The sequence below is a fragment of the Neolamprologus brichardi genome, chromosome 13, assembly GCF_056152115.1.
Source record: "Neolamprologus brichardi isolate AB-2024 chromosome 13, ASM5615211v1, whole genome shotgun sequence".
In the NCBI taxonomy this organism is placed as follows: Eukaryota; Metazoa; Chordata; class Actinopteri; order Cichliformes; family Cichlidae; genus Neolamprologus; species Neolamprologus brichardi.
Window position 1 is genome coordinate 7,157,749 of NC_142116.1, and position 144,179 is coordinate 7,301,927.

General features: G+C 40.8%; 1 protein-coding gene and 1 long non-coding RNA gene across 3 annotated transcripts; one reads left to right on the forward strand and one right to left on the reverse strand.

Annotated features, from left to right (window-relative positions):
• Positions 1-15,800: 15,800 nt before the first annotated feature.
• Positions 15,801-23,516, reverse strand: LOC102784768 (uncharacterized). Its single transcript, XR_436671.3, has 3 exons — positions 23,304-23,516; positions 21,448-21,741; positions 15,801-18,686 (listed from the first exon to the last, which is right to left on the reverse strand). It is a non-coding gene; the product is annotated as an uncharacterized LOC102784768 (long non-coding RNA).
• A 110-nt stretch (positions 23,517-23,626) lies between these two features.
• Positions 23,627-100,790, forward strand: meis1b (Meis homeobox 1 b). Of its 2 annotated transcripts, none has more exons than XM_087850055.1 (11): positions 23,627-24,333; positions 26,047-26,267; positions 27,353-27,494; positions 27,809-27,859; positions 28,427-28,477; positions 29,622-29,765; positions 38,648-38,759; positions 59,043-59,188; positions 77,154-77,230; positions 91,312-93,239; positions 98,856-100,790. In XM_087850055.1, exons 1-10 carry the CDS (start codon positions 24,322-24,324, stop codon positions 91,526-91,528), a joined length of 1,173 nt encoding a protein of 390 aa, XP_087706181.1. In that variant the 5' UTR covers positions 23,627-24,321; the 3' UTR covers positions 91,529-93,239; positions 98,856-100,790. The 2 variants fall into 2 exon arrangements, with proteins under 2 accessions (XP_087706181.1, XP_087706180.1); XM_087850054.1 differs by lacking the exon at positions 98,856-100,790 and adding an exon at positions 93,876-93,973.
• The last annotated feature ends 43,389 nt before the right edge of the window (positions 100,791-144,179 follow it).

Consider the following 144,179-nt stretch of genomic DNA (forward strand, 5'->3'; position numbering starts at 1 on the left):
AGGCATCATCCAGTGGCCCTTGCTCTCTGTATCAGCTTTTTGTCGGGGATTTGCCTCCTCAATCCCACAAATCAACAGAGGATAGATGCCTATTGTGCGTAATCAAAGCACTTCCTCCTGGGGTAATCCCTCAATTTGAGCAGGAAGAAAAGCCCAGTGAAGGGGGGATGTTCTGGATCAATCCTATGAAGGGCCCATATTATACACTCTTATTTCACCAAAGAGACACAGCCAGGCACCATTCTTAACCCCCTTTCCCTCCAACCGCCTCCAACTGCTCTCCTTTCTGTTTGTGTTTATCTTTATTTTACTCCCCTTCTCTCTTTATTAATCTGTTTTTTCTTCAGTGTTATTGTCAGCGAGTGTCCTGGCATGTTGGCTGGTTAGCACGTGGCAGCTCTTTTATCTCTGCTTGTTTACCCAAGGAACATTGAGGATGATTGACTTGTCGCTGGCAAAAGCTTTTTTGTACATTGGATGTAGGATGACAGAAGCATCAGCCTAAATGTTTCAGTCAGCCTGTACACAAAGGCCTAGCCAGCTTTCATCTACTAGGTAACAATGTAAATACATTTGGCAGGTTAGCTTCAGTGTGAACTTATGATATGTCATTTTGGTCATTCATGCTCAGGTAAGAAGAAGCTCTCATGGGATTGATTCCATTTTTGTGCATATTTACTACCTTTTCCCAGTACCACAATCAACAACAATCTCACCGTGAGTCAAATGCCGATAGAGGATTTGGACTTAATTATATCTGTCAGTCAAATTTATTGCCATCATTGGTAGAAAGGTATGGTAGAAAGCCTGGAATATTTACTAAAAATGCAAGGCTAAACAATAAGACTATATATGAAAAAATGTGGAAACAGCTTGGGTGTATATAGCAATTCCTTTATGTAATTTGTAAAAGTGCTACATAAAAAAACACCAGCTTATGCTTGAAACCACATTCATTTGCATAAATAAAGGCGAAAGGTGTACAACTTTTGCTTCCTGTTTGCTGTTATTTTGGTTCAGCACTCTGAGTCCATGCTTATTGCTAGTTGGAGGATGGCCATAGCTTTTGTGTCTGCAAATTGAAGTTAGCATGGAAGTGCCTTAAAGGCATTCTTTTTAATGACCAGCAGGGGGTGACTGCTCTCACTGCAAAAAGATTAGATATATTGATATATTGGATATACTTTGATCACATTATTGGTACAACTGCTAGTTTTTCATTATATTAAGTAACATCCATCCAGTCCATCCAGCCTCATTTGGTCTTCAAAACGAAGCAAGGCTGGGCCTAGCTAGAGCTTGGGTGGAAGACTGTCTGTGAATACCAGGTGCTGTAAGAAATGAAGTTAATTTTGTAAATTATGGTCATTATAAGAGTCAGAAAGGAGGCTTAGGTTGATATGGTGCTACTGTAATTGGCACTGGCACCTCACAGCAAGAGGGTTCGAACCTGCTGGTTGACTGGTGCCTCTGTGTGGAGTTTGCATGTTCTCTTTGAGCTTGCGTGAGTTCTCTCTAAGTATTCTTGCTTCCTCCTACAGTCTAAAAACATGAATGTTAGGCACATTGGGGTTTCCAGTGGTCGTTGGTCTCTGTGTGCCCTCCAATAAACAGGTGGCCAGTGCAGAGTGTGCTGCCTTTTTCCCAGTGACCGCTTGGATAGTCTTGAGCTTCTCTGAATTGGATAAGTAGTTAAGAAAATGGATTGATGGAAGAAGACGGATTATACAGAGAAAAATCACTGGCTAATGACTTGTCAGTCACAAGTCATTACCCAATGAATGTGCGGTGTTTCTCAGTTTACAGTCAGATCAACCCAGGCCTCATTGCGCCTGTTTTGAAATCAGCAAACTGCTTAAGTCTTTATAATGGGACTTCACTAACTAATGGATGACATCACAGTAGACATGTGATTCTTTTATATTGTCTATGAAGGGCATTGGCGTTATGGACAGGCCTCGTGGGTCCAGGCCCACTTAATAAGGTCACTGTGCCCCTTCAGCTAAAATCTAATGATAAACTTGAACTATAAGTTACACTAATTCATACAATTTGGCAATGAGAAACTTAAACACCCATTTTACCAATAAGTTATTGTAGTGCAAGCTTAATGTGATTATTCAGTTTACAGTAGTTTAGTGCTTCTGCAGCAATTGTGGTAACCAGTATGACAGAGGGCAATGAGCAGATCAGGTCAGGTCAACAGGTCAGGCTTTGGGACGTACCCATCATGTCTCTTTGAAACCAAACTCATCAACTCCTGGAGCTAAAGCGTTATCCTACTCGAAAATTGCAAAACAAATGGAAAGGCTTTGAGGATATTGTGTGCTCACGGTCAGCTGTCCTGTTGAGTGCAGAGTTCATTGATCCACCTTTGCACTTAGAGAAAAATTATTTCACCTTTGTCTCCTGCAATGTAAGACAGATATTTTTGCACTTTCATAAATGTGGCTACATGGTCTCTGTGAGTGTACTGTGCATGTATGGTAGAAATGAGGCATAGTGTATATGAGTGCAAGCGCATTTTATTTTTTAAAGTAAATAGCAAAGTGACTTGAGCTGAATGTCCCCTTGTCAGAGTTGGTAACCTGACCAGTTCATATAGTCTCTGCTGACCCTGTTTAGGAACATAGTACTGGATAAAACCAGCTATCCATTGCTGGATGATCATTACCCTGGTTTGTCTTTTTTGTCAGATGACCTGTGCTGTATAACCAGAGCCCCTCTGCTTTACCACCTGTGCTTTACCAATGAACCAACCCTATTTAAAAGACCAAGAAAGATGCATTTCATGAAATGGCACTAAATCCTAAATTCACCCTTATCTAGTTCCCAAGCTCTGACTTTAAGGTTAAGAGACATCTCAATAAACGCTGGTTAACTGGTATTTTTGTGTAAATAGAAAGTGTGAAAATTTGGTTGTAGACAACAAGCATCACTACTGTTGGTCTCACTCTGGAGATTTATTTCAACAAGCCTTAAGTAGAAACATTTTACTGGCAGTAAATCTTTCATACTGTACTGTGACACTTCCTGAAATTGCTGCCAGCACCTCTTTAGTAAATTCCCCCCAAAAATTCACCTCTTATTGTTAGAGTAGACTCTGCGACCTTGTCGTGGTCTCGGGTTTTCTCAATTAGTTGCTATGTCTAGGCACCAACAGATGTTTCAGCTGTGTCTGTTAGATCTTTAAGTAGATATTGTGTTTAGTCTTACAGGCAGCTGCTGTTCGTTTCTGTGCTCATGCCTCTCTTGCATCCTTTCATTCAAATGGACTAACTGTGATAAATAGACACAAATGTATCCTAACACTTTTTTTGTGGCTCAACTTATAAATGCCTCAGATGGTTGTTTAATGACAAAATATTTGAATGTCTTTGATGATCTGCAGATTTCTTGATGCAGCGTAACCCAAACTCAGTTTTCCTACATGAGAGTGGAATCAATAGGTGTCATTAAACAAACCTAACAAAACACGACCTTTACTTGAGTTCTGAGGTTACAAAGGAAGTCAAAATAGATGACTGGATTAAGTGAGAGCTGACATCCCCGGAGACTCATTAGAATAGGAGAGGAATAAGGACAGAGAGAGAAATCAGGACCGATCCCAGCTGGGCTGACTTCCCTTTATGTCTGACCTCATCACCAGGAAAAACTTAAAAGACATCCATCTGGTCAGGTACATACGCAAGACACCAGAAGAAGCTGTGCTCTGTACAGCAACTCCTATGTGTAAAAGAAACTCTACTGCATGTTTACATTTTAAGTGATTTAATTGGCTTGACTTGGCAGTTGTACCTTTTAAATACAAAAAAATGACAATTCAAATATTGAGTCCAAGATATTATTGGTTAATGGAAATTTTTAGTTTGCTTAGAAAGTATAAGAACAGTTCCAACTCCACAATTAGACAGTGGTGTCTTTCTATCCATCTGATGATCACCAAGTACTGAAGGTATTTTATCTGCAATATTATAATACAGAGCAAAGCGGAAGCTAGAACTGAACATGTTCATTTTTATTTTATTTTATTAAAAATTAAAAGTATTTGATTCATTCTTATAGAGTTAAACTCACAAACTTTTTTCCAGAATTTCCCGTTTTCAGAATTATCACTGACTTTGGAAGCTTTGTTCACAGAATTGTTGCCTTAGCTTCTCTTTTATTGTTGCAAATATGTATAATATTGTTTAATAATTTATGATATTGTGTATACTATATATATGAGTAGTTTTACACATTGTATAAGATGAATTACGATTTGTACTTAAAAAAATCTCCTCTTACATAACGTGACAGTATATGGGTTGAGTTGGGTGAGCTAAAAGTATGCGAGCAAACTGCTGCACTGTTTGTTTTGATTTAAGGTCTGTATGATCTTGGACATCTTTAATAGTCTTTGCTTCCTGTACATTTAAATTTCAACAGACTGTTTTTAGCAACCTGAGACTACATACTGCAAAAGTCCATAAAGTCTCACTTTTTTTCAGTCCAGCCTGGTGCACTGGTCCAGCGTGAGATGGCAGCAATGTGTGGCCCGGATTGTGATGATGTGATGGATGATGTGAGTAATTCTCATTAACTGGGAAATGGCACATTAACATTTATTACTTCTGAAAGAGGTATGATTACCTGCACTTGCATTGGTTGAGCACAGCCCTGCGTGCATGCGCTTTTAATTCCCAGATTACGCTATCCTCATATATATATGGCTTGTGAAACAGAACACACGACTTCTTTATTTTCCTGCTTGCTGACATTTCCAGTAACTGCAGTAAATTTTTAGTCCAACTTTTCTTTTCACTGCAACTTGGAAGTGCGTTTTTTTTCTCTTTTTTTCCCCCTGTGTCGGCAACAGGATCAGACTTAAACCACCTTCTACTTTGCCGCTGTCTGCCTCTAAACACCATCCTCTCCTGTAGTAAGTATGGCTCTGCTCTCTGGGGTCTACAAGTGTCCCAATCCCTTCCTCTGGCCTCGGTTTCTAACCTAGATCAAATGTTAGGCTTTAAAAAGCTAAAGTTTGATGTGGATGAGCAACTGCCTATGAAACACTTTAATCCGCAATGCTGTAATGTATTTAATTTCACACCCTCTGATGGTGTTGCCCCTTCTTAGGATTACCCAAGGGAGGAAGGGGTTGGGGTGGGGGCACGGGGGCATAGCGAGAGAGGAGGGGGCAGTCACTGAAGCTCTTCGTAAGAGAAAGCAAGACTTAGGAAAGACAGAAGGAGAGAGAGAGAAAAGGCACTCAAGAGCTGTTCAAGTAAGGGAAGAGAGGGATGGCAAAGAACAGAAAAAGATATGAGAAAAAGAGAAAAATGCTACATATACGCAGCGGAAAGAGTAAGAGTTATAAAGACAGGAGTGAAAAGTGAGGTAAAAAAGCGTTTCTAAAACCAGAGAGAAAATCTTGGCTTCACAGAGAAAAAAGGAGAATGTCACTTTACAATTTGGAATGCTTGTATTCAAATAAGAGGTCGGAGCTTTGGAGCCCAAAGAATGCAGCTATATCTGCATTGTCACATCCCCCTTGCTTGGATAAGGGGAAAAGACACCCTGGCAAATCCCATTGTAGAGCTTGGGAGCTTCATAAAAGTTAAGGAGCGATGGATATAGTCTTGGCCCCCTTATGAGATGAGGATCTATCTGGCCTGGCTTCGGAAGCCGTAGACGCATACGCAGGGATATTGGAGGCAATAATTCCCCGGGACGGGAGCACACACAGGCTCCTTTATATCGCCCCCTAATATCCAATTTACGGGCTCAGGCCCTCCGCCAGAGCAGCCCCCAAGAACTTAGAATGCACAAACGCCAGCGTGAGATGGAATTAGGGCCAAGTTCTCTTTTCTTCTGTTTGCCAAAAGTTTGAGGCTTACAGAAATATGAAACTGTTTTTTTCTCTCCCTCAGTCTCTGTCCCTTACTCCCTTCCCTTTCCTTTCCTCTCCCCTCAACCCCCCCGCCCTATCCGTTAACCAAATTCATCCATTAAATAGACAAGGAACTGAAAGCAACAAATAATTTGGGCCGGGGATGGAAAATGACTTGATTTTGTGTGGTTTTGGATAATACGGTGTGAGACTTCCAACACAGTGTGTAGGAAATGGTGTAAACAAGTATCGCTGATTGGAAATGATATATACTGTAGTCATTAAATATATTTGGCTTTCTTTGAAATGTGTTTCTTCAAGGGTATTGTTGCAATGCCAAATTCCCAAGAAAAAAAATGTTTTTAAGAATTTAGAAGAAAAATACATGGGGGAAGGAAGTCTATCATGCTTAGATGAGTGGGGATTTATTTAGGTTCTGGGTGGAAAAAGTAAAAGTTAGAAAGTGTATACATGCTTAAGAGGCGTGATATCCCTCCTCTGCTGATCTCCTTATCCTCTCCTTAGCCTCCCTAAGCAGCATGTGGTGCATGCACACAGACAGGCACACAGACAGTGACTTTCCCTCTGCTATTGCTGGATGAATCTCCTGTGAACCTTGCCAGCCGCCCCTGCCTGTGGATGTATTTACTCATAACAAGGGCTTAGGCCAATAAGAATATATGGTGATTTATACTGTGACCAGCAGGGGATTGTGTTGCCCTGATGCTTTAAGTATTTTACACTTTGCTAAACTCTCTGACACCTCCAGGGATAAAATCCCCCATTTGTACCAGCCCCATCTCCGCCTCTAAGAAACTCTGCACTAAGCGACAACAAAACAAAGTGGGATCAAACCTCGTCATAGCAACGCAAGTCAGAGGAGATAATAATGTATTTGCTCCATTATATCTTAACATAAGAAAACAACAACACTGTTCTACAACTAATGAGCATAACGTGATGAAAGAGTCTACAGCCTTTGGCCCAAGATGATCATTGTTTACGTTCAAGTGACAAAGCCCTCTAGTGGCCACATTAATTATGACTCTGATTCACTAGCAGCAACGGAAGAATTTAGTTTGTCTTAATATTGAGACAAGTCTTCAGATGGAGGAGGTCTGGTAGGAGGATCAATAAAGCATCAGAAAACCAAGAGGACTGCTGTTTGTTTGGTTGAGGGCAATGATGAAGTACTTACTGTACCCAAGTCCAAGCTAAACCTTAATCGCAGCAGTGTTCAGGGCTAAAGTGTCCTTAATGGTACCGTAAACATGCATTGCTTTCTTCTTTTTTTCCTGTGTTTTTTATGCTAATTAGTTCAATTCACAGCATAGACTAGATGAATGGGTTGGATGACACAAAGTATTGACAGTCCAAAGACTTCTTGATAAACATGCCAAAAAAGTTTAATGGAACCGAAACAATTAAGGCTTCAGTCACACAGGCCTAGAGACCTGACCACAACCACCTGATAAAGACTAGCTGATAGGGGAAAAAGTTAGTGATGTTAGTGCTAGTGTTAGTGCTGAAGGCTGCTGGCAGTCACTAGTGTGAAAGTGATTGTAAAGAGGTATACAGTGGTGCACAGAAATCACATTTGTGATTGCTAGCAGTTGCCAGTAGATTGGAAGTCGTGGATGACACTGACTTGCCTGTGGACGCTGCAGGCACAGGTAGTGGAACTAAAAAGTGCGACACAAACTAAGAATAGTAAGAATAGTTTTGCCTTTGGAAGTTGTTGGTTGCAGCAAAGAAACATATTTTTCTTTGAACTTGAATGTTCTCCGTTTCCAGTTTGCGTTACATTTTTTAAGTTTCACTAACATTTGGAAAGTAAATGGTGAGTCTTTGCAGACAGTCAAGATCTCGCATACAAACTATGGGCTGTCGTGGTAATCTGCTAGCAGTAAAGTCTGTTTATTAAGTGCTATGACATGTTGTTTCCTACAGGGGTTCACTCCGATGAACAGGTTAATAAATCAATATTCCAGAGACTTTTACTATACGTAATCAGGAATGTAGTAGTAAGAAGGTTAATTATTTAATTGAGTTTAATATAATAGATATAATAGATTTTATTTAATAGATAATGCTATATGAGTGTTTTACACCTGTTCATAGAGCATAAAATAGCAACAGGCTAATCAGACATGGTTTGATTACTGTGCAGTTTGCATGGTCACCTCACCACAGCAAGATGCATCTCTTCTGCAACCCCAGACAACGCTCATCTTTCTATTGTATACTGAAACTTGGTGTGACTTGGCGGGAATGGAAAGTAGGAATCGCTTGAAGGCAAAGGAACAATGTTGTACATTAAACAGATTCAGGTTAGGAACGCCCAATAAAATAAGCTGTTAGCACTGTGGTTATGTTTATTGTAATGCTAGGTTGTTTTCCTTGCCAGGGCGGAATGTCAGCATGATGTTTCTCAGGTGTGAACACACGTGCGCACGGTAAGTGAAGTGTGCAGGCACGAAGTGGTGGTTTGCAGATGATTGGCTTCTCGTTCAATGTTAGAAAGCAAATTGTCAAACTCTCAAGGTAGTTTGGAACAAATTGTGATTACTGGGCCTACATTTGTTGAGATGCACGTACTAGTTACTTAAAATAGTTTATATCATTTTAATGGCCTCTCATTCTATCGCAGCCACTTTCAATAAAATTTATAACATGTGATTAGATACATTTTTTTAACATTTGATCGTATTAGAGAACTAACATATGTATATAAAAGATGAGTCATTCAGAGTCCTCCTCTCACCTTGGTTATTTAATTCCAGCTGTGTGCCATGTCTCTTTTCTGACTTAAAGGAAAAAGCACTTCTGCAAAAAAATATACTCGTGCATCCTCGATTATACTTCATCCCCACCTCTTTTTGACCTCCAGATGCATTTTAGGAGCCGAGACATCCTTCAGCATGGCATATTGAGATTGATTTCCAGGTCACAGCCAAGAGGACGGAAGAGACGAGGAAGCGCAAATAAGCAATATGAGAAAAGCCTTTTGTGCTTTTAAAAATGATGAATAAGAACAAGCTGATGCCATCTAAAATACAGTGGCAGAATTTGAATTAAGTCCTTATTGTGAATCCTTATTATGAATTTAAATGAATTTATTGGTATTTGCTACTAAGATGCTAGATGTCTTGAGTTCTGAACCTGATTGGACTAAAGAATCTTTAAATATTACATTAAATCCATCATCTTACACCGCACTTAACTTTGACAACCAAAGACAAGCGGCTGCAACTTTTACAAACTTTTCACACAGAGTTGAAACCAAAAGGTAACCTTAGAAAACTTCATCCTTCATCATAGTACGAGCTATTCGACTCCATCAAAATCCGTCTTTGTCATAAATTATCAAGTCATTGTGGCCAAATTCTCTAAATGCTATCGCATTTGAGAACCCAACGCTAATATTATCCATCTACCTTCCCCGAAAGGTCACGTAAAGTGTGCCCAAGTCATAAAAATTCCCCATCTCATTATTTGAGCATTTTTCTGGCTAGTGGCAGGGGTGCAGTGCAGTGGAAATGGAATGATATATTGGCGTTGGTCAATAGTCGATCTATAATGACTGTGTTGTTGGGCTTTCACTTTAGAATAATTTATATCCTTCCTGATCAATAACTAATCTTGGGCATAGTCAGCACTGAAATAAAGAGGAGAATGATGATGGCAGGGGGAGAGGCTCTGCTGGAATGTGTGGGAATGTGATGCCCCACCACCCCCCACCCCTCACACCCACCCGCAGTACACACACACACAGGTCTCTTCTCCACCAAGTAGTTCATCACAAACCATGTAAAGTATGGGTGGAAGTGTACTTTCTAGAGGTAAATGATTGATTTTGTGTTATATATGTGTGTGTGTGTGTGTGTGAGAGAGAGAGAGGCAGAGAGAGATGGGGAGAGTGATTTTACTTAAACAACTATCTTTGTGAGAACTACTTTAAGTTTTAGAGCCCTGTCACGCAGTTCCCATCTCTTTCTCACAGTCCGTCAGAGGGCTGTTTGATGAAGAATACTTGGCCTTAGCATTAGTGTTGGGGTTAGCCACTTAAGGTTACAGTATTATGTCCTCACAAATATATCTACGCAAGCGTGCACGTGTACGTGCCCAAACATCTACACTTCTGTTAGTGTTTTGAACACGAGTGTGTACTTGTCCGAGCATGTCTGTGTTTGTGTGCCTTTAACATTTATGTGTGTACTTGTGCGCGTGTGTGTTGGCCTGTGGAGCTGAGGGGGCTGAACCCTCTGCCCTCAGATTAGCCCCTGGTTGATAGGATTAGGCTCTAATGACTGGGACTTGGAAGACAAAGGGAGTTTCTGCAAAGAGGCTTAGATATGGAAGAATTAACAGCAACCTTGCATTGCTCTTTCTTTCTCTTTAGCTTTTCTCCTGCCTTGTACCCTCCTTCTCTCTTCTTCTGTCTTTATGACCTTTCTCATTGTCTCTTGCATAGTCTTTGTCTCTGGATGTCTTATAACACACTGATGCTTTCCATAACTGCTTCCAGACAAGGGCATCCACTCGTGCACCTTTGTGCGTTTAGAATACACAAATGCTCACCATTGTTTCAAATTGCATAAACTTTCCCTTTAGTCTGGGGACACTTTGTCTTTATATTTTAGCTTAAATGGTTGTTTAGATGTCAGCAGATATCTGACCCTTTTGGGTTTATCGGTATTGTATCTATATAAACTTCAACTTATACATTAAAGGTTCGCATAAGTTTTACATTTTCAGACTTCATCATTCAAGCTTATTATGTGATATATCAGGCTATCATTATAACTTTCATTGTGATGCTAAATTCTTCCATTTCTATGTGTGACTTTTTAAAAAAACAATCTTCTGTATCTACTAGTTTGAGGTCTGAACATTTTATTTTCACAAATAATAATAATACAAACAGAAAATGACTCTGTTTTAAGTCCTCGGAGAGAGAATTCTTCACACTCCAGAAAAACAACCAAGAATTTGAGCTCTCGCTGGGAAAATCAAACATCTTGAAACTCTTTGATACGATTCAGTGCCGTCAAATCACCGTCAATACCAAACAGTGCTACAGTGTCAATGGGTCTGGGTTTTTCTATAGTCAGCCTTATTAGTGCTAAATGGTCTGATGCGCCAAGACCCTGCTCAGGTTCTAATTGCCCCGGTCTCAGATGCTCTTTTAGAGGGAGCGCCAGCCGAAACGCAACACAACAACAGCAAAAGAGAGGGATTTAGGAGATTTTCTGCCAGCTTACGTAAGAAGAGAGGAGAGCAGCTTCTTTTGGTCGGAGCAGAGTTTATGTGAGCAAAGATAAACCCATTGGTGGATGAAACCATTAGAAGAGTATTGCTCAATAAGCCTTGGTATTTTAATTTGGAGCAGAGCGTGTGTTGTGTTTGAAAAAGTATTGTGTGGGATGCAGTGCAAGGCCATGTTAGCAGTGTCTGCGAAAAGGAAAAAACAATGAGGGGAGAATGATGAAGAACCTCAGAATAAAGCAGGGCAGGGTAGATGTCAAGGTCTGTTTGGGAAGTCATGTATGGCGGTATGAGTGCGAAGGCTGAGTGTTGGTTTACTGAGCCCCAGCTGGGCTCTAATCCGACTGACTTTCATAAACCTGACTGGGCAGAGCAGCCACAAGCATTGGCATTAGCACGAAAGAAGCACTGTGAGGCTGTGTACAAGCCAATCTTCTGTCATTACTAATCCTGTTACTCAGCTGTTTATTTAGTATCCTTAGTTTCTTGCCAAAGTCATCATCTCAACTTCATCAGTGAGAAAATAAAGAAAGCTCCATCTGAACACGTGGTAAAGTTTTATCAGGATATAAGTGACCTACTAGCATTTAAAAATAATGTGAAGATGGTTAATTTTGCACTTTTAATTACTCTGCAGTAGCTTTTTCTTATCTCGTTTAAAGTAAAACTGTCCCAAATATTCCTGGAAAGTAATAAAATGGACACAATTAGTGAGTAATTAGTAGAGAGACTTGGCCTGATATGTTAGTACGTCACAATGATTCTCAGTTCAAAGTCTGGATGTGGAGGTAGGATCAGCGAGGCAGCCTCGGCGCACATGTCAGAACTCCACCTCAAAGCCAAATCAACTGCATTTACAGTATAATAACAGTGACATCATGCAGTTTTCCTAACTATCCCCTGAGTTATGGTGAGTCCAATTTGCCCTAAAATGCTTGCATACGTATGTACACACAGTCACATATATGAAGTTGTGCGCACACACACATGCTTACTTCTCTACTGTGCTGTACACCCACAGTCTGTTAGCTTTTATCTTGTGCTGGGCAGTAGATGAGGACCATATGCAGCCTCAGTGCAATTATAGTGTGGTGAATTGGTAGGACAACAAGAGGGCGTTTTAACGGAGCAGTAAATGCAGGTAAGGGCCTGTATTAAGCCAGATCAGGTTCCACTGATGTTGTCAGCTGGAGACAGGCTCTCAGACAGCCTGTGAGTGTGTTTGTAGGTGAGTCCGAGCGTATGTGTTTGCATGCAGGCATGTTTTATGTGCATGTTTTGATTGAAATGTTAGGTAATATTATATCAGAGGAAACAGTTACCTGTGTTTTTTTGAGGAGCAGTTTTGGTTACGGGCAATGTGACTTTCTTCATAAGTATGTGACACGCACATATGTAATTTACCTGTCTAAATGGCTGAAGGAAATTGCATGTGATCCATAATGGTTATGGGGATATGACCCCACCAGGCTTTTTTTTTTTCCTAGTGTCTGATAGGTGAAAGGTCAATCTCTAAATTGTTTGTCTGCAGCCCTGTAATGCTGACTCCCAAGGGAGGCTCGGCTTAACCCTCACTGATCCTAAATCACCATTATATTTAGTTTTTTTCTAAAGTTAAGAAAAATAAAAGTATTACAGTTAAAAAGTAAATTAAATCAATAATTAATATTAATGTTTGCTAATTAGGTTTGTGTAACAAATGTCCAGCGGTAGAGGTATTTCATGGAAAGCAGAGATACCACAGTGCAAGTAAAAGTTCTGTATTCAAAAATTGTTATCATTAAACATTAGGAATAAAAATCTAAATATACTGACGAATCTTAATTGAAAATATTAATTGTGATGAATGCATAATTTCATAAAAATGTAATCTAGTAAAATTTGCTTGTGTATTGAAGGATTATTGCTATTAAAAATTAACCTTAAATAGTAATTTGAAGTGCGCTACTTTGATCAAATGTGTTACCTATGACATAAACCCTTTGAAAGAATCCAAAGCTGCTTGATTAATGTAAAGAAAAATGTATAAAGTACAACAAAGGAGTAATTATGTAGACGACTTGTTTTGCCACGTCTTCCTGATACTTGAGCACGCTCATCTGATATTTAAAATGAGCTGCAATCAACTGCCAAAAGCATTTTGTCAATATTGTACGGAAGCAACAGATGTATGCACCATTACCTGCAAATGCTATATCAGTCTATTGATTCTGGACTATTTAGGAGTTTAATCCACATTTATGTTCATACGTTGGTTATTTTTCAGAATTTGGTGAAAATAAAAGGAACACAAATGCCAGCTGCAGGGGAAGTTCTGGTGGTTTGGTGGTGAGGAGGGAATCCAGGCACAGTGTAATCATTGCTCACATGTCAATCCCGACTGATCAGCTCTGTCACTGCTTTTGGATGGAAACAGTTTTTTCTTCCCTGTGCGGAAAGCAGAAGCGGTCAGCCACAGCTGCCTCTTTCCTGTCTTTGTTGTTAAATGACAGAAATATTTAGAATCTGTTTTCCATTTGAGTTATGTTTATTTAAAAATGGATCATCCAAAATGAAATTTCTTCTGCTGAATGAAAACTCACATCGATCACAGCTTTTTTTTTGTTTTGTTTTTTTAGGCTCAAACTGATTTCAAAACATTTTAAAATGTAGGAGTTGTAGTATTTAAAAATAAATTATGCATGTCAGAGAAAACAGACATAAATTTTCAGTGACTAAAACATGTATTCCCAGCCGTAACTTCAGAAGATTTTTTTTATTTGAGTTTGCTGAGGAGAAACCACATTTCTTTTTTCATTTGTTTAACCAATGTATCCACACGGTACTCATGTACATTTCCATAGAAGTTATAAAACCAAGATGCTTTTGCAAACACGAGTTCAGAGATTGACACTTAAACCACACTAAAATATGTCTGTACACAGCTATAGATATTTATCTTGTCTAATGTGTCTTCTTTTGTACCCATATGTGATCACTAATAGTAAATAAAAGTACAGGGGAAAATGAGCTGCAGTGAGTGCAAATGAGTTCTTATATTAGCATATACAGTGGGGCAAAAAAGTATTTAGTCAGCCACCGATTGTGCAAGTTCCCCGACTTAAAATGATGACAGAGGTCAGTAATTTGCACCAGAGGTACACTTCAACTGTGAGAGACAGAATGTGAAAAAAAAATCCATGAATTCACATGGTAGGATTTGTAAAGAATTTATTCGTAAATCAGGGTGGAAAATAAGTATTTGGTCAATAACAAAAATACAACTCAATACTTTGTAACATAACCTTTGTTGGCAATAACAGAGGTCAAACGTTTACTATAGGTCTTTACCAGGTTTGCACACACAGTAGCTGGTATTTTGGCCCATTCCTCCATGCAGATCTTCTCAAGAGCAGTGATGTTTTGGGCCTGTCGCCGAGCAACACGGACTTTCAACTCCCGCCACAGATTTTCTATGGGGTTGAGGTCTGGAGACTGGCTAGGCCACTCCAGGACTTTCAAATGCTTCTTACGGAGCCACTCCTTTGTTGCCCGGGCGGTGTGTTTTGGATCATTGTCATGTTGGAAGACCCAGCCTCGTTTCATCTTCAAAGTTCTCACTGATGGAAGGAGGTTTTGGCTCAAAATCTCACGATACTTGGCCCCATTCATTCTGTCCTTAACACGGATCAGTCGTCCTGTCCCCTTGGCAGAAAAACAGCCCCATAGCATGATGTTTCCACCCCCATGCTTCACAGTAGGTATGGTGTTCTTGGGATGCAACTCAGTATTCTTCTTCCTCCAAACACGACGAGTTGAGTTTATACCAAAAAGTTCTACTTTGGTTTCATCTGACCACATGACATTCTCCCAATCCTCTGCTGTATCATCCATGTGCTCTCTGGCAAACTTCAGACGGGCCTGGACATGCACTGGCTTCAGCAGCGGAACACGTCTGGCACTGCGGGATTTGATTCCCTGCCGTTGTAGTGTGTTACTGATGGTGACCTTTGTTACTTTGGTCCCAGCTCTCTGCAGGTCATTCACCAGGTCCCCCCATGTGGTTCTGGGATCTTTGCTCACCGTTCTCATGATCATTTTGACCCCACGGGATGAGATCTTGCGTGGAGCCCCAGATCGAGGGAGATTATCAGTGGTCTTGTATGTCTTCCATTTTCTGATGATTGCTCCCACAGTTGATTTTTTCACACCAAGCTGCTTGCCTATTGTAGATTCACTCTTCCAAGTCTGGTGCAGGTCTACAATTCTTTTCCTGGTGTCCTTCGAAAGCTCTTTGGTCTTGGCCATGGCGGAGTTTGGAGTCTGACTGGTTGAGGCTGTGGACAGGTGTCTTTTATACAGATGATGAGGTCAAACAGGTGCCATTCATACAGGTAACGAGTGGGGGACAGAAAAGCTTCTTACAGAAGACGTTACAGGTCTGTGAGAGCCAGGGATTTTCCTTGTTTGAGGTGACCAAATACTTATTTTCCACCCTGATTTACGAATAAATTCTTTACAAATCCTACCATGTGAATTCATGGATTTTTTTTTCACATTCTGTCTCTCACAGTTGAAGTGTACCTCTGGTGCAAATTACTGACCTCTGTCATCATTTTAAGTGGGGGAACTTGCACAATCGGTGGCTGACTAAATACTTTTTTGCCCCACTGTAAGTGTCAATGGACACTTGCAGATAAATGTTTCAGTAGAAATCACTGTGACCCATTACATTCCTGGGAACAGTTTAACTGTCATAAAATAGTATAGTTTTAAAGAAAACCAAACATTGCACAGTAAAGATTAATGATTAATTCTCACCCGAGAGGTGATGCTATATGAGGCTTTTTAGAACGGAGGCTTCGTAATTCACTGGTTTTGTCTGCATTTAGAAACTCAAGGACAAAGCAAGAAAAGTGAGAGGGAAGACTAATTATTGGAGGCAGGTGTGGTATAATGTGTCATAAACAAATGAGGAAAAAGAGAGTGAGGGAACAAAGGGTACAAAGATAGAAATGTCAAACATTAGCGTGTGCCAAGTCATCTGTTGTTGTCTTTTGATGGTTATGACACATATGATAATTAACAAAAGCTTAGTGGAAGGTATTTACAACAAATCACGCTACCTTGATTCTTTGACAGTTTTCGTGTGGGTTTAGAAAAACTTTTCCCAGAAAACAAGTTTGTCTCATTCTTTAAAAAGCCTTGGTGGATTTTCTCTTTTTAAATTGCCTCCATTTACTGTGAAGCCACAGTTAGTGCGCAGTAGAGCAAGCTTTCACCATATCGCTGACATTTGTTGTTATGAGATGAATTTATGCTTTGAAAGCTTCTTTATTAGGATCCTTAGGGTCATACAGTATACAAGGGATCTTAGATGAGAGCTGACCGATGACCTCCTCTTGAACTTCAGTAGAGATAACTTTGTTTAGAAGAGATGGCAGTAGGTTCACTAGAAACCGCTGCAGTCAATCAGTATGTTTAGTAATCTGATTCGCTGCTGCAGGGATGAACGAGTGCCCTGCTGCTGAACTGGAGTGCACATGTCTGACCTGTTATGCCAAATATTTGCTCTACATTTCATCTCAACATTTTCCTAACAAATGTGAAATTATTTTGAAGTCCAAGTCATAACGATCATTGGCATATTGACAATATGTCTTGTAAGCTAGTGGCTCTCAAACTGTGGGGTGGGCCCTCTTTTGGGGGCAAAGGGCCACTGCAGGGTGCTATTGATGACCTGGGGGAGTTATGGAGTAAAACACAGTTGAATGAATAGAACTTTTGTAAGGAAATTACAATGTATCTATATTTAACTAAAGTTAACAATTATGTTGCTTTTTTCACTGTTGGAAAGGTGTCACGCCAGAACCTGAAGGCATCACAGTCTGATGAAATCCACAAAAAAGACAAACTTGATATTTATATACAGCCTACTGTAAATTGATGTTGTATCTAGTTGTTGCATATGTCTCTCCATGTTTTATCTTAATTAAAACTGTGATAAGGAAAACATCAAATACTTTAAAATGTAAAGGATGACAAAATAAAATTCAAGATTTATTCATATTTATGTCATGTTGGTTTAAGTATTGTTCTGATTTCACATTTTTACATTATATATGAAACGTTTTATATTGCCGTATTTCTTATTTCGCAATTGCAATAAAACAAAGTAAAGGGATCTCTCAGAATTAATTCTGAAACACTTTGCAAAACACTTTGTTAAGAAATGAATTGATTTGCTATTAACTGGGTGGCCAAGTCAAAGAGGTAAGTGGAATGCTGCAGCTTTTATCACCTTCATTGACATACCATATGAGTACTTCACAGTGGTTTTGTGGTGAATGTTACAGCTGCATTTTGTAGTGACCATGTGTTTACTGCTGCCTGGGAGATAAAGAACAGCCACAAGCCAACACTGGCTGTGGTTAGGGTTTTTCTATTCTAGCAGCCACTGTGGCAAGAAACTGGCTATCATCTGGAGGAACGGCTGTACAAGAAAAGATTTTTAAAAAGTACAATTTTGGCTGGAAAGCCAGAGGAAAACATCTGTATATTTGCTGTAATGCTGTTCAATACTGAAACCTTTTTAGATTAAATTGATTACCCAACTGTTTCCTTTACCGTACGCTGCATTTTATGCTATGGACACAATACTGTTTTATACAATTTAAAACAAAATATGTCAAGGGGACTGGAATTTCCCTTGATATGTGTATTATATGAATTAAATATCTCATAAAATGTACAAAAACAAACATGACTTCTAGAATTTCTGAAACGGTCCCTTTTAACCGATTTCCATATAAGAGTAAACTAGCTAGCAATCAACTTTAAAGATATCAGGCTCAGACTGAATACTATATTTTGATTTTAAAAACACTTTATAGCTTCCTTATAGCTGATGTTGGCTGTTTCTCTACTGGGGTTTCCTGGTTTATTACCACTAGGCTATGCTGTGCTCCCAGGCCTCTCTCTGCTCCGGCCTAAACTCACACCCATCCAGAAAAAGATGAGTCTTCACACCTCTTCTGCAGCCTTGCCTCACTCCTCCCTTCCTATCACTCTGTTTCCCCCCCTCCTGGTTTTATAGCTTAGCTCCAACACCCAGCTTTTTCCACTCGCCCTCTTCTCATCGTCATCCTTCATTTCTCTCCTTTGCCGCTCTCCTTTCTTCTCACTTCCCCCCCTCCCTCTCTTTCTCCCTCTCTTAGGTGCTGATCAATTCACAGTCTCCCTGGGAGGTGTGAGAAAAGCCCCCCCTCATCCTCACCCATCCACCCGCAGCCACCCTTACCCCTCCAACCCTGAATGGATCACCTTTCAGATCATTCATCCCTGGATTTTTTTTTTTTTTTTTTGGGTTACAGGGAGTGGGGAGTTCAAGTGATGATGATGATGCCGATGATACTCTTTTCCTCCTGTTCTTCAGTTTCTCCTGTCCTCCTTTTTCACTTCATCATGTCTCTTCCTCTCTCTGCAAAAGTGTCTGCGACACCATTAGCACACCTGAAATAATAGTGCCGGTGACAAATGCTGCTGGAAGGGCTGGTTGAGAGAGATGCTGAGAGGGAAAGACAGAAAGAGGGAGAGAGTTAAGGAGGTGTGTCTGTGTGTGATAGAGTGGTGAGCTCTCTATCTGCCTGTGGTGTTAATTCAGATTCTGCAGCCCTTCAGAGTAAAAGTGGAGCTGCTGACCTGGTGACCAATGGCACAGTGTGAAAATTGACGGGCAGCATTAGACGCAGCTATTATTACAGGAATCTGTTCTCTCTGTGTTTGCGCACTTGAACGCACATGTTTAGAGGTTTACATGCCATATGTAAGAGTGCATCTATTTTCACACACTTCTCACTGTATAGGAAAACAGCTGTTTATCACATTATGTATCCATAAGTGTTATGCAGTTTGAGTGTGAGATCCAAGGTGCTCTTGTGTCAGTTCTTGATCAGTCATTTGCAGTTGTTTATCATTAATCCACATGCTAATATTAATTATGCATCGCCATCAACGCAATTCATAGAGAAAGCAGTAGCAGTTCCCTTAGTGTTGAAATTTTATGGAGCTTTGAATAGCTTTCTACCTTTTGAAAATTAGAATTTTACACCTAGTAACATCTTGATGTAGACGATTTATTAAAAAACACAGCTGAGTGATTTCTGCACCACATTTTATCTAAGGTTTGAATACTGAAAGTGTTGATTTGTTATGTTTAAGACTTTATTTGAAAAGTGTTTCTCTTAAAATGTTAAAATGTTACCTGTGACACTTTGACAATAAATGAGCAGATCTGGTTCATGTAATATCAACATTTCTAACCCACCTAAAAATACAACAACCACTCTATAATCAGTGACAACGCACCAAAATCCTTCTCACACCGTTATATATTTTATTAACATATTAAGTTATTCACATAAATAATGACAAGAAATATTACAAGTCACTTCTTTATAGAGTCAAACAATTTTATTCTGCCTTTAGTCCAACGTTTGGACCATAAAGTGCTCACAGTGCAACAGAAGAACGCGTGAAATTTAATAGAGCCTTTACGCTGCGCGACTTTAGTATGTTATTTGAATGATCTGGTCAGGAATCTTCCCGTCCTTCTGCATCACATGTAATTTCCAACAACTCCGGTAGAAGGCGCAAATGATTAAGCATTAATGTGTGTGAGAGGCGAGAGCAGCTCAGATTAACATTTGGGCCAAAGCGCAGGATCCAGCAGGAGTGAATACTCCCTGAGCTGATTTCATGGTTTGAAATTAATATTGCGAATCATTTAAATACTGTGATCATACCAAAGTCAAGCTTATATCATTACCTAAGCCAAAGTATTTACCAAGATGTTTGGGCACCTTAATTATACTGCAAACATATTAGTGTCACTCTAGAAAGAAAAGCGCCAAGCTTTCACATAAATCACAGCCCAAACACGCTTACAATGATTAAAACGAACTGTAGACCATATAAAAACAAATGCTGCACTTTCATATATGATCAGTATTTTTTTTATAAACGATGCTGGATAATGTGTGTATAATAAATTAGCCTTTTTATAATGAGTCATACCTGCATGTTACATCACATTATTTCTTGTTGCACTAACGTTTTAATCAGATATAAGCAAAATAAATGATTTACTTGTTTAAAAAAAATGAGTGCCTTTTTCTGACTGAATAGTTTCTAACTGGAGCTCACAGAACCTAATTGCGCCCTAATGTATCCTGTTGGGTTTTCTGACAGGCGTTAATAAACTAGTAGTTTCATAAAATTAGATAAACTGTGAAAACTTTGCAGCAGGTCTGTCTGTGTTCTGAAGCAGTGACACAAAGCAGAGAGGCTCAGTGGCCTTTTTGCAGATCCCAACATGTTTAGGCGCAAAGCTGCGGAGCTGCAAAAAGTTTGACCTCAGTTTGACTCCGCAGGCTGCCAGTTGCTCCTTGTTTTTTCAAACAGCTACAGACAAGCAGTGATACAAGGGATCACCAAGAGCCAAGCGATGATTCATATCTCTGACCTGGAGGGGTTTAGTTTGTTATTTATTAGGCTAAGATTCAAATTAGTCATTTTTCTCTCTTTACATATTTACATAAAAAGCGAAAAATAATCGCGATTAACTTGACATAGTTTAGAATAAACACTTTGGATACTCCTTCTCTGCATTTTGAGTTTTAACCGAATTAAGTATAGCGTGTGTTTGTAGTGCATAAGGTGTGCAGTTTCTCTTTGTGTTCACTCTGCACGAGTCAAGACGCAGAGGCCGTCTAACAACGCTTTCATTTGTTTCCGCAGTCAAACATGCTGTCAATTTGCATTCAGCGGTTTGAAAGTAATACCTGCTGATTTTATTGAAACGACTCAAAGCATTATCGTCATCGCAAAGCGGATTAAACAGAAGTGACGGTTTTTGCCCCCCCCCCCCGCTCTCTTTCAGGATACCAAAATGCGCTGACCCTAACGAAGGAACAGCTCCGAGAGAGAAAGTGGAGCTCCAGTTTGCTTTTATGGATGCTAATTGACGTAGCTTAATTGCTTTATAATGCTATAGTTTTTTTAAGTGAACAAGTGCTAATGTGACCCCCTTTCATGTTGATTTAACCTTACTTCTTCCCAATGACTCGCGAAAATTCAGTGTAGGTGAGCTGCATTATAATCTTTTGTATTCCAATAAATATAAATTTAGCTGAAAGCTGATTTTAACCGCAACATCCTCTTTAATTAGTAATAACTGAACGTGGATATTTATGTGGCATTCTTACAACTAATTATTTGCTTTGCCGTAAAATGAAGAAGAAAATGCGAAAATGAGAACTTCTACTCACCATTACATAAATAAATCAGCAAAGTGGACGAAAACAAGTCAGCACAGTTTATTATTTGATCCCGTGTTCTGTGCGTAAAAGTCCGTGCCTTCTGGCTTCCCTGTGTCCGTGCCTCGAAGCCTCAGCGGCCAGACTGCGGGAGCCTTTGATAGTCATTTCATGCCTGTAAAACTGTCCCATCGGATCCTAACGCTCGGGTTTTACCACAGGAATCACCGCTGAATGTGTGAAGCCGCATTATCGTATTATGACACCGTTTCTGGCATCGGGGCAGATGATCGATGACTGGACGCACTGCACGGGGAAAAAAGAAGAGGGGTGAAAAAACTTAAAGCAGGCTGTCACAGACCAGTAACACCTTAACACCTCATGAGCATAATCAGGAGATGAAATGGATCTTTTAGACACTCTCCATTCATGTGTGATGGGCTGAAAAATAAATGAAAAAGTTGTGTTGGTCATCGTCATGTGACAAGAGTGACAAAATCTGCAAATATCCTTTTGTAACTTCAGGGGAAAAAAGCTAATAGCTTATCTCTTAAAACTAATCATGTCCACCTTAATCCGTTTTTATTATATTTCTTCATATGCCACGGAATATCTCATTAATATTTATGTAGAAATAGGTAATCAAAGTTCATTTTTAATTAAAAAATATCAGCTAAATTAAATAAGATTTGTAGTTCTTCTCCTCCCGGTGAGGAATCATATATAATAAGATAAAATAGAAAATTCAAACAATTTGGTTAATTTATACCCAGACATTATTCAGTGGTATCATTACTTTTCTGAAATTCCTCAAGAATCCAAGTTCCCTTTCATATATTAAAGCTCATAAATATTTGACCAAACTTTTATAATCTCTGTACGGCAAATCGTGAAACTCAAGTGAACGCTTCATTATAAAAAAGACAAAAGTTAAATTAATAAGGACTCCGAGAGGAGAGACATTAACATATCTTAGGAGTAGTTCTGTTTGGTTAGGGAAAGTTAAGTGAAAGTGTAAGTGCGTTTAGAGGGACGTAATTAAGTTGGAGATGTGAAAATTTGTGTGTGTTTGGTAGGGGGGTAAATGGAAAGGTAGAGAGGAAAGGGGGTGTCTTGGTCAGATATTTTCAGTTTTGGCTAAATTACGCACTGTATAAGCTGACAGAAGCGTAAAGTGTGTGTTATGTATCCGCGGCCGACGTTTTGTTTTGCACCTCCTCGCCAATGTGGCCTAAAACCGATCAATCAGCTCGGGATCGATCATGTGGGGAGCCAATAGGGGGCTCCCATCTCTTTGCCTCTCTGCCATTGGACAGCCCGGGCTGACTGGAGCGACCCATTCGGCACTACTGTGGGGGAGATAAGTGGATAACGTTTACTGTTATTTAGACATAAAAGATGCTTTGACGACGACTTTAATGTTTTATATACTTATTTCAGTATCCACTTTTCTCATGACGACTCTCATCAACATCCGGAGTAATTAAGCTGCTTTTGTTTGAAAAGCAACCAACTTTTAAAATAAGTATAAATGTTCCAAGTGACGTGTTTAAAGTTGCTTTATTGTTCTTTCTATCTAGACTGGACAATTTCTCCAAGGTTTTTATATGTTGTTTGCTTCTAGTCTTTCAGTTATAAAATCAAACACGGGAAGCAAATTGACTGCACAGAAGTCGAGCTGCAAGGCCGAAAACCCGCAAAACTGGATGTTTGGCTGCAGTGGATTTCATGCATAAAGAATGATGACAGCTTCTCAGAGGCTTCGGTTGACTGCAACATTACTGGGATGAGCTCGACTTATTTTATTCTACAGCTCATTTTCTTTCATTATAAACATATTATTAACTTACAGGCTCTTAATAACGTACCTGAGAACAGCTCACTTCAGAGTAGAAAGTTGGTTCAGTAACTCGTTTACAAACTATAAGAAGAGAAGTGGGTGCTGGACGTGTCAGTTCCGAATTCACGTGTTTTCCAGACTGCAGAATAAAGTCAGTTTGTGAGGATGAGACATGAAGTCGAAGTCACAGATGAATATTCTGTGTTTAGTGTTGTTCCAGCTCGCAGTGCGGCTGGCTGGCTGGCTGGGCTCACAGGGTCCTCCCACCCCCCCTCCTCTCCGCACGACTTGCTGCAGCCCGGTGCGTTGTGTAAGAGACGCGACCTGTTATGGCCACCACTACTTCCGGGTTTCGGCAGTCTGGTCCAGATCCTCCGCTCCTCCTCAGCTCAACACACACATCCATTGTACACAAACGGGCAGGCGGCTCACGCATACACACGCACTCACACACATGCAGACGCATACACGCGCACAGCATCGATCGTGGCTCCTTTAAGAAAGCCTAAGCCAGAATTATCACCCCACCTCCTCTTGATCTCCTCTAGACGCTTTTGCATAAGAAAATCAAGCCGGGAGCCGAGAGTGATCAAAGAAAACGAGGGGAGAGCTGCTTCATTTTTTAACTGTGATTGTGACCATTAACATTTAGGTGGTGCCGATCCCGTGGAGACGCACGTCGGACCATCATTCATCCGGTACTTTTGACAAGCCCTCGCGTTTTGACTGACAGGCGGAGTGGCAAAAAGCCATGAGAGTCGCCAGTTTTGTTTGAGGGGCTTTTTTATTTTCATCCTGGTTTTGGAAAAGGAGCCCGGTGCTGCTGCCCCGAGGATAGCCGAGGACCTATTTGCCGCGCCTGGGCTAAACTTGCACAGAAAGCGGGAGCTGGCTTCATCGTTCCGTGGAAAAAAAGAAAAGGCAAACGGGATTTTGGCTGAAACATCTTCTCATTTATTTGGATTTTCTTTCTTTATTTCGTCTCCACCCTGGCCGCAGAGGGGATTTACCTAAAGTGAAAGGACGACCAGGGAGTGAGGAGGGTTATGGCGCAACGGGTACGTAGGGCAATCCCCCCTAAAAAGTTTCTCCAAGTCTGCTGCGCTTGAATGCTATGCTGCGCTGTAACGTGGCTTAATGACACACATACCCACACGGACACACATTCGCGGCGAAAGTTTCTGTCGTCTTCCTGACACACGGAGGGACGGTTTCATGTTTGGCGTGTTTTTGGCCCGGTATTACGCACGGTCGCTCTCGTTTGTCCCACAAACCGGCCCACTGAGAGACACTGGGAGCGTGATCATATCTCACATCGGCTGTGTTTTTTAGATTAGTTATGACAGGCCAGTTACTGGAAGCAAAATGGGGGAGGGCATGGAGGCAAAACAAATCTCTACTTTTCTCTGTTGGCTGCTCCATCAAGCTTACTTATCGAGTATTTACGATCAAAATAAAAATTCCGTCGGTTGTTCGTCAATCGACGGCACGTCGTAGAATGCGTTTAAATATGCAAAAAAATAAGCCTCGAGCAAGTAAGGCACTTTTTCCCTAATAACGAGGTGATGACAAACGCTCTGATTCGCACAATCCAGGGACTTCTTTAGAGCAGCAGCTGAATCTTCACACGGATAATAAACAGCGTAAAAGCGGGGATGTTAGGGACACTGGACACATTTAGCTGCAGAATTTGGCACTGGGGCTACACCACGCTGGGGTTTGCACCTCTTTGCCTTTAGGGTCGACATGCTCAGCCTTAAGTGATAATGCATTTTACTCTTCCACCGGCACTTGTTTGTCACGTCTAAAAGAACGTCATTAATAATTTAAGCATATTTTCTTGTATATGAAAAAAGCAAACCTCAAATAAGTTGCTTAATTTGACCTTTATCAGACCAGAAGCAACATTTCTGAGTAGTTACAAACCAAAAACGTAAAGGCTGGGTGGTAATTCACTCAAAAGCGACGCATGAAAAAAGTTTGAATATTCACCTTCGGTTAACAACATGAAAAACACAGCACGCGACTTGTGTTGTTTGCACTAATCATAGCGTGCTCGATAAGTAAGAACATGCAGCACAGTTACGAGCCTTTAAAATGAGAAACGCCACAATTAACAACTTTAAGACTTTTGTTGTTGTACACTGTGACTACACAGGACTCCGGGTTTATGGTGTTAAAGCCCAACAACCGCCTGGTTAATGGCGATAATAATAACCGAGCCGTGTTGCTACAGTTTTTGTACTCCCAGTAATTTCGAACATATTGAATAATTCATATGTGTTTTTCCTCCGGGCTTCAAGGGTCACTGGGAATGAGTCGAGAACAAAAACTAGCTTGCACTTCAGAATTATCAGTGCAGTTTTCTTACTGGAGACAACTCCGTTTTAGACTCAAGTCTTTAAAACTTTCTCTGATTATAAAATCAAAAACACAGACGTGAATTTGTCTCTCTTTTGCTTTACATATCTTTTTTCTCCCCTCCTCAATTTTTAATAACATTTATTTTTAAAAGGGAAGCTAAGCGTATGTGTACCTGAAAATTTTGGATTTTTTTTTTTAAAAACACGTTCTTAATTTTGTAAAATTAATTAAATTATTTCTTCAGCTTGGCCGAACTTTTTCTTAGAAGAAAAAAAACAACACTACAAGTGTCACTTGTCCTGCTACTCACTTTTACACTTCGCTGTTTTTACACTAAAGTTTTAATCAGTCTAATATAGTCTTGTACGTCTATATTCACTGTTGACCCGGGTGTTTGTTGTGTGCAGTACGAAGACTTGCCCCACTACGGGATGGACGGTGTGGGCATCCCGACCACCATGTACGGAGACCCGCACGGCGCCCGGTCCATGCAGGCGGTTCACCTCAACCACGGTCCCCAGATGCACACTCACCAGTACCCGCACACCGCCCACACCAACACCATGCCTCCTAGTATGGGCTCCTCCGTTAACGACGCTCTCAAGAGAGATAAAGACGCTATATACGGGTAGGTGCACGCCTTCGTTCCGTGGGGAAACTCACTCTGTCGGGCAGGCGTGTATCCAGGCCTGGAGGGGCCAGCTGGGGTGGGCAAGTGGGTGCAAAATCAGCCTCGTACAAAAGAAAACACAGGCTCGATGCCAGGGACAGCAATCTGTCCCGGTGAAGAGTTTAAGACACACTGGAACCCAAACTGATGCAGAGGCGCTGGGGAGGAGAGAGGCTAAGCGGGCTTCTCCTGCTCTTTTATTTTTTGGCATAATTTGGAGTGTTGTACTTTTTAGTCCAGTCATGTCTGTTGCGTTTTTCTATTGGGTGAAAGATATAGCAATATTTTTTGTACTTGGAAGACTCGCCAATCTCCCGTTGTTCCAATTATTTTTTGACTTGAATATTTCTGAAACAAGCTCACCTATACGTAGAGCCTTTTCCACCCCCAAATTTTCCCGCTTATATTCCATTTAAAGCTTTGCCGTTTATTATAAGTTTAAAAAAAGTACAAATAAAAATAGATTCTGCTTTTTAACATTTTGAATTAATTGTATTAATTTGCAAAGCTTCAGCAAATTAAAAAAAACTGTTCAAAGAAAATCATTTATTAATTTACGTGAGTTTATTAAAATCTAACAAGAGCGTTTTCAGGCCAGTTGCAGTTTTACCACCTTTTGCCACAGTGGCACAACTTCAGGTAGCGCGTTCACCTCCGCATTACCAGGCTGCACATATTTATTCTAAGGACTTGAACAATAAATAATAAATGTGTGCACATTTAACCGTCGAGTTTTTTTCTTTCTTTTTCTTTGCCAAACAAACACACGCCTGTGATGCAAACGGAGACCTGTGCAAGAAATTGTTTGACAGACTCTAAAGCTTTTATGCTATTAGGCGCGCCTAGATTTAATCACAAAAGTCTGTCCGCTGTTTGAAGCCTTTCTCCGAGCCTCTGCATAATATAATAGCATGGGCTGCAGCAGCAGCAGTCCCCATGGGTGAGTTGTTGAAGAGTACCATGGCTGGCTAAATCTAGCCTGGAGTAGTCTTGACCCCGGCGCTGTTCTCTCTGGTGACATTTGCTATTGTGTGTGTTCCCAGGCACCCCCTGTTCCCCTTGCTTGCACTGATTTTTGAGAAATGTGAATTAGCGACTTGCACCCCCAGAGAGCCCGGGGTGGCGGGAGGAGACGTTTGTTCATCGGAATCTTTCAATGAAGACATAGCAGTGTTTGCAAAACAGGTCAGGAAACTTTGACTCTTCTTAATCTGCATGCTCGAGCAGCGTGAGCTCTCACCTGACAGTCCGAAATGTGCAATTCTGGCTTTTGTGCTTACACTTAATTCTGCACTGAAATGAATTAAATAGACATCTGCCATTCAAATTAACGCAATTTTTACAATGTTCTAATTTCATATTGTGCACTGTCTTTGCGAAGAAGTAACTAGTGTTCCGTTTAATGCGTGTATGTGAATTTAATATTACATTATATGTTAAAAATATCAGTGTGACGTTTTATATTCATATATTTTATAAAGAAATGTTTTGGGTTTTAGATTCGGGCAGAAAAACCTTTATTTTCATCGAATCCAGAATTGGATAATCTGGTAAGCTCTATATTTTATTATCGCACAAATGACATTTTCTGCATTTTCGTACTGCATTTTTGAATATGCCAGCTGTTGTTTGGATGTGGCGGGCTTTTCATCTGTGTCAGGCAGCCACGTGGTGCTGAAAAGTTAAAGCAGGATTGCAGCTGATATTCCCTTTTTTTTGGGCTGTTTGATATCATGATGGCCCCCGGTTGTATCTGCAGATGAAGGGCTGCTGTCAGACAGCTGTCACACACCTTTGAACCCTGCCTGGAAACTTATTCTATTCAGTCTTTCCACTTTGTTCAGTTTGATACTTTAAATGTAATGTTAGAGTAACGCTTCCCCTCGACTAGTTGGTGACTAATAGATCTCTGACTCTGAGGCTTATTGCAGCTTCAGTCTGTACTGTACGCCTGCTCTCCATATTGCAATAACATCCAAGTTTAATATCAGTTCCACATAAAATCCATTCACATGAATATTTTCCTCATCTACAGTTACTTGTATTGAGAAAAACGCGTCTGTTTAATATCAAGAGATGTGAACAGCTCATTTTTTATTGTTATTTTAATTTTTCAGATGATTCAAGCCATTCAAGTTTTACGATTTCATCTTCTGGAGCTGGAGAAGGTAATATTCTCTCGCCATTTCTGTCCACTGTGCCACTTCAGACCTATGGGCTGTATTTGCATAAATGTATTTTTGCTAGTCGGTTATAATTAGCGTCAAAATCAATCATGGGGCCATTTCTCTTCCGCGTTTAATCACGACGCAAGCTGTTACAACTGGAACAGATATCTCTGTGCCCAGTCTCTCCCATGTTTTAATGAAGTTTAATGCTGGCAGAAATTGCGTGCAAGGTGAAACATATAGGCGAATTTTGCGGGTTTAAAAAAATGATTCTTTGTGGAGGGCAAAAGGCCCCAGGCAACCATCTGTGGATAGAGGCAGTAGTGGGTGTAAAACTCTGATTTGTCTTCGTTTCAGATGGACTGCGATAGCCTCTAAAGCCAACTTTAGCCTAAACGTTGACATTCTCAAACATAATCAAAACTGTTAAAAAGTTTTCGTTTTTAAACTTATCTCCGTGCACGCACTTCTTTCTCTACAGATCTTGCTTCTCTACGGAAAGCTATATATTCTGTACATATGAACTCAGTAGCCTAAATAAAGTTTGAAGTAGTATTTTTTGCGCATGCGTTTATCCTTTTTCTGTTTGTTTCTCAAGCAGTCGGATGCGTCACATTGGCAGTGATAATATAATAAGTTGATGAAATTAAACAGTTTACCTTAAATGTCAGTCAAGCGGGTCACCCTCCTCTAATGGCCACAACCCAGGGCACTGATGATGAATTTAACACGGGTGTTGAGTGCGTTGTAGCCTCAGAGCCCTCTTGTCACTGTCAATTTTCGACGATATCTCTATTTTGAGAGGAGAAAAAAAAATGAAGTTGACTATTCCATTCAGGACAGTCCACTGCCACAAAAGGCGCGGGAACCTTATCCTGAATCCAAAGTGATCTTTCACTTTTTATAGACGAAAGAAAATTAACAAGAAGTTAATATAAACCCGTAAACATAAGTTTAAAAGAAAGTTTATATATACGTATATAACGTTTAAATACAGATTCACAAATGTAATTTTTAGCTGTGTCAAAATGCACAAAAAGTCTTCGGGGCACTTTTGCGCGTCGAATCGGTGTCGTGGTTGCGCATGGCACTGTCGTGTAGTTTGGGTGAGTGTGTAACACCTCTGCCTTCTTTCTCCCTTTAGGTGCACGAGCTGTGTGATAATTTCTGTCACCGGTACATCAGCTGCTTGAAAGGCAAGATGCCCATCGACTTGGTCATAGACGACAGGGAGGGCGGTTCCAAATCAGACAGCGAGGAAATCACGAGATCGGTGGCCCTTGATCAGGTACATCTCTCCATCTGCGCGTGTGTGTGCGTGTGCGCGCGCGTTCTCCCTGCTGGCCATTTAGCTATTCTGGGTCACTACTGTGCTGCGCTGCTATTTGCATATGATTAAAGACGGTTTCCATTCCATCCTTCGGAATGAAAAAAGAAAAGAAAAATCGGAATAATGTTGCTATTATTGGCCCATTAAGACTTGAACCCGAAACCGACCTGGGAAGATTAGCTTGAAAAAGCATCGCCATAAACTTGACCTGTTCCATGTCGATTTTAATTTAGTTCCTCTCTCCATTTCTCCCGCTCTTCTCTCTTTCTCTTTTTGAACCTAAAGCCTTATCAGCTCCTCTCTGTTTTGTAGCCCAGAAGAGAGCAGCAGCAGCATGGGCTGCACACTGTGGTTTAGATGCCTTGGTTTCTCCACTGTAGCTAGAGTTCACGGTTCATTTCGCGTCTTGTCAGTATTTTTCCTTAGACATGAGTGCACACTGCTTATCGAGACCCCTCCTCTCCCCCGCTTTTGTTTCGCTCAGAGCGCACAGATTCAGCGCCAATAAGACGGTTTATTTTCGAAAGCTATAGAAGCAGGGGGCATTAAAGGTAGATTAAGAAGTGTTTCCTTTTGTGCAGATATCAGAGATAACCACAGCCTTCATTATGTGCTTCACTGACTGTTTGCACTCCGGGGACATTGTAGTGTGCGCACAGGCATGACCCTAATGGTCCTTACACTGCCGTTAAATAATGATAACAGCAACCGATCATTATAACTATGCAAATCTGGACTTGCGGCCATTAATAGCTCACGCCCTGTATGCAGGAAAGCGGGCTGCATGCACGTTTCGTTAAGTTATACCAGAGTTTTAAGAAATTACTTCGGAGTGTGGCGGCAATAACCTATAGACAGCGCGGGGGAGGGGGAATCAAGTGTCCAAATTAAAGGGATTAGTTGGATAGTCCGACATAAAAAGTAATGAAGCGATTAGGCTAAATAATTTAAATCCGCGGACTTCCATATGGTTGAGTGGCTGGTCTGAGAAGAGAGAGAGACAGCCAGCGGCTTTTATGTTCTGTGCTGAATGGGAGGACTGGGAGCCGATTGGGGCCCAACTGGGAAGAGCCTCACTCTGCTGCGCATGCACTCCTCCATCCCTGGCCCTTATGTCTGATTATGGAAATGAGAAAGATCACCCAGAAGATAATACTTCATTTAATCCAGGAACAGAATTAAATAACACAGACACCACTTGTGCTTTTAAGTGTCTCTTTAAACAGCCTGTTGTATTCTCTCAGGGATTCAGTTGTCAAATTTTTTATAGATAGGTCAGAACATGGAATGAAGCCTTATGGTATATAGATATTGAAATAGTGTGTTAAAACCCTTGGGATTCTAGGTATATGAAGAAAATGATGTTGTGCTTGCGGCACTGATGCAGATCTTTAATTGACTGTAAGATGAAGACGTGGCCTATTTTAATATAATGACGGTTGCCTACATATAGCCAATTCAGGCCAAAACCCATACAAGCTTATGTTTACACTGACAGAATCTTAAAAAATGACCTACAGGCACAGTTTGTATTAAAACACAGAGCAAACTTTTTTGACAGATTTGTAATACTGAGGGATGGGCTGATGTTCTGGTAGGATGGCCTAATGTGGAGACTGTCCACAAGAGCAGCCTGTGTGTAAATGAGCATATCCAAACAGGCAGAGGGTGCATGCCTCTCACCGCTGAATACTTACATTGTCAATCCAATGGCACTGCACTTCATGACTTACTTGTGGCAGAATATATATATATATTTTAAATTTTTATGGGCTATTTTTGTGTGGCATCTTATCTGCAGTTGTTAGGTGGTGACATCCTTAACGGATTTGCATTGTGTGTGCATTATCTCTTTCCATATGTATTTTTAATATATGCCCTCGGGCATAAAGTTGAAGTGGACTGGAAAAAAATGCTGAGAATTTGCACAAAAGAACAATGTTAACAAGATGGAGAAAGCAGGCTCATTTATTCATAAACCAATTTATTCCAGTGAGGCGACTGTAGCAGAGGAAAAAAAATGTCAGAGGAAAAAACTACTTTGAATTTATTAAACTCAACAATTCAACAACGCTGACTTTCTTGCTGCATTATGTACCCTTGCGTCATAACAGTGATTTTTCTGAATATTCTTTACATGTCTTTACATTTTTTTTTCCTTTTTTTGTTTTCCGGCCTGCCTATGTGAGGAAATATGAAAGGACACTGAGCGCCTCTTTCAAAAGAAAGCAGAGCATAGCTGAGAGGTGAAAAAGTCAGAGGCTCTGCACTGGCTTGTGAATGCAGCCCAGCCAGTTTGGGCATACCCTCCTATGTTTGTGTGTGTCTTTCGGTGTGGGTGTGTGCGCGCGCACAAGCTCTGTGCATGCATCTGTCTGCAAGTGTATGCATATATGTGTGTGTGTATTTGTGCGTGTGCTGGTGTGTGTGTTCAGACTGGCTTGATAAATGCAGCACCCCCCTCAGGTGCTATGTGAGTGGAGTGACTGGTTAGCACCAGTTGGACTTTCTTAACTCTTTCCTTGCCGGTCTCTGGAGATGTTTCCACCACATTCACGTTGATTTCCTCCCTTTGAGCTGCATGTTTTTGCCCCATTAGATCTACTTTGAGCTAATCAGTATGCAGACATAAAAAACACAAGAAGTTAATTTCGCGAAGGCCTATAACGTGACCGCGAATATTGCCGCGTCTGTCTCAATCTTCTTCTTGCTGTGAAAATATGGCAAGAGTTACTCTGCTGATTGTGTCCCTATTTGCCCGGCGCACACGTTCACCTCAGTCTAAAGAAGTGGGGAGGTATTTCCACGCTGCTGTACGTCATTTACACATTTGCCTTTAATTGCACAGAGCGCATGGGGAGGGGTGTAGCAATTTGCTAATGAACTCTGAGGGCCCAGGCTTTCTGCTGTAGAGGACAACAGTACTAATAGTGATGAGGACTCACTACAAATCTCAAGAGATCCTCTACTTGATTGAGCTATGCAGGCTGAAGTGGGACTGGAAATAATTGAAATTTCCTTTTAAAAATATTTACTGCCTGACTTTTTCTTTGATTGTGAATGCTGAGTCTTTTCCTGAGAAGTTGAAATAATGTGAAAACAAGGTGAAATTGGCTGCAATCTGAAATAACATCTATAGTATACATTAGGGACCCGTTGCTGTTGTGCTTCTAACCTGCACAATCTTTTCTAAACAAACCCGGCTTGTTTGAGCTTTGTGTTGTGGTCACTGTGTAAGAATTTGCTCCTGATAGCGCTATCGCGGTATCTTTTTCCCAACAATTGGCACTGTTATGCCATACAAGTACGGGTTTCCAGGTCAGTGAGACCCAGCAGTGTTGGTTTAGGTAACTCTGGCGGTCAAAGAGTGACCCCTGCTCCCTCCCCACTCCTAGCTCAATGGAAACCATGACTGCCAGGGTCAGCCACTATTTTCCTAATCAGTACACCGCTATCGCTAATCTATCCGCTTCTCGTTGAAGTATGGATCGAGTTTCACCCGACTTAACAGGCGCACACACTCGCTCTGTTTTTTTTTTCATCCCCCTCTCTCTCCTACAGTGGCACACTGCTGTTCTTAATACAAACTTTTGAATCATTGTAGTGATTGTTGGTAATAGCAGCTTTTGTAGTTGAATAGAAGAGAGGTTTGACCCCCACTCACCCCTTCTCTCCTCTACTCCCCCTTTGCCTAAACTCCCCCTTTTCTTCCATTCGGTAGTGAATGCAGGGCGGCTGTTGGGGATTCAACAAGTGATACAAAGAGGTGACCACGTGACTTGTGTGTTTCTTAGCCTCTTTATAATTGTGGTGGAATAGCAAGTAGGGGTGATTATGATTGAGCAACTCTAGACTGAAGTAACTTCAAAGAACTAGAATGTCAGGAGCCTCTCTCGTGCCTTCATAATTTTCTTTTCACACATCTAAAGTGCGTATGTTTTGTTTTTTTATTTTGGTGTTATGGCCTTTTTTTGTTAAAGTTGATTTATGAGTTGTTTTTAAAACTAGTGCTTAGTGCTTAGTGCGGCCTCACTGTGTCACAGACACACTATGATAGTCAGAATTTCCCAGTTACAAATAAAGTTTTTGGTTTGTGTCTGCTGTTACTTATGATGGGCGGCCATGTCTGTCCCTGAGGCCTGCTGTGGTTTCTTTGGCTAAGTAAACAATAACCTGGCTTAACACATGTGTACTTAGCTAATGGAAAGTTCCTCTCCCCCTTAACCCCCTGCAAGCCTCTGACAATGGCCACCATCACAAACAACCCGTCTCCAAGGAATCCACCGAGAACATCCCAGCGCAGTGGCTCCAAGTCAGGCTAGGCTAACGAAGAAACCACAGCAAAACGTGTCGTCAACTAATAATGCCCACCTTTCCATTGCTTTGTTTGGGGTTCGATGGCGTGGAGAGGGGAAAGCACTTGAGCTAATGTTTTTGTTTGGATTTCAGCTCATAGAGGGTAACCAGGGAGTCTATAGTAAGAGCTGCAGTAGAAGAGGCCACAGAGGAAGGGAAATCAGTTTGTCAGTTTCCACGAGTGTCATCTAAATGGACTTTGAAAGCTCTAGTAATTATCTTAAACATGTAATTATCTTTGGTTGTCTCTATGAGGTTAACCCACCGGTTTTAAAAAGCCGTTTGAAGAGTACCTGACGGCTATTGAGTGTAGCATACTTTACTTACTCAAGAGACCAAATCCAGTTTTCTCCCTCACCCCCTTTAGCAATTATAAGGTTATTTCTTCTTTCTTTGTCTATTGTGAAGAGTTAGGGAGGAAGGGGGAGTGTTGAACAGAATGGGAGGGAGTGAGGGGTCTTTTCTCTCTACACCCCCCCCCCCCCCCTTTTTTTTTTTCCACACGCATACCATTATCAGCCCCTCTTTTCATTTTGGAAGCAGTAATATTGCAACAAGGGGAGGAGAGGGGTGGAGAGAGCACAGAAAACCGAAGTAGTCGGGCAAGCACTTGCCTGGCAGGTTATCAGAGAGGCAGATCCTGCTTTATCTAGTTACAGTGAAAAGCAAAGTAAACAAGAGTTTACAATAGCTGGCCTTTCAGCCCCTTTCACTTACAGCTTTCCCACCAGCATTCAGCTGAGTGGCAGAATGTGTCTGGAGTTATTGCATGCCATCTTGCTGCTGCAACACATGGCATTCTCGCCGGTTTCAACTTGAGAAAGCAGTGCTGTTGCAAAGGTCAAAAATGGTGTTAAAGAAAACTACCACAGAGAGTAGATGCACCAAAGAATTCTGGGGGATGGAGTAGCTCAACTGTCATCTTTGATTCAGATGTACCACCAGTGAAGAGTGTATGTGTGGGGGGTTATTTGGATATTTATGTCTGTGCCTGTAAGTATGCACATATGATTATTTCCGCACGCTCACTGGCACAGAGTGAAAAGTAAATATCCATATCATCACAAAAGATATTTCAGAGTGAAGAAAGGGAGAAGCGTAGGCAGGGGGGGCAAAGCACAACAACCTTAACCATTTTCTTTATTATTGCAAATGAATTGGCAAGGCAACATTTCTTGCATGAGTGCTTGTATGATATGGGGCCTGGCACAGCCAGAAAGGGAAGCCCCTCTTGCATCTAAGACGCGGCACAATGAGAATGCATTGGATTGGAATGCCTCACCGATCATAGTGGAATCAGAATTTCCAGCAAGGAAAATCTTTTCATGGCGAATTAGGGTGGTGTAGGGAAAAAAAATGGTAATGAAAAAAAAAAGGTATGCATGGCTCAAAAACAGGGTTCCCACAGCTTGGCGGCACCGATTTAAGAACTTTACCTAAAGATAGGCAGAATAGAATGTGGAAAATTGAATTTACTAAACAATTAAGCATTGAATTAATGTGCATCCTGCACAGGAGATGGCGGGTAAAGGGAAGAGTTAAAGAGAGGGGAACGGAGAGGTGGTGAGAGACTATGGCGGCTCATTAAGGGACAGAATAAATCAAGCGTGCTGCTATGTGTGCAGAAGGACAAGTTTCTCCTTCTTTCCACTACCTCAAGCTTTCTATTTATGCATCTATTCATCTTGGAAATTTACATACCCCATATTTTGAAGGTGAAGATCTTTATTGTGTGCCGTAGTCTTGCTGGCACAGGGTGTGCATTGTTTTGTTTCCCTGTGTCTTGCGGTCAAGGTGTGTGCTTTTGTTAAATAGAGGCCGTGGGTATGGCAGCAATGCGATGTGTTTGTATAAGGTAAATGAAAAGCGTGTTTGTGAGTGTGTGTGTGCACACAAACCAAGTGATCAAAAATTTTTTACTTGTGACTGGGTGTGTGTGCAAATGCACTGCATGACCTGTGCGCACTGCTACGAGTGTTTGTCGGTTGTGTGTTTTCAGCCGTGTGTGCAATAATTGTGTGTTGGATCAGTGCTAGGCCCTTTCCATCCAAGCGCGGCCTGCGATTATAAATAAACTCCTCATCCCCGCGGAGATGCCACCAGGTCCTGTCTCAGCCCCGCCCCGTTTCCCGTGGGGCCTCAGTGGCCACCTCCCAGCAGGCAAAGCGCTCTTTTGTTCAATTACAGCTAATGCAGTAGTTTGCCATTTCCCCCTCCACTTTCTAATTATATTTTCAAATGGAATTTGTTATAGAATTAAAACAAAAAGAACATTGGGGGGGGGGGGGGGGGGGGGGGGGGGGGGGGGAGAATATCTTTTTTGCAAGCTGAGGCTCTTGGGTTTTTAATGCTTGCTGTTCGACATCCCTGGGGTACTGTACTATTCTTTTTCATTGCGCTCTGAATAAACAAGTTCTGCTCATATTTTAAATGCTTCACTTTTGAAAAACACGGCAAAAGCCAGAGTTAACTTTTTGCTCGCTGAGCATGTGGTCTGGATTACCTCACTTCTGATGTTCTCTGGAGTTAACTTGGTCATGCACGGGTGTTTCATTTTTCAATGTTCTACGGTCAGCAAAAAAGAATTTGTAAGAGGTGGAGAAGGGATCTTTTCGGTATCTTATCCCTGTTAAAATCAGCGTTTATCTAACCAGTCGCCATCCTAGTCATGCCTTTGTGCAGTGACTCCCCTCTTTCTTGCAAAGCCTCAAAGCCTAATTTGGAAAACAACAATTATATTGTCCATGTAAGCACTGGAATATAATTTCATAGCCCAGGAACATCAAAAGAGCTCTAACAGACCCCAAATGTGTTGAATTTGCTGACTTTTCTTTTCTTTTCTGTTATTCTATTCCTTCTATATTTTGTTTAAAACAAACCTGAGTCATGAATTAGTGTCTGCCTTTTTATAATGCTAAACTCAACTTGAAACCCTCTTGCTGCGGCAGAGCCAATTGTAGTGTCCCAATTGAAACCAGTTGTTCCCCAGTGTGCTCCTCTCGTCTCCTTCCTTGTTTCCTCCGTGTGGGTTTCTATCAGTCATTTCGTCGCAAAGCCCTAAAAGCGTGATGCAAACACCACATTGCCCCTTGATATCTCCTTCATTTGATTTCACCGAGCAAAGATAGGCTCACGCGGGCGGTAGAGGAGGCTCGATAAGTGTTTGTCTGCGTGTGTTTTGTTTGTTGCGTTGTTTTTTTGTGATAGCAAACTGTGTGTGATAACACATTAGATTCCATTTCCTTCTATTCTGAAGTCTCTTTCTCTCCTGTCTTCAGCGCTAATGTTGCTTTTCAGAGGCACTCAGAGATAAGAAGTAACATCTGGTTTAGTTTCAATAGTACGCAGCAGCTTTGTATGGGGCAGGGTGAGATTTCTATGTGTTTTCTTTGCAGGCTGTACGCACAGTGTATGTCTGTTTGTAAGCATCGAACCTGTATATATGGGAGAAAACTTGACTCCTCTATTTTTTTTGTCTGCCTGCATCTGTGGACACTATTTTGTGTGTCCATACGTGTGTGTGTGTGTCTTCGGTTTTTACTCCTTTCTGGGCCATTAGCTCTCTACCATCCAGTGTGCAGCTGACACTCATCTGGCCTAACACACACACACAAATAACTATATATAAATAAAAGCCTGTCTCCTGAGTCTCTCTGTCTAGTCAGCTGCTTGTGTTTTGATGACACAAACTAGTAAGAGTAAAATGAATCTTAGTCTGCTGTCAGTCACGTTTATCTATTAAAAAAAAACCCTTATAGAAAAAGGAATGCGTTTTTATACTTTTGCGTTGCTTAGACTTTTTCATTTCTTTAAAATCAGCCTTAGTTTAGTTTGTCATGCAATACTTTTGGGGTTTTTTTGCTCAACTGTGGGAAAACTTATTTGATTATGTCCCAGTCTTGGCTCTGCTGCCTCAGATGAAGTTTAATTCAACATTAGTGGGACTGGTCATCCATTTTTCCCCCCCTTTCCCTTTTGGACAAAAGAGAGGAATTATACTTATGTAGCAATACTTAGAGTTATTTACCTCGCGCTCTCTCTCTCCCTCCTTCTCCACTCTGCTCGGATGACATCACTCCCTGGCGCTTGCTGAAGCCTATCTTAGGTTGTAGCTGTTTTGTATTTTCATCTGCTAGTGGTTTGAGCCAAATGGAGGCAGCCGCAGATTGCATGCCTCAGAAAGCTGGGAACTAATACAACATGTTCACTTTCTATTTGTCTGAGCTTTTCTCTTTATCAAGCCCCAATAATCCTTATTCCATAAGACTGTTGCAGGGCCTCACACACACTGGATGACTGGGCTGAGAGTTGGCAGAGATTGATTTCATTTGAGTTTGACTGGCTCTCTTGGACGAAATGGACATTACATCTAGACCAGAGCTTTCAAAAGATGATAATGAAATTTGGTTAAAAATCACAATAATACGTAAAAGTTGAGTATTTGATTAGCTGATTAACCTTTCGATTTTGTCTCTTTTTCTCAGACGTCCTGGAACAGAGATCACGATGACACGGCGTCCACGCGCTCTGGAGGCACGCCGGGACCATCCAGCGGGGGACACACATCGCACAGTGGTGACAACAGCAGCGAACAAGGTAAGAGATCATGTGACAGAGGACGGGGGCACCGTTTATGTGTTGACAAAGATGCAGAGTATATTATACGACATCCGTCAGAGAAAACTTTATTATGTGTGAGGACGAAGTGAGAGAGGCTGATTCAGAGTATTTGGAAAGGGGATTGGCTTTTGCAACAGAACTCACAGAGAGGTCAGAGGTCACGGTCAAGTAAGTGAAAGCTCCTCTGGGATCTAGTAGGGACTTTTCATTTTGCATAGGAATACATAAACAGTGTAGACATATTTTGGTAGATAGTCTTTACCTGAGTGCAGCAACTTTTTTGTTTTTGTTTTACGCTCCTCTCTTTGGGAATTTATGCACTTGAAAGTGTTTAGAGAGTGTAAAATCCCCCACATTAATAACTTGTTAAAATAACTTATGCTGTGAAGCTTGAGACCTTTATTAGAGGTTACTTACATTTACAACAGTCTTTGCATTCATGCGCTTCTATTCTGAACTAATCTGGAAGAATATCGCATGTAAAACATGCAGTCTGATCATAATTTAATCCTATTTTTTTTTATTGTTATTGTGCATACACTTCCAATACATACTCTCCCTTCCACTGGACAAATCTGCCAGAGTTGGATATCTACATGCAATCAGAAAATATGTGTGTGCCTCTGAGTGTGTTAAAGAGGCTGTGAGAGAGAGGCAGCAGTGGGAAAATGGTGGCGGTGGGAAGGCGCTGCAAACAAACTGTAGTCAAAAAAGCAACTTCATATATTATTGAAGGCGATGTCAGGGCGAGCAGTTTGCAGGATTGCCAGTGCCAGGAGGCAGAGCCTGGGTGGGAGCAGAGAGCGCCGCCATGCCTTCCACTCCAACGAGCAGCCATTTATATAGTCAACACACACACACACACACATACTCTGTCTCTTTGTCTCAGTCTGTCTCACACTTGGTCGTGCTGTCTCTCCTTTTTTTAAATTTTTTTTTATTTCGCACACATTTTCTGTCTTGTATATGTATGCGCTTGACTCTCCCTCTTCAGTAATGCTCAGGCCTGAGAGGTCAGACACGAGTTGAGACAAAATTGAAATAATATGGAGGAGGAGACCAAACTGATAAAATAAGAGTGAAATTACAGTAAAACGGGGGAAGACAAAGAGATATTGTGGAAATGTGTCTGCACTCCTCTGCCTGTGATGAGTAATGGTCTGGGGCAACCAGGCGAGATCTGATTGGTCGCTCTAATGAGTGTGCTCTGTGCAGAGTTTGGGCTCCTGCTTCTGTGACCTTTGCCCTCTATTGACCAAACTGACACTTCATTTTTCACATCTTTCCAATTATAGACCCGCTCCTTATGTCTGCCCACCTCCTCCGACTCGCTCGCATCACCCTCTATCTCTTCATATCTCTGTTTCTCCAACTCCTTTTCCAGGCTGTTGCAGATTTTTGTTTGTTATTAAAGTAATTACAGAGTATAATGCAGGGTGTTTTGTGTGTGTGAGAATGTGTATGTGCTTCAGCAAAATGAATGATGTGCTTTGATTCGTCCAAGTGTTGCAAGATGGCAGCTAAACATCATGCATGTATATGTGTATGAGGCCGTCAAGCATGGTTGCTAGCGTTTTATTTATTCTGTTTAACCAGGAGGTGAAATAAGACACATCAAACTGTATAAAACTCCATCAAGGTTTGGTGGAGAGGCTCTTGGAAAAAGTGGAGGCTGTTACAGCATGTGATTCTAGTTTTAGCCCATTGGCATTTCAAAAATGGAAACTTCTTCCCTCAGACAAAAACTCCAGAGGTTGATGGTGCAAAGTGCTATTATGATATATCGTTTTTAAAGCAGAGTGATGTCGCACATCCATGTGAATAAATACATATAAAATTGCACAGTAGTTAAGTATGACTGTGCCAGCCTTTTTAATGTGTTTAGTTGTTGTTGTTGTTTTTTCCTTGTTACAACTTGTCAGTCTTGTTTTTGCTTGTTTGAAGTGAAAGCACTCCTATATGTCCTTTCAGGAATACTTATAATCGATTGTTTGAGATTTGAGGCACAATCAAGTTCTACTGTTTAGTCGGAGAACTCGTAGAGACGATAACATGTCCGCATTCGTTTGGACATGTTGTGCATTTTTACTTAATTTGTATTTTTTATCCAGGTAACGTTTAACCAGCTCTAATAATGTCTTTTCAAAGCTGACAACTCTCCTGCTATGTGCCCGTATATGTAAGTCCACATGTATGTAGCACACACACAGTGGTGAGCATTAGAATGCAGTGACAACAGTAAATACTGGAGGACATCTTGGACCAGTTTCAGGTTTATATGGGTTAGGAGCTATCAGTGCCACGTCATATTGGCTCTGGCAAATTCTGTGTCAGTCACTTGGTAATCCCAGTAAGCTGGTTATTTATCTGTTTGGCACTTTACTCACTCTCTCTCCCCAACAGCTTCACCCCCCCCCCCCCCCCCTCTCTTTCATCTCAACATCCTCCCTCTCTTCTCCAGTTTTCCCTTGTCTCCCACCTACTCTCCTGTCTCTCTTTCATTTTACTGTCAGTCGGTTTCTCTCTCCCTCCTTGTGTATCCTTGTGTTTTTCTCTCTCTCCTCCCTCTTTTTTCTTCCTTGCCTCCCACTCGCTCTAAAACACCACCTTTGTTTATCCTTCTTCTTTCCCCGTTCTCTCACCTCTCTTTGTTCCTTTTGCGCTCTAATTCTTCCCCATCATTCCCTCTTACATTTTTCACAGCCCTGTTTTCCCTCTGTGTTGTACATTTTGCCATGCTTTTTGCTTATCTTTTCTTCCGTTGCTATTTCTTTCTCCGCGAATAATACAATTTTTCAGATTTTTACACACCTTTATTCAATCTGCCCCATTTCTCAATTTTCACTTTATTTCCTCTTCCCTTTGCACCTTTCTTTAACCTTTTTTTCTTCCTTTTCTCTTTGATCACTTCTTTGTTTCTCTGTTATTTCTGATCCCTTTCCTTTACCTTTTCCTCCTTTCTACCTTTTACAGATTGCTTTCTCACTGACCTTTCTCTCTCATGTCTCTTTCTTCCCCACTGCCTGTAGAGCTGCACAGCTAATGGCCATCTTTCTCTTCTTTGCTCATTCCCTCCATTTTCATTTCATCTATCCTTCAACTCACCTCCTCTACTCCAGTTCTTTCAAGTACATCAATCCATGTCCTCACACTTTCTATACCTCCTTTAGCACTCAATCTTTGTATAATTCCTTGTATCTGGTCTTCTTATCGTCTACCCCACGTTCATCTCTTCTTAATCCTCCACCTATAGTGGAGCAAAAGAGCGACGCTGTCTGTTTGAGGGCCTTTAACTAGTGAACTCTCTCTCTTTTTTTTCTGAGGCTATTCCTGTGACAAACACATGCTTCACTCTTTCCTCTTTTCTTAAGGGTTCACTGGCCACTGGTATAAAAATTTCTCTCTATCCGGAAGTGTACTCGTGTTCCCAGATTCAGCAGTGTAAGACTCACGAGAAGGGATTTGCATTATATAAAGTTGGTGTTCACCATGTGAATCTTGTTGAATTCATTTGTGGGAAAAATATTTTTCACAAAGCAAATTAAATGATAATTATATAATGTACTTTTAATAATAAGCTAGTTAATAATAACTCTTAAACCAGCAGATGTTTTGCAGTGCTCTCAGTCCCACGGTGACAATGTGAAAAAAACAACCCTTTTTTATTTTTGCGTGTGGTGACAATGCTCACATGCTGCGTTCTTAGTTATGGTGTTTGTGCTTTGACCACAATGCCGATGGTATTTTTTAGCACTAAATTCCATTGGCAGTTTAAAAAAAAAAAATGGAGGGAGGATCACATTTGCTTCACATATGTCATTAAAATCAGTCCTGGGTGTCTCCTTTCTCCCTAAAGAGCAGACAAAGAAGAAAGCTTCTTATTTTTCTCCTCCCTTTCTCTGGGATGTCTTTGTAAACATCCAGCAAGCATCGACAAGTAGAGTCGGAGAGCGACCCTGTAGTTAATTAGTCCCGCTCTATTAGCCCAGCTGTTTGCTCGCTAGTTCCTACCAACAGGCTCCTTTGTTTAATACCCAGAAGCCCTCTGGAGAAGCTTTTCTGCAGCCTTGGATCTTGCTTTTCTGTGAAAAGTATAATGCTCGAAGGGCAGAGGAAAACCTAGCAGATCATATATGCCTGCGATGGAGGGGTGTCCCTCATGGACATGAGCGGGCCTTCTCATTTTCTCCCAGTATAAAATACTCCTCTTTGCCTGTGTGAATTTGTGAGGACACCCCTTGGCTTCTCCGAGGGTCTGGCGTGCAAAGGAAACAGAATAACATTCAGGCACTGAATTGGGCAGCTGCAGCGATGTGGTATGTGAGTTCAGCAGAGGAGCGGAGCAAAGTGTTTGCTCTGTTTTTGAAAGCTACAGGGTTTCCTTCTCTGCTTGTCAGAAACATCCAGGGAGTGAGGCGATGACTGGTGATATTAGATATGTATCACCAATTACCCAGACCGTTTGTAAAGAGTACAGTGTGCCGCGCCAAGACAAATAGCTCCCTGTAAGGCTATGTGTTGGTGTCTGCTTGCATTTTATGTGTCTGAGTAGTGGTCTGAGATTTAGGCATGTTGTGTGATGCCTAGCTCTTTTTTTTAAAATTGGCTTGTATATTTGGAATAATTTAATTTATGCTCATATTATTCTGTGTAACTAACCGAAAGTCTGTAAAACCAAGTCTAAAATGTTTTCATAGTCCGATAAACCAGTTCATCTATTTGCACACGCTGATGTTTAAACTAATGTTTCTAGTTTTCACTTTAAAATTCCTGTATGTTTATTATACATTATGATTAGATAGATGTCATCTTTGTGAAGACTGCGAGTACTGACGAAGGCAACGTTTGCCCTTTCCCAGCTGGGATTAGCCTGGTGAAGGATGTGGCATTTGGCCTACCACTTCTTGAGGATGTGGCTCTAAAAAAATTTGGATAGTCAACTTTGCTGGTTTGATATGTATTTGAATGAATAGATCATCCTTGCATTCGCTGTTAATCACTGCGTATAACCTCCAGTGGCCGCAAATTCCCATTGATCTATGTGGAATATTCCTGTTGTTGTGATTCATTCATTTATCCATTTATTCACCCTCCAATCTCTGTGCCCTCCAACAAGGTCAGGCCACACAGGAGCTGCTGCTTTCTGTTGTCTCATTGGGCAGTCTTCAGTCCTGGGGTGGGCAAACAGGGACATAGACAGAGGTGCCAGGCAATCAGCAGCCTGCTCTCCTCGTCCAATCATTCAGCTTCACGTGGTGCCCTCAGAGTCACTGATTAATTGGTCCGATTGTCCAGTAGACTGGAAGAGAGAACTCTGTGTGTCTGTGTGAAATAATCCCCTCCCCGACTTTCTTTTCTCTTCCAGGAGTTCATAAATGCACTTTTCTTTTCAATTTTTTGTTGCAATAATGAGCTAAAGACTAATAACTGAGGGAATCAGATGCACTTTAATAAATAAGTCCCGGAAGGCAATTACAGTGTATTTACAACACAGGCCCACAGTGAAAACTTTAATAGTCAGTGATTTTATTCATTCATGCAAAATTTGTAGATTCTTCATAACCAAGTATTAAAGAACTTATAGACATACCTTAAAAAAACTGTATTTCATTTTGTGAATGCATATATTGTCTAGACATTGTCTAGACGTTATCGAGGAAGATCCTAGGTCCGGTAATTGTCTTACTGGTGTCCAGCTTTACCGGTAATCTGTTTAAATGTGAGGCTCTGTGGGCAGATAAAAGGTTTGTGGCTCCCTTGATTAGACTGTAGTCCGTATTACTGGAGGTGTGTAAGTACAGTAGCTGGCAGACACAAACAGGATTCAGTCTTTGATATCTTCAGAGCGTGAACACAGGGAAAAGAGGAGAAGATGAAAGTGGAAGAAAAAGGACAGCGAGGAACAGAAACGGAGCAAAACGAGAGAGTGCGATGAGGAGGAAGGGAGAGATTCTCAGGGTGAATGCTGGGAAACCATCTCGATGCTTTGTTGTGTGAAAAAGAGGGGCAGAACAGTTACCCCTGATTAGTGTGTTAAATGATGCAGAGTGCTGTTTGGGAGTCTATTGAGGAAAATATGCCACTGCTAGCAAATAAAATCTTCAGTCAGTCCAGAGGTGAAAAAGTTTTGGCCGTGCCACCTTAAGCTTGTCTTTGTCCCTTAGGGGGTTAATGGAAAGTGTGCAAGCATGTGCTAACGCGTCAAAAAGAGTTTCATATCTACAGGGCCACATGAGCTTAAAGTTTCTGTTTAATAAAATGAATGCATGGGAGACTTATATAAAGGGTAATTGCATCACAGAACACCTCGGGGAAACATCCTTCAACAACTGAGTGTTGCTGGTTGCTATGTTTATTCAGTCTAAACTGGATTACTGCATTATAAACATTATTATCTGTGGTTACCTGGGAAAAGAGATGTTTGGCCTCTTGGTGTTCAATCACAACCTTCCTCTCTCAGATTCACAGAGATCTTTACAGCCTCGCTATATCTCAGTGGCTGATGCGTCGGCCAACATGTTATGACTCGCCTTGCAGAAAATGATAGCCCTTGATGGCTTTTTATTGCCTCATAGGCAATAAGAAAACTCAGAGTGGCCGGAGTTTTCCCCCCCTCAAAAAGAGGAAATTGTATCAGGTTCCCACAGTGAGAGGCCAGTTTGCTTTTAGGATTAGGGCTGGTGTCACACAGCCGCTGAGTTTGTGAGGAAGCAAGGGTCTGAGGTATAGGTAAACAAAGTCGTCTCCTCCCCTCTGCATCGTTTCACACGTGAAATGATCATCTACTTTGTCAGTCAGCTTCGCTATCTTTGTTTTATTGGCACAAATGTGTGTCGTGTGTAATAAAGTAATAGTTATAAAACCTTTTCTGATAAGATGTCAGAACCTTTTTGACTCCTTGACTCTGGGAATTGTGTGCTGTGTGTTGCTGAGTGTTGGTTTCATATTTGTACATACTGATTTTTTTTCTACCACTGCTTCTGTCTTATTTAATGGAGACTTAACTTAAAGAAACAGAAGAGAAGAAACATTTCTCTTTGTCTGAATCTCAGCCTGTCTGTTGGTTACATATGACCATGTTTGCATGACCAAAGAAATGCAAAGTCTAGAGACCATCGCAATATGTCTTTCACAATTTACATGAACTACATATTCATAAGTGCACTTGCATGCACACCAACCAGCTTCTCTTTCCCTTCACTCCATTGGCTGTTATGTGCCTTCACTCAGTCTTTGTGCTAGTTCATGTGTTCTGCTTAAGTCTTTAAAATGACATGAGACAAAAAGTGCTCACTTAATGCGTTGCTTTTATTTATTTTAAAGTTGCCTGTGTTGCATTTTATCTCTCTCATTTCACAGACAAATGCACTTAGGTCAGATCATGTAGTTTGCTGTCGTTTCAAGAGAGAAAAGGGTTCTACTTCATTTGTTCCACAGAGGGAGTGCAAGCGGGAGGGAAATGTATCTTTAGCTCCCATGTTATAATTGTGGCACACTAATGATGTAGACACATTCTCACTGTCTGTTTACAGGAAAGGCTCTTCTTTAATTTGTGACTGGCGTGAATGCCAAATGCTTATATCTAATTACTGGTATTTGCTAAAAGATACTATTTACTCACCCCTCTTTGCCTTGTATGTGTCTCTTGTGTGTCAGGGTGGGAAGATTATGATAAGAAAAGTTAAATATATAAAAGAGGAAGACTGTGGAATATTTTTCTGTGGGTAGGAAATTAAATTCATATAAGAGAGATTTTTCACACATGCCTCAAGTTTTCAGACTTAAATCGTTTTGAATCAGCACCCATAAATCCAAGATTTTGTTTGAAAAGTGTCAATTGAGAACTCCTTTTGGGTTTATTTTTTGCAAAGCACCATAATTTGCACAATTGTAGTATCACTGTTCCTTAAAGATGCCACTTTGGTTAAATTGATATCTTTCTTTCTTTTCTCTCGCTATCTGTCTATATATAGAAAATGTGTATATATATCCCCTTTCATGTTTGATTTGCAAACCTAAACCGGTGGAAATGTGGCAATGCACTTGTCATGCAAATGAATGGGGAAAAAGTTAAAGCACGCTCATGCACGCGTGTCTGTGTGTTTCTGTTCATGTGTAGGGGAAACGAGTGAGGGGTTACGTTGTGCATTCCTTACAGTTTTCTGTTTTCAGTTCAGATCAAAATTGCATTAAATCATACAGAGACCCACAAACGCAGCAGATTCAAGGCCAAATGCACACCAACAAGCTCTTAGGAGCAAGAGCATGCCTCGGTTCTTAATCGTGGTTCACAGAGAGTCTGACAGTAAAATCACAGCAACTCATCGCTTATGTGTCACAACACATTATATCTGGCCCAGAAAACGACCTTAAACTCTCTCTGCTTCAGTCTTCCTCTCCCTGCTAACTCTTTCTCCCTCCTCTTCCTACTCCTCCCACACCTCCTCTTCACTTGAAAAAGAGCTGAGCTCAGGGCCCAGGAGGCCTCTGATCAGATGGATGTTAACTTTTCAGGGAAAACCCTGATAGCAGACTGGAAGACCACAGAATTTAGTCCTCTCTGCCAGTAGACGCCAGGAGTCAATGGCCAACTGAGTTTTTGTGAGCATTTTATTTTTGTAAGTATTGGAGGAAAAGCTACAAGTAACATCTCCCTTTTATTATTATTATTTTTCTATGTCAGAGACGTAGTTTGAGCATTCACTTGGGCAGAATTATAGAAAGGGAGAGAAGGAAAAAAGCAAGGAGAGGCAACGCAAAGCAAAAGGTTATTAACACTTTGTTCAAAGGAGAATCATTGTTTAACTCCTTGGCACACACAAAAACCACAGTAATGGGCAACACTCACATGAACAGAGCACATTATTTATTTAAGCTTTTGATAAAGAGATTAGCCCCATCATCCTATGCTCTTAAGCTAGCCAAGGGGTCCATGTTCAGGAAATCCTGTCTTTCCTGACACACAGGCTTACGGGGGAATCTTGATCAAGTAACGTTTATATGATAACAATGCATTTCATGTGGGTATGTTTAGTATGATTTAGTCTTTGAATTTGGAGTGATTAGTCGAAATAGTATTAGGAGCTAAAAGGGAGTGGCGAAAGACAGGCAGAGAGGGGAACAGGAGGTTGGCTAGAGAGCGAAAAAGAAGGCAGAGGATGCGAAGTACTTGTGCCAACTGAGCATTTTGTTTTCCTTTATTATTAGCCCCATCACAGTGGTTAGAGTCCAGCTTAAAGCTACAAACAGTGAAGTGCTAATTTTAGCCTCCAAAGAGGATAAGGATAACTAGCTTGCTGCCAGTATGCCATATGTTCCCCTGGCGAATACATTGTGTCAGGAATATTTTCACCCCACACCCACACACCATTTCCCTAAAACACATTTCTAAACAAACACACGTGCATATTCGATGTCTCAGCATTTATGAAGTTTGGAGCTTCGCTTTTAAAAGACTTAACAAACGATCAAAACACTTTAACATAGACAAGTTGTTTTAATTACAGTTGATATCTTTGTAAGAATAGAAATATATGACAAACTGTAATGTTCATAAGGGAAACGGTTATTTTGGCATCAGTCAGCTTTCTTTCACCCCCCCATTAGCATAGCTTCCTGCTGCAAGGTAACATGTGGCCTCCACTGTAATCTTCTGCAACTTGGCTTATATACTCACTTGCCAATATGAGGCCTGTAGAAGAATAAAAATGAGCCTCTCTCCATCAACACACATGCATATGTTCACATGTAAATGCAACTCTCTATTATTCCCTCGCTCTCTGCCTCAAATTGAAATAATTCAATTTATGGACAGTTCCAGACCTCCCTGGCTAAGACCATTATGCATGAAGCTCACCCCCCCTCCCCTTTTCTAACAAAAGAAGGGGAGAATTTACCAGCCGGCTCTCCCAACAACACCCACACAAAGCCAATTTCATGCCAGGGAAACACCAGTGAAGCGCCATTTGTGGTCACAACCTGCTTCCCCGTGGAGGTTCTTTATTATTAGATATAGGTCGATGCTACTTTAATTTCTGTTGAGGCTCATTTTGTAACCTTCATATGACACATGCAATGCTTCTATCAAACCTGTATCCACACAAACATTCATTCATTTGAAAGTGGAAAAGTGACTAAAATCACCATATTGTATGGTCACAGATTTGATTACTGCAGCGATAATTGTGTTTAAGAGCATAAAGGTGTGAAATACCATGGCTGAGGTGGCACGCTGTGAGTCCAGGTAATCTGGCATGTGGGAAGCTGGAAGTATAGAACGAGAGAGCTAGGCCAAAGCTTGACCCAAGGCTGACCTAGACCAAACATGCTGCCCCCAGAGACCTCCTCCCCTTGGTCCCTTTGACATGTATACCTGCTATAGGGATTTGAGTGAGAGATAAAGACCTCAGCAAGTTTAGAGACAGAGGGAGGAAAGAGAAGTCTAGATAACAAATACTTGTAGAGCAGCACAAGAGCAGCAGGGTGGGCTGAAGGGAAACTTGGGGGTTTACTTAGTGTGTTTGCAAAGCAACACAAAGCATCCCACTTGTGGTACACACACTTGTGAACACATACATTTAGACGTAACCCAATCGTCCCTTCCTACTCCAAACTGGTGAAACTCAAAGAGATGAGCAGGAGTTGGGGCAAAGATTCTTAGTAGTGATAACCTTTAGAGCAAAAGCATGAATGGCGGTGTTAAACACACAAACTGCCAATATATTGTACACATTACCTCCCAAGGGCTCTCCCAGGTCTTTGTTCCTCTGAGATACTCTTAAGCAACAAAGAGGTCATACTTTTACAGGAAGTCACCCCCAGAGAGAGCTGCCTCTTTCAGGAAATGACTTGGTGGGACTGTGCGGCGAGAGTGCCAGCATCCACGGGGGGCATATCACTCCTGTCCACATGGGCCCATGCTCCACAGGAAGTAGGCTGCTGTAAACCCACTCACTTCCTCTTCCTCTGTCCCTGTCCCAGAAGTCTTATCAGGGCTGTGTATGGGTCGGCTGATAGGACTACAAATCCCCCACATCCCCATAGCACCACATCCTTTCCCTATCAAGGACATGACAAGAAGTAGGAAGTGAGGATGTAACATTCCTTTATAGAGAGAATCTGCAATGCATACTTTTTTAAAATTTATTATTATTATTTTTTTATGTAGGAGTGATTAAGAGGGCATCCTATCATCAAAAAATTCATACACTCAATCTCTCCTACTCCTTTTGCCCTGTTTACTCATAAAAAATAAGCTAAAATCCTAAATAGATCCTAAATAATTTAAATAGAGTAGGTTGTAGCTCAGATAATAAGTTATCCTGTTTTCAAAACCACCCCTTCAGTAACCTGAGCTTGTGGGCGAAGAGCATATTATACTCCCTCATAATACTGAAACCGTCTGTTATTCCCCAAAAAAAAAAAAAACCCTCCCTGGAAGCTAATGCGCTATTATTAGCACTTACCACCGCGGGGTTAGCGTGCCTGTATTATCTAACTACATGCAGTTTGGCTGGTGCTGATAGGTTAGCATGAGTGGGAAAATCCATGTGTATTAAAAGCGTTTATCAGAGGCTGTGTCATTCAGATAGTTACCATGTGGAAAAATGCAGACGCAAACAAGTGCTAAACACGGAAGTCTGAATAAATAAACGGAGAAGCTTCAGTTTGGTTAGTAGAACTGTACCCTGATCATAAAGACAAGATTAAAGACAGAACACGCTACTTGTTGGTGCTGAAATGATATATTTCCTGACTGATGACTTGAAGTTAAACAAGTTAGCCCTGCAGTAAGATATAATTTTGCAAAATGTAGCTTTTTTATAAAATATAATTTGAAAGGATGTATTTTCTGGAAAGTCATGTTGGCTAAAAATTACACCTTGATACTACAGCTTAGTAGAGAGCTCTTGAAAGAAAGATGCAGTTACTGTCACTTTGAGTTTATTGAAAGTATATTTTGATGGTTTAATAGCAGACTTTAGTGAGTACAGGTTTTCTCCTGCTAAATATATATACATTTACTGAGTTTAAGTCCACAACAAAGTCCAATGGGATGTTTTTCCTTGAGATTAGCTAAAGGTTCCTTCTCTTTGTCCCGCACATACATTGAAGGACTTTTGAACGCCCTTCAGCACATCAGCTGACTTTTGGAAAGGACTGCCGTGCCATTGTGCTGTTAAGTGCTCTTCGCTTTTGTTATAGTCCTTGTCCTCTCTACAATCCCTTCCCCCCTTCCCCTCCTCTCTCATAGTCCATTTGACTCTCCCCTTTTCTCTCTAGCTGTTCACTGTGAGCTGAGTTTGACTGAAGCTCGGTGAGTCGAAGGTGTCAAAAGCCACGTGAGAGGCAGTGAAACAATTGGAAGCGAGTGTTAAGAGTGAGAAAGAAGCAAAAGAGGCAAAATTTCAGGAATGTTACCCTTTTGTGTGTTTGTGTGTGGGTTTTTGAGGACTTCTCTTCCCCGACTTGAATGCGGACCCCCCTTACAAGTGCCCCCATTTGAACCGAGTCTGGCCTTCTATCTCTAGGTTAGGGGGAAAAAAGAGAAAACTTCAGCACAAAGGCAAGAAGGGGAAAAATCAATAGTTACACAGCAAAAGTGCTCGACATGAAAGGGTGAATTCATCGCCCTACACTTTCATTTTAGCTTGTACCGTCTGTCTCTTTCTCACTCATTCTTTCTTCCTCAACTGATCTGGAAGTGGGAATAAAAAGCAGTCGGTGTGTGCGTATACGTGTGTTCCTGTGCGTGGAGGCATACTGCAGTTTAATGTCGTGTCGCTGCCCTGTGCTTGAGGCAGTTTCCAGCGTGTCGGGCAGCCTGTGGTGATGACCCTTTATGGGAAAATGGCACAGAGAGAGCAGTCACATTTACACTGACATTTTTGCCATCACCTATGGCTATGTCAACAGGCCTGATCCCTCCTTCCCCCCCAATAGCCAACAGTGGGTGGGTCTCAGCCATAACACACAGAAGCACAGGAACACTTTCACAGAGAGTATGACCATTAACAAAGGTCTAATATTCAGTATATTAGAAAAGGTTTGTCATTTGGCCTATAAAACAACATAAAACTACAAGAAATACCCAACACAGTTGCCTAATTTGAAATCCACATTGTTTTTGTGCACCGACCAAACCTTGTCGGTCTGTTTAACTTTACATTTTCAATTCCATCAGTAGACATGGTAACATGAAACACGTGAGAAGGCGAGCATGAATGGAAACTTACATTCCGTATGATTACTAATAATGCAACACTCCAGTAAAAAGCCACATGAACCTCCACAGACTTGAGGTTTAAACCGTTTTAATTAACTGATTACTCTGATAACTGCTCTGTGCTGCTTTATCCGTTGTTGTTAAACACATTCCCTGTCTCTGACTTACTGATACCCTCCTCATTGGATCACCGCAGTCGAAATAATTGCAGCAAACTTGGCTCGGAATCTCACAACAATAAGTCTCTAGTGTGTTTTAATTACAAATCACCCTTGTAAATGAATCACTAGTTACTGTCATTATTGAATCTGTCAGTGCTGATCCACAAAACTGTCATCATTCAAAGTAACTGGCTTTGTTATTGCAAAGCACTCATTATTTACTGTAATTACTTCAATGGAAATGTCTTTAATTGCAGGAAGCAATTACTTAGGCCCCCCTCCCGTTTATTTACCTGGAAAGCCTGATTTTTGCCTGAAGTTTGTAATAATGGCAACTTCTTTTGTCTGCCTAATCTAATAAGGCCTTATATTAAGCTGGTGAATGTTCTGTACAGATTAATACACGCTTCAGAGTGCTATGATCGAGATTCAATTACTGGACTTTAAAGCAAAGACCCCAAAACAGTAGTCTCTCTGGCGAAAGCAGAAGGGAAGTCTAGACTAGCCATATTGTTTTGTCGACAGCGCATGTCATTATCCGCAGAATAGTCATGGGGATTTCTCTCCGTCTCTCCTCCTCCTCGGGAATAAAAGGGAGGCGAAGCAGCATTGGTCACAGAGAGTGTTTTGTACTGAAGTGTGTGTGTGTGTGTGTGTGTGTGTTAGTTTAGAATACTTCAGTGGTCATTATTGGAAAGATGCCTCATGATAGATCATAGGAAATGGGTGCATGTGAGTATGTTCAAGTATGTGTGCGGTAAAGGGAGAGATGCTTTTGAAAATGTGCCCCTAATTGCGTCGCAAGGAATTCCTGCATGTTCAGAATATCTGGAGGTGGGAGGGGCCCTTCAGAGCCATGCAAAGGGAACCCCCCACTGCCTGCAAGCCCCCCTGTACTCCCCCTTCCTCACGTCTAGAGCTTATGAATGGCCTGAATACAATAAACGCTGCTTTTTTTTTTCTCTTTCTCCCTCCCTCTTGCAAGCCCTTCTTTACCCCTCTGAGGATTTCTGGGAATGTAACGTATGTGTATTTGTGTGAGTGTCTTGTGTGTGAGTGCTAGAGAGAAAACGAGTGAGGGCACTATTGTGAATGTACATCAAGAGTGTCTGCACTTTGTGTGTGTGCGTTTCATGTATGGCGTTTGTGTATGTATGTATGAATTTCTCATCTGCCAGTACGAAATGTGTGGATCCCATGTGGAACAGGATATCAGGTCCCTGAGGCCTGGGCCTTGCCTGGGCAACCAACCCAGAGTCATGTGAGCTTTCTGGGGTGTGAAACTCTAGGACTGGTCTATGAGAGATCAGCTTCAGGTCACTCACACCCTCAGCAAAAGACACTCTCTCCTGCAAGCAATAGCCCTTAGACTAAATGCAGTGTCATAAACTCAAAAACCTGTCTCCACTCCTTTTCTTCTCAGTCCATCCACAGCCTATAAAACCTAGCAAAAACATCACACAGTATGTTCCAAAAACGTTTCGCCATCTGTGAATCATTCCTCGCACAGGATCCCACTCATGACATCTGGCACAAAGCTAATATTCATAACCCTTCTCATCTCAACGGTGCTTCTACGAAGAAAAAATAAATTATTAGAAAGCTAAATGTCATAATTATCTTGCAATGCGCTAGAAGCGACACGTCTGACAGTACTGCTATTCGCAGATGAATGACTGGTGAGTCTGTGGCTGTTAATTTGCCAGGCAGCAGAAAAGTGGCTGACACCTCTGAATGGCACGTGTGCCCGTGCACAGGGGGCAGCTAGTACCAGTGTCTGTCCTATGCTGAGAGATGGTTTATAATCAGATCATAACAGATTAGCCTAGATACTGCTTGATAATGTCACGGTATGCCTTGAGACAGATGTAGAGGAGCGATAAAGACACAAAAGAGGGAAGTAAAGAAACTGAGAAGTGGAAGCTTAATTTCTACCCAGAATTTGAAGCGGTACACTTTTGATTTGCATAGGAAGACAAAAAAAGCAAAAAATGAAGGAAAAATAACAACGCCTCAGTCTTGCATGGAGCAAATACTGTGCAGATATCCCCCATCCAAACTCCACAGTCCAGCAGACAGAGAGAAAGAAGAAGAAGGGTAATGAAGTAGGAGGAGAGGGAATGCAATAATGAAACACAGAGTGGCAGAAAGACTTAAATAAAAACCATCGAAGCTGAATAAAACAGACTTTAAGTCAGTTTAGCTAGCGCTAACAAAGCTAGTGAAAATGCACAAAGAAAGCTAACCTAATTTTTATGTCATTATCTGTTTGCTTGCAGTGTGTGTGTGAGTCTGTGCATGCTCGTGTGCAAGTGTGTATTTGTGTATACAGCGTGTGAGGGGACTGATAAAATATTCCTTCCCTCGGTTGGCCCCGGGGCATTTCAACTGCCCCTGGCTCCTTCCAGTCAGTGGCCTGCTCCTAATTGCCACACACACATAGAGACAGACACACACGCACGCACGCATACACACACACACACACACACACACACACACACACCAGGAAACGCACATGAATAAAGAAAGGCAAAGATAGACACACATACATACAGACAAATGCACATCCATGCATGCAAACATTCTTAACACACAAACATGCACCCCCACTGTCCTGCATTGATTCACCCTTCTCCATCTTCCCAGCACCCCCACCTCACCAATAGTTACAAAGATGTTGTCATGGCCGATCAGTAGGCCCTGAGTTGTGCCTGTGGGGAGACTGGAGCTTGCTAGCCTAGCATCCACATGCTGTATGCATGCAGCGCAGGGTTAGAGCCTGCTGATGCTCTTAATAAGGCTCACAACCCATGTATGTAGAATGACTGACTTGTTCATTGGTTGAGTGGTTAGCTAGTTGCATGGCTAGAATTCTAAATAAGTGATTGACAGACTGACAAAGCACACGACAAGCAGGGCTGCTTTATGACTGACTGTTGTACTTGCTCACTGGCTTTATAGGCTGACTAGTTGACTGGATAGTTTTTGGGTGACTGAAAAGCGGTGTGAACAACCATCTGACTGACCACCAAAAGGGCTATTGGCTAAGTGATGGACGGATTATGATGTCACTGTGGCCGCTTCTATACTAATGAAGATGAATTTGAAATCAGGGCTTGCATAGCCCATGTTTTCTGCCCATTCAAGCATACCAGTGATCCATACTGACACCACAAAAGACTACAGAAATGTTTACATTTGGTCTATTGAGTATGCCCAAGATGCTTGAGTCATCTGCTTTGAGGGCGACATGCACCAGTGTGTAACCACATGTCATAACAACAGACCCATGTTTTTGTTAGCCTCCACACCAGCCACATCTCGACATGTATCGGGATATGGCAATGCAATACCATATTTCCCAGCAAGACAAATGGCAGTTTTATAGTATTCACTCCCCGCATCTGTGTGGTGTGTTCAGCTTGGGCTACAAACATCAGTTGACAAGCATCAAATGATACACTGTACTCTGCTGATGTTTGTTTCACTGTAAGCCAACTTTTTATCTATTTTAAATCACACATCTCTTTATAGTGAAATGGATGGTACAGAATGTCTCTGGGGGACCTTTTAAGTGTTAAAAAAATCTCACCTCAAAGAGCCAATAAACGAAAAATATAGATCTGCATTATGAAAGCTGACAATTCTGTCTGTGTATTATTATCATTATTATTATTTTCCAGCTGATTAACTCCAGTGCACCACAGCATCTTTTCCCTTTCTTACCAATTATTTTCTCGCACTGTACTGCTCCAGTCAGTGGCTTGAGTTTGGTCTTCCACTTTTTCATTCTCTCTTTCTCTCTCACTCCATTTCCCCTAACACTGTCTCCTTCTATTTTCTTATAGTCCTTCACTATCTCTCCCTCACTGTCTCTCCCTGTTTTTGCCTCTCTCTTTCTCCGACGGGCTCTGGTAACACAGTTGACATTTCCCCAACATGGCTGCCAGACACAGCTTCAGCACCTTTCCAGTTTCACCGTGCCTTTCTCCCTTTTTCTCTCTTCCCACCTCCCACTCTTTCCTCACTTGCTGGGGTTAAAGAAAAGCAGAAATTAGCCCCAGACCATGTAGAGGTGATTGGTATCAAATTGCACTGAAAATGGAAATGCCAATAAAATTGACAGCCCTTCTCCAGCCCTCTTTCCTTTCCCCCTTCTAGGTAAAAATAAGCGTGTATAGGTCAGACTCAGAGGTATAAGCAAAGAGAGATAAGGGGGGGGAGGATTAATATTGGTAAGTGTTAAGGTTTCCCTGGCTTAGGGTGATGGGTGACAAAAAAATTGCAGCAAGAAGACACAGAGAATCTTGCAGTTTTTCGGAGCATACACTCTTTTAGTACTTTTGTACTTCATTTGCTCCCCTTTTTGTATCCTCCCTTGTTTTCCCTCTTCACTATGCTTCTCATGATTCTCACCTCTTCCCTGAGATGCCATGCACACTAACTCTTTCCCACTTGCTCACCTGCCTGAATACTCACTCACTTGCTCACCCACACTGAGCTGGTACTCTGGCCGTTTGCTTCTGTTTTCCCAACTCGCATGGGACAAGCCCCTGGGTTTGTTATTGTAGGCTTTGCTGAACATGAGCCGGTCTTTACAACGGATTGAAAGCATTTGCTTCCAATGAAAATCTGGTCTTAGATTACAGGGCCACGGCTCGGCTCACCCCTCTTTTCCACCAGGCAGAGAGATGTAGACAGAAGGGTGGGTGTATTTTAGCCCTGAAACAGTAGGAAGAAAAAAACTCACTTGTTAAGCTCCGGCTGCATTTGTCCCAGACTAATGATGTAACCAAAGCCCACATTTAAAAAAAAACAAAACATTTTTTAAGGACAGAGAGGAAGAGAGGCTACGTTTAATGGCGCTTGCGTGGTTAGTCTGTTAATCAATTAATGGATTGGCCATAAGTGATTAATTGGGTAAAGATTATTTAGTTCTGGTTTGATGTGTGGCTTGTTTGTTTGTTTTACATCATTTTAAATTGAATATATCTGGATTTTGTGCTGTGGAAACACACAAATGTAATATTATTTAAGCTCTGGAACATTTGTGAGTATTTTTACTAATTCTGTCTTTATAGCAGATTTTCATCCTTTTTTCCAGTCTATAACATCATCCAGTGACTAGTAGCTCAACCATTACATTTTGGTGATGTGACAGTACAGTTCAACCAGCTGGTTCACCTGCCTCACAATGGCAGGTGTTTGCATCACTGCCAGGCCATCTATAATAAGCTGTCTCTTGTTTTATCCCTTCTTCACCCTCGATAGCGTCCCCTCCACTTTCACATGAGGTTCATTAAAAACCCTTCAATATGTGTGCATATGTATCTCCTTCTGCTAGAACAGAGCGAGAGAGTGAGAGCTAGCTGAGAGCGTTGTTTCGTATGGATCGTTGAGGCTCTCTCTCTCTCCTAATGGTGTATATAATTCAGGTGCCCTCCAGGCATGCTTTCAGGAATTCTTTTGCCTGAGGTAATGGGGAGCAAAGGCCTGGGTTTTAGGCCCTTGATTATTCCATTGATGTGGCAGGCTGGAAAAAAGTCATCTCCAACCGGATTAGCGCCAACATGCCTATTAATTATCGATGAATCGGGGCTTAGGGTTTAGCTAGGTGCTGGGTGTCGCCCTCTGCAAGTTAGTGGAACGCAGGCCCATTTCATTGCAGTTATCTATCCCTGCCACCGTGAATAGACCTAGAAGCTTTAGAAGTGCTTTGTGTGTAATCAATAAATAACTGGATCCAATTGTGTGCACTGCTTTAGTGTTTTTTTGGGGGTTTTTTTGCTTTTTTTCTCACATTTTTATTTCCCCTCACTTCCAGTCGAGAGAGGCGATACAGGACAAAAGTCAGTTATTTGCCTCTGAAATGTTTAGCAGTGAAGGTGCCACTTGTTTACCTCGCCTCATGTTTCTTTTATGATTATCATCTTCATTGAGGGTGGCTCACATTTTTGAATAATGATAATAACAATTAGGCTTTTCACAGCCACGGATGGGAAGAGGCCCTTTCTCTCCACTGGAGCTGTATAGAAAACGTACCATAATTGGGTGGTTTTGAATATGTGCTGCGTGTGTGTGAGTGTGAGTATGGGTTCATGTTGTTGAGTCTGAATGCAGAGAAAAGGCCCGTGGAGCGCCTTCCTTTCTCTCTTTCTCTCAGTGCTCAAATACGCTGAGCTTTCTCACTGTCACCCCTTAGGTGAGGTTAACTGGCCTTAATAGAGTCTTATCGAAGCCCTACAGGTTGCTGTAAGCAGCCATGACGCCATTGTTATGAAAAGCAGTTAGCTTTGTTAGCTCTGTATGTGCCTCTGACTTCCTTTTTTCTACCTATTTTCCTTTTATTTTCTGCCTTCCCCCTCCTTGCAACCTTGCCTTTTGTAGTGCCGTGTTACTCTTTCCACCTCAGGTAAAATGGCAGAATGCGCTGGGGCAACGCTTCAATAACTATTTTCCCCTCAGGATAATAAAGACTAAATCTCTCTGTCATTTTCAATTCTGCGTGGGCTTGGATGGGAGAGTGGGGAAATGCGACCTTACAAGTCCTTTGTGCTCCCCTTCTCCCCGTCTTTCTCCCAGGAAGATGCGAGCGCTTGCTCTGTTTTCAAGTGACGGGGGGAGCAAAATGAAAGGGAGGGTTATTTATAAATGTATTAAAAATGAATGCATTTATGAGGTGCTGTTTTCCAGCCATTCTCTTCTTGCCATTGTTGTGTCTCTATATCCATCCTTCTGTGCATACAAAGCCCTCCAGAATTCCCTCGAAATCGTATTTATTCCCTTTGAACACAGAGGCGCAGCAAATGCAGGAAGTAAACAAACTGTGTGTCTGATCTCCACTGTCTCTTCCTGTTTCTTGTCATGTGACAGGTGATGGTCTGGACAACAGTGTGGCTTCGCCGAGCACAGGGGATGACGATGACCCGGATAAAGAAAAGAAACACAACAAGAAGAGAGGGATTTTCCCTAAGGTGGCCACCAACATCATGAGAGCATGGCTCTTCCAGCACCTAACGGTGAGTTGAGCCAAACGCCATTCGTTCACTCTCAGTTTCATATCACGAGTGCACACTCAACTTCATTTTACAGCCACAGGCTGTCTGTACTGTTATACTTGCACATAGACACACAAATACACTCTGTCTTTCTGCACTACTCAAAAGAACACACTGAGCCACTCTTTCTCACAGACACACACACACACACACACACACACACACACACACACACACACACACACACACACACACACACACACACACACACACACCACAGCCCCTCTTCTTCATAGTGTATCCTTGTTCGTACGGTGCACACTTCAAAGACAGAGGCCTGTGTAATCTGCTGGCGATCTCTGCAGCCTGCGTTCTCACTTCTCATCTGCTGAAACTGAATAAGGTTGAAGCCAAGGAGAGATGCCCCTGGCCATAACTGTAGATACATAGATGAACCTTATTAAAAACAAATCTGTCATTATTTAACAGATGCCGGGGATGCTTTAAAGGCCTGTGGTTTGGCTCCATTTTTCCTCAATTATAGCAGAGAATACAAATGCCGTTAACACCATCTGACTGCATCACAGATACTTTGTGGGGAAAAATGTATTTAGGCAATGGAGGGTGCCAATGTGACTGCTGGGATGGAACCAACAGTGAGCTGAATGCTCCCTTGGCCAACACAATTTTGATTCCGTTCAAGCCGAATCATTCGACTTATTAAAGATGTCTAGTTAAAGAACAGTGTACCATAGTTTACATGGTCTGTCATGAAATGAAATTCTTCAGTGGTTTTTTTGGGGGGTTTTTTAACCCATAAAGAGTCACTTATGCCCTGCTTGAGCTTCAGTGTTGGTACAGCTTACTAACTCAGAGTGATTATAGTCTCCTTAGACCCTATGAGTGCATATTACACAGCTAGTATCTGCAATAATTATTACCAAGAATGAGAAGCTTTGCTGTTTTTATTATAGTTTTAAATGGTATTTAAAAAAAGATCTGATATGTTTTCAGTCAACAAATAGTTAATACATTTTCCTTAACGTTGGTTTGAGACCTCACCTCCCACATCTGTTTTTGTATCGATTCAGATAAAGTATGAACAGGGCACAATATGGCCACCCGGAATTAATATTAAGATAGTCCTACACCGTACCGCTAACCTTTTAAAAAATATAAAAATACAGTAAGTGAAACTGCTTTTTTGTGTGACAGATGAAGTCTTTAGTTACATTTTTCATTTCAGCATACACAGCTACGCTAGGGAAAAACCTTGCGTCACACACATTCTGCCTATGTCAGGAGTTTGTGGGGAACTTGATACGCTCTGGCTTTGTGGGTGTTGGTTTGAATTGCACAACAGTGATGATGTTAACGAAAGCAGTTTGGTTGTTGGATGATGGCTATTGCATGGGCTCAACGTTTTATTTATTTGTAGCTTGCCTTTGATGTCGATGGTATTCATCGCTCAGTGCATTTGTTGGTTTTCAACAGTTACCGGAAAATCAGAGGAACTTTTTTACCGTGTCCAATTGTCTGCAGGTATGTAGGCAACATCGTGTGTGCGTACACAGACTCTATATACTTTCAAGACTTTTTTCCTTTGTACTCCCTGCTTCCCATCTGACTATCACCATCTTTCATATACCACCAGTTCTCCATCACCCTGCAAACACACATCATACACACATACTCCAACTCCCTGACCTCAACCCATACTCTCCCAAAACCTTCGGGGCCGCAGAGGAAAGGTGTTTGAAACATACACACATCCTGTCTGTGGAAATACAGTTCAACACACAAATGCCTAGTGAAAACACACACCCGGCAACACACCTCCTGTGTCATATTACACTGTGAGCACGACTTATGGGAAGCTCCTACTCTGTTAGATCTCAAACAGTGAGAAGGATATAAGTGAGTGCCATGGGAGCAAAGAAAAGGAGAAGAAGGTGAGGAGGTGAAGACAGGGATAAGGAGGATTCAGTCTTTTTCTTTTCCAGAACAAAATGGAAAGAAGAGCAAAAACATGCAGGCATACAATGGGACATGTGGCCATTTTACCTTATTACACAAAAGAAGCTTCTTCAGTTCAGCCTGAAACCGAAGTAAACTGAAAGGTTGATGGAAAAATCACTTCCAATTTGTTTATTCTCTTCAATGAAGCCAAACAGAAATGAAACCCAGGCAGAGAGGAGCCAACATTTTCTTTGTTTATGGGAAATGTGGTCTTAATTTTGGGAAACACTGGCATTAACAATACCGCTGGTGTCAGAGAAATGCTTGCTGTGGTTTCATTTGCTTACTCTTCAGTGTCACCATTAATTTATTCACCATATGTCAATGTTTACGAATGCTACACATAGCACCTATAATGCAAAAACACTTACAGTTTTTCTCACACTGGTAGTATGCTTCTCTGCCTCTGCTGATAGCAATATAAGCACGGATAGCTGGTCCGCATTTCATCACGGCTTGACTCTTTGTTTCAAAGAAAGAGGATGAAAGATGTGCCCGACCCCCTCAGAGATGAACACACAGACATATACACAATATATGAAGGGCTGCTGTAGCGCTACACAGTCTTTAAAAAGCCAATCAGGGCTTGCTGTTTCTTAAGAATAATACATCTAAAAGTATTTGACACAAGTGCACACAGACCACAAAACAGAATATGGTGAATTAAGAATGGATTATAGTAGAAGTTTAGACACCCAACCTTAGTGTTCTGTAATCCCTTCTGTTATTCGCCCTCACACTTAGACCCTTGGGAGTTCTCATTGTACTGAAGCGGAAAGGAAGGTGGGTGGCGCAGTGAGGCTGTGAGTACACCAGCAGGGTAGCTGGTAGGTGGCATTGATACAGCTGTTCTTACAGGGTTGTTTTGAAGACTTTTATGCATCTCTGCCTCCTTATCCATCAAGGATGCTAATTTCTTATGTCTTGTTCCATGTGGAAAGGGTAACATTTGGATACGGAAAACTTCTAATTCCCAAGTTTGCTGGTGTTGTTACATGGGTCAAAGCCACAGTGTTTTGGGTATATGCATGGTGACAAGAGGTATGCACAGTGTGAGGTGTAGAGTAAGGGATAGAGAGTGGGCATTGAATTTGTGACGATGACAACAGTTGCAGCTCACTGAGTTCTCTCCAACACACCCAATGAGCTCATATGTTGTTGACGATGCTTGTGAGACAAGTTCATCGGAAGAATTTGGCTGTGCTGACTTGGAGCGACTACAAAACATTAGCGTTTACCGCCTGTCACCAATGACCAAACTCGCTGCCAGCTTGACATGCAGCTGTAAACTTGGTAGGGAACCAAAATAAAGGAGAGGGGAGGGATTTTCCACTTGTGTCCTCATCTCATTTTGATGTTTGTTTTCATTTGACATCCTTAATTAAACATATGTTGCGGCTACTAGCTCTCTGTTGGTTTTACTGACTAAACTAAACGGGATATTTGTAAGCGTAACCTGCTTTCTCTCTTTCTAGATGTGTTTGACATCAATAAGGATGTGTTTAAAGATGTAGATATAACTCTGAAGTGTGCTAATGACTTTTCCCTGGAAATAACTATAAAATGTGTTTAAGAAAATAATTGCAGAATCAATTCTTAACTCATAACCGGCAGAGCTGCCTGATTGCTTTATGTAAGAGACAAATCTTGAAATAAAGAAAGAGCTTCTCTCCAATCTCTCTTTCTTCCAACCCTCCCATTGTGTGGTTGGAATACACCCACATCCCGCCCGTACCCTCCCCTCCACACAAATGGTATTTTCTTGTTTAATTTAACAAGAAATGAGTAGTAAATGAAAGCTCAAGCCTCAAATCCCCAACGCGCCCTGTGCTCTGCTCTCCACTCCCTTATGAAAAGGCAATTTGTGAAATTATGTGATAGAGTAATTAGATGGAATTCACCCCCGCCTCCCCACTATACACACTACCCATATTCCCATTTAGACTGCTGCTGTGCTAAACTGAAGTAGGTGTGTGTGTGTAAAAAGAAAGGGCAGAGGGTTTTGGTATTTTTAGTGTTCATATTGGTATATTCACAGAGTGGGACACACACTCTCACACACATTATCGCTAACGCCCTCTCATTCTGGCTCTCCTCCCCTCCTATTTGTACACAGATGCAGTGTAACGAGGGGCAGCCATGATCGCAGCTCATAAAAGAAGCAAACCCGCAAACCCTCAATGAGCTGCTTTTCTCCCCCTCCTCCTTTCTCCTCTTAAAATGTGTAAAATGCAGAGAGAGAGCGCGTATAAAAAATCCAACTTGAAGGCATAATCCGCCGTTAATACAATTAGAGTCCAATTTAACCACTTGCGTACGCAGATGTAGCTTAGCTTGGGGAGCGCTGCCCCCCCCCCTCCTTGGAAATGCTTTTTTACCCTCAACACAGCAGCGTGCAGTGGGGGTTTGAGCAGAAACAGGTGTGAAAAGCGATATAATTCATTTCTGTGCTGGCAGAGGAGGCCAGGAGCCTTGCTGTCGTGGGCCCTGGGTGGTGGAGTAATCTAGACTGGGTGTGCAGGATGGGAGGCGAGTGAGAGGAGTGGATGGATACATGGATGGCTAGCTACACTACTCATTAGAAGCAAGATAATTTCCTCCTCGTCTCAATCGCAACTCCTCGTTCGGGTTGCGATTGAACCAAACAACAGGGCGGAGTTGTGCATAACCAACATTTAGAATTAATATTTCAATTCACAGCGCTCTGTAAACGAAACACTTTGCAGTTCCTGAACTTCTCACCTAAGAGAACACAAACCAGATACTCAAAGCCTCATCTAAACAACAGAAGGCAAGGGAGGGAAAAGCGTTTGAGGTCAGAGTTCGCCCTTGCCTCAAATGCCATTATTCTTCGTCTGTTTATTGCTGGAGCCTGAATATGTCAGCACCCTGGTCACCCGCTGCAGCCCTGACCCACCGCAGCAGCCCATTGCTGGGATGGTATTTTCTTTCTTGTAGTTCAGTCATACTTCATACTTTTTATACCGTTATAGTGATAAGAAAATGCAGAATAGCAAGAAATGCAGTATGACGAAGGTACACCTTTGACTTAAATTCAGGAAACCGACACTGACATGGACTTTTTCATATTTATGGTTATGGGGGTCTCATGATTATCGTTACACTTGTTTGTCTTAGTTATATCTTGCACAACTTAAGCTTCTCATGAAAAATAATTTCAATTAACCATTGAAGCCACCAAGACGCCTTGTTAATGGTTTTGAAAAGACATCAAGAAGCAAGCTAAAAAGGAAGACATCAGCTGACTTTTTATGTGTTTTCATTCATTTATTCATAAACTACAACAAAGGCATGATGTCCATCTTGATACTATAAAGTAATATAGTGGCCTATGTGGCCTGGTGTCTCCGATTAGGTCTTAATTCAATCTTAGCGGCAGTCAGAATCTTAGGCGCCACTGCATTGGGATTTCAAAGAGGTCCTAAGAGACGACAGACAGATGGACAGATCTGCCAAAGGCCTGGCGTGACACTGTGACGAGACAGGGTAGCAGAGGAAAACAAGAGAACAAGTTAGGCTTATTCTCAGCGCTTTTATTCAGTTTCAGATACTCTATCTCTGGGAATGGAATTGGCTTTGGGCTGTGTGTTTGTGTGTGCATTTGTCTGCGAGGACCTATGTTTGTGTAAATGTGGGTGTGTGATTGCGCTGGTGTGTGTTTGTACGAGGGCATTTGGAAGCAATGACTTGTCCGTACCAATCCAAGAGTGGTTGGTGTCAAAGAGGGAGGCAGCTGAGTCAACCTGCCTACCCCCACTACACATTCACACACACATGCACACACATACTGTGCCCCAACCCCCACATTACCCCACACCTTGTAATGAAAACATCATCAATTATCCCTCTTGACAGGCCCCAGGGACCAAAGGCAGACAGCTCTCTTTTGGGGCTTCTCTTTGTGGACTGACCCTTACAGACAAATAGATTTGCTGCACACAACACTTACACTTTGCAACCGTTTCAGGAAGGACACGTCAGAATTTCAGATTTTTATTTATTTATTTGTTTGTCTGTTTTATTAAAAGGTGATAGGCTAATGATATGACCCATCTTTGCCAAGTAAATAGTGGGTTTTGGGAGCTGGAAATAGCGAGACCAGTCCATCTGGTGGAGGTGCAGGGGGGCAGGAGGTGTGAGTGTGTGTATATGTATGTGTGTTATGTGGGAGGCTAGGGAGGGTGTTGTGTGGGAGCGAGGTGGGGGTAGTGGTATGGCTAGGGCAAAGGAAAGGCATCAGTCCTGACATGGACTCCTGAAAGGCCATCTGTGTCATGATTGATGGATGGATGAGCAGATGAACAGATGGATACAGTATCTATCAAAAAGACTGACACATGGTTCATCTTGGCAGCTTGAAACATATATATACTAAAATATCATCCATTTTCACATGGATTTTACCATCACTAATAGCAATAATCATATGCTGGGATGCATTCTTTGAAGGTTCAGAAAATCAGATCTCCACATAGGTTCAATCTTGGCAGCATATCTTTCATTCTTTACATTTGAGTGGGTCCTGTTTTCTCACATATAATGTCATAAACCTGTTACAAATCAAAATACAGTTTGCATTTATATCACAGAAGCGTGACCCTTTTGCTGAGAAGTGATATAGGGAAGAATCCAGTTAGACAATCCTTCTTTTTAAAAATTGTTATCTAAGGATATTCTCATTATTCCCATACTCTAAGCAGGCTGAAGAATTTTTTTGGAAATACGTATATGATCTAGGACCTGCCTTGGGTCAAAGTCCATTTACATTTCTGACAATACTTTAGGTGTACCTTTCCTCCCATTTTCTCCCAACTGCTTCTTGTATCGTTTTACCCCTCTATTTAAAAGCCCTCAAGGGCAGTTAACTTTTAATTCATGTCACCTTTGATCTTTTCTAAAAATGTCTGCCATAGATCTAGACCAAAACCACGCTTATGTGTGTGTGCGTGTGTTGATCTGGCTTCAGTCAAGGGGCGGGTCAGTGTGTTTCCTTGAGAACGTGAGAACTTTACAGACCCTCAAGGTCGGTCAGTAGCAGTGAAGGAGATCACGAGCCTCAGAGCCCCAGCGTGGCTGCAGGACTAAATGCACACACACACGCACGCAAACACGCACAGAATCATCTGCTTAAACTGTCCCAGCTTCTTTTTTTAGTTTAGCATTAGATTCGATTTTTTTGGAGGGGAAATTCAAAAATGTTTACAAGTTGCAATTAAAGCTTTTTATCCTATATATAGAAACTCATTCTCACCGAACAACATACCAGTGGGTGTTTTTCAGTGTATTAAAATGCAATATTTATGTCAATGACATTAAATATCAAGTTTAATTGAATATTTAATTTGAGCCTTTATACATCATTACTGTTATTACTATCTACCATCTGTTCTTTTCTTTTGGTTAAACCTTCTGCTTTTTTTTCCTCCTCCCTCCAACTCTCATATAATTTCATAGTTGGGAAACTATGAAACAGTTCAGTGTGTGGTTTCATTGTTGCATGTCACGATGATTGATGGCTTCATACTGAACCTGTGCTTCACGCTAGTTCTTTTTTTCATTATCACCTGCATGTGAAGAGTGTTTGTGTGTGTGCTGGGTGGATACAGGCCCAGTAACTCAGATATGTGAAACCATTCTTGGTTTGGTACCCACTAATCAGTTTACAGTGATCTGTAAATCCAGAGAAGAGGTTCGCTCTCAGCTCTAAGTCGCACACAGACACACTCAAGTTGCACACTCTTTTACATAGGACCACATCCATGACGTCAGTAGTTGGGTAGGGTGTGGAGTTCCCCACCATCACTGTGGTATTTATTGGAGAGTGAGTGGCAAGTTGACATATGGAAGAGTCAGGGAAAAATATTGTCATAAATCTGTGGTTAACTTGATGAAATGCTTCTATCCGTTGCTTTGCAAGAGATTAGCAAAGCTATCCTGTCATGCACTCTCTAAGCAAATGCATAACCTCCGAGCGGCTTTTTTGTTTAAAACTCCTCAAATGAGACTTTTGGCAGAAAAATGTTCACCGCCCTTCAAGTAACTGAGTTTAGCATAGGCTCTGTGTAGCATGATTTTTTCTAGCCAGTGATATATTAACTCTGCTAAGTGTGAAATCACATTAGCGCTAGCTGTTAGCCATTATCCATTAGGCTGTGTTTGGTGATCCAGAGGATTGTGGGATATTTTCTGGCTGGAGTCAGCAGCTCAATACCTTTTACTTACAGCAACTGCTGCAGCTTGCCCTAGATACATTTGGTGTGGATGTGCGTGTGCGCGCGCACGCCTGTGTGTGATTGCATATGCAGTTGTGCAATTATTTGTATCTGTCAGCCTCATGTCTCTTTTGTAAATGCCGAGTGAGTGTGTGCATGCCTTTGTGTCTCATTCCATGCGTGTGCTCGATAGACGTTGTGGCTTTGCCATTGTGGTAATCAGTTTGCGCGTTGGCTGAACTAATTTATCAATTCAGTTCCTCCCACTTGTATTCTCTCCCATGCGTGAACCCTCTCGCTTTCCCCCACACTCTGTGTCCCTTTCTGACAAAACACTTCTTTCTGAAAAACCATAAGGGTTTCCTATCTTTTATGCATGCCTTCTGCCTCCCTGACTTCTCCCTCCTTTTCCTCCTTTCTTCACTCCCTTTTTACTTCCTTTTTTTCTATAATGTACAGCTGTGTTTCCTTACATTTTAATGGTCTTGAACCCCGATGTCATGGAAATATCGGCGCTCTTGTGCTGTTTCAAAGGGGAAATGGCACAAGAGCACAGGGGAGAGAACCATGATTTATAGATGAGATCTGGTGATATACTAATCACTTGTCTCATAATCCTGTGATAAAGGGTTTTTTTCTTATTTTTACTTTGGGGAGAAAAATAACCCCTGGCAGGATTATGATGCATTAGCGGCAGGTGGCATGGATAGTATGGCTATAGGTTGGTAGTGTACTATTGACCAGCTAATCCAGGGTGCCTCAGTCAGGTGTGTGTTGTACGCTCATCTGTGACGCACACACCCACACAAACAAGCATGCATGTGTACGTTTATGTGTATTTTCTGTGGTGCGTGTATATTTGTGTGTCCATTGGAGTGAGGGAAATCATAGCTAGTGAACCAGGTGGTGAATGCAGACAGGCAATAACTCATGGTAGAGGAGTCGAGCAGAGCTGAGGGCTGGCAGAGAAGATGTGTTGGGAAAACCTATACCAATGCACATACCCTGTCATTTTTCTCACTTTTCCACTGACTTGTCTTTCTTTTACGTCGTCTCCAAACATATTTGTAACACAGAGTAAGATCCTCATGTATTTCTGTACTCTTGTCTTTAAAGTCATCCTTTCATTTATACGCAGCATATTTCACACTATATTTGCCGGCTTTCTTCTCTAATTGCTCCTTTCACTCTTTTCGAGGCTGTCTATATTGTTAGCAGGACGTGGACAGGACTGAGGATGCTGCTCACTTGTTTGTTACGACAGATTAAGTCATTGATTTGCAAAAGCGGTGCACTGATGGAGAAGGCCCTCTGCTGCTGAAGATGTGGAGGTAGAGAGAGATGAATGAAGCAGAAGGAGGAAATTGGGGAGGGGGGGAGGAGGCATTTCACAAAGGAGAAAGAGAAGACAGAAAAGATGGGAGCTAATTGTAAAGGGAGAAGTTAAATGAAGGTGGGAGAAAAGAAGCCAGAAACAGAGGCAGCCCCAGATAGTTAAGGAAAAAGCTAAATATAGAACAGAGGGATGGAGGGGGCGGTGACGGGGGTGAAAAGGATAGGAAACTAGAGGGACTCGGAGAGGAAGGAGAGAGGGGGTGTAGGTGCACTCTGAATGACAGAGATGTCAGAGGGAGAAAGAGGAGGTGAATGTGAAAGCTTCATCTTATAATAACAGTGGCTGTAACCTTCCTCTATCTACTACCTGCTTTAAAGAGCATAAGGGAGCAATTGTGAAATACCTTTACCTAGTTTCAGTATTCCCCCCATTCCAGGTTCTTTTAACCCCCCTAGGGGCCAGTGGTGAGTTTCTAATTAAAACGTTGGGGGCAAAAGGGTAATTATGATAATAACATAATAATATCGCTGGGGTTATTAGAATGTGCCGTGGTCCCCAAATTGCTTCCTCTGAGAGATCAGATTTCAGTTGCATTACGTAAAGTCAAATTTCCTTGAAAGTCAGGTGAAATGAAATGTATTCCCCCATGGTCGAAGTGCAATCTGAGAATCTGATTCCCTCTTGTATGGCATGGACATGAGTCTAAAAAAAGCTTTACAGTTTCTCACCACAATGACATGTCTCTGTTCTCCTCTTACCTTCATCCTTAGTCTATACTGAGGGTTTATGTGTTTAGAAAGTCCACGTTTTAGTGCAGTAGTTTTTGTTTTCTTTCTTTGAACTCACCAGTAATAGCTCATAGTTTCTTACAGCCCTGTGTAACAACTTCCATGTATTGTAGTTGCGTATAACAAGAGAACATTTGTTTGCAAGCTTAGAGATCAGTGCTAGAATGGTAGCTCCAAGCACTGTAGCTTGGAGCTAGCATGCTTGTGCTCCAAGGGGCATCCCACTGGTTTCTCTCAGCTTTCTATGGTACCTTACTAGGATGATGCTTTTTTGGATCCCTGTTACTCCCTATTTACACACCCCCTCATTCCCAGGCAGCCCTGAGGCAGCCCACCTCCAGCTGTGGCTGCCGTTCTCTGCACTGCTTGGTGCAAGTGCCGATTGCTTTGGAGTGCCTCCCCTCGCTCAAATAGGCGGTAATTACGGGCTTAAAGAGGTTTAGTGGTCCAGCAAACTACATAATCACCCCTTGAATTAGCCTCAGCTCATCAGCCTCAGTCCAACGAGCAGTGCTTACCACTAGCATTAGCTAGCATGCTGCACTCCCTTCTCTTTATTGCACAGAGGGAAGCACAGCAGCAGGTGTTGTGCAACATCCGGCCCCCTTAATAAATTTAGGCTTCCCTGTGCTGGAATAGGGAGGACTAATGAAGCACGCCTTCATAGTGAAAACAACCAGAAAGTACACACACACACACACACACACACACACACACACACACACACACACATGATTCTTTCCATCAGCACCAACAGACCTCACCCTTTATATTACACGTATATATGGCACGTTCTAAAGACTTGTCATGTACCTACATGCTATAAGCGTAAGTGTAAACATATATTAGAGACACACCCTACTGTACACAGCACACAGTTGTTGTTTTTTTTAACACCCAGTTATATTGCAACACAGTGGCTGCTGTCCTGTATTGTGCCCTGAGAGTTTAACTAAAGTGATGAATGATACTAATCATCAATTATCATTCTGTGGAAGCTGGTAATGCTGTGCATTGTCTAATCCACTTTGTACCGGAGCTTTAATGACATACTTTTCACCCTTTGCGTCACCAGCTAACTAGATTTATCTCATTCCCATAGGCAAGAACGCTGTGAGATTTCCCTAAATCAACAAAAGCTGTTTTTTGAGAGGGCAATGCTCATTAATGAATAAAAAACCCAAGAACATCTGCTTTTCTACATTTTTTTTCATCTCGAAAAGAGATGGAGAGATTTGATGACAAAAACAGTTTGAAAGGGGGTTTCTTTGCAATTTATGGTGCATATATCGAGCCCCCCCTCCAAAAAAAAAACAGAAAAAAAAAGGTTTATGAATTATTCATACAAGCTTTGAGCTAGTTTACTGAAGACCAGTACGATAAAAAAGGCTGTTCCTGCTTTTTTTGGGTAGCGCTAAGAAGGGGACATTTAATTTTGCACAGACTTTTCAGACAGAAGAGACTCTGCATCTCTCATCTCGTAGTTGGTTCATTTTGAGTTTCTCAAAAGATCTGTTTTTGCACTGTTTAGTTATTTTGCGTCGGAGCAGCCTGAATCAGAGGAAATTAGGTTAGGGGTGCTTTGTTTTTCTTCTGTTGTTGTTTTGTTCACTCTCACTCCCTTTTCTTTTTTTCTTTAATCCCCCCTTTCTCCCAGAGCCAGCTTTGTTGCTGGGTCCCTGCTCCCTAATGAAGTCAAAGGGATGTCAGTCGATGCCACCTACACAGAAAGGAATTTGAAATGGCGTAGCTCTCACAGCACAGCATGAACACACACACACACACACACACACACAGTGTAGATGAAACTTTGACTCTATGAGCAAAAAAAAAAATTATAAAATAAAATAAAACTGGGAAATTGGAAGCTTGCTGTATGAGATAGAACAGGCTTACAGTTTGGAACGCTTGTTTTAAAGTCTGCTCGTGCTCAGGGTTCAGGGTATTTGTTGTTAGCATAACAATGTGCTCGGCTCTCCAAATATTTAAGGTAATCTCATGCTCGTCTGTCAGGAGCAAGGCCACACTTCCAGTAAACCCTATGTTTTAGAGTGTGCATGTGTGCATGCATGTTTGTGGAAGACAGTTTGGTTTGATACAGTGATGCCCTTCTAGCCAAAAAGGCCTCCGGATTAGCCGTCAGGCATTCCTGATAGGCAGCTCGGTTTCCACAGAGATTTGACCTGGGAACAGTGAGAGGAAGAGATCTGGCCAAGTCAAGGCTGTTTACTTTTTACCTTAAGTGGTACATGCAAGTCGGTTACCGTCCATTATTTTGTTGGTGTTTAACCTGCTTGGTTTCAGGTCAGGAGAGTTATGCTGCTTTCACAAGCCTGCTTACAAATATTTCCAAGGGTATCTTGTTGGTTACAGTGGTACACTAGGGTGAAGTGTTGCATATTACCAATTTGTTTACTGTTATCATTGCATTTTCTAACATCTTTGTGCCTTGTGGCCTTCTGCAACCATCTGGTGTTAAAATAAGCTAACTGAAAATACCACTGACCCATGTCTGTTATCCACAGATTGTGCAGTGTCATGGCCTCTTTTTTTGAGGGACGTCACATGGCTGTGACAACATATGATTTTCCTCTCTCCTCTTCCTCCCTCCATCCTGTTTCATGGTTGCAGTTTTATAAAGCTAATGTGGCGTGTCAAGCCTTTTTAATGGGAAGCGCAGAGGCTTGGGAAGTGTAGCTTTAAATAGAAATATATGCAATGATAACACCCTAATGCAAATGGCTAAAGAAGAAACACAGAGAAGTGTGGCTACAGTGAAACTGGTTATGAAGGTGTAATCAGAAATGTTTAGTAAAGATGCTGATTTTAAGCTATATATGGACAATTGTAGACACTAATACTCACAACCAAAATGGAAAAGCTGACGTTTGGCAGCTAAAATCAAATTTCCATCAAAAGTAAAACAAGGAAAGAAAATGTTTTTATGCAGAAGAGGAAAAGGCAGCAAGACAGAGATAATAACAAAGAATTGTTTTTGTTGAGGAGGCAAGATCAAGAGAGAAGAACAACAGCACGATAAAGACATTTTTAAAATGTTCCGCCTTTCATGGTCATGTAGTGCTTCCCCAACAAAAGAGTGAATCAGACTACTTTTTCCTTTTGCCCATTTATTACTACCAACACATTCAGGTGAGACTTGCACGGCACAAAACAAGAATTGGGGAGCTGTGACCTTTTAGGAATTCTGTTCTTTTTTTGTGTCAAAGTTTATCAGAATTTTTACTCCAGCAGATGAGATCAAGAGACACTTTGTGCTGTAAAGGTCAAAAGTTCAGTCATCATGAAGGGAACTAGGGAATGACACCAAGCAAATGCTTGTTCCCATATGCTAAGCTACCATAACTTAATGTTTCTCATAACTAAATAAACATGCGGGACATGAAATCTGACTTTTACCAGGGTAGCTAGTGTGAAGCTTAGGTCGGGTAACTTTAAAAATGTTAGTCTTTAACAGAACAACTTTTCATCCCTTTCATAATATCTTAAGTAATTTATTATGGCTACTTTAAGTCACTTTTAGATCTGTGGAGTTTTTCTATTCGGGTCCTCACGAAATTAAAATTTTACTTCAGTGGTATGTGTTCAGAGCCTTATTACCAGCTCAACCTGATGATACTTTATTTCAAGTGTTTTTTTTAAAATTATTTAATATATTTTTAAAAATCTGGAAAAAGTAATATAATTCCTATTTTGTTGTATGTTTAATTGTTAACTGTAGCAGTTCACTTTTTTTTTTTCTACCGTCATGCCTAGAATAGTTTTCTCTTGGGTTATGGTTGGGATGGGGGAGTAAAAAGGGGGCCTACAGAATATTCATGCTCTTATCTCTTTTTTAAACCCTGGGGCTCCAGATATCCATTTCCATGTCTCCTCTCCTGCCTCCCCCTTCCCTCTTCCTCTTTCTTTCTTCTATCTATCCCGCTCTTGTTCTTGTCTGAGGAGGTCAGAGAGGAAGACGGTCAGACAGGGAGGGGATGTTACTGATGCTCTGTTACTCACCCACACACACAGATCTGCACGCAAAGATACATACACACACCATATTCAGACCATGCACAGCTAAACTTACTTGTAAACCATGCAAGCTCAGTGGCTCAAATAAGAACAAGGAAACATATTCAATTCTGTGCACATATTAACTTGCAGGGCAAAGCAAAGTAAAATCTTTGACTCTATCGGACAAACAAAATGTACAACGGAAATGTACGCCCATACTCTTACATACTCAGATTGATAAGACACGAAGAAGAGAAGGAAGCAAAAACGCGCACCCCTCCTGGCACCCACATGCTCAGAGCCCAGTGGAGAGCAGGGTGGAAATTCTCATGAAAGGAGCTGTATATTTGGAGAAGACATATCATTAAGATAGGCGGAGGAAAGAGGGAAGGGAGGGAAGGGAGGGAAGGATGCGCAGAAACTTTCCATCTGCTCTTTTAAAGAACATGTTATTGCTTTTCTCACTAAAGGCCTCTCTCCCTCTCTCTTTCTCTCTCTCAACCCGCTGAACCTCAGCCAAAGGCCGTTAAGACACCAGAATCGCTCACAGACAATATTAAAACTGGCCGACTTGTTGCTCAGCAAGAAACTAAATCACAGTGTTTTGACAGATAGGAGCTAATTTGGAGGTTTAGGGAAAAAAGGAGGAGAAAAACAGTTTTAATGTTCTGGCTTCATGGCTATCTCTTCCTCTAAACTCTTAAATTAAGTGAGGACTTTTTTGTATGTGAGAACTTGTAAAGGAGTTTGCTTATGTAAAGTAGGAGTCTCAGTGCTCAAGTACTGAGGTTCTAGTGATTGTCCTGGAAGTTGTGTTATCAGCATAATATGTGTTTAACTGTAAACAATAAAAATACTCATAATTTTTTTTAAAAAATTGACACTGAATAAATGAATAAATGACGTTATTTCTGACTGATTTCTTTTAACCATTTCTTTATATATTTAATTTAATTATTGTATAACAATTAAAAGAACCTCAACCTTATGCTTATGTTTATTCTTAAGTAAATGTACTTATTACATTCTACCACTAGCAGGATTTGTGTCAAATGAAATGCTGTAAGAACATTTTTCTTCCAGTACTGTAGGCTGAGACCGAGATAGTCACACACACTGTCTGTTTGTGTATTTTATTTATGCATCTGTCTGTGTAAGTGCGTATCTGTGCTCATAAGCTAGAAGGAAGGGAAACATTGAAACAGGGTGTATTTGTGCTGTATTGTGGCCTCTGGCATGGCTGCATCCCCCTGATATCACGAGGCAGACACTCCACAGATCTGTGACAAGCAGAATAGACACATTGATCTTTTCATGTTCAATCATCTTTTTTGTTGCAAAGAGAGACATGTTTTTCACATGATTAGCTGAGATTAAAATGTCAGAAGTGTATGTGTAGATATGATATATAAAGCAATGCATCAGGGCATCGGATGACACAAGCCGTAAGAATAATGTTTTCTCACTTTCACCCACAGAGGAAGGCAAGTGCTGCCTCAGAATTTCTGCAGTTATTTTCCTTTGGTTTTTATCTGATTGGGAAAAAATATGGAGGCAACTTGCACGCACACTGAAACAGCACTGTGTGTATACGTGTGTGCATATGTATGGGCAGTTCACATGCATATATGCGCACTAACACACACACGTACAGGCGAACAAAAATGGTTGTAAAAAAAGAACTGGACACAAATTTGGCCAGAGGCGACATGCAATTATAACTTTGTGCATGAAATTAGCCTCCTTGTGTTCCCATTCCCTGCAACCAATCACATGGACAAGGGAAGACTGGGAAAAAATCAGTCTCCCCTCGCTGTGCTGGGTGGTTCCAGCATTAAACACAATCCTGTTCATTATGCACTGAAAAAGCTTTAATGAAAAAATGAAAAAGCTGGCGCCGCACTAATTTTGCACATCTGATTGACTAACAAGGAGACATACCCTTGATAGATGTACTGCAAATATCATACAGCAGCCATATGTGTGGTGCCTGTTTTTGAACACAATAACTTGGGATTCTAGCGAAGCACATGTTAGCGCTGCGAGTAACTCTAAGCTCGACTCGGCCTATTTTTTAAGAGAGCAAATTAACCTAAAAATATTTGAATTTGTTCTTTAAAGTCAGTAGCATAAGATTTTCTAAGTTTTTAGACAGTCATTGTTCAATACTACTACTTAATCATTGAAAAGCAGTGTGCTAAAATAGTGCTGACTGGATCATTAAGCCAGATTATCCTCATGCTGTTTAGTTTTTGATGTATCCCATCTGTAAATGTATACACAGCCTTTTGGATTATAGATAGCTCTCCAGTTTGTGCTAGCCTTTCAACAATCTATTCTCTCCATCGCTCCCTTTCCCCTCCCTCCTCTTCTCTTCTTTTACGGCCTGCCTATGCCGTACTGCACAGTCCATGTCTTGTCTGAGTCATGAACAGCACATTGTACTCCATGAACAAGGCTCCGTGCAACTGTGATACCCCCTACTCCAATATAAATCAACACACTCCCCAAGTTCGCATTTATCCCATTTATTCATTCTATATATTTAAACAGGTGGCTCAAATTTAACTGTTCTCAGCTGGCTTCTTGATAGGAGGGGTCAAAGTCACTGGTTTATATTTAAACATTGACTTTAGAAGTCACTTCGGGCTTTTCGTGTCCATGATGCATTCGTTAGTCTTCAAATGAATAAAAAAAATCATTCAGATTCCAATTTGGATCCTCGAATAAGGAGGAAGGATCTTTTATCTTTTACCTGTTAATATTATTGTTGCACAAATGAGTGAAAAAGGGATGTCTTCTAAAATCAAGGTGATGCAGTTTGATTAAAACCTATTAAGAGTGACGAAAAATGAAAGTTTATTGGGTGTATGCGTATAACTTTTTCGCCCTCCACCCGATATAAGACTCGACACAGCATTGAATGATATGTTTTGGTGGCATTCTTTAATTTTGTGGATAGGGATCATATTGTGCAGTTAAGCCGTAGAAATAATTGCAACAAAAAGACAAACTTAACAGAGTCATGTTATTGTACACACTGTAATAAGGATAAAAGCAACCAGCAGCAATAAAGACGCGAGTTTTACATCCTCTTGTCTCTATTCCATCGGCTTAATGTTACATATTCCCCACTCTCTGATTACATATGCAGCGGGGTGAAAGGGGGGCCATTGACGCGAATATATTTGTGTAAGAGGCTGCCTAATTACTAGAGCTGGTTCTCCACTTCACTTAACTTTCTAATTGGCTTGCCTTTTTGGCTGCCATTAATTACAAGATTTCATATTCCATTAATGATCGGAGGGGGTGGCACATTAATGTGCACACACTCAGATGTACTTACAGTATACGTAGACATACACACAGGCACATACTGACACCTATGCACCAATGAGCATGAGCACACATCTCATTTTCTAGGTCTCATTACAGCGCATGGTTTTGTATGTGCGACTGTGTATGTGTAACCTGTGCCCTGCAACATCTCTTTCCCTGCTAAAAGACACATCAAAGCCTTTTTTAAAGAAACAAGAAGCTTCATTAAACAATTTGTGGTCAGCCTTTTCTCAAAGTGTCTCTGTCTCCTGCAGCATCCCTACCCATCGGAAGAACAGAAGAAACAGCTGGCGCAGGACACAGGACTCACGATCCTACAAGTGAACAACTGGTAAGTCATTTCAGAGTTTACATGCAGTCGATTTCAGGAGTTTGACCCCCCAGGCTATCCCAGTTCTTGATGATTAGAATTAATGCCTCCACTCCACCTCTATTTTCCTCACGCACACGCACACACCATTTACTGAATCATCCTCACCTAGATCAATCCATCTAAAGAGATATGGCCTGGAGTGATTTTCCAAACCAACAGCCTAACTCGCCCCAAACATGAGAATCCATGTTAATTAAGAATCAAACTACTATCTGAAAACATCCAATAAAATCATCCAAGATGCACAACTTATAAAAGAATGATTACTGCTCTGAGACTAATTATAGGGTTTTACTTTGGTTGTCTTATTTTGGGGTTTGCGGCTTTTTGTAGGCTTACCTTTAACTGTGATTAGCATTTGTTTTAAACACTTGGAGAACATCATTTAACATTCATCTGCTCTTTGTAAATTTTTAAAACATACATTTATTCAGTTTATACACTCTGTTATCCTGAATTTTCCTCTTTTTTTTCTTTTGCAAATTATCCTGAAGTCTGTAGTACTGCAAATTATTTGAAAAGTAAAATATGAAAAGGAAACACTGTATATTCTGATTTGGATTTTAAAAAATCCTCTAAGAAGCTTAGTTACCTTTGTCTTAACAACTCAGTTCAGTTCAATACAAATGTATCTGTGTAGCTCCAAATCCCAACAATGGTCACCTTAAGGTGCTTTATATACTAAGGTATGGTTCCTACAATATTAGACAGAAAATACGAGATATCAGACAAACTCTCTTTTAACATGAAGGTGAGGAGTAAAAGAAAAGGGGGAAAAGAGCCCAAAGAGACGAGGATAAAGCACAAACTATGGAAGAGAGTAGATAAAGGTTAATGATCCAATAGTGGCATATAAATGCATCAAGACTGAAAATAAGGGAGTGGAGAAGATGGGAAGTCCCCCAGCAGCCCAAACCCGTATCAGCATACTAAGGCATGGGCAGGGTCACCTGCTCCAGCCCTGTGATTAAAAAATTTTAAGGCCTGTCTTCTGAATTTAAACTGGGAGCTGGTTCTATGGGAGAACAGCGTGATAGCCAAAGGAACTGCATCCAATTACTTTTGCAAACTCTGGGAACCAAAAGCCTGCAGTCAGAGTACAAAGTGAACAAAAGTCAGTCAGAGAACAAAATGACCATATATTATTGTTATTATTTAGTACTTATTTTTTAACAAGGCATTTGAAGATGTCCTTGTTAGCAAGGAGCCTAGCATATTAGCGGACAGGCTGATTGCTAACTAGCCTCTGCAAATTACTGCTCTGTAAGTGCCAACTGGCCTGTTAATTGGGCACGGACTGAGCCATAAAATAAGGTTACTAAGTATCCATTTTAACCTTAGGTAATACTGTAAAAGGTAAAAGGAGGCCCTGTGTCCTTTTGCGGCTAGTCTTATCAGAGAGATGGCTATCAGCACATGCTTAGTGTTATTAGCCATGTCTAATTAAAGGGGCTCAAGTCTGGGTAACCAAGGCGAGGCCCTTGCAGAGGGTGTTTGATCTAAGCAGCCCTTAAAATAATCCTTGAAAGTATCAGTGAGTTTGCTCGGTAGGAGCATGAAAGTGGAGACTGCAGAAAAAGCAAAGAGGAGGAGTGAAAGTTGAAGAGGCAGACAGTGAAAAATAGATGAAGAGACGGAGAAAGGGAGAAGGGAAGAAAAGGAGATGAGACATGATAACTCCCCATTACCAGTGGCCTAATGATGTTAACATTATTCCCAGCCATTGTTTAATCTGAGACCTCAGAGACAGACAGACGTTAGATTAGGGTATGATGTATCAGTCTTTGGAGAATTCATTTTATACCAGGCCAAAAACAATACACACACATACTGGTGAAAAAAGGTCTCCGGACCAGGGGGAATCCTAGAGGTTATCAGATCACGTGACCCCTCTGAAATCCATGGGGATCAATCCTTACAGCTGAGATAAAGCCAAACTCTGTGTGCACACACGCCTGTGTCTGTGTGTGAGTCACAGACAGTCACATGAACAGTAGCTTGGTCACTTAATACTGACTGTGTGTTCTCAATCTGTTTGTTATATTTATTGGTAGGGGAATAGCAACACACCCCGAAGGTGTGTACGCATGTGTATTTGTGCAATACCAACACACACTGTGTAAATCGTAGGAGGTTAATCTTGGTTTGTAGAAGATGTGTGTGTCTGTGTGTGTGTTTAAAAGAGAGGGACCGGGGGTGGTTAATCTAAGGGGTATTAGCTGTTAAACCCTCCATGCTGGGATCCCGCTGCCCCCTCACATTTTGTTGTATACGTGCGTGTGTATGTGTGTACACGCTTGTCCACAGGCATATTTCCATGCATGGTTCGGTTGTTTGAGCAAGCAAGCAGTACAGTGTGGCATGGAAGGGCGATCAAGGAAAACAATAAAGTGAAAACATGGAGTGACAAAGAGATAAAGACAAAGAAACTGACCAAAAAAAGAGAGAAGAGAAAAGGAGGATAAGCAGAAATGGAAGAGGGGGAAAAAGATGATAGAAACAAACGAAAGAAAGACAATGACAGAGTAATAGAGAGCGAGGGGTTACGTTAGGGGAACTGCCATTTCACAGTCATGTTGTTGTGCTGGTTGGGAAGCCCCGTCATTGGGTGTCTCCATAGCAACCCCCAGTGATGTTACCTCCTGACCTACTGATTTAGTGAAGTCAATTTTCCTAGATGTGATTCTGTTTGTCAGTGCTTTGGAGAACCGTACTCACAGACATATATACAAATGAGTACACAAACGCGCTTCACATCTCGTGTGTTCGCTTGCAAAATGGGTGCAAAAGAAGACTTCGGAAAGCATAAAACGCCTAGTGGGAGTGTGTTTCACAGTCACATGCAGGCCATGGGCAATGAATTCATGTTAAACAACTCAGGATGTACCGGGGTCATCCATGATCCGTGCTTATTGTCCCAACAGGGGACGACTTAACAACTGACAAAGAAAAACTCTTGTCAGAACATTAAGAACACACACTCTTCCTTTCTTCCGCTGCATCAACATAGACACATACAATCTCTTTATTGTACTGTAAAATGTGTGTTACCTCACATATATTGCATAATCGCACACTGCAATACAACCATATACTCTCCCTCTGTCTCCCGCACCATAGATGTGTTAACACACATGTTGGTGTGCATTATTGATGAGTGAGCACGCGGTAGGGCTCAGCAGATTAAATAAAAATGCTAAAGGCCGGCAAGGGGCGCAGATCACTCATGAATTATTGGCAGAAATACGCTGCACCAGGGAATCTCAATTTGAATGGCAAAAGTGTGCGCGTGTGTGTGGCAATACATGTTCACATTTACAAAGCAGAATCATATACAGAGAATTTAAGAATATTCTATAGCAAACGGAAATTTCTCGCGCCCCCTGGCATGAACGAGTAACAGAATGATGTACATTAAAACATAAGTGCAAAGTCTCCCATAGACTTTATAGAGCAGTATAGTATGTCACAAAGAGCACTCACCCATGTGAATGCTTATGACGTTAAAAGTTCATTAACAAACCTGTACTGTAAATTTTAAAGAATAAATCAACCACAAAGAAAGTATTTTTTTTATAGTTTTTAGTAGTTTATAGTATGCATTATGTTGTGTTGTTTAAAAAAACAAAAACAAAGTAAATTTAATCTGTTTTTTGTTCCAGTATTATTTTAGTCTTCTAATAATTTTGGGCTACAAAAAGTTTTTGCTTTTTATCTCATCTTATTTCACTGAGCTGTAAAACTTGCACACAAACTGCTGCCACCTCACATGCCTGGTGTTGCATGACAAAAGCAAACAGCGTGACAGAAAAGAGATAAAAATCTGTGTGCAAAATCAAACAAATCTTTCAGGCTTTTATTTGCATTGCAATTATGATACTGAAAAAAAAAAGGATCTCCAAAAGGAGAAGTTCTTTTGTTTCTTCGAGTGCATGTACTTTAGGAACACAAGCGCATATGTTCTACTAAGTGAGAGCTGGATTACACTGTCCAAACTGTTTGGTTATGTTTTTCAGAGGCATGTCAACAAAACAAAAGCAATCCTGGGATGGAGCCATAGGGGGAAAGAATTCTCATGTCTCAAGGAGACGAATTCATAACTGACTTCTCCTCAGCATGCGATATAAAGATAGCTGGATCAGTTGATTGGTAAAGAAAGAAGTCGAGGAATAATTCGATTTAGATCTGCCGATAGACCGTGTTTATATCTGTCGGCAACCATAGTATGGACATGTTCTTTCACAATACAACCTTTTACCTGCTCGAACAATTACATCATTCTGGACTGAGCCAGGAGCTAAAAGCTCCATGCGTAACATATAAAATATCTTTTTTTTTCTCTCTCTCTCGCTCTCTCTACTCTCTGTTTCTCTGGATACAGTCAGTATCTCTGTGCTAAGTTCTCCTAACGCTCCAGTGATGTAAAAATCGATGGCGAGGTCATCAGGTTTCCCTTGTTGGCTGCCCCTCCCCTTCCTGCCTGCAATTTAATAATACCCCTTTAAAGGCAGTGTTTAAGCCCCGCCGAGCAATTGTTTTGTCAATAAGACCTCCTTTTACGAACGTCTTAAAAGCATGCACAGAGTGAGAGTGAGGGAGAGAGAATGAGAAAGAGAGGTAGTATTTAAAAGGGCAGAGTGGACGGACGTTCGGGCTACTTAGGAAAGGGGGGCATGGCACATACATATGCTGCTTATCGGGTTTCTGAAAGCACAGGCAGGGGGAACATAGAGGAAGAGGTGAAAGAAGGGAAGGGGAGCAAGTAAGGGAGGAAAGATAAGTGGAGCAAGGTGAGAGGAAAAACACGCAAAGAAGAATGACAAGAAGCACTTGCTGTTTATTATTTTTACATAATAAATTGGTTAATTCAACTTAGGTTGAAGATCTAATTTTGTTTTTGTTTTGTTTTCGAGTTACAGTAATGTTGCTCTGGAACTGAGATGTTGTTAGACCACAAAAAACGTTATTGGAAGAACAAGAATGTCAGGTTAGGTGGTGTGAAGGCCTCTGAAGCATATGAAGGCAAATCTAGGTTGAAATCATACCTCCTCTATTTGCCATGCATATTTCCTGCTCAATAAGGCATTCATATTGTGTGTCCAGTCTGTTTTGTCACTACTTAAAGTAGTTAAAAATGTCATTAATGGAAAAAAAAGATCCACCTATTGGAAGAATAATAAACTGTGTTAAACAGTTGAAATAATGAGAGCAGATGACAACAAGTTTCAGTGTTCTGCAAGCTGACAGGCTAAAGAGAGAGATGCTGGAACTTGTTCACAGAAAGTCTTCTGAGGTGTGTGTTTGTGTGTTTTGGAATTAGCAGGCCAAGTTTCAGTCTATGCCCCGAAGCTTGTTTCGTACACTGCAGCTGTGTCAAGTTGCTTCAGCCTGAAACTCCTTGACATTACAGGAACCCCCCCCCCCCCCCCCCCCCCCCCCCCCCCAAAAGACACACACGCACTTGCACACTTTTCACTAGATGTGACCTCAGCCTAAGATTTCAACACTGAGGAAAAATGTGAAAATAATTTCAAGAACAATATTTTCTTCCCTTGGTTTGAAGTCTGTTGCTAACAATAGTTCCATACAGGAAACTTTAGCCTGTGCAGACACAACCCCGTCTTTACTGTATTATGTCAACAAAAGTGTGTGTAGACACACGCGCGCTCGTGTGTGTGTCTGCACACTCAAATAGGTGTCCATGTGCAATGACTGACTACAAAAAACACCATTTCTCCTCACCCCTACTGCCCTCTTTCTTCCCCTCACTTTCTCTATTTCTCTTACATCACAGCACGCTGCCCTAGGCCAAACCTGCATTTCCCTTCATTCGCCCCTCTCCCTTTCTTTTTTTTTACTCCCTTCCTTTTTTTTATCCCCACTCCTCTCTCTTGCTTTTTAAACCTCCTTTTGTTGTAGAGGAGGGGGTAGTCCAAAACATGAAAGGCGGCGCAATGTGAATGCCCGGGATCTGTGTTGAAGCACACATGGTCGCTGTCGTACTCGCCACCATTAGTCAGTTGTTGTTGTTCTCACGCTAATGTTTTCTCATGTTGATCAAACACTACTGTGAAGTGAACCAGCAGGACGGCGATCAAGTGCTGCGTGCCAAAGTTAAATATCGAGGAAAATAGGACAGCTTCTCCCACAATTAACAGGCAGAGGACTGACAGTGATTTTATGCAATTAAAATATGTGACGGTTCCATGTAGGGGATTTGTTGACAAAGCATAAAATGAGAATGTTTCTGCCGGCACTGACACACGTGGCAGTTGCCAGCCAGTGTTGGTGAGATGAACTGGATCGGACACCTGTGTTTAATGATTGTTACAGTAGTGATAAAATGTTCTAGCAACTGGATTTTTTTTTAATTAAATCCTGAAATTGTATATGCATTTACTAAAGTAGGTAAGCTGACATTAAAAAGGTACATTTAAATGTCAGTATGTAAATTTTAAAAATGCATTAGAAGCTGTCATGTCAGAATATTGCTCCTTTTCTTTACTTTCACTCCTTCTTTTGTATTTGCTGACTGTAGATGTCTGCTGCTTCTGCTAGTTTCTGGGCACTCAGAGGGATCCCCATAGCGATAGCCGCTGTGAGCCAGCGGGTGGAAGTGACACGCGCAGAGACAGGATATGACACGGGCAGTATGGGGGGATTTAGGTCAACCACTGTGTGTTTGCAACAGTCCCCACTGCAAGCCCTGTCAGCAATACTGTCTCTGTGTGACACGGTGGTCATCTCTCTCTGACTGAGATTTTTGTGTGTTTGTGTGTGTGCATGTTAAGTTGGTGTGTTTGTGTACACGGGGAAGAAAAACACACACTGTATTTGTTTTTTTTAAAGCAAATACATATGCAACCTTGCCCATGAAACCTTCATAAACACAGAAAAGTGGAGTGCTGCAAACAGAGCGTTGCACATTCACAAAGAGCAACACGCAGAGACTCACACACACACACATAAACACATTTCGATCTAAGCCCAAAGGCTAAAGGACACATGCTCTGTCCACTGGTGTTTGCGGAGTGGGCAGTGTGCAGGACAGCCATGTTGTTTCTGGGTAAAGCCAGGCTTCAAGCCATACCCTCTCTTTGGCATTGATGGATGACTGGCTCACTGAGTCCAAGACTGTCTGAATGTGTGTGAAGGGAAGCAGGAACAGAGATAAAGAGAGGGACTGGGGTCACATGTGACAGCTGCAGACTCCCTTTTAATTTCTTTTCTCTGTCTTTGTCTTGGTTTTTTTTGTCTTCTGGTATTGTGAACACTTTTTTCTTAATCCTGTTTCTCCCACCCTCTGTTTAGATTTTGCTTTTTGGCAAGTCCTATATAGAAGTCGACAGGAATTGCAAAGCCAGCAAAGTCAGAGCCAGTGAGTTCATGTATGTTTTTCAAGTGGCCAACATTTCCTCCATATACGTCTGAGAGGCACCTGGTTGTCATGGACACACACACATAACACACTAAACACACACAGCGCTCCTCTCCAGTTTGTGTGTGAATGGTTACCCGTCCTGTTGCTCCACTCTGTAAAACCAGCTTTAGTGCTAGATTCATGGCTCTCTTAATGGACACTGGGCTCTTGGGGAGGAGAGCAACAGGGAGTGTGTGTGTATGTGTGCGTGTATCCTTACATGCTTGTATTTTATGTGTGTGCCGTAATGGGGATTAAGTGACCCCGTGGTTGTTCTCAGTCTAAAGCTCCTTTTAAATTTCACACTGTTTTCTTAAGTTTTCCTCCATATGCGGCGCTGGATCCTGCTAATCCACCTCGTGTTATTAGGGGCTGTATTTGCAGACCTGCATTTACTTAATGTGTGTGTTTTTCAGTGGGTGTGTCTGTAAATAGCTGTGCATGCATTTGGAGACTGGCTCCTGATAAATACTTATATGTTAAGCTAAATCGAAATACAGGCCTCCTAATTAATAACAAGAAAGCTACAGACAAACAATCTGATCACATTACTGCTGCGTGACCTTACTTCAACCCTACTTGTCAGCTGTTTTCTATATTGTTTTTATATCTCCATGTTGGTCACAGCTAACCCCAAGGTTATGTGTAAGTTAACACATCTTCTCTACAGACCCAGTGCATAGGGCCTTTAGAGACAGTGTAATATAATCATTACACTGTTCTAAAGAAGAAAACATTGGCCCCACAAGCAAAGCAGGTCTCGAAACTAAAAAAACACCTTTTGCTTTCCAAATGTAAGGAACATTAGAAAGCTAATATTAGCTATTTGTTTGCAAACTGCTGTAGTTAGGTGGTTGCAATGTTTTAGCTTTTCAGAGTTCTCTGAATGATGCACAATCCACTACAATACCAGATGCATGCTGTTTTAGCTTAACTTAAAGAAATGGAGTAGCCTAATAGTGACCTATGGATATTTGAATAATCAGTGACAAAATGCTTGTTGCACAGGTAGCATACTGAGTGACAGCAATCCCAGAGTTTTGCCCCTCTGCGTGGCCCACATTGTCTTAGCAGCATTATTCAGTTTGGACACCTGTGCATTTTTGTTTGTGGGTCTCTCATCTTGTTGGTAGTTCATGCCACCACACGGAGGTGCTTTGACTGTGTTTTCTGAAGGGTCTGCATTAACATTTCTGCTCGACAGCAGTGATGTGTCACTGTTGTTTTCCTCTTCAGTTTGGACATTTAAATGAAATACACATGTCGTCATCTGGCTGCAGGTTGTCATAGGTATATTTTGCTGGTTGATCTGTCTGAGCAGCATTAGGAAAAATGGTGCAAATAAGACAACGGTGCTTTGAACTGGCAAGTGGGCACATGCAGGGCAAGTATTGCTATGCATTAACTGTTTGTACTCATGTGAGTGTTTGTACTTGCTGAAAGCTGCACAGACAATTAAGACGAATCCAGTCATTTTGCACAATGTAAGGCTTACACATAGATAGTTGCAGTAGCCTTTTTTCCTTTTGGCACAGTCTAGATCTTAGCTCAAAACCTTACTTCTCAAGATAAACTGCACCAGTCCCAGTTCCCTGCAAGTGGTCTCAGATGCAGCTGAGATGACTGCAAGACTGATAGGATAAGAGAGAAAACAACATGATGATCCTAAATGCATCATGCTTTGTGAATATGTCAGTATTCCTACAAGGAAACATTATTTTAAGGCATCACAAGTACAAAAATAATACAATTGTAATTATTAAATAGGTTGGGGGTTTTTTTTACCTTTTTTTCTGCAAAATTTTAATAAGACAATTTTTCTCAATGAACTTTAATATTTACCCAAACTTAACCTGTGCCACTACTCTGAGGATTAATGAAATTCACCCTTCATTAAGTACCGTCTGTGCTTATTTAGGGACATTAGTCCATATAAAAGTCATGTAAATACAACAAATAAAGCTGAGTCATATTTGAATTAGTCTTGTTTAAAACTGTTCCCATGCTGTAACTGTTTGTGTTGCAACTAGGCATTTTGCAAGCAGCTCCGATAGTTTATTTAAACTAATCTGAAGCATCTAATCCAAGCATCTGACCCGAAAACGACACAGAGGAGGAGAGAAAGAGAAGGCGGGATGGAGATAGAGTGTGGGGAAATGAGAAGGAGGTGATTTATGAGTTAAGTCATCAACCGAGGAGAACAAAAGGAAAAACTCATAACTGTAATTCCCTTGCACACCCACATGCAGTATACTCACACACATACACACATACAGTGCAGGTACAAGCACGGGAATGCCCTGCCACCCCCGGCTGTGCATAAGAGAATATGTGAGCTGTATAATAAAATAACTAATTACTTAAGAAGATGGTGATGTTCTGGGACATAGGATGGGATAATAAAGTTCTGCAGAAATAAATGCGTGGCTTAGGCTGGGATAACTGTTACTGAATTTATGTGTGTGAAAATGTGCAATTATTATTTTGGATAATATTAAGCAAGAGTAATGTGTTAAAGTCACTTTTTTAAAAACAGCAAGTTTCGAGCAAACAAATAAAGAGTTAAAAAAGAGAGGTTTTTTTTTTTTACATTACATGGGTGAATGGGAGAGAGAAAGAGCGTGCGCGCACACCATCAGTGTGTATCTGAAGGAAATATGGGCCATGCGTTAATTGTGGTGGAGCAGGAGACAATCAATGGTATCCATGCAGTGACAGCCTGATGATAAGCTACATGATTCTACCCGTCGAAGCTTGCTTTCTTTTACTGCGTCTAAATCACATTGATTGGCAGCTAAGAGGAATGTGTGGTTGCAGAGTTATTTTAAGTGGCTGTCAGATTTGAATATGCATGTAAACCTCTGTCGGCGTGCGCAGAAGTACACCGCTGGATCCTGACGAATGTACGTGATGCTGAAATATCCAGCGATGTAAAAAATATGAGATGTGTGCAGGCCGCGTGTGCAAAATTCTCTCAGATTACTAATGTAATAGTAAGTGAGTGTTGAGAACGTGGGGTGGATGTGTGCGCTGTATGTGCTGTATTTGTGTGTTTCTGCGCGTCTCATATTACTAATATAATATCGGTAGTTGGCTCAGGAGATATGCATGTGTGAGTATGTGCGCCACAGATATTGAGAACTCCACATGAATTTAAATCAATGAGCTTGTGGAGTAACCTTTTGTATATCCAATCTGCATCTTTCCACTGCTCGTTATTAAATTATCCCCTAATTGGTCACGCAACAAAGGCAGCTGATGAAAAAGACAATTTCTTGCTTTTAATTGGGCATTTCACGTGTGCTTCGTGTACACCTGTGTGCAGCTGACTCGGCTCAGTATGTCTGTGTATGTGCGTGTGTGTGTCGCACGTAATGAGAATAGGACATTAGCAAGGGCTTGGCAGACGCCGTCGCAATCAGTTCCACTCTTTCTAGAGGAGGAGGGAGAGGGGTAGGAGAATTAATCCAGACATGAGCAATCTCAGAAGGAGAAATGGATCCGACAAAAGAGAAAGAAACAAACCCCCCCCCCCCCAAAAAAAAACAATAAAACTCTGTCTCCTTAAATGACTTTAGTGCCTTCAACTCTGGCATAACACGTGGCCGACATGCGTCTTGATCCACTGTGTCATGGGTGCATGCATGTGTCAAACATGTGTGCTCTTGGTGTGAATCCAGCTCACATCCTGACGGTGTTCTTGTTGGATTCCAACAAATTTTATTTCAAGTCGTGTTCTTTCCTTTGCCCAACTTTAGGCGTACCACCAGTGGTGTGTCACGCCAAAATAGCCCAGCTATTGTTGTACTGAGTGGAGCTGAATAGTGCAGCTCATTGTGTTGTGATGGGAGCCAGGGGAATGAACAGGCCATAACACACAGGCCCTATAGCACCCAGGGGTCGTGAAAAGGTGAAGCCCCGCTCCATTTTTTCTCTTCTCTGTTTCTCTTTTTCTTTTCTCTCTCTCCATCATTCCATCTCTCTCCGAGTTGTGTCTCTCACTCTTATTTCATCCATCTTCCTTTCCCTCCTTTCTCTCCATCTCCCTCACCCTAACCCCACTAACCCCCCCAGTCTTTCTCTCTGTCAGCTTATTAACGGTCACAGCAAGAGTGTCTGGTTTGCAGACCAGATCCCCTTGCTTTTTTTTTTTTTTCTGATTCTCTCACTCCTCCTTCCCTTCCATTCTCCCGCTCTCCATCGCTCCGTTCCCCTGGCTGCTATTATGAGAAGCATTTTATCCTTTGTTCCAGCCCCCATGGTGCATCTGGCCTCAGATATAGGGACGACAGGGACAGGAAACCGGCAAGAGTTTTTGAAAGGAGGAGGGGATTTGGTGGGTTAGACTGTAGATTCGTTGCTGTGAGGTGGGCTGCCAGTTTCCACCATACAGGGAGGGAATGATAAGAAGGAGCAAGCTGGAGAAGGAAACAGATACAAGAAAGAGAGGCATGGACACTGTTGTTTTTTTAGGAGTCGCAATAATAACATCACCTGTAGGTCTAGTAGCAGCAGTAGGAGTAGGATTATTATTTCATTAACGCCTGTTTAATCCTTAGAGTAAATAAATTCTTTTTGCCATATTTCACATCAAGTTTGAAGTCGACATATGCCTTAAGCCCTATTGCGCAAGGAATGAATACCTGACTTTCTAAGAAGTGCACACCTATTGCTGAAAAATCCTCCTTTGTTGCATCAGTGTGTGTTTAAAAGAGGTAGAAGCCATGTTGGAAAAGGAAAACAAAGAGACAGAAAAGAGTCAAAGAATAAAAATGGTGACAATAAGACAGCTATGGATGACAAGAGGAGGGAGAGATCAACAGTGAGCTTGCACTGGCCTCCAGTTAACCTTGTAAAGGGTTTGGAGAGCAGAGGAGAGGAGAGCAAAGTTAAAGGAATGCTCAGGCCTCCTCAACCCTCCTCGCCCTCTCCCTTGCTCCTCCTCTCATATCTCCCCCAACAAAACAGGGCAGTGGGGGAGGAAGAGAGAGAGGGGGGGGGGGGGGGGGGTGGTGGTGGTGATAAAACTCCAGACGTTCCCTCATTTGATGGTTCTCTGCCATGTCAGTGCATTCTTGCATTCCTCCCTACCTCCTTCTATTTCTTTCTACCCCTTGAAATTCCAAGGTTGTATACTTTATTGTAACAAATACAGAAAAAATGCCCCAAAGCTTCAAGTTCAAAGGTTGACAGAATCTCCGCAACTTTTTTTTCCCAATGTAAAAAAAAAATTCACTTCACAGGAAGCTCTGCCTGCATCCCTGCCAAAGCAAACAGTTTTTCTAAAGCAGCTTGCAAAATATAATGGAGCAATTAGGCTGTTAATCATTTTATTTTTCTCTTGGTATCTGCCTTTGCCACCTTCTGTTTGTTTATTTCCCTACAGCGCTGTCCTTACAAGATAATGCAGGATACATATAAGGCGAGAGGCTTCCATTCACTAATTAACAGACGCAGCATCCTAGTGTCGTTTTGCTTCTGTTCCCCTGCTGTCCCTTCCCAAAGCTCTTAACTGCACTGTGTTCCAGCTTTAGAAGTGTAGCAGGACTATTGTTTCCTTAAAGTTCAGCGAATGCTCTCCTTTCAGAGATGAAATAGAAGAGTCCGGTGGGGTAACAGCAGGAACACATAAATCAAGTCAGAAGCCCCGAGAGTCCTCTGTCCTTTGGGTCACCGAGGGTCAAAGGTTCATTTCACAAGAGTTTAAGCTGACCAAGGCCGGAGCGGCACCTATAAGTGTGTGTGTGGGTGCGAATGTATGTGAATAAATGTTAGGAGTGAGAGAGGGATTAAGAGTGTGTGAGCAAGTAACAGTGTTTGTGTGTACACAATAAATGGCCTACTTGCTTTTGTAGGATGTAATGAAGTATAAAAGATTTTAGTCTAAGACTATACACACACACACACACACACACACACACACACACACACACACACACACACACACACACACACACACACACACACACGCACACACACACACACACCTCCTGCTGTCACAGAGTAACAAATGGTCACCTGTCTTAACACAGTATCACCCAAAACAGTGCTTCTCACTGGTGGCAACATGACATGTTTCTGTCAGCAATACTTCCCACACTGCTACACGCGAAGCCAAGTGTGTTAAACAGTCAGCAATCTCAGCTCGTTGTGAGGTGGAACATCTCCAACAAGGCAAGATGGGTTAAAATGTTTCAGAGGCAGGGAAAAAAAATCGTGGCTAAGCCTCGCCCCACAAAGACCCCAGTGTTCAGGCTGATGTCTGCGTATATGCCGAGGCTGTGCAAGTTTGTACAAGTTGTAGAGTTCTGCATTTTCAAAGACAGCTGCCTTGATTATTAAGGTTGTTAAGATGTGACTTTCGCTGTGCCTCTAGTGGGGCTTTACCAGGGATCAGAGATGCTTATGGGAGAGTAATTACTCCATATCATTATTATGGTTAGCTAAGAAAGAGAGGCTGATTTGGCAATATGTTTGTTTTCGTGCTGTGTGCCATGATTTCTAGGTATTAGTCAGCATTTTTGCCTGATCTTGTCTTGAAAAATACACTAACTTTGTTTCTGTATTTGTCCCTTCTTCCTTTATTGCCCTTTTCCTCCCTGCTCTTCATCTACTTCAGGTTCATTAATGCGAGGAGGAGAATAGTGCAGCCCATGATCGACCAGTCAAACCGTGCAGGCAAGTCTTCTATAGTTACTGTATTCAAGTCGCGCAGGCGAAAGCCATCCACACTCCATGCACCCGGAGGCCCCTCATCTGGTAAATACAGGACTGATGCCCCGACCCTGGAATGTCCAAAAGATCCAGCCCCCCCCCCTGTTGTGACTGAGTACTAAAATCAAAACCAAAATGTTACAACATTAACAGCAATCATTAATTAATGATGACATGGCATTTGGAGTGAAAGCTATTTATTAATTATAAAATATAATTTGGCTGAAAGCAAGTTAATGACGAGTGGATTTATTTTTCTTTTTATCCTCCAAACAAAACTAGCTGTGTTCTTGGTAAGCCTTGCTCTTAACCAGTCCCCCCCACCCATCCCACCGCCAACTTTTTGTTTTTTCCAGTGAGCCGAAGGAGTTGAGGAAGGGGAAAAAAAAACCACTCTGTCCTTCCTCCCTGGCTCAAACCGAGAGACAACTACACCCCTTTCTTTTTTTGGGTGACCGTTGTTTGGCTTTTTGGCTCCAGACCTGTTTTTACCCACGCATACACACCCCTCTCGCTCCTCTCAACACCCTCCCTCTACCCTATTTGTGGCTGGTCCAGGCAGCGAGGGGAGTGAGTGAGCGGTTCCTCTGGTGCATGGCTTGGTTTGGGCTGCCGTAAACTTTATTACCTGTAATAGGAGTCAAAGGTCAGGGTGGCATTAGGGGCGCAGTAAAGTTCAAAGACATTCAGCAGGGCCGAGTCTTGCTTTTGCTTGACTGACCCCCTAACAGGCTAAATCGAAGGTAAGTGGATTTCTATGAAACTGGGACAATAGAAGTGAGCAAAAAGTAGGAACCCTATCAGGTTTCACTTGTCATTCCTCCCTAGGCAGAGGCAATGTTTGGGCATTATTCAGCAAGAATGACTTTCTATTGTTCCAAAGGAAAACTGATTAGAGCGCTTTTTCGTTCTTTAAATGTATGTGCACAGTAACAATGCACTGCAAACATTGCAGTGTTAAGTGTCAAAATTACTTAGAGAAGCATAAAATTAGTTTGAGACCTTTGAGTCTAAACTGTTCTTACTTTAGTATTAAAAATCACCGGCAGTATTTTATGTCTTTTCTGGATTCCAGTTCTTAACCACAAATGTTTTACCCCTTAAAACTTAGCCATTGGTTTGAGCTCTCAAAACTTTGACTTCTAAAATTCCAGTGAAGATAACAGTTTCCAAACACACCAAATATATCAGTCTGAATTTTCCATAAATATATAATATAACATACTAGAAATTAAAGTTATTCCCATGTTATGAATGTAAACATCAAATGCACAAAAGCAAACTTTTAGACGATCCCTGTGATACCCCCAGAGAGCAAAGTGCGGTAAAAAAACGAAACAACCGTATGTTATGGCCTAAAATTTAAGAGTAATTTTTATTTGCACTAGCCCAGTTGAGTCATGCTAATATGTTACATTGGTTCATAATTAGTCAGTCTATAAAAGCAGCTCCTCAACTCTTCCAGATGGTCTAAATCTAGTCTTGAAACAACAGTCCTTGCATATGTGCGCTAAACACCCAGTCCAATCCCTTTTAGAACATTTAGACGTATTAAAGTCTACCAGGGGCTTACAGTGGAGACTCAGTTGCAGAGACATGGAGTAGAATGACGTTGAAAGACAACAGCGGCTTCCCGTGCGTGCACCAGTCAACAGATGATCCTGCCTCGGCCACTGAGCCTTAATTAAAAGCACTAATTGACCACTCTGTTCCCTTCCTCCCTGTCTTCTCTTCCATCCACAGTAAGTCAAGGAGCTCCCTACAATCCAGATGGCCAGCCGATGGGGGGTTTCGTCATGGACGGCCAGCAGCACATGGGAATCAGACCACCTGGTAAGGCTTGCGCAGCGTGTCTGTCCCTTTCTTTCCTCTCTTGCTCTTCCCATCTTTCCTTTCTCAGCTCATCTTCTTGCCTTTGTCTTCTCCATTCTTATGTTACCAGCGTCATTCTTGACTTTTTTTTGTCTCTGTTTGCTGTTTAGTATTTTAAGTTTATGGTGTGCAATGCTCCTACACCAGAATGAGGATACACGCACTACACACACAAACACACTGTTATCTAGCCCTCCCCGAATACACCAGAACAGGTGTGGTCAATCACATTACACAACCATCTCCTTCCTCACTCCTACTCCTTCTCACACAGTCCCTCTCTCTCACGCCATCAGGTTTAATCCCAGAGTTTGTCCTTAAGCTCCTCTCCTCCTCCTCTATCCCCTGTTTTCTGGGATTCTCCCAAGTCCCTAACCCTATCTCACCCTCCACTCAAAGTCAGCAGGTTTGGATAAACTGCCAGGCTACTTAACCACCCCTCCCCATCACCTTCACACACCTCACCACGGCAGATCCAGCATGTTGTCTGTCATAGTTAAACCATCATATTATTTCGCTCGGTGTCTGCAAACCATTTCCTAGTTACACTTGGATTAAATAAATAAAGAATTAACAACTTATGTCTGTGTTTCTTAGGACCAATGGGTGGAATGGGCATGAACATGGGCATGGAAGGTCAGTGGCACTACATGTAGCCCTACTCCAGTGCGACCAATCACAACACACAGGGGGATGTAAGTAATATGCTCACTTTGTCACACACACACAAACACACAGGCTTTCTTGCCCAAGACTTTTTTGGACTTGGAGTATATTATTAAAATACAGTTCACCACGAGGAAGTATGGGGGGTGCAATTTACAGTAAGATGTTCATCTTGTAGAAATATTCTCCCACAAGATAATTACAAAAATATAAGTACAATGGGAGTGTCTGTGAGATGTCAAAGGTCACTGTTTGGAAACTGGCTATTTTCCAAACTGATATATTTAGGCTTTTTTTTTTAAGCAAATGGGTTTTTGTTACAAACAGACTCCTTTTCTTCCCAGGCTGATTTTTCTCTGTTACTCTCTGTCTAACTCTCCCACCCCTTGGTCTGGTGATAAGAGCCTTTGATCACAACCTTGTAACTCTTTGTGTATGTAATGCCTGTGCATGTGTGTGTAGCTGCTTCACTTTCTCACATATCCAAAAGCTACAAGACCTTTTTTTTTTTATATATGTCAGGCAGGGGAGATAAGAGAAGAAGGTTTGAGGGGGGGGAATGAGAGAAAGGAAGGCAGGTGAAAAGCTGTCATGCAATATTCACTGATGATAATTACAAAAAATCTATTCTATATGAACTGTTTTGTTCACATTTTTTTTTTATTAAACATGGGGCAGAGAGGAGGAGAGAGGGGTGATGAGGAGGAAGGAAGGCGGGGATGGGTTGGGACAGGGAGTTGGTGGTGCGATGGGGTGGGGGAAATTGGGGGGGCAGGTACGACGTTGCTATGGCAACAGACTGATTGGCAAAAATGTAAGCAGTTGTGGTGCAAGGAGAGGGAGAGAGAAAGAGAGCGAGAAGTGAGCGCCCCTTAAGTGTCATAAATCTGCCGGGTTGCTGTTGATGCATGAGCCACATTAATACACACACTAACCAGCTAGAGGAGCCCCCCACACCCCCCACCCCCGTGCCACCCCCACCCCCACCCCCAACCCAACCCTTCCATTCCCTCTGTCTTTCTAATGCTTGCTCTGTCTCACTCCCTCTTTGTGGTTTTTCTCACTGTCAATTTTGCTCCTCCATCTCTTTTCACACAACACCTTTTTCTCTGTTTCTCTCTAATTCTCTTGCCCTCTCTCTCTCCCTTTCTTTCTCTTTCTCTCACCCCCCTCCCCCCCAATCCCCCTTCTCTTTCCTTCCCTCTCTTTCCTTCCCTCTCTTTCCTTCCTTCTCTCTTTCGCCCCAGGGCCAAACAGACTCCCACATAATTCTGGATGTATACAGGCTTGGTGTTGTCACAGTGCACAGTGTGTATAAAGTGGCTATGGGTCCAATCGTAGTAAACATCATTGTTATATGTGTGTATGTGTACGAATTAGCCCGTTTTGTACGCCATATGTGCGCGTACCTGTGTGTGCCAGCCTTTCTGGCTACATGGATACTATACACAAACATTGTGAAATACATACATGTGCTGAATGTGGGTGTTTATAAGTGTGTGCATGTATGTGCATGTGTGTGTATGGTAATAGGATTACTCCTGGCACAGGGAGGGGACACAAACTAGTGCAAAAATGGAGGAGGTAGCCAGCAGGGTATGGAGCTTAGCTGGGCCTAATTGACTAGATCCAAATTAAATATGCCATCACTAGAGGTGTGACCAATGGATTTGACTTATTCAGTTTACAAAAATAGAGACCATTAACCCGCCACACAACGCGTGTGCTTGTGTGTGCTATAGTGAAAATATATCACCCTTGTTTCTGTCACAAATGTCCACAACTGAAACAATAGCAGACATTCTTGCGTCAAATGGCATATTCCAGGTTTGGAAAGCTGGAAGACACTGTAATAGAAAGAGTATGCCTCAGAATGAGACATGTGTGTCTGTTTATGTGCAAGTGTGTAAACATCAGGGCTGGTTCGCTGTGTCCAAGCAGCCTCTTTCAAGCAGCTGCTAGCCTTCCCAGCAGACCTTGCTTTAAACAGCCTCAATTTGCCTGCTGAATCTCGTAATTGGGCCACCAGAGGAATCCTCCGCGAGACAGGCAAAGCACATAGAAGACGAGTAGACAGAGGAAGGGAAAAAAGAGGGAGAAAGAGGGAGGGGCGAATAAAGAGATGGCGAGAGAGAAAAGAGTAAATGGAAAGAGGGGAGGGGTAGAGGGAGTAAAGGGAGGAAGGACGGAAGGAGGGAGGGGAAGAAGAGAGTAGATGGGAGAGGGATGGTGACAGAAATATTTCTACTTTTCTTCACAAACGGAATGTTTCTTTACAGCTTCATCAGCTAGCCATTACTAGCTTCTAGCTTGTCTCTGTCAAATATTGCTATTTTCCTTTCTAGGTCAATTAAATGTAAGTGATGTGTTATATTCTTTCATGACCAATTAAATTAATAGGTTATTACATGAGGGGGGGGGGGGGGGACGGTTATCTTATTTGATTAAGAGAGCACAGGTTCATTATATTTTATAAGCAATTTTCATTAGCAGAGTTGAGATTTTGTTTCCGCGGGGCTAAATTGAGCGGTTATTGTGCTGAGGAGTGCTGAGCGTTGATACAGAAGGTGTGCCTAGCAGTCACATTGCAACATTAGTTAAAACTAAAGCCAATTAGTCCTGCTTAGTGAAGAGCATTATGCTTTCCACCCAATGATGATTACAGAGCTTCTATCCCCTTGCGAAACAATACACCTGTCAGCAGAGATGAAGCCCAGCAACTGAAGCAGAAGTGAACTGAGCCTTTGATAGTGACAAGAGTGACTCTCAGATGACCCTTACCCCCTTTCCCTTCTTCCTCCCCCTTGCTTTTTCTCTTCCACAAAATTAGCCAGGGGTGGCCCCGGAAAACTGTAATTTTTAGTTTCATGACAATTAATTATAGCACAGAGCGTATGGAATTTTTCTGGGCCTGCCCACTTGGAGCTTTTCCCAAAATGTCGGGCAGAATGCTTGAGTGAACGCTGTCTGTAACCCCTTTGCTGCCAGTCTTGGCTGGAGACCCTTTGTCCCAGGATTCATTGCTCCAATCATTAAGCACAAATTTGTTAACCTTCTACGCAGAGGTCAAGATCCCTTCCCTCATCCCATCAACTACCACAAACCTTCCCACTGTCACCCCCTCCACCCCACCCTAAACTTATTTTTCTGCTGGATGAACTTTTACTATAAACGAACATTGGGGGGAAAAAAAGAGAGAAAAAAAAAAAAACAGGTCCCAATGGGGATTTTGCGCCCCCTTGTATTGTCCATGTGAATGTGTGTCACTGTTGATTTGGCCCCTCTGGAATCCTTCTCAGAGGCTAAGAAATGAGGGTTCCAGCTCAATGTATTGATTGGCTTATTAACTGAAAAACCTTATTAGCGATGTGTGCTCTCTCTCAAGCACACATACCATTTATTAGACCCTTGACATGTATTTACCGCAGTAATGAGGACAATCTTGTTAACCAGGGGGAAAAACTGTAAGAAAGCCAAACAAACTAAGGGCGAGAATCAACAGATGAATGGATTGTTGTCCTGTGGTTATTAAACACACAGTATGTTCCAAAAATTGCATCATAGATATTTAATGTTATGGTAATTTCATAGATCATTTCCTTAACACTGGCCTGTGCTGCTTTTAAAGTCGCTTCCATAATAGTTTGATTTATGGTAGGGCCACAGGTTATGTTTCAAAATAGAAAGGTTACAGGCTGGATGCCACTGGCTGAATAACTCCTACCACCCCCTCCCTTGAAAACAAGGTAAATGAATCTAACACAGCTAACATAATAGCTCACCCTTCCCTTACGCAAGTGGCGCCTTTTTCTCTTCAGGTGAAAAATGATGTATGAGGGGAATAACAATCGAGGGCCCTTGCGTTCACTTCGCTATTGTCCTACTCCCGCTGCTCCTCCTTGTCCTTTTCCCTGCCTTCCTTTGTGTCATCTGTAGTGGTCCTCTCATTTGTGTGGTGAACACGTGGACAGGCCCGGGGCATACTCAGGTGACAGGCGACTGCGAGCCTCACCTCTCCTTTGGTTTTTGACTACAATGGCCGCAGGTCCTCAATGGTGACTTTCCACTTGCAAAGATAGATTACTGCTTTTGTTGGCTTTAAAGAGAGGAATGCAGTGAGAGGTGCCAGTAAAGATGGTTTTCTTTACATAGTTTTTCTATTGTATGAGCAGGTCTGATGGTGTGCAGCAGGTTGCACCAGTTTAAGTTGTTTTGGTTAATATGTGACACAAACAAGTCTTGTCCAGGCATATTACACTTTAAAGCAAGATTAAACTGCATGCCATGTTAGTACTGACCGGAAATAGTCTTATGTAGTCATCGTTAATCAAATGTTGACTGGCGAACAATCAAAAGGTAATTTTAAGTTTTCTCAGAGTCCAGTTAAAGAGATTATCCTGGAAATGCTAAGCACAGGCCTTGGTATCACTTCAAGTCGATCATGTGTGTTTGGTTTCTAAGTCCTCTCCTACTGGTAAAGAAGCATTACTGCTGGTGTAGGATTAACTCACTAAACCTTCCAATGCGCTCCCTCTCACTCATCCAGCCACACAGTGTCAGTGAAGGCCACAGTTTGGTCTTTTTTTGACCCAGATTAACACTACTTTGAGTTTGCAGTAGTTGCGACATACTATACTGTTTCAGTGTTCACATACTATGTGTAACGTGAGAGCAAGTATGATGTGATCCAGTGTTGTATTAAATGAACAGTTAATGTCAATTTCATATATTTTGTAGTTAAATATTTTCTGCCCATGTGGTGCAGGCAGTATGCTAACTCGCTCCAGTCTTAAGATTTTTATGACCTGACTAACATTTCCAAATATAGTGGAGTTTAAAAAAAAAAAACTTTATACAGAAGACATCTTTTAGTGGAAAACCATTAACCATTTTCGTCTTCTCTTTCCATAGACGCGCAGGGCAAACCAGGGGATCTTGTGTCTCACAGAGGCCTATAGAGCTATGGAGGGGGACTTCCGGACTTCCTGATGGGGACAACAAATGGCAGTCCCTCTGTTCACCTCCAAGATCCAACACATTTTATTTGGCTGGTATCTGCAGCATGGGAACTTCCATGACTGCCAACAATCCTCGTCTATATATCTAGCAAAGGTGATACATAGAAAACCAAACTTAACTCCAGTCAGATGAACCCCTGTCCTGACAGACTCCTGCTTCTTCTCTGGAGGGCACCAGACCTTGCCCACCCTGCTGCTGCCCACCCAGTTAACATGGATTCCTCCATTAAAGTGATTGTGATTGCAAACGTACATGACCCACAAGACATGCTGGGCTATTTGCCTGTACCCTTGGTGAATGTGGCACCTGTTGATTTAGTCTTGACTCTTTGGCAAACAAAAGAGACTTCCTGTGAGGAGCACTCCACTCTTTGGGACGATGGAATTGGACCAAAGAGAAGCCAATGTCTGTATCTGATAAGACACTAACAAAGCAAAAGAGGTGCCCTTTAAATAATATAGTGGATTGAAACCTGGAAGGAGGGAAAGCAAGAGTAATGAAATTAAAAGTATAACTATATCAACCCCTAGTATGGGAAGCAAGTGGAGAAAGAAAATATACTGTATACTGTTGTAAAATTACGCTGGACTCTCACAAGAACTGGGAATTTAAGTATTGTAAATGCTATTGTATTGTTCTGCATATTATGTTGTTTCTAATAGATTTTTTTAAAAAAGGATGTGAACTTTTTTCTCTTTTTTTTCTGTTTTTTTTTTTCTGTTTCTTTTCCACACTGTGTGTGAGCGCCGTCTCTCCATCAAATTTGACCTCCTGTCCCCTCTCCCTACTCAATCACACTGCAGTTTTAAAAGCAAAAAGTAAATAAATGAACAATTCGATCAATCCGTCATTTCTTGAAGGGCCTTTATTTGGATTGCTTGGAGTACAATACCGATTGAGATCTTTTTTCCTCTGCATAGGACACACAGCCCTTTCATGGAACACACAGCAAAAGCTGGTGCAGCTAATTGTATTTATGTTACATTGTCTACACCTTGTCACTCCATCTTTTTTAAAATTATTATTATTATTTTCATATCAATTTATTATATCCTCCTCTACTGGTGGACGGTTTCTATTGGTATAAAAAAAATCTGATGTTTGGGGTAATCAAGCTCATTTAATATCCAACCTCAGTGAACCCGAGCTACACAAAATTTCTAGTAGCTAACATTTTGGACAAACAAGATTTTTAATCTGGTTGCCACTATGCTGTGGTTTGGTGTTTTTTTTTTTTGGTTTGTTTTATAAAGAAACAGTGTAATTGTAAAGATGGGGAACAGAAATGATACAGAACTCCTGTTTATGCTCACAAACAATCTAAAAAAATCATTGTGGATGGGAAAACTACAAGTGTGTGTCCCACAAACATGTTGTTTCCTGTTTTTCTCCATGTGTGTCTGTGATTGAGGGCTTCTGGAAGTCTATTTGCAGTGTTTTAGTCACATGGTTGAACACTCGCATGGCCAATGGATTCTCTTCCCCTTTTCGTTTGATGCAGCCTGATAACAGGGAGAGGCAAAGGCTATGGGGAAACACCATTTATGCCACAGTCCATTCATTTTGATTTAACCAGATGATGTAATGCTGATCAACAGACAGGAGAGAATGTAAAAGTCACTGTGCGTGTCAGGATGCATGTGAGGGGTACCGTGCATGTATGAGAATGAGTGTGTGTGTGTGTGCTATCAATGCTTCCATTATCCATTGCTTCATACATGTATTACGCACATCTTTAAGATTCATTTGAAGACATGTTTCGTATGCTTTTCCTTTGAAGGGTGTATATGTACATCTGTGTTGTAAATAAATACTTTTTGTCAAATAACAGAATTCCTAACTATAGTCTCAAATTATCTTCCGATATACAGGTATGACATATAAAACACATTATTAGTCGTTTAGGAGTTTTAACAAAAAAAATAAAAAAGCAAATAACCTCAACTGATTTTTGTTAAACTAGATTAGTCACAAACATGTCAAATGCCCACTAAAGAAAGGTAGAGGATCATTTATACTTAAAGAACATGCACTTAAGTCAACCCTCCTCCCATTGCTGCGGATAATGTGCAGCTAATGCATGCGTTATGCTGTAATTTTCTCACACAGAAGAGAAGAGAGGAAAGAGGGTCTCGATAAGAAAGCGAATTATCCTTCATTTAGCATTAAAATTCATTTAGGTAAAATTGCTACAAACGTGTAAATGGGGTGATTAGTTCTCCCTCATGCCTTGTTGCCCGCAGTCAAAGGGCTCCGCATGAAGCCCGGCGCTCTGCAGCCGAGGTTGTCTCCGGGATACTACGCGCTTCAGGAGAAAAAGGCTGAGCCGATTGAGCAGGCGAGCGCGTAAGAGCCGAGCGAGTTCTTTTTCTAATTGATACATTTCAGAGAGCAGCCCTGCATCCCAAAGTCAATGTCTCACCCCCCCCCCCCCCCCCCCAATACCCGCGAACAAGAGAGAGTCTGTTTTATCCATAACAATATGTGCTTATAAATCAATACTCTACCCTTCTTTCTCTCTATCACTCCTCCGAGCAACTATTGTGTTTTTACTGCCTTTGCCGAAGTGAACGCTATTTACACTAAAGAAGGGAAAAGGGAAAAAAAAGACACGCTCTTAAAAAACCCGGGCGACGTTTTAATTGCTTCGCCTCTCCACCATGGCTGGAAAATCCGAGGCTGTGAAATGTGAATTCCTAAGCCTGTAGCCGCTGGGAGCTGTGGAGACAAGAGGAGAAAGCCCATGCTTGACTGCCCTCTTTAGGGAGGCCTGGTAACTGTCTGGGGCAGGGACGTTTGGAGATGGCGCACAGTACCACATCTCCTTTTACGCACGGACGCAAAGCGTACCAAAACACTTTTTGGCCACGTGATAAAAGTAGAAAATCAAAGACAGGTTACAAGGAGCGCGTGGCTGCATCAAAAGAGAGCACAGCAAAAGTGCATTCAAAATAAATTTGTTTTGAATGAATCAATACCGTGCCATCCCTATGTTTAATGGGAAAATCAGATGTTTCTTATTATATGTATGCATATATATATAAGTACCAGGTGACAGAAATAACTGTCGCTGACAATCATCCCTGAATTTAATACCAGTATTTATATATAAAGAATACAGTTGTCTTAAAAACAGACAAGTAACGTCTGATTAATCATAAATATTTTTGATCCAATTATTGAAATAATTTTTCAGCTTTTCTTACACCCTGTTGACATTTTAACATTTGTAAATATTTAGAAGACTCGGTGCTTGACGTGATGTAAACGTGTTTGCATAAAGGTATCCAGAAATATGTTTCTCCACTGTGCGCACTAATAGCCTAAATTTGTTCTCTTTTTTTAGGAAGTGCAAAACGCCTTTACATTAAAGAGATTCAGGGTCTCTCTGAATAATTTTTTTCACAGCTGACCTATATATCAAACTCTTGAGATTTTAATGCAAAACGCCTTCTGACTGACCTGCTGTCACTTTTTTTACTCATGAAACCACGCGAAGCTTCGCCTGTGTTAATTTCAAAAACTGTGAGTTTATAACGTAATTTGTAGCTAATGATGATTTTAGGCCTAACCACTCCTCTCTGTCTTACAAACACAGTCTGACCGCGAAGTGAATCGTCAGAGTAATGAATGGAGCAGAAATATGTTCCAGAGCATGAGGTGTCCGGGCAGGCCTGTCTTCCTCCCACAACGCAAACATTTATGTGTCTTTATGTTTGAAGCAGGGAACAAGCAACCCTGTGCCTCTTGTTTTTGTGCTACGATACAAGCCATGACAAATCCCGGCGGCAGCGTGTGTGTTTTTCACCCTAAAACACCTTTTAGTCACTTATTCCTAAACGACGACCTTGTCAAACTGCATTTCTCGATACCTAATGAGATGGAACTAATTTTATTTTTATTTCATTCTTAATGTCTTCATTTAAAGCGTGTACACAAACTGGAAATTACTGGAATGTTTGTGGAAATTTGGTTCTAAAAATAACACAAGTCTTGAGGTTTTCTTTTTAAATAAATGTATTTTTTTTTAAATAATAAAACAAATAAAATAACAACTTAGGCCTTGAAGCCATAAGACTAAAAGTACTTGCTTAAAATTAAAACACTGCACGTTATTTTATTTTTCTCTTTCTTTACGCGAACCAGGTTTTTAAATGCTGATTATATAAGTGTCCTTTATTGCCGTCGTCTTTCACAAGCGCAGGTTCCAATTCGAAGGGAAAAGCTTAAAGAATAGATATGACATGAGCTCCCAGCAATGCAATACTGCATCAATCAATTTTCTATAGTTTCCAAAGCGAAAATCATTGCACAGGAAATATATATATAGCTGCGGTGATGTGTCAATATCTAGCTACTTAATGAAATCAATATGAACAAGAACACAAATTGCACCGCAGTTTCCAAACTTTCCAACACCCCCTCCGAAAAAAAACAACACCAAACCAAAAAAAAAAAAAAAACTCCTCCACTTGCAAACGTCGCGTGGCAGCTGGTTTGGAAACAAAAGAAGGAAGAAAAAGGGGGGAGAGAAAAGAAAAATCTGTTGGTTGGTGGGAGAAAGAGAGCGAGACAGGAAAAAGAAGAGAGGATGACTGTTGAGCAGGGGCCATTTTGGATGTCATCTGTCTCCTTGGCGACGGGGCCCCGGCCCTCAAAAGCCCCTTGGGCGCACGGATTGTTTGAGAGGAGCCCGCTATTTTCTGCAGCATCATTTATCACTGTCACCACATAATGATTCCCCTCGCAGCTCCTTATTGATGTTTGTAATTGCATTATCTCATAAGGGGGGATGATCAATGGAGCCGAGAGGAGCATCGAGGGGTCAGGAGATGCCGGATTGCTGTTTGTCCATTTAATGCAACCAGGCTCTCATTATCTGCAGCCTCTCTGCTTTCAGAATAAGTAACGTTCTCGTCTGCTCCCCTCTGAGGTTTTACATAGCAGCGAGGAAGAAGAGGAGGGGAGAAACTGCGTGTTTCATTTGTTTAACCCTAAGCCACAGCAGAAAAAAAGAAATAAATAAATATAAATGCAAAGGAGAGAAAGGAGAGGGAAAATAACGCGATTAAGCCTTTTGTTATCAGTTCCATTACATCTGACAAACGAGACTCTGAATTTAAGCGCACGGCTCTGGGCTTTTGGGCATCAGTCTTTAATAGTCATATAAGTTTTGGTGATTAAACCTATCTATAACAATCTGCTCTCTTGGTTTGAGCGTTCAAATCGACCTTAAGTACGTGCAAGAAACAAATGGAAAGTTGTTTCAGGCTGCATAATGTAGCTGATGATGAAGTGCTGTTTGCTCCGTGGTCAGAAATCATGACTTTGGTATTATAAAGTTTGAGATCTCGCACTAGCTTCGGTTCAGACGATGCCTTTAGCAGAGGTTCTTGTCGGGGGGTGAAGTCATGAGATCCGGTTTCAGAGCCCGACTGAGGCCCCTGCGTCAAACAAAATGCGATACTAACCTTTTCCAAACAACCTTAAGGAATACCGACATAATTACTATGACGTGAAGAACTGGCGTGGCCCCCACCTTCACGCACATGGCAAGCAAATTTGCTATTACGTGCATCGTAGTTAATAAAGAGCATAGGTAAATTCTGTTAAAAAGCTCGTTTTGATTTTCCAAATAAACCCGATTTAAGACAACTTTTAAAAATGTTTTGATTTCATTTGTACAGAAAACATTTAGAGGTTTTCATCTGAAAAATAAATCACCTGTTCAGAGGGAAAAGTAACTAAAAACGTTATGAAAAAAGACGCACTGAAGTACGAAAGTTGTCGAAAGTTTTCTATATCTTCAGCTGTCGCACATATACAGTCACACGTTAAAAGTATCTGGAGAAAATTGGAAATGACTCAAGCATGAATGTAAAGCTTGCTTCGCTTCTTTTGAATATTTCACTGGCTTACAACAGAAATATACATATCATTTTCCAGGCTCGTTGTAAACGTCCTAGTTTGGTTTCTGTGGAAGACGTGACAGCTGCGACTGCTGGATGAAGTTCTGCAATCTTGTAGTGAACGCGCTGCGCGTCATGGCGCACAGGGAGGGCTTGTCAGCAGGTATGAGTGTGGATATGTGAGCCAAGAATTAGAGACATGCGTGCTAGAGTGTGCTAGACACAGGCAGTGACAGAGAGCCTGGCGCAGAGAGATACAAGGTAAATACTTAAGCTACTGGTTTGCGGAGAAACTACACAGCTCATTCAGACCAGGAATCTTAAGTTCTGGATCTCTTGTGGCTGTGTGGTGTGTTTCTCTTCTCTGCAGCTTATTACCAGAGACATCCGGTGCTTTGGATATCATGTTTTTGGCCTCCGCGTGTTCCCCGCTAGGTGCTCCGGGTGCGGGGAAGGAGAGGCCGCTGGCAGCACACCTTTCCAGCGGAACTAGTCGCGGTTTGCTTCCAGAGAAGCAAACCGCGACTAGTTCATAACCAGAGATGTTTCTGTCAGCACCTTTCTCGATACTCACCTCCTCCCCCCGCCCCCTCTCTCTCCATCTCTGTTTGGAAGGTCACCTTAGCAGCATCAGGCAGGGCAGGTCAGATGAGCCAGAGGAGCACTGGGTTGGCAGGTGGGGGGTGTCGACTCCTCACAGTTCACCTGGTGCGGTCTGATCTAATAATGCGACCTGCCGCTCCTCAAGCACACGCCCTCCATTGCCCATGCGGTCTCTGGCACAGAACAGGGCAAATACTTTAAAACCATCCGTTTACTGCCTGTAAAGTACTGCATTTAAACTCAACATGTTCCTTTCTTTCTTCTTATCTTTTCCACCAATTCAATAGTTAATTAAATATTTTTCCCAGAATTTCGATCCCCTGAAACACGAAACCGTGAGCCCTTCATCTGGAAGTTCGACTCACCGAAAGAAGAGACGTGGAGAAAGTAAATGGTACGCGGTGTCAGGATAAAACACTGTTTTTGGATGGGTGTCAAAAAGCACCTCACCACTGGCCTAATTTGAAAAATCTAAAGAAAATTATTATCGAATTATTATTAATATTATTATCAATAGCGCTAGCAGTATTGCACAACTGTGCACCGTCGCATTTTTGTTGCGAAGTCGCCCTCATTAATAAGCCCGCGCATGACTGCATGGATGAGTTTTAATTCTGTTGTTTTTCAACGTGCTGCTCTGCCTCTCTGCACAGGACTGAGTGGCTGCAGGCGCTGACTGCTTGGCCTCTAAAGGTAAACAGTAAGGAAGCGAGTCCAGACAGGACAGTGGGGCTGAATTCCAGCTTCAACACAATACTGATAAAGTACTGGCCCCAAGCCACTTCTCTTATTAGTTTACTTATATATTGAGGCCGCTCCAGCATACATCACACAAACCAATCTGCGCTCTAATCTCAAGATGTGTTTTGGGCGGTTGTTGTGGTAGCAAGTGTTCTTTAAAGGCTTTTGGGGGCTAGATAAAATACTTTTTGAAAAATAGTAGACTTGATTATGTACAAAAATGGATGTTCAGTTCGTCTTTAAGGTTTTCTGCTACTTAAAAGTGCAGCGCAGGAAAATAGTAGAGATGTGGATTCTCTTACTGTTATACTGATAAGAAAAGATACATTTTTTTTAATATTGCTGCCAGACATAGTTGGCATAGATGCTACCGTTTCAAAAGAGGCACAAGAGGTGCTTTTCATTAAAAGAAAAAACATCTCTTATGTTGAGATTGGAGTCATACTATAAACCAGGACATCTGCACGTAATATCTGGTCTAACAAAGCCCTAAAGTGAAATAGTTAAAAAACTTGTTCCTCCCCATTCTCACTGTAGTAGCTGATGGATGCAAAGCTGTGAATGTGCTAGCCGTCTCACATATTCATCAGTCTCACATCAGTGATGGGTAAAGAAAAATGCCAGCTCTGCACGCTCTCACCCTGTCAACCGATTTCCACCCTCCAACTGTGACAATGTGCGTCTTCATCTTCGCTGTTATTTTGTCTGTTTCTCTGCCTGCCAGAAACGCAGCCTCAAACGTGTGTGTATTAGTCTGTGTGAGTGTGTGTGCACATATGAACAGCATTTAGAATGAAAACTGCCTTAACCTAAACAATTTAGATTTTATATGTCAAAGTGGACACTTGCTATAACTGATCTATACTGCCAGTTAAAAAAAACCCAAAAAAACCTTCAATCTTCTGCAGCAGGCCATTTTTTCTCTGTGTCCCTTGTGATTCAGCTTTCTTTAAACTTTTCTCTGTTAAGTAAAACTTTAATTGCTGTAATAGTTTCAGCAAGCTCAAACTCATGTGCTCGAATTTAGACATTCATCACTTTTTTTCTTTGGCCTTGGTTCTTCATAGCTTTAGTCATGATGTTAATCATTGATTTGGTTCAGATTACACACTTCCAGAAAAAAAAAAGCATGTTGATTTTCAACAAGAAGTCTTTTATAGAGCTTCTTTAAATATATTCTGTCAAAAAAGAAAGAAAGAAAAGAGAAAATAAATTATTCATATGGCAAACTTTTAAAATACGGAGTTTTAAATGTTGGAACTGCATCTTTCAGTATCATTCAAGGGTGTTTGAATCCATGCAGTTCTAAGAGAAAAATAAAAGCCACACACCTACTCAAAGTTGAAATGTAGCAACAGGTCCTCTAACACTTTGAATACAAGTGCAAATAATACTTAAAGTCATGGTTTGGGTTAAAGTGCAACATCTAGTTTCATAGAATGTTCATGTTCAGCTGATGTTTAAAATAATAAGACACACTTAATGTTACGGCACAATAATGGCTAAAAGCCAGCAGTGCTTTATCAACTCGTCCAACCACCACAGAGTCCTCCCCCACCTGTGACTCTACAACTACACCTCTCAACTTGTAATTCCAGATAAATTGGGATTATGTGTAGGATTATACTTCATGTGTACACCCACAAGGACAGCTGTGGACATGGACAAGTACAAGACTCCATGGTCACAACAAATGCATTTACAGTCTGATAAAATAAATAAATAAATCGATGGATGCAATTCCACCAAAGTAAACGCTTGCATACTGGCAGATGAGCAACTATAACAATCGCATAAGGTTTTTCAACATGTCAAGCAGCAGAGTTTATTTAAAATGGAAACCGCTTCACAGAAATATTTACTTGATTCTGACGATAGGCTGAGCATACTTAAGAGAAATATATTAAAATAAAGTATACATATGAAGTCGAATTAAAGAAAAAAAAAGGACTCTTTAGAAGTTGTGGTATGGTGCAAAAATACTTTTCATGGAAATGCGGCTACAAACTATAATGTGGAAAATAATCAAACTACTACTAATGCATCACAGAACTACCGAACCCTGTTTGTTAATCGTGAACTAAAGCTTAGACTCTATTTATCAACAGTAAAGATATACAGTAGATTTTTCACTGAAAACTACACGTCAGGTCTGCAGAAGTGTAAGACTGTAGACTCATTTATCACTCACTCACAGCGAAATGGCATGTTTACAAAATTTCTCCAAACCAAGCTATCCCTGCCTTTTCTCTAAACCTTGAGATCTCATTGCACAATTTACAAAGCAAATCTCACTCAGCCAGCGCATAGAGAGAACGAAGAGGCAGGGGCCCTGAACGTGCATGTCCCGACACAGTGCAGTGTTATGTTCGACGCGGCACAATTTATGGACCATGGACAGTTTATAAGAAGCAATGCAGTCTATCAGAGAGGCAGGCGAACTGAGGACAGGGGGGGATCGTTGCCATGCAGGAAGCTGTGTTTTGGAATAATATACTTCATGATAAAGATGTTTCCCTCATGACGCAAAACAGCAGGAAGCACCAATGGCCACTTACTCTTCCAACCAAATATGAAGTAGTAGCTGTGAGCTGCCATGTTTTTTTTGTTGTTTTTTTTCCTCCCAGTCTTTGGAGCCTTACATGAGATGTTAAGATTTTCAGACTCTGGAGATTTTGGCTGTTCCCTCAGTTTAGTATCTAAATGAAATCTTCAGCAACATTTAGACCAAGTAGTAAAATAACTGAAAAGTTAAATAACTGAAAAGATCAGGACATGGATAGTTTATTTATCATACAGCAAAGTTACGGTGTGAGAACACAGGTGCAAGTCCAATTCAAGCATTAAAAAACCCCACAGGCACCACCAGTATCTGCTGTCACTATCAAAGACTTTTTCTACCACACGGTATTTATTACCACAACACTGCAAGTCTAATTTGACTTACAGACAGTGCAATGGTGATGTGATTTTCTAATGCAAAATCAGTTGGATTTGTAAAAAAAAATGTTTGAATCTTGTGCAGAAAAAGGAGTAAAAAAAAAAATCTGTGCTTTCCAAGATATACTGTGAGAGTTGAAGATGCAGCTTTACCTACACATATCATCATAATGACATTTTCATCCCCGTGAGTTGTTTTCTGAACTCAAATTAAAACATTTCTTTTATTCCAGTGAAACATGAAACAAAAAAACGTCTTGCATATTATTCCGTCATGTGATATTCATGACTGTAAAGTCACCTCTCAAATCCTGACGACTGCAACAAGACCTTGATGAGACGAGGTTCACCTCAAAATAACAGTTGTTGCAAAAACGAAGCTGAAACAAAATTGGCAAAAAGCTTCGAAATGATGGAAAGAGAAACTTTGCTCTCAAGCCTGACATCTGTCGAGGCGTTGGTGTCAGCAGGCTGGCTTGTTATGCAAATGGTTGATGCAGCCCCTTGAGACACTGACCAGCCATACTGCTAGCTATCTTGACATCAATCAAGAAGTCGCTGATCACACGCTCCTCCATTCAACCATTGTGTGGCTTTTAAATAAACCAGCACTGGTGTCAGTGAGAGAGACAAATCTATATATTAGGCCATTTTTCACCAACTGGTTTTATGTTGCCTACAAGAAGTTTAAGGGGTGAGATGGAACAGAAAAGCAAGAGGACTGAAACAGAACTCCTAAACATTTAAGTGTTTCAGTTCAACCTGCTAGTGGCTGAGGGCTGTTTATGTATATGTAGGAAATTCTTGGCAGCAGAGATATCAAACACATCCATCTGATAAGAGATATAAAAGCAAGCTGCAGGCCCTATGATACACACACACACTCAGACACAAAAGCAAACATACACTCAAGATTTACCACATGAACACATACACACTAGAGCACACACACAGCAGGTCTGCAGGCTTCACATGAAAAGCTTTTAACTGTGCAGAAGGAGCTGAAGACATGGCTATTGTTAAGCTCCATGATGGATGAAGCAGAGGCATGTTAGCGGTAACGGACTAAAACAGCTGAATTTATTAGGGTATGGATAAGGATCGTCATCAGCTCCAAATGATATTCAGTGATGTACACTTTTAAGGCAGATATGAAATGCTTGTTTGAGAAGGTAACGTTATTATACGAGGAGGTAACAATATTATTTTCAAGCATATCAAAATGTGAACATTAGTTTAAAAAAATAATATGCCATTTGTACAGCTGTGTGTAGGGGAAAGTTTTAATATGGGTGACATACTGTCTTACAATAATTTAAAGCATATGTATATCATAACAATACACCGCCAGCAAGGCCATTTTCCTGTTTTGTAACAATGTATTATCTTTTTAAATATACTGGGTGGTCACATGTGAATCTCAAGTTAATGGTGTCTTACTTTGCCTGTGTTCCACCTCCCAGTTTCATGAAAAGCAGTTTAAACTCTGCCTCTTTTGCACTCATAGTGCACTAAGTAATAATAAGCAAAGCGGGGTTAATTCCTTACAGTTATTATGCATATAATGCACAGATTTAAACTCCTCAGTTGTATTATGTGGCTTTCAGGAAATTCAAAATTAAAGAGAAAAAGGAAATAATTAATATTTACTTTGTATTTGCAGCTAGAAAACCATTAAACGAAAGAGGCTACAAGCTTTCTACAACTGAAAACTATCATTATCGTCTTTGCTCAGAAACAAGGAGGAATGTATCAGTGCCAGCGTAATCAGTGTGGAAAAAATGAAATCCCAACTCACTTGATTTTGTAAACAAGTTTTTGCACTAAAACTTGATGAATTATGACATTCCAGCTCTTATCTCCACAGAATGGGTAATCAAGTGCAGTGAAGACTTCAGTTAAAAACGCTGCATACTCCCATGATTCAGTAACACGTCTTCTCGTGCCATTTGGGAACATGTAAAATGTAGAAGTGCCCTTCAAAGAATGCAAAGCCCGAACTCTTCAGCATGAGACATTTGATGCTTTCAAAAGCACGTTCGCTGGCGTTACATCTGTGCAAGGATGGCTCTTGTAAAAGTCACCTATGTGACAGATAAACTAAAGGGCATACTTACACTGGTTTGCTCCATTTTCTAATTCCTGCAATGTTTTTAAATAATCCCACTGCCTCTGCCAAAAATGCTCTATGATAAGCTTGACAGATCATTTAGTTGGTTTATACAGATTGACAGACTCCACCTTATACTTGCTTTATAAGAGAGTTGGGCTTCAGCATCACACTATTTTCATACAATAGCACCATTACATTTATAACTCTATTCTTGTTAAGACACTAAAGAAATGTACTGGGAATCCTTTCATAAAATTACAATTTGGCAGATTGGACAGAAAAATATAAGCGATGCACCTTCACTGTGTCATGTTACACTTATCTGGGCTAATATGTGGCACAAACGATGGAGAATTTAAGGAAAAACAACGGGGATTCAGAAAATAATGGACCTTTATCAGATGAAGTTTAACTTTTTTTTAACAGTTGCCTCAGAAATATTGATTTAAACTGTTCCACAGTTTTAAAAAACTGCATATCCTCAAAGAATAAACAGAAAATGTGCATGCCACCTTTATCAACAAATGAGTCTTTAAAGTTTAGAAAGGAGAGGATGTGTCTACATATTATGGAATATTAGTTAGATATTTTAACTAATCATCACATGATAAGTTAAGTACTTGGAAGGTGGCTATGGAAGAAGATATCACTGACACAGACTGGAATTGTGCCTGTTTTAAAGTATAAACACAGATGGTAAACACAAGATTTCAGATGAGTTAAACTACATCATATGTGTGCTAATATTCCAGATGTGTCTGCTAAGTGCATGGATGGAAAAAGGTACTTTATTTAATTGCCTGTGGCAATTTCCAAAGAAATAAAAATATTTTGGAAGCACATGAAATGTTTGTCAGAGATGGTTCATATGAAAATCCCTTTATGTGGAATATATTCAAATGACTTCACAGTAACATCAAAACAGACCAAACTATTGGACTCTTTCAAGCCAGGAGTTACTGGACTGTGTTGGGACAGTATATGTGCACCACTGTTGAAAACATGGACATGACAGGTCTCATGTTGTATTGTTCCAGAGAGACTAACTTACATTGTGAAGGAAAAACAGGAAGACTTAGTCTTCTATAAACATTTCCAGAAACGAAAATGTAGCTCCTGTATGGATGTATATGTCTAATGTTTGTAATACCAGCTTTGATGGAACTTTTTCTATAATGATCTGCTATAAGATTATAGCAGAAATGAACTCCCTATGGTTTCCAGAATGTTGCACCAAATCATACTCAAGAAAAATGTTATAGTGTCTCTATTAGGTGAAAGCCCTGACCCTCCCTTTTGTTCTTAGTTGGTTTAATTTGCAAGTTACACACAAAATACACAGGCAAGGCAATAATAGGAGACCTGACCTGAAAGCCCTCTATGCTTATTTTTCCCTTATCTTTTTCCTAATCTATCAATCAATTAATCTGTTACTCCACCTCAAGAAAGGATGTGCATTTTCTTCTGCATACCTTTCCCACCATTCTCCTCCTTTTTTGTCTTCCTCTGCGACCTTGATTGTGCAGGGCAGTAGCCGGCCTTGGCTTGCCTCGGTTGTGGCAACAAGGCCGTTAACAGCGTCCGTGAGTTGTGGCTTGGCGTTAAACTGCGCGCCAGCCACAGTCAATGTTTATGTCTACCAATCAAATGCAATGTGTTTATGTTATATGGCATTATGGACAAGGAGACTCTCTAAAACAGAGAAGAAGGAGTTCTGCCCAGGACACGGGGTTTATGGTCCATTAAGCATCAGAGAAAAATGAAGCATCAGTTGAAGGATAAAAATCGAACAGAAAATCTGGCTTGATTTTGTATTTCGATTTACAATGTGGGCAAAATTTAAAGCTGGACAAAAAGAAGCAAAAACTGGTGAAAATAAAGGGAAACATGAGACAGGTTGCTGACGATTAACCCATACTGCGCATTGTGTATATCTCAGCTGTCTTAAATCATTTTTACCAAATGACTGTTGAGTCAGGATCTTTTTTCTGTGAAATAAGCTCAAACCTAGGAAAAGCCCTTGAATTGCCCGCATTTTCCACTAATGATGAAGAACGAGTTGGAACTTTTATTTCATTTCTACTACAATTTATAAACTCCAAACAAGAAAAACACAAAGCAGAAACCTTGAAACTCATCTCTCTGAGAGAAAAAATAACTCTACAATTCTTCATCTTTTCCAGTTTGACTCTAGTGATTATCAGATCTCAGCATTGTAGTAAACAGCAGCTCTGGCGTTAGTTTATTTACATATTTAAGAACACTGTGTGTGTGTATGCAGATTAGCTGAAATGATTTGCCATTTCCTCCCAAGGAAGTCTTCAAGCTGTTTTGGCCTAAGCACCTCGTGTGTACGCAGAGTAAACACACACTTAATCCTCCTGGATACAGAGACTTGACATCAATTTGTCCCTGTAGGGGAGATGCCCCAGGCCAAGTTTCCCAATCCTCATGTCTCTCTGCCTGTTGGCCAAAACGTCCTTCTACCCTTGATTCCCCCCCTCAGAACATCTGGATACAAGACCCAAAATTGCTCTTTTTTCTCTTCTTTCAGAACTACTTAACAACGCAAATTGCTTGTGAGTGCTAAGAAGAAGACTTTGGTTATACTTAGCAGCTTTGAATGAGCCAGTATCCCTCTCCTCTGGGAACATATCTGTCACACTGTGGCTGTAAATGAGACTGTTTTTTCTTTTCTTTTAATTGTCTAGTCTGGAGACAGCCATAGTAGGAGATAATAGATACAGTTATAAAGAAGTTCATTAATGACAAAACATTTGAATAAGAAGGAGAACCTCACAGCTGTAGGTAGTCTGGACATCAACTGTGCTTACTTAATGCACACAACACATTTTACATTTAAAAATAGCCTATAGCCATGTATGTCCAGTGACGGTAGTTGCAAATATATCCAGAGGTGAACATCATCTTAAAAACTACCATATGGGTGGAAAAAACAGAAAGCCAAACTTTAAGCTTGGTTTATATGAATAGTGTCCCTCATAAGGTTTTAACTACCTTGTAGTATTACAATGAAGCACAAATCAAATAAACATAATATGAAAAGTCACAGGATTGAGACTTATAAGACTTATAAATCAAACCTTTGCTGTGGGGGGGGGGGATAGCAAAAGTATTTATCGTTGCTTTAATATGGCTAAGAGTGAAACTCTTGAATTACATCAGGATTTCTTAGGTAAAGAATAAGAAGCAACAGCTATTTTCCATACAGCAAACATGCAGTCTGTGCTCTTGAATTTATTGTGTTGCTCTTGTGTTTTATTTTATCATCAGTGAAGATTAGGTGAAACTAACTTGCTGGGGATGAATTCTGTACACACCATGTAGGAGAATCCTGTCCCATAATTGACAAGCAGAGCATCAAGCCTTTTGGAAACATCACAAAAGTTTTGAGTTGATGATTTATCTTCAGGTAGTGTTTATTTTGTTTTGTTTTGTTTTGTTTTTTGCCTTAGTGGGTCTAACTAAATACACAGCCTTCTTTTATTTTATTCCAAATAATATACGGTTGTGGAAATATAAATTGCTCCACTTCCTGTTTGCCAGAAATGCTTTCCTGGAAAAGAAATACCAAGAAGCTGGTGGTTGGAGCAACAGATGTAGAAAGCCACATGAACCATTTGGCTGAATCGCTGTTGTTTTGTATTAGCTGGTGGTAGAAAGTAGCAAAGTAGACAGATATAAAGGATGACGGGACTTTTTCTGTCGGACTCATTTCTTTTATCATTCTTTGTCTCCACTATCTATAAAATGGAAATGACAAAAGCAATGGGTTTTCCATTTTTCCCTCCTAAAACGCTCCCATTTATAAAAAACATTTAAAGACATCCTTTTCGGAAAAAATCCCAAAGTTCATCGGTCAATATAATTCAGAAAGATGGGGGTTTGATGCTTTCAGCATTTTGTCACTCAGAGTCAGTCAGTTATTTTTCATCTTGTGAGATAATACCATTGATTTGTTTTCATTTTTGTATCAATCATTTGTAATATGTGTCAGCTTCATCAAATTGTGGATGTTTCAATTTCTTCACCACAATCGCGTCTCTGTCCTTCACTGAAATGCTTCCATCTTAACCCAAACCAAATTGGATCAGTTTTCCTGCTTTCCCCTTTTCTCCTCAATTCTCTCCTTCCATCCAAATATTCTTCCATTCATACTTGTATGCCAAAGTAATAAATTCTCACAAGGTGCTTTTAGACAGAACGCTATAACTCATGTCACCACAGGAGCTAAATCTGAGCACAGGGGAAAAGCAGGATGCAAGCATGCTGGAGATGTACTCAAAGGGATTTATTGTGATATATTTCATCTGAGGCAATGCAAGCCCTGTTGAACTGGGATGTCTTGCAGGGGGGGCATGTGTACAGCACTGTCAAGGATAGCGCCTTGCAATCACAATCAGTAAGGGCAAGGTATAGAGTATAGAGTAATGAGTAATTCCCTCGTTTTAAACGATAAGAAGACTGAGATTGTGGTGTTCAACAGTAAAATCCCTCGTGCCCAACTCTGTGCTGCCCTGGGTTCCTTTGCTAGCTTTTCTTGTGACTATGTCAGTAACTTGGGTGTACTGCTGGATAGCTCGCTCAAACTCGATAAGCAAGTGTCTGCTGTAGTGAGATCTAGCTTCCACCAACTGCGCCTTATCTAGGCATTATGTTCCGCATGAGGACCTGGAGAAGCTTATTCACGCTTTTGTGACCTCCAGGTTGGATTATTGTAACTCCTTGTACTACGGTCTTCCCTCTTCTCTTCTTCTTAGACTGCAAACAGTCCAAAATGCGGCAGCCCGCCTCTTGACTGGTACCAGGACATTTTGCCTTATTACTCCTGTTCTAGCTAGCTTGCATTGGCTGCCCATAAAGTACCGTATTCAATTTAAAATATTACTCCTTACATTCAAAACTATTAATAAATTAGCACCGAGTTATCTTAGTGAACTTCTCAAATCACATACTCCTGCTAGAACACTCAGATCTGCCACTCAACTACTTCTGACCCAACCCAGATCTCGGCTGAAGTCCCAGGGTGACCGTGCGTTTGCTCTGGCTGCCCCGGTACTGTGGAATACCCTTCCTCTCGACCTCCGCGCATCTGATTCCATTGCACTGTTCAAATCACGACTAAAAACCCACTTATTCAATCTTGCCTTTCCCTCTAGTTAATATTTCTTTTATGATTTTATATCATGCACTTTTATGCTCATTTAAATTCTTGTTTGCTCTGTACCTGTTGCTTTCCTATGTATCAGTGACAGCTACCTGCTTGCATACTTAGCACTTGCTTTGGTCCTATTTCTATTATCCTCCTCCTATTCTCTATCTTACTTGTTAAGCACCTTGGCATACCCTTGGTTTTTAAGTGTGCTTTATAAATAAAGTTTATTATAGTAAAATAATACATTTCTGGATTATACTTAATGAACTTGCAGTCATATTGTCACTCAATTTCCCCTCACCACCAAACTGGTCATGGCAAATGGCAATCCCCAAGCCTGTCCCTCCAGAGGTGTCTTCCTGTTAAAAGGGAGTTCTTCCTTCCCACCATCACCAAGTGCTTGGTCATTTAGGACAGTCTAATTGTTGAGGTTTGCTTTCTAATGTTGAAGGATATTTACACTTGAGGCGTTGGCAAATTCACACCATATAAACAAAATTGAAGTGAAATTTGAGGGTCCTGTGGAATGTGCATGTTCTACCTGTTCCCGTGTGGCCTCTTTCCAGGTTCTCTGGTTTCCTCCTATGGTGCAAAGACAAGCATATTACATTAACTGGTGATTGTAAAATGGCTGTAGGTGTGAATGGTTGTGTGTCTGTTAGCTCTGAATACATGTCCAGGACATAACTCACTTTTTGCCTCATGACAGATGGGATAGGCTCCAGTCAAACTACAACGTTGACTAGGATGAGCAGAATAAATAGAAATGGATGGAGCGCTATGAACTTTAGGTATATTACAATGATATATGCGTATCAGGTTATATGACTATGCAACAATCATTGAAAAGAAAAACTGAAATAGAAGATCGCTGATTGAAAAAGGTTAAACAGATTTGGGGGAAATTAATAAAGAATGGTGCCTTTTGAAAAACACCAATAACATACAGTTTATTATAAAGAAGATAATTATCATCCAAATCAAAAGTCTTGGTTAAATTAATAACCTAAATTGACCCTTTATTAAAAAGAGACTGCTCCGCAGAAAAGTAGCTATAGGTCATCTGTTACTAGTACAGCTTTGCTTTAAAGATGAACAGCCTCTATTATATGCACGTAAAAGATGAGCTAGTTTATCCACCACAAGATACAGTAGACTCGGACACACTCTAAACTTTGGTTAATATAGTAAAAGTGAATTCTAATCTTTGATCTGACCAGAATCGTTTTATAACCTCAACCAAGCAGTTTCCATGCCTGACTATAGACAAACTGTGCCAAACTGTCATTATTGTGAAGTGACGTGATATTTTTGGGGCCAGTGGTTGAAAGCAAAACTTACTTGAACTCCAGTCTCCAAGCTTCCTTAAAAACCGAAATTCCTCCATTATTCCAGGGAGATTTTTTCTAGATTGTTTTAGGCAGTAGGTAAGAACAGTGGATATGATAGTTTGGGATGAGAATACTTCATGAGGACATTTTATAAGAGAAGAATAAAAGATGAAAAACAGTGTTAAATGAAAACAAAATGAACTGAAACAGTTGTTTATTTTTTAAATTGAGTGGATACCCTCTGCAATGATACATGTTTTGGAGGTTATCTTCCATATAACTTGCTCTCTGCAACTGTTTCTGCGAGACAGAAAACTGTTTTCTTTATGTTATACTTGGAGGTTTTGGTTACATTATATAACACCAATAAATAAGCCTTTCATTAAACAGTGCATTTTGATTTTGTTATTTTCTCAGATCTCTTTTCAAGTAAAGCAAGCTCGAGTGTGTGCCGTTTGGCCACATATGCTGATGAAATCTAAAAATCTCTTGCATGAAAGATGAATCAGAGTTTTATGCTGTAAGTGGTCAGTGAAGCACATGTGGATGATGTTGAGGAGATGGAGGGGAAAGGAAGAAAGAGAGAAAAAGGTCATGTGGAGGCTAAGAGTAGACACACACACACACACACACACACACACACATGCAAAATGTTATTGAGCAAGCTCATAATAATAACAGCCACAAATTATGATCCAACAGATTGCATTTTTTTGATAATAGATAAATATAAATGTATATTTTAACTTATTTTTATTACACTTCATTGTCATAAAAAAGAGCATGTCACCCACTAATATGTCTGCATCTGGACATGATGATATTATAAATGATATGTTATTTAAACACATAATTTATATAGGATTCAGATGAAATAAGTGGATCCTTGGAGGCAAGCCTTCCCTGGCTTACCTTTCTCCCTCATTTATACTTTTTACTTTTCTTCCTTTCTTCTTTTAAAAGACTACAAAAGAAAAAAACCTTTCAACTGTGAACCCGAGGGGTGAGGGAGAGGACATGATGTCTTGTAAAACATATGCACTTAATATTAAGGTCGTAAAACTTGTAAAATTAAAAGCTATTTTGGAAAATAGAAAAAGAAATATTTATGCGCTTGGCTCTGGACTGCAGTCGTTTTGTCATGGGGCAGCGAGGGCCTGCCGGGGCACAGGTAACGACTGTCAACAGGCATGGGAGGGAAGGAGGGTCAAAATTCAGTGGGGCTGCATGCTCTCCATGTCCAACCAGATGTCCACATGTGTGACTGGGCTTCCCCTTTTCAGTGGGCCAGAGTGGCCAGTGTCAGCATTTCAAGGGAGCAAGAAAAATGGAGGGAGAGAAAGAAACAAAGTCTGCTCCTAATTATAAAAGAAGAAGAAAAAACTAAAGAATCTTGAAGTTTTAGACTTTTGCTTATGTTTAAGCTTGTGTCACAGCTATGCAGGGGAAGCTACTGACACACAGAGCAGTCTCCCTGATGACAAGAGGGAAAAATGAGAGGTGAAAAAAATACAAAAACAATGTCCACCAAGTCAGGTTGATTGAAAAGCTGCAAAAAGCAATTATGATTGTGAGAATGTGCAGACCCCTCATCTTAGCAGCCAGCAAACATCGTAAATCGTGTGGCAGCCTCTGTTTACATTGTGCTGACCTCTCCATGCCCTCTGGTTCTGGCTGGGCTCTCCGTGTCCTCAACTCTGTTGACATACATACACATGGTGCCTAGTTCATACAGTTTATACAGCAAATGTAAAGTTTTTTTAATTATTATTATTTTCATGATCTGTCTGCATATGGGTTATTCAAATGTTGTGCAACTTCAGTTGACACAGATTCAAATAAAATAGATCAGGAAATTTTAAATTAAGTTAAGAGAAGCAAAAAAAAAAAATACTAGTTCACATTAATCTCCATTTTTTTTGTTTCCAAATGACTTTTTATGATTTTTTTTTCCAGGATAAACCTTTAAGAGCAAATAAAGAGAATTTTATTATTATTATTATTATTATTACTGCATTTTCAATTAAAATCGATTAAATTGAATTTATATAGCGCAAAATCAAAACACCCAACTCAAAGAGCTTTATAATTTAAGGTAAACGCCATACAATAAAATAAATCCCAATAGTCAGACCATGTCGTTACTCATACGGCATATTTGGGGACTGTGGGAAGGAAAAACTCCCTTTTAACAGGAAGAAGCCTTCAGCAGAACCAGGCTCAGAGGGGCAGACATGCCATGATAAGTTTTGGGGTGAGGGGAGGGAAACAGGTTTAAAAAAAAAAAAGAGGTGGAAGAAAGGTAGAGATGAATAATAACTGATTAGAGGCAAAGAAAACTAGTTCAAGCAGTGTCCTCAAAAGTTAATGCTATTAGTTTTATGATAGGGATCAGGAAAACTGGCACAAGCACTCCTTCAGCATTTTATGACATGTGAATACGCATCTCTAAAATATGATGACTGACAGTACTGAGTGGGCAGAGTAGACTTTGACCAAGGGAATATATATATATATATATATCTCCAGTATATATAGTATTTGAGCCCAACTAAGGAAGACGCTGGGAAGGAAATCTTACTCAATGCTGACTTTTATGACATGTTTCTGTGAGCTGCATTGAATATAAATGTTATGATGTTATGACATTCAGATGTTTAGCTGGCTGTTGGCTTCTGCCTTGTATGCTAATCAAAGGTCTACAGTCTGTTATATCAGTATGGTTTGTGCAACAAGAAAAAAATAAACATAAATCAATCAGTCTCTTGTTCTCACCCTATGTATACACATGTGTATGCATGAGGTTTGTCATTAAAATGTTATAAGTAAAGTAGAAACGTGGGGGTATTCTTGTGTTTAGTACAAAATTTAGCCCCACTTGCAGCACTGAGTAACTTAATTGGACATTTTTGTTTCATTTAATGTTGCCATCCATCCATCCACGTTCTTCCACTTATCCGGGGCCGGGTCAAAGGGGCAGCAGCCTAAGCAGAGAAGACATCCCAGACATCCCTCTCCCCAGCCACTTCCTCCAGCTTATCCAGGGGAACACCAAAGGGTTCCCAGGCCAGCCGAGGGATATATTTTTTCCAGGGTGTCCTGGGCCTGCCCCAGGAGGCATCATTGTCAGTTGCCCAAACCACCCCAATTGGCTCCTTTCGATGTGGAGGAGTAGTGGCTCTACTCTGAGTCACTCGCGAATGGCCAAACTCCTCACCCTATCTCTAAGGGACAGGCCAGCCACCCTTTGGAGAAATCTAATTTCTGCCAGAAATGTCATTTCTGTATCCGTGATCTCTATCTTGTTCTCGGTCAATAACCAAACATTTAGTATCCTCTTGACTTGCTGCCTGTATTTTGGCGTTGTTCCCAGTGGACAAAAGGGTTTGTTCCATGCACCTTCCGATCAGGGAACAGGTCCTGACTGTCATCTCTGCTTATGGGCCAAATGACAGTTTAGAGCACCTGGCCTTCCTGAAGTTCCTGGGTGGAGTGCTTGTAGGTGCACCACCTCCAGACTCTGTCGTATTTCTGGAGACTTCAATGCTCATGTGGACAATGACAGTGAGACTTGGAGAAGTATGACTGGGAGGAATGGCCTCCCAATATGAACCTGATTAGTGTGCTGTTACTGGACTTCTGTACAAACCACAGTTTCTTCATAACAAACACTATGTTCAGACATAAGGGTGTCCATAAGAACCACGTGACACCAGGACACCCTAGGCTGCAGGTTGATGATCGATTTCGTAATTGTATCATCAGATCTGCAGCCGTATGTTCTGGACACTCCTGTGAAGAGAGGTGCCAAGCTGTCAACTGATCACCTGGTGTTGAATTAGATCAGGTGGTAGGGGATGATGCTGGGCAGACCTAGGACGCGTAAACGTATAACGAGGGTGTGCTGGGAAGGCCTGGCAGAGCCCCCTGTCTGCAGGATCTTCAACTTCCACTTTTGAGTCCATTTGGACATGTTCAGCACCTGCTGAACACTGAGCTGCTGCTGCAAGGTGGTTGGTGCCTGTTGTAGTGGTAACTCCTGAACCAGATGATGGACATCAGAGGTGAAGGGAACCATCATGCTGAAAAAGAAGTCCTATCAGGCTTTGTTAGCCTAGGACAGAATTTCTAACCAAGTGGTGGAAGGCTTCCACTTAGTTGGTCTCAGAATCTCATCTCTGTTTTTCACAAATGATTTGGTTCTGTTGGCTTCATCAGGCGATGGCCTCCAGCTCACACTAGAGCAGGTTTGCAGCAGAGTGTGAAGTGGCGGGAATGAGGCCATGGTCCTCAGTGGGAAAAGGGTGGAGTGCCCACTCCAGTTCATGGACGAGTTACTGCCCCAAGTGGAGGAGTTTAAGTATCTCTTGAGTTTAATGTTGCATGTTTTGATATGGTGATGAAGATGGAATTGGTCGGGTGTGGCGGTTATTGTCTTAGGATCAGATTGCCTTTCCCCATTAATTCAAGAGATCAGAGAAGGAAGACTGAATAGCTTGTATAACTCAAACATACTTGATAAAATATTGTTGGATTGTTAAACAGCATCAGGCAATACTTATAAGTTTCTTTTTAAATGAAAATGTGATGAAGCCATTCATTTTACAATGGCAGACTGCCGAGACTGCCATGTAATTGCAGATCCTTTACATTGTAACCAAGGTTGTGTCTGTGGTTATTATTGTATTTGTATAACAATCTTCCCCTCTACGATGTACAACAAATAAAGCTAAAACTGCTATAATGAACAATAAATTGAAAATTTTGTGATACACCGTTGTAGTCAGTATACTATTTTGGCCCACTGGCCAATTTGAGCTGTACGTATCCAGGCCAACTCATTTTAAGATAGTAAAATATTCTAAGTATGGGTTTATGCACCCCGTGCCACATGTCTTTCAAGCTGTATATCTTGTTGTGATAATAAAGGTATTACATCAAATCTTCAAATAACAACCTGCACCAGCTCCTGAAAATCTTGCTGTAAATTAGGAGTGGACATCGGTGGCTGCTCCACTCTTTCAGATTTGTGTAACAAAGTTGTTTTTAAAAATTACATATTTATTACTATTTGTCTTTTAGTTATGACTTGTGTACAGTTATTATGTTCAAATTATGATCATTTTAAACCTCTGTATGAACACTTGAGCATTTTAAATCTGATAATGCTGATAGTAATGTAGAAAAGTCTGAATGGCCAGGACAAAAGAAGCAGACAGTTTAGGAGCATTTTTTGTGGGAGACAAAAACTCTTTGTTGTGGGTTTTGTAAGTACAACATACTTACAAAAAGGCAAAACCCAAAAAGCACAACAAGGGCCCTTTAAATTTTTACCTCATTTACACCTATGCCAGATGTTCAAGAACTAAATCTGAGGAACAGTTACAGACTGTTACGTCATTATTTTCAGTGTTTCAGGGTCAGTTACCTAGTCTGACATACATTTTGAGAAGTAATTCCAAACAGCTTTGAGAACAGAAGAACACTGAGTGTATAAAAACTTCTGCCAACCACATTTAGATGTGTTGGCGTTACATGTAAGCAACCATAAAGACAGAATCGTGTGAAAGAAGCTCAATACCATTTGCTTGACACACAAGGACAATGTTTTGAACTGAAACTAGGAACCATTTTATTGTGCAGCACTGTGGTAATGGGCTACTTCTTGCCCCAGTGAAAGAAAAAAAATCTTAAATGTTTCAATCTTCAGTCTCTTTCACTCTATAGTCGTTAAGAACCCAGTATTTCCATAAACAAATACCTGATTTACATATAACAGACAGCTCACTAGGAAAATGATATAGCTTCTATAAAAAATACTGCATCATTGAATTAATTCTCAACCGTGAACAGGATGGCACATGTGGACACTGGGTTCTGATATGTGTCTTGAGTGTCTTCACATTTGAAATTGGACATTTTAAACAGAATATTTAATTCATGAAAGGTATGCACGTACTCCCGTTTTAGATTTTCACTGAGCAGCTCTGCATTTGTCTTTGGTTTTACTCTTTTGATGTAAAGCATTAAAGATATCGCAGAGAAGCAGACTTTATAGGCTGTCTGGTAGTTGAGGAGAAAATATGTAGCATAATGTCCTTGAAAGCTGATGTACATTTGTCTGTGTACACCTGTCTACATGTGTGCAGCTGTGGGGGAATGCATATATATGTAAGTACACTAGTATTTGGGTCTTGCCTCCTTGAGAAAGCCTCTGGAAGACCATTATGCTTTGAAATAATAACACACACAGATCCTTTCTCTGGCACACAGGCACACCAATGGACATGCTACATACACCTCTGCACATCTCAGCACCGCCAAAATGCACTAAAAATTTATGACCTTAACATTCCTGCAGGGTCAAGCAATTTATCAAATGCTGCACATTCTGGTTTCAATTACACAGCCGATTGTGGAGAGAGGTTATTTTAGCAGGTTCATTTGGCCCAGTAGGGGAGGTCGACTCTTTTTGCTTAACGCACCATCCGCCGAACGCAACTGGGCATTACTTTCTGCACAGACACGCCTCTGTCTAACTGCTACACATGGCAACCGAGAAGAAGTCAGGATGCAAGTAAGTGAGCAGATGAGCTGCGGGTGTTATCACACAACTGTCTTTCTCAATTTCTGTTTCCCTCTTGTCTTCTGGCTTCGTCCTTCTTACAGATCTTTTCCAGTGGCAAACACAGTCTATCATTCTACATGCTTGTTCCTTCATCCATCTGAAGGTTTACAATGATGAAGAGTCTTCCATCCCTCTGTCTATTCATTTGTCTCCCACGTCACCCTTCTCTATCTGACTTTCTTGATCTCTTCGTCCCTTTCTCTGCCTCACACCCTTTCCCTCCACATCTCTCCTCTCTCTCTCTCTGTGGTAGAGTGGTGATAAATCCCTATTTTATTGCTCGAGAATTCCTCTCTCCCTGCAGGGCTGACAGCTCCCCACGTTCTAAGACACTGCTAGGACCAAACCCAATCCTCCCTCCCTGCATCACTCCATCTCTGCCTCCATCTGGCCCTGATTACCGAAAGAGTGGAATGGTGGCGAGGCGGAGTGGGGGAGAGACTGGAGGAAGGCATCACAACATTGCACCCTAGGATGAGGAAAGAAAGAGAGGAAGGAGGTATGTTGTGAGTGGATGATGCACAACACGTTGGTATGAAGGAGGAAAACGAGAACGACACGTACTGTGTAGATGAAGAGGACAACAGAAAAGAGCAATAGAGAATTTACAAAGGAATGATTACATTTTATTGTTGCTTTAAAAAAAAATTAAAAATATATTTTTTTCAGGTTCAAGAAAAATCAAGTGCAAAAGATGAGATATATAGCATTGTGTTGCAAGCAGCTAAATTTAAAGAGGGAGGGGAAAAATACCCACTCTCCAAATAACAAAATGTGACACTGTGGGGTAGGGAAGCTGTTAAGGGAGTAACAATGTATGCAAAATAATGTCATGCTCTTAGTGTTACTATAAAGCTAGAAAGAAATCAGCACAGTCAAAAGACACATTTAGATGAATGTGAGAAGCAAAGTAAACAAAGCAAAGTAATGGAAATAAAGATTAAGAGAAAACTGCAGAGAACAAAGAACAACAGGTAAGAGTCACAGTCAACAAGTGTCAGGAAAAATTTAGTTAAATCTCCGAGCAGAACAAACTCCCTAAGTGTTCATTGTGTTTATTGGAAATATTGAATACACAACATACAGCCCCCGAGGAGATACAATAAAGAATATTATACTGTGTTGAAATTTGGTGCTTTACCTGCATGAATGCTTTAAACCTAAAGTTGTAAAATCTCACATCAAAGACTGTTAAAAACACACAAAGAGTGCTGTTATATAGTAAAATGCATTTAGATTGAACTTGTGATCCTTTGAGTTTAAATATTGTGTTCACAGTGGCAGGTTGAATATTTTTAAGTTTCCTAAAATAGCAGAGAACACCACTGATAGAGCAGTTGAGTCCTGCAAATGTAATTGAAAAGTGATAATGACCGTCATTTGGTTGGAAAGAGGCTAAATGGAGAGGAGATTTTGGAAGACTGTCTGTGTGTGTGTGTGTGTGTGTGTGTGTGTGTGTGTGTGTCCTGGCAGGCTGACTCAATGCAGCAGGTGCCAGAGGAGTGTGTAATAAACACAACTGCTTTGGACAAGCTGGCCTCTCACATCAAATAATGTGTTTTGGCGATGTCCACCTCAGCTGTTCACACAATCAACACTCAGCAGGCTCTTAAGACAACACAAGTAATTAATATTACAGTTTTTCACCCAAGCATAAAGGACTAGTATTGGTTTAGTTATGGCTCATTTATGAATCTGGGGTTCTGGAAAGTAAAGCGCCTGCTAACTAATGTGTCAATTCTGTAATTCAATATTGTTTAGACTTAAGAAAATTACACAAATACTGGATATATTGTATGTTTATACATTTTTAGGAAGTATCTACTAATATCCACACGTCTGTAAAGACAGTAGGTTCCAGGTTGAGGGTACATGAAGTTTTCTCATTAATTATATTATGAATGTTTATACCACACATCTCAATAATTTCTTTATTTTAGGGTATTATCAGTCTTTATTTACCTTTAATTACACAATGTCAGTATGACAGATATCATGCTTTTTAGCTTTTTTTTACACAGCACCTTGTTTTCCTCTACAAGTAACTCAGCAAACATTAAAGGAAATCCACTAGACACTCTTGACTAAGCTTTAAGCTTCATGTTAGATTATGACTCACCTCCCCAACACACCCCCACCCCACTTGCTCTCAAACCACCTCCACCAAAATAATCAGGATAATTTCTATTCATTATTACACCTCCATTTATCTGCGAGACGAGACGTGGGGAGGACGGGGTATAACTCTGAGGAATAACAATACCATTAAAAAGCCTGTGCGGCAAATATCAATCATTGTTGCCGTTAATGTCCCTCCAGCCTATTCAGATGGCCTCTCTCTTTTCCTAATGTCCACCCATCTGTGTGTGTGTGTGTGTGTGTGTGTGTGCATAAGTGTGTAAGTGAACAAGTGTGTGCGTGTTATATTCAAAGCCCTTTAATCAACAATCGCTGCATCTGGGCCAGATAATGAATGGCATTGTTTATAACCTCACTCCTGTATCTGGTGATAAATGCATACACGCCTAATGCTATCATTTGAATAAGAAATGAGATTGTGCTTTATTTCAATATCGAGGAGAGATTGCGTTAATATAAATTTCTTGGTAAAGTTGTGATGATGGTGTTGATCATGATGTTCCATTGTCAACCAGCCAAAGGATTAAGCTATGGCAATAAAACTGCAAAGATCCAAAATGAAGATATGAAGCAATTGCTTTTGATTTATGGCCTGTGACAACAGGATAGATAAACAGGAAGGGTTAGAAGCAGAGAAAAAAATACACTGAAGTGAAAAATAGCCAGACATTTACAAAAAAACGAACATGTAAAATGCTCTATGACCATTACTCAAAGTGGAAAAACAGGATTCTGTAAATCCACTAAAAAAAGCTTCCATCACATGGGCACTAATGTTTGTGCAAAAGTTTTTGTTGTGTTTATTTTTTCACTCTGACACATAGCAAAATTTCTGCGTAACTTTGGATACACTGTGGATTTCATACTTGTAAAGTGGTCGAAGGAAAGCAAACCTACCTCAAACGTCGTCAAAATTACATACGAGGTGTTATGACAATAACGGTTTGGATGAAATATCACACGTGCTGATGGGTAAATGGACGGCGAAAGTTCAGCATCACTCAATCCAAACTCATTTAAATCACCACAAAAGTCACGCTGCAAAGAGTTTGACAAAATCATATAATATACTGTATCATTTATTAAAATTACATCCATGAATAGAGATTAAATTAGGTGCAGACAGTAGTAATATGCTGTAACTGAATCAGAAACAGTACAATGTTCACACACAAAAAAATTAATTTGAAAAAGTGACACAAATTCACAAAATGTGTTCATTTTCATAAATGTTTGCATGATAAAATTAAAAAATAAAAGAATACTGTATTATAGCAAAAATACTGTGCAGATGTTTTTCTGGCACTATTTCCTCAGTGACATTATCCCACTGGAATAGCAGTGGCGTAGTGTTACAACCCCGCGTGCTGCCACAGTGGAATACAGATAGAGAACAGCTCAGCGTTTGCTACCGGGGGATTTTAGCTGTCCAAATCTTTGACAGTTTCTTAGCAGCTCTCGGCCCTAAACTGTGAAAGATTCCAAAGACAGATAGAACCCCCGCCCCACGCCCTCCACCAACCTCCACACCCCCACCATATCAGCCAGTATCATTGATAAAGACAGCCTTTCAGGGATGACACTGATAGCTGCTCCAAAACCATTCGAAAAGTGATTTGCCTGCCATTTTAGCTGCTGCTGCCCTCTTTATGATGCACACGTGTCCAGGAAGACAACGAGTCTGCTTTTACAGAAGGAATTAGGAAGGACCTTAAAAGGTTGCAAATAGGTAGTCACATTTTCAACAATTTCTATACATGACATATTGCATGCAATTAACCTTTATATTATTAAGCTTTGAATTTGTTGTAGTGGCTCAATTTAAAAGTAATTTCATTTTCAACAAAATACACTTATTATAGCGTCATGTTGATTTAAGAAACACGTGAGCATCTCAAGAATTACTGCATTCGCCTGTTCAGTCCTGGTTGCAGAAATTCTTCACAAAGCATTTAGATGATATGTTATTAGCCAGTCGGGGTGCAGTGTTGTGAGGACTTACAATGTGCCTTTGCGAAAAAACTGAAACCGTTTTTTTATACAAAGAAAATAAGACCTTGTGTAAAATACAATTTAAAACATATTTAATACCTCAGTTTTTCACCAAAGCGAGGTTTAAACATTCAATCAGCTGTTAATTTGAAAAAGGCACTTTTAGGAGCAAAATTTAAAAGATATTTTTTTCAAAAACTATAAAAAAAATGTTTGATGATAATTAAATTACTGCATTCAAAGACCAACTCTGGCAATCAGATATGTAGACGTTGTCCTTATTTCTCTGCTCCTGCATCCCTTCACCCCTCCTCAGGCCTTCATCCCCATCTTCAGTCCAAATGAATGACGCCAGCTGGGGTCGGCCGGCTGATGCTGGGCCCTGTTAGGTGGCACTGACAGCTGAATTATCCCACAGGCCACGGTGGCTGATTATCAGCGGAGAAGTCATCAGGGCATCCCAGCCTCGCCTCCAACCCCCAATCCCCCCACATCCTCTTCCCCACACCCCTGTCACCCCTTGTCAAGAGAGCAACGCTTTCACCAAGCTCACTGTCCAGGTCCTCTTGACAGGTAATCTCAACAATAACAATTACCACCATTGCTGGTGTCATAAACAAGTGGCCAACCCCAAGCCAGGCAATAACAAAGGCTTTATAATTCACCATGCAAGGCCTTATAAATACATGTCAACAGGTAAGAAGTGTGAAGTAGAGAAGATGAGTATTGGTGCTCTCAGGCACTGAAGTAAAACTGTGTATTTGAGTATGCTGGTTGAGAGGAGCGTTGTTGGTAAAAGCTGAGGATACAAACTGAAATCAAAGCTGCAGACAGATGTAAATATAATCACAAGAGGAAAAGGGATTTTAGATTTTGAATATATTTTATTAGGTGCAAGTCAGATTTATTTATTTACTTACATGTTTAAATGTAGCCAGAAGTGCAGTGAAGCAGTTTTGTCTGATTTTCCTATCGATGAAGCAATTTTATCTGAGAATAGCATTGACTTTATTATTGATTTAGCAATAAAGGCAATATTTCACTGTAAATCTCGGATTATCAGAGAGAAAAGAAGAAAATCTAATTCATCAAATAAAATATCTTCCCATCTTACATATTGACAACCAAGCAAACAAATCCCAAACAGAGGCATTATAATTTATTTTTAATGAACTCAATTTGATTTAAGAAATAAGTGATGCTGTGTTTTGATAATTTAAAAAGTATACTTCTATCAATAAAGTATATTTCCAGCTTTATTTAATACAGTTGCAAATTCTCTTTAAAATTTTTATTAATGTTTTTTTAAGATATCCTTTTTCCCTCTATGCATGCTCTCTTGTTTTCCACACACATATATATATTTTGCATCAGATTATTCTACCCAAGCGATTCGAGCCTTACCATTTAAAGTTTGGGCCAGCTTGCTTCCTTTCCTCAGCAAAGCAAACAAGGCGCTGTGGCCCGGAGCGCTAAAATAATTTGAGACTCCCTGATGAGGAGAGCTGAGCAGCAATTAACACGTGTCAAAGTCGACATCATCAGGTGCCACTCTCATTTTCTTCCCAAGACTCAATGGATTTTTCCCCACTTCTCATCCCGTTTCCTCTTGTTTATTCATCCCCGAAGGCGACGGTGGAAAAAGAGGTTTCCATTTCTGATGCGGCTGGACTCTGGCGCTTTTTACGATCACTAGTTAACGCCGTCGAGATCGTCGCGCTGATGTCTCGCTTCGTCCTTTATTCGTTTTTCTTTCCTTCCTTCCTTGTTTTTTTTTCAAGCGGCAATCAGATCAGACAGGCCAGTAATTCCTGCAGGAGCGATACTCCGAGCAAAGAAACAGAGGAGAGCAGAGCAGAGACTGCACCGTAACGTTAATGCTGATGTGAATTCTGCATAGTTCTTTTTAAATCAACACTTAAATGTTCATTTAGTTTGGTAACAAGTAAATTAGATAATTTTATATAGCGCTAAAAGACGCTTTAAACGGAGTGATTTTTTTTAATTTATTTTTCCGTTAACATAATAATAATAATAATAAAATTAATGCACAATTGTAAATAAAATCTATGATAAAAGGAAATAACGTTACTGAAAAGTCTCCCCAGAAAACAGATCTGATCATTAGATAAACAGAAATATCAGAAATTATTTACTTGCATTCCAAAATATTAATTTATTTAATAAAGGCTACTACAAAATGCATGGCTTATTTATTAATTCAAGCATAATTTCAGGATAAATTAAAAGTTTGGCACTAAAATATATAATAAAAACAAAATGCATGTGAATCAGTAACTGAAACATACTTGATAACACTGAAATAAATATAAATTGCATTTAGCAACATTATTTCCAGTAACAAGCATCTTTCCTTAATTAATAACAAATACACTTTATTGCTGAATGAAAACAGGTCATTTCATTTAAATACTGCCCAATTACATACACCATTATTAACTCGGGGTGTGGTGAGTTTAAATTTCTAAATGAAGTATCAAAACAAATTAATATCAAATTTTCTATTATTAAAGACAACTTTGAGCACAATTAGAGGACACACATTGCATCTCTCTGGAGCACAATTTCATTTTTAACTGTCATTATTTATGACAGTTAAAATTCTGGAAAGTCTGGATGTAAACCACAGATGTGTTTAATCTCCAGCTAATTCAACCCACAATGTCAATGTGCTTGCAAAGATGAAGAAAAGGAAAAAATGAGAAATCCAGAAACTAAAATACATCAACAGCAGCATCATGTGGCAACACAACCTCATTTCTAAGGGTTTAAGTTAACCAGTTTTTCTGTGCCCTTGTGGATGCGGATTGAAGAAAAGGAAAGAAGAAAAGGAGGAGGAGGCGTTTTTGTTGCTATTCTTCTGACCTGAGCTGCTCATCTTCCTCAGAGCTCAGCGGGAGCTCGGCCAGCACTTGCCTTGCCTACCCAGGGTCCTTTTGGTGTGTGCATATCATTAGCATACATTTCTTCCTGGCTGACGAGGCCTCGCTCTCATTAAAGCTTCATCTCACAAATTCCCTCCCAGAATCCTGCTGGTCCTTGCCGCCATGAATCCGTACCTGTGGTGGTGGTGGCTGCTGATGATGGCATGCTGTTGTCCAAAATCAACCAGATGAGGGTGAGAAGATTGGGAGGGAAGGGGAGGGGGGGGCAGAGGGGAAAAAGACGGGATGTATTGGGAGAAAGGGCAACAGTGTCTGTGGAGTGAAAACAAAAGAGAAAGCAAAGGAGAGGAAGAAAAAACTGAAGTCAAGTGAGAGAGGGGATAAATGAGTCCTCTGTGTGCACTAATGCTCTCTCACCCTCTCTCTCTCTCTCTCTCTCTCTGTTCCCCACTCTCTCTGTGTTTCTCTCTCTCTTTCTGACTCTTGCACCAGGCTCCATTTTGTGTTAAGCAGCTCCCTCTCTCATGACAGATCTCTGGTAGGGTCATGGGCCAAAGTTGAGGATAGGGTCAGTTGTAACACAGCTTGTAAGGGAACTCTGCAAACTCTTCATCTCTCCCCCCCTCACAAATATCTCTTCTATCACTCTGTCCCCCTTGGGCCAAAAAGTACTTTGCAAGCTCCAGGTTGATGAACTACTGCGTCTTTAAAGTAAAAATGATAAGCATATGGTGAAGAAAGCCCATGAAAAGATGAGCATTTAGATTTGTTCCCTTTTTTCATAAGACTAAACAACAGGAAGGAGCTGGAGGAGTGGGGTATATCACTGCAGGTGAGATCCAAGATGTCCAGTTTGACTAATAGAGAAGTTGCTTATTAGATGCCAAAAAACTGCACTCTGGTTTATAACTCCACGAGGACAGATTTTACAACTGTAGGAAATTATAGCAGTGACAATTTTTTAAATGAGCGTGAGGTAAGCAGAAATTCAGTGCACACATTAAATAGGAATCTTGCAGGAATGTGTGCTACTTGAGATTAATTTCCTCACTAGACAACTATGTATCCCCCCCCCTGCAGGACACCTGGGCTTTGACAACAAAAATGCATCAATAGAGTGGTCACACAAGTTTAAACAATGTGTACTTCTGAGTACATCTACATATTGTTTTTCCTTTCCTATCCATGTAAGCTGCAACCACATTTATGAGGGTGCAACTTCAGAATGTATACAGTTTCTAGCAAACTTTTTCTCAAGTATTATATATGTTAAAAATGTAAAGCATGGATTCATTTACCTTTGCTTTAAAATGGTTATTGGTAGCCATGCTCACGATCAAGTAACAAAGACATTGCACATCACTAGTGCAACAGTGTGGTTCACTGTTTTTAAAAACTAAACATTCGGTCATACGCCGTAAAAGCTTGCATCCACTCATGAAACAGACGAGTGGAGGGAAGATGTGATGAAGAGGAAACCATGGCACACCAAAGGAATTTATAGACATTCTGCATGTATGCAGAGCCCATACATGCAAGGACTCGCACTCACACGCAAAATGAACCACACATATAACACAAATACACGGACAAACCGCATCAGTCAAACCTCCATACCGCTAAACACTAGTGGAGAGCGGAAAACAGAGAAAGAGCGCGAGAGAGGGAAAAAATGATGAAGTCGGACTTGAACATCAAACAATAAACAGTCCATTAAGTCTGTGGGTGAAAGGGTTGGGGGAGCAGGGGGTGGGAAGGCAGATATTGGGGAGGTGGGGGGAGAGGAATGATGGGAGTTTATTTAAAGCATGGTGACCCCATGGCCGAAGGCTGCCTCGGTACAGGGATGAATAAAACTTTAATGGCTCATAAAACACAGCGACCCCTTCTCTGAGCCCAGCTTCACATCGTTTATTCCTCCTGGAACAACCAATCAGAATCTGTGAATCTCCAAACACAAAAAAGGGCGAGAGAGGAAAACAAGAGTAGAGTTAAATAAATAGTTCTGAAACTTCAGTTTAAATTCTCGGAGCGAGAGTCATGACTAATTAAGACAAATGTTACTTGTCCTGTACATTTACCGAAGAGAACAAAACACATTTTGAGACTGCAAATCGGGATACAGGGTGGGTTGCCAAAAAGAGTCAAAGAGCGTAATGTTAGACTTGGTGCTTGGACAGTAAATTAAAGACTGTGTTGTGGCTAAACAAAGGCTTAAATTAGTGAACTTCAGAGGTGTTGGACTGCCATGCTTTTGAACAACTAGAACAGAACTAGTTGATTCGGTGTACTTTAAGTCTTCATTACTTTGTGATCGTTATATGGAGCTGGAGCTGCATAACTAAACCACATGCAGGAGATTGACAGCATTCTTCTAATATTACTCTGAGGGAGAATGCTAAAAGACAGCACTTTCCAAAAAAAACATGGACTCAGATGAGAGGCACAGGAAAGGTAGTGGAGAAAGAAGCAGAAAGAGCAAATTTATAGGTAAAAGAAATACATTTATCAACAGAATGCTCTGACAATGCAGAAATGAAATGTAAAAAAGGAAGAAATTGAAGGCATTTGCAAATCACACAAACGCATGGCCACAACCTTTTTATCACCACACTGCAAAGGTACAAACTATCAGCAGCAGTTTAATCCAACCCATGTGAACTCCACTTATTGCCAAGGACCATTTGCCTCTTTGGAAATGGGCCCGTGACAATCTGAAGCTGAAGTGTCAATCCACGCCACCCACACCCCTGGGCTTTGGGTTCTGTAAACATGCAGCTGTCACCTTATTTAACGCTCTGCAATTTCTTACCCTCCACTTCACTCAATCTGCACTAGTCCAGGAGTCATTCTGTTGATGTGTTGAAGTGCGGTAATTTGCATTTCTTAGTTGCCACTTTTCCCAGGATCACTCCTATTTGTTACTTTAATTAGCAACAGCCATTTCACCGAATTTTTTGTCTAACTTGACCACTAAATACATTCACTTTACATGCACGTCAAAGCATATAGAATTATTAACATTTGATTTTAGTCAGAATGCAACAAAAAGTTAACTACACTTTAAAATAAATAATCTGTGCTGCAGACACGGGATCCAAAAAGTGCAGGCATGCTCCTATGTGACCATATTGGATGAAAACACATAATGTGTGTCTGTATATATTTGTGTGCACTACGGTCTGTGACCCTCCAAAGCCCTTTCCTCCCCTACTTGTTCAGCCCAGCGGGTGTCATTTTCAGGTCATGAGACTGTAAATATACATAGTTAGACCCCACAGCCATAAATCAGAGTGAACAGCCTGAACTCCTACACGGACAGATAACATGAGCCAGACGTGATCTGCCTGCTTTAATAAATAATAATAGCACATATTCACATCTTACAGTAAGATAGGAGTAAAGAGTATATCAATTAAACTGACTACTATCACACCCACACACATCATCACACAGTGTAATATAATGTACAATACTACTATTTTAACTGCAACTATTCACCATCTTTAAAAAGAAATATTACTATATATTACCATACAGTAAATGCTACAAACTATACCATTTATATAGTGATTAAGCAAACTTTTATATATTAAATTAACTACAATTTGCTTGTTTTTATAAAAATATATTTTTTTATAAATTAATTGGACTTAAATAAACTGGATTCTAGATACACATTTAAGTCCACAAAACATATAAAGAACGAAAATCTGGAACTGTTAATATCACTGTAATCCCAAGGACTGCATCCATATAAGTGTTTTTGACACATATGGATATACACTCCTACACTGGATGTGTCTGAATGGATGGAGTTTTAGTTACTTACATGGTCACTATTTTCAACCAGATTTCAACAACAACAAGAATTTGGTGGAGTGATGATCTGGAATATTGTAAAGTGATAAGATGACAGATTTTTAAGGATACTTGCAGGTGAAAAAGTGACTACTGAGTAGCCATTTTGTCCCTTGGTAAAGAATTTTTTTTTCTTTTCTCATGCAGGACAATACACCAACCCATGGACTGCTTTGTAGACATGAGAACAAAACCATAAAATAAATATTCCTAAATTCAAAATTGGAAAATCTATGAAGGTAGAAGTTTTACTGGTGCCAATGCTTATACATCACCTGCACTACTGTGCTACAGAGTCTATTAATTAAAATGATATTGTGTCTTCTATTTATAACACTATTCCTGGCATTGTTGCTTGTGTTTTGAACTTGTCAAGGCTCCAACAATGAATTAAAATAATTTCCAGACTAAGCTGCTTGACCTACAGTGCATCACTATAGATCATGCAGCATAGCAGTCACACATGCCAAAACTCATTAGCACAGTGGAACGATGGAGGAAATAAGTTGAATCTTTTTATTTAGTTACTTTTCATGCAGAAAGACAGCTCTGTGACTGAACTTGCTCATTTTAATTACTGCTTTGTTTATAATTATCATTACCCATAGGCTAATGCATATTGACTTATGCTATGGCAATGCATGTTGAGAGTCTCCAAAAGTTGATTCTGTTCATCTGGACGTAGCGTTTTGTGGGAGAAACGTTTCGTCACTCAGCCGAGTGACTTCTTCAGTCTCAGCTGACTGCAAGTTTCCCCATTCTTATAAACAGTACATTTACATAATGACTGAAACCAGCCTGCTGAAGGAACAATGGGATGGGAGGTCAGTTCTTTAAAATTCTCATGACCATTGATCATCAACCACTGACCAAAACCCATTGATCAAAGACCACTGATCAATGGCCATGAGTACCATTCACAGAGAGTTGGGGAATGGCTGCAATCACAGCATTGTAAGATGGCGAAAGATGTGCCCTTAGGCCCCCTCCTCGATTCAGAGATGGTCTTTCCCTTTTCACGTAAATGGCCTCCGTGACTCCGCGCTCAAATCAGCGTTCCTCCCTGTCCAGGATGTGTACATCCTCATCCTTCGAAGAGTGTCCACTGGCCTGTAGGTGTAAATAGACTGCAGAGTCCTGGCCTGACGAGGTGGCTCTTCTGTGTTGTGCCGTCCAGAGGTTGTTTGGTTTCCCTGATGTATTAATCCTGACAATCCTCATGGCACTTAACAGCGTACACTATGTTACTCTGTTTGTGTCGGGGGACCCGATCCTTGGGGTGGACCAATTTTTGGCGCAGTGTGTTTTGGGGTTTAAAAGCCACAGAGACACGGTGTTTAGAAAAAAATCCGTCTTAACTGCTCCGATACTCCTGACACATATGGGATCACTACAGGTTTTCGCTTGGGCAGCGGTTATCCTTCTCTCCTGGATCGGCTGGAGCTTTCTTTAGGTGCCTTTCCAGCTTTGACAAAGGTCCAGCTGGAAAAACCACATTTACTCAGGGCCTTCTTGATGTGCTGTTCTTCTGCCTCTCTGGCCGCTGTGTCAGTGGGGATGGTGTTGGCTCTGTGTTGTAGCGTCCTAATGACACCCAGTTTGTGTTCCAGTGGATGATGAGAGTCAAAACTTAAATACTGATTCCGTATGTGTAGGTTCACGGTACACGTCAGCTTTTAGATGTCCCCCATTACTGATGGAAATCTCACAGTCTAAGAAGGCTAACCTGCCACTTTTCATATCCTCCCTGGTGAATTTGATGTGTCGGTCCACCGAGTTAATGTGATCCGTGAATTGTGGTACATCCTGAGATTTGATTTTCACCGACGTCGTACGAGACCATGGTTTCATCTGCCTCCATAATGACATCTCTCACCTTCTCAACAAAATCCAGGGTGTTGTGGATGTGGTGTTCAGAGCTGCCCACCAGCGGGTTGAGGATCGAAGCCAGAAACTTGGAGATGTTATAGGTGACAGAGTTGATCATGCAGACAATCGGTCTTAAACGTGCACCATGTTTATGTATTTTCGGTAAACCATACAGACTTGGTGTAGACTCCCCTGGGTATAGCCTGTGGTACATCTTTCACCATCTTACAATGCTGTGATTGCAGCCATTCCATGGACAGTGGTTGATGATCAATGGTCATGAGAATTTGCATAATTAAGATTAAAGAACTGACCTCCTAGCCCATTGTTCCTTCAGCAGGCTGGTTTCAGTCATTATGCAAATGTACTGTTTATAAGATTGGGGAAACTTGCAGTCAGCTTAGACTGAAGAAGTCACTTGGATGAGTGACGAAACGTTTCTCCCACAAAACGCTGCGTCCACATGAACAGAATCAACTTTTGGAGATTTCCTTGCCTGGATGATTGAGAATGCATCAAGACGTATGTTGAGAGTATTTTGAAGTCGTTAGAATAAAGTAAAACTGCCTTTACTGGTGTCAAGATAGACTGCCTGTATATTGGACCTGGAGTCAATATATTTTCCTGGTCATTAAAGGGGGTCAAATAAATTGAGAGGATATTCACCCCAAAAGATACGAAACACACTCGGTGTCTACAATGACATTAATACGCGCGGTAGCCACAGTAACTGAATACTGATGATCGTGTGTATGCAAAGTCGTAAAGCAAAAGTTACTTGCCAAAGCTTGTCATTGATGCCAGGTGTCAAGTGAGATAACTGTTAAGTTTTAAACAGAGCTTTAAAATTGCACTTCTTTCAGTCTACCAAATTTCAGAGAGGTTTTATGACCAAGAAGGTATTCAAGCTCCGCTTCGAGGCAACTGGCCTCTTAAAACATACTTCTTGTAAAAAACTGAGCCAACACCTTTTCCTCTCTCAAAGGCTAGAAACATTAAGACGGTAGGCATTCTTTGTCATAATTATCGACAATAAAAGTTTACTGAATAAACTCTAAAACCTGTTTGGTGGTTTTCACTGTAATTAAGAGCAAAACATTCACAATGTGCAAAACAATATGAAGCTACTGAGGTTCCTTCTCTGCACAGGAAGCATGAAAAATAACATGTGTTCTCCCACTTCGTTTTAAACCAATAAATAAAAGTTAAGTAAATCTAAGGATCTAGCATAGCCGGTAATATCTGCTATTACAGTTAAATTAGTGTCAACTCCTATCCAGAAAATCATCGACTCAGTCATCCAGACGTTAATGATAACGAGTGAGTTCTACTTGACCTCATCAGGATCAGTCACTACATGGAGTTCCCATTACTATATTAAACAAAATAAAATCATTCATTATGTCATCTAATGGTGATGCTGTAGGTCAAAGGTGTAAAAGTAAAGTATGAAATGAGCGCATTTTTTGTTCAACACCCTGGCAACAGTTAGGACAAAATATGTCAAAAATCTAAACTTTACATCATCGCATGATATCAGGGGCAGTTAACTTGAACTGTGCTACATTTACATCATTCCGTCTGTGATCTCTGAGGCGGTAAATGTTTGTCCAGGCATTAACACATCATCAAAGTGTCTGAAATCCTAGGGGGTTTGATCCTCCGGATCTCTGGAGGGTCCGTGGACACAAAGTCTACAATTATCTCTCTGTTATGTCAAGTATGCTTGAGCCAAAAATTGCTTGCCTTGGATTGTTCAGAGCTATCGGGTTCCCATGTGAAAACACAAGAACATGACATCACTGAGTCACTTAGCTAGCTATAGCTACCTCACACACACACAACTCGCACGCACACACTAATCCCTAGTCTTAAGCATTTGACCTACAAAGACCATTTGGCTGACTGTTTCTCCACTGACTTCCATTATTGAACAAAGCAAGGGAAGTATGGTAAAGGGAATACCCTTGTCACCATATTGGTGTTATGGCAATCTGAACATGTCTTTAAACTATTTTGGAGGTTTTTAAGAGGAAAACATTTGATATTCAGTAAAGAAACCAGAGGTAAGCTTTCTTTTCTCTGAGCAAATTTCATAAAAAATAAAAAAAATATATAATACGCAACATGCCAAAATCTATTAGATCAAAAATACATTTCACGTATGGAAAGTCTGTATATATTCTATAAAATCCCTCAATTAATTTGTGGTAAACTCTATAAAAGAGGGTAGATAACTGCTGATTTTCAGCTGTTAAAAGCATCTTTTAAGAAAAGTAAAGTAAGTAGTAAGTAGTAAAATACTCACAATAACAGATTAGATTAAGAAAGTTAAAGTTTTATTCTTCGGTACGTGGATACATGTTTATTACTTTGAAAATTTATTTTTGTATTGTCCCAACAAAGACAAACTTTGTACAACTATAAAATTTATATTGGCATCACTAAAACTGGGCTTATTAAACCAGCTTTTTTGTCAACTATTAACTGATTTTAAGTAGAAAGAATTCAAATACTCAAATAATGCTCCATATAACAATTTAAGCTTTATCCTGCCTTAATCCTAAATCTCAAAAGAATTTAATTTTCAATCAAAACCAAAGCTACACAGAGCAGCTACACATTAAATATCAAAAAGCTATACAGCAAGTGAACTGAAAGTAACAGCGTATAACCCCCTCTGCCCCAGACAAAGGACATTATTGTTTCTAACATTTCTTTCACTCTGCCGACCCCATAAATAAATAAATATTTAAAAAATGTATAGATAATTTAATAAAATAACAATGGCTTTGTGATAATCACAAAGCAGGAGTTCAGTATTCTTTCACCTATTGGTTAAAAGTACCAGGTACATTTATAAGTTTCCACACTACTGAAGCAATTAGCAAAACATCTTTTCATAAAGTGAGGACAGGTGAGAACAGGAGAGGAGGCAGAATGAAGCAGGAAGTTCAAGTTAAGTCATTCTATCAGGAACAAACCTGACAGTAAGTGTAAAAGATTAATGACTGCTGTGTTATTTGAAATGAGCTGACAATACTTAATTAAATGAATAATTAGTGTTCATTTGTTGAAACAGTTAAGTGCTGTTTTGCTCGTGTACTCTTTTTCTTTGCAACAGATTTGTACCATGGTAATAACTGAAAAATAATTGCTAATAATAATAAGTATAAAAATAATAAAATTTGATGCACAATGTGTGATGCAGCAGCAAGATAATATGGACCCTGGACACTTGTTAACATGATCGTAATAAATGCAGCATTTATATATATATTTTTAATCTCCATCAGGACCACAGTGTTAAATTTCTAGGACTGCAATATATTTAAAATAATACTGACATGACCTTGTGTAAAAATAAAGAGGAAGCTAAACCAATGTTGTATCAAACCATAATTCAAATTTTTACAGAGGTCATTATTCATCCCCTCTCCATCTTAACACTGACACTTTCCCTACTCTTTAACTGCCACCATCAACCACAGTGTAATAACATGCACATTCATAAAAAGCACACAGTGTAATAAATTACTAAGCACATGCAAATATCCCATCAAACTATGCAGCAGGGAACTTTACACCACTATCACTGAAAATGTGTCTTGTCACTGCTGGAGAAGCAGAGATACTACAGAGAAAATACAAACCATCACTTGTTTCCGACTAAGCTTGCTCTAAATCTCACGGTCTGCCCGGTGGATAGAAATCAGCATGAACTGCCTTAAAAAACAAAAACAAAATAGCAGCCCAGAATTTATTTATTTTGACAAACAACTTTAACTTTATGACAGACCTATATGACCTCACTTTTTACAACGTTTTTTGAAGTTATAAAGACTGAAAAGCTTTAAAACTTCTGTTTATTTCAGTCACGATCTAAAGCTAAAAGAACTAAAAGATTAAGCTCAGAAATCAGTACTATCTTGTTATTATTGATGTTATTTTTACAGAGAAATATTCTACTAAAAAGACTTCTCGAGCCAATGCAACAGACTCAAATGGGCAAAAAGTAGATTTCTGAAATAAAATTCTTTTTGCCATACCGTGTAAGTTAATTTCTATGTTATTACTTTAAGACGTGCACTGAGGCAAACTTTAAACAATTAGGACTAATTGAATGTTGGCTGTTTTCCATCACAGTGCAGATACTGCTGTAGGCTGAAAGTTAGCTCTTTCTCACTTTATGGTTCAGCAACTTGAAACTCTGAATGTGATCTTTGACAAACCCTCTCTCTCTCTCTCATACACACACACACTCCTTGTTTTCGTATTGGCTTTGATAAAAGGCCCGGGAGGTGGAGAAGGGAATAGCGGAGTGTGTCGGCTGCTGGTGTAGGCTTACTGTGCTAGGAGATGCACTGGGCCATTACACATGACCCCTGACCCCAGCAGGCACCTTGAGGTGAAATGACACGGGCCTGCTCTTACTCAGCTGGAACAAGAGAGAGGAGTAAGACACAGGGTGAAGATATATGCAAGGTTAGTGTGTATATATGCACATGTTACGGTGCGTTCATACTGATGTGTGAGTACCATTCATGAATCCCTCCCTTTACCAATGCAGGACACCACCAGCTCGTTCCCAGACGCACAGAGAGCGGCTGGCCTGTTATGGGGCTACGTGATGGGTTGGGGGTGGGGGGTTGCTAAATGTAGATTTTAATTACAAACACCTCTTTCCAGTTACCAGTCAGTGAACCTGAAGAGAATTTTCCTGAATTAAAAAACACACGTATATGTATTTTTTTCCAAAAATGCAACTGTAACATAGTTTCTGTATTTGAGGACAGTGATTTGCAGTGAAGTGCACATTTTTTGATGATATTCTCAGTCATAGGAATTTTAATTCAGTCAAAATTAAAATATTTATTGAATTTGGTATTTGAGGGTATTTTCTGTACCCCTTTGGATAGCTCACTAAATTCACACATTTAATATACTGTTGAAATATTTTCGTAAGCTACAAAAGAGTCGATTTTCAGATGTGTCAAGCATTGGCTTTTGCTGTTAGCCTCTTACGATTTACAAAAACTTGGAAGAAAAGTATTACATTTTCAGCTTCAAAGCTATAGAAGGATAAATGCATCCAGTCAAAAATAAATAAATAAATACATAAATGAAGGAATAAAAACAGACTTCCACTGACACAAATTTTTTCATCGACTGAATAAAAAAGAAACTCTTCTGTTAATATTGTCAGGAACATCACCTTTCCATCAACAGACTCTGATGTCCCTGCGTGTTGTCAGATATGCCTGATATTTGTATATTTTCATAATCTTGTGCCATTATTAAGAATTAAAAACAAAACAAAAACAAATAACAGATGATTTCAGAGTGCACCAATGACAGATATATTTCACAGACAGAGAGCACAGACGCAGACATAAGTATAAACTCAGATATAGCACTTGATATTAGGGATTCTTAATTGGTAAGAAGTCCCTTCATCCTTTGCGTCCCCATTGCAGTCACCCATAGTTGTGACAAGTCTGTCTGCATTAACATGGCCCTCCTCCTAACTGTCCACTCAACTGCTCAACAAACGCTCACTCAAGCATGGACATCTTACTAATGATGGATTAATGTGCATGTGTGCTTGTGTTTGAGTGCACGCCAATCAAGGTAAATGACCTAATAGCTAACACCAACAGTCTGCCAAGTACAGTAAAAAAAATACGGCCATGTGCAAATATTCTCAGTTGATTATCCTTTTCTGAACAAAGAACAACAGGATCAAAAAGACTCTACTGTCTATTATTTTACATATTCATTTAAGTGAATATGTTTTTTACATTTTATCAAACAGTTGCCTCTATTTAGGTATGCATCCATTATTGCATGTACAACTCAATGATCATGTGGTGACTGAATTGAAATGTATTATACATGGAATTGTGTTTGGGCCTAATGTCTGTATTAGTTGATTCAATTAATTGTATATGTCAAACTTTAAAACATGCATTCAGAGACATTTTAGTGAATTTCTTTGGATCTCTCCTGCTGCGCTCCAAATGAAGAATCAAAATGAAAACAATATTTGATTAGTAAATACTACTGATTGCTACAATAACCTGGAGAAATCAGATCTCTACACCAAAGATATCATAAACTTATCATCTTGATTACCTCAATAGCCACATCTATTCTCTTTTAAAGGCATCAGAGTGTCCAGATGACAGAAAGAAAACACAGTAAATGAGGAAAAATGAGCTTCTTAATCACCAATAATTTGCATTTACTGAATCCAAAATTTTTACAATAACATATTAATCAGCGCTATTGGCTGAAAAAGAAAAAAATTAATAACTTCCCTGCATATTTATGATAACAGAAAGCTCACAAATGTTCATTATGCACTTATGAGCATGCAACACACACACACACTATAACTGCACAGACATTTATAAATCTACACACTCATCATATCAGTGATGAAAGTTCCGCATAGGAGACAAGTTACAAAATAGGTGCTGACATTTATATGTAAATACAAACCAGGGCAAGCCTGTGCCTGCAAGCACCCACATGATCCTTTGTTCATCTGCAGTCAGATACACCCTTTGAAAAACAAAGAGGCTGAGGGGAAAGAGAAAAGGGGGCAGTGCCAAAGTACCCTTTTGCCAAGAGAAGGTGGAGGGGGTCGCAGTAGGCGGTGGTCAGAAGACAGTGAAGAAGGTGAAAGGTCAGCAGTACAAGAGCGTGTTTGTGTGTACGCCGTTCTAACTATTGTTCATTGTGTGTGTATATGTGTGTGCATTTTATTTCCTAGGGCTTGCATCACTCACTAAGTGAACCCATTTGTGCTTAGTTAACCAATAAAATCACTAATAATCAAAAGCAAATTAAATAGTTATTCCCCAACTTAAAGTTTTACTGAGGCAAACACTTAAGGAAATCTGAGGGGAAATGGCGAGAGGATTGCAGATTACAGACTAAATGCAACATACAATAGCCTTTCTGTCTAAGTCAATCAGTGTGAAGGTAGGTTTAAGTGAGTAG

Coding starts and splice junctions, on each gene's coding strand:
- meis1b (XM_087850055.1), top strand. Junction 27,860..28,426: donor ATCCAGAATTGGATAATCTG/GTAAGCTCTATA, acceptor TTAATTTTTCAG/ATGATTCAAGCCATTCAAGT. Junction 59,189..77,153: donor GGCTCTTCCAGCACCTAACG/GTGAGTTGAGCC, acceptor TGTCTCCTGCAG/CATCCCTACCCATCGGAAGA.